Consider the following 144,179-nt stretch of genomic DNA (forward strand, 5'->3'; position numbering starts at 1 on the left):
AGGTTTAGTGCTAAGACCACAGCTTTTTTGATATGTGTAAATGAGTTGGATGTTGGAATACAGAATAAAATTTCAGAATTTGTCAACGATACCAAACTTGGAGGTATGGCAGACAATGAGGATGATGCCAATCAACTGCAACAGAACATAGATAGGCTAGCAGAATGGACAAACAAGTGGCTGATGGAAATTAATATCGAGAAGTGTGAGGTGATGCATTTAGCAGAAGGGATAGGGAGGGGCAATATAGACTTAATGGCGCAGTTCTAAAGAGTGTGCAGGGACAGAGGAACCGAGGGGTACATGTGCATAGATTTTTGAGGGTGGCAGAACATTGAGAGAGCAGTTAGCTTAAGCTTCATAAATAGAGGTTTTGAATACAAAAGCAGAGAAGGTTTGCTGAACCTTTATAAAGCTCTAGTTTGGCCACAACTGGAGTATTGCATCCAGTTCTGGTCACTACAATTTAGGAAGGATGTGAGGGTCCTTGAGGGGGTGTAGAGGAGATTTACCAGAATGGTTCCAGGGATGTGGGACTTTAGTTATATGTTCAGATGGGAGAAGCTGGGGTTAATCTCCTTGGAGCAAAGGAGATTGAGGGAAGATTTGATAGAGGTGTACAAGATTCTGACAAGTTTAGTTGGTAGACAAAAAAAGCTGTTCCCATTAGCTGATGGTACAAGGACTAGGGGACACACATTGAAAGTTTTGGGCAAGAGATACAGGGGAAGAACTTTTTTGTGAGGTGGGTGGTAATGACCTGGAACTTGCTGCCCAATAGGTTGGTGGAAGAGGAGACATGAATGATTTCAAAAGTAAATTGGACGGGCACGAGGGAAATAAACATGCAGGGCTACGGGGATAGAATGGGGGAATGGGACTGATTAGATTTCTCCAGCATGGACACAATGGACCAAATGGCTTCATTCTATGCTGTAATGACTCTATGACTCCATGACACACATATACTTAGAGGGAGATGAGACTATGTGAAAGTGTGTGCAGGGGCAGTAACAATGCTATGGAAGCCGATATTGAAGTTCAAATTGATTAGGGTCAGTTGCTGTTTCTAATTTTTTTGTGAGAATTTATTTCCTCTGGTTAAAGATTGGTGAATGGATTCCAGTCCATAACTCTAGAGAGCAACCAAGACAGCAGCAGTGAAACCAGTGGCAACCTGTGAGTGATTATAACTGAAAGCAGGGGTGTTGCCATATTTGGAAGTTTTCCGATATCGTCATTTCCAAAAACATTCAGGAACAGCCAACTCCCAAAATTCCATTCTCACATCATGTCACCCACACAGTAAGCATATGCAACATCAGATACTTCACATGCAACACATACTTGTTGAATCCATTCTTGTGTTTGATCTTAATTTTTATTTCAGGTAGTGGCCCTGAAAATCTATGTTCCTGTTCTGCCACCACAATCAAAGCAGAACAGATCTCCTGCCTGTTGGAACCAGAGTTCAGCATATTTAAACAAAGCAGGTGGGCACACATGCTGGCTGGGCTTCTCGGGGGAGTGATGGTGGGGGATGGTGTGTGGGGGGGAGAGAAAAAGCCAAGTTGGACAGCTAAAGGGACTGGGTGCCAGTGGATCTGATTGAGGAAGCTTTGGACTTAAAAATAATTGGTTCTTTCCCAAGGAAAGCTACTTTCCTTATGGCAACTCATCACTTCACAACTGAACGCCGTAAGGAAATCAAACTTTCCAAACTTGCTGGGCCCACTGTTGCCACTTAGGAAGCCTTTTTAAAAATTCTTTCATGGGAGGTGGGCATTGCTGGCAAGGCCAGCATTTGTTGCCCAACCCTAATTGCCCTTGACAGCTGGGTGACTTTCTAGGCCATTTCAGAGGGAAGTTAAGAGTCACATGTAGGCCAGACTAGGTAAGGATGGCAGATTTCCTTCCCTAAAGGACATTAGTGAACCAGATGGGTTTTTACGACAATCGATGATAGTTTCAAGGCACCATTACTGAGGCTAGCTTTCAATTCCAGATTTCCTTTTTAAAAATTAATTAATTGAATTTAAATTCCACCAACTGCTGTGATGGGATTTGAACCTGTGTCCCCAGGACATTAGCCTGGGCTTCTGGATTACTAGCTCAGTGACATTACCAGTACACCACCGACTGCCCCGACGAAGCCTCCTTCATAAACTGGGGACAGCTGAGATAGAGCTGATGGGAATTATTGCAGATGGCATCATCCACCACCCTGTCCCTTTCCCTAATGTCCTCAGCAAAGGAAACAGCAGCACAACGAAAGCTGGACAACATCCAAGCTTGGGCTGATAAGTGGCAAGTAATATTCATGCCACATATTTCACAACCATATTTAGTCAGATGTGTCGAGTGGGTCATCCTTCTCAACCCCTTCCCATCATCACAGCTGCCAGTCTTCAGCAATTCAATTCAATCCACATAACATCAAAAATCAGCTGAGAGCACTGAACAGAGCAAAGGCTACAGGTCCGGGCACCATCCAGGCTGTTGTGCTAAAGCACTATGTCCCAGAACTAGCCACATCACTAGCTAAGCTGTTCCAGCACATCTACCCATACTGTCATCTACTCTACTATGTGGAAAAATTGCCCAGGCATATCCTGGAAAACTTGTTTGTATTTATATAGCTCCTTTCATGACTTGACATCTCAAAGTGCTTTCCAGCCAATTAAGTACTTTTGAGCTATAGTCAGTGTTGTAACATAGAAAACCATCATTGAAATGGATGATCAACCATGATCGCATTGAATGGTGGAGCAGGCTAGATGGGCTGAATGGCCTACTCCTATGTTGCTGTGTTCCTAATCATGGCAGCCAATTTGTACACAGCAAGCTCCTGCGAACAGTGATGTGATAATGACCAGATAATCTGTTTTTGTGGTGTTGATTGAGGGATAAATATTGGCCAGGACATTGGGGAGAACTCCCCTGCTCTTCAATCATCCTCTCACAAAATCCAGGGCAAATCCAACCCAGCCAATTACTGCCCTATCAGTCTCCTCTCAATTACTAGTAAAGTGCTGGAAACTGTCATCAACAGTGCTATAAAGTGACACACTCACCAATATCCTGCTCACCGACATTCAGTTTCAGTTCACTTAGCTCCAGACCTCATTCCAGCTTTGGTCCAAACATGGACACTGGAGCTGAATTCCACATGTGAGGTGGGAGTGAATGGCCGGAATTTTACACCACCCCAGCAAGCTGGACAGTGGAGCTCTATCAGTGATTCTTGTAATGCAGACAGGGAGATAATAACAGCTTGCTTCCCTTCAGCTCTGGCCCTTATACTTGATGCTTCATGTAACTCTATTCCTGGTCTGCTTGGTTTTGGATGATAGCTTGGTTGAGTTGAGATTCAGTTCCCTCTCCTTTAATCGATCTCCAGTTTTTAAAAAAGGTATGGCATTGTTAAGTAGAGACAGGACCATTCCAAACTTTTACGCAGCAAATGGAATAGCCCTATATAAAATAGAAGTTGTGACTCTATGGGTTGGAAACTTGTAGCCACCCGCACCCCCCTACCCCACCCCCACTACAGACTATTAGGGCCAATAAGTTTTATTTTTCTTTAGCCCTCCTTTTTTTCCAAAAATATACTTTATTCATAACATTTGTAAAAGAAAATTACAGAACAATTTAAATTGGACATTTCATAAAGTTCAATGCAGATCACTTTCTTTCAATACAGTACATGAGGTGCCTCACTACACTTGCCCTTTCAGGTTATATTTACAATGTACATTTACATTACATACCAAAACATCCTCTGGTACATACAGCCTGAGGGGTTTTACACCGGTTACAATCCCTCGGTATACTATGGTGGGAGAGCCTTAGACAGTGGCCTTCCCCATTGAGCCTTTGTAGCGGCTGCCCCAAGCTTTAGTGCGTCCCTCAGCACATAGTCCTGGACCTTGGAATGTGCCAGTCTGCAACACTCAGCCATGAACAGCTCTTTACACTGGAAGACGAGCAGGCTTTGGGCAGACCAAAGGGCTTCTTTCACCGAATTGATGGTCCTCCAGCAGCAGTTGATGTTTATCTCGGTGTGCGTCACTGGGAAAAACCCATAGAGCACTGAATGGAGGTGCTCAGGATGAACCTGGTCAAAAACCCACTGCATCACTTTATAGACCTGCTTTGCAAAGGCACATTCCAAAAGGAGATGGGCGATGGTCTGTTCCCCACCACAGCCACCTTGAGGGCAGCGTGTGGAGGCAGTAGGAAGGATCTGATGGGGAGGGCTCTTCTCATCGCCAACCAAGCTATGTCTTGGTGCTTGTTTGAAAGTTCTGGCGATGAGGCATTCTGCCAATTGAGTTTGACAGTCTGCTCGGGGAACCATCCGACAGGATCCACCAACTCCTTTTCCTGCAGGGCCTCAAGGATGCTACATGTGGACCACTGTCTGATGGAGTTTTGGTCAAAGGTGTTTTTCTGTGCACACTTTTCCACAACGGACAGGTGGTATGGGACGGTCAACTGAATGGAGCGTTCCATGCAGAGTAGCCAGACCCATCCTTCACAATACCGGGGTCGGATAGAACCTCAGCACATAGTGACACTTGGTGTTTGTGTACCAGGGGTCCACACACAGCTTAATGCAGCCGCAGACAAAGAACATAAGAACATAAGAAATAGGAGCAGGAGTAGGCGATTCAGTCCTTCAAGCCTGCTCCTTTATTCAATGAGGTCATTTTTTTTTTAGAGATACAGCACTGAAACAGGCCCTTCGGCCCACCGAGTCTGTGCCGACCATCAACCACCCATTTATACTAATCCTACACTAATCCCATATTCCTACCACATCCCCACCTGTCCCTATATTTCCCTACCACCTACCTATACTAGGGGCAATTTATAATGGCCAATTTACCTACCAACTGGCTGATCTCCTACTTTAACACCATTTTCCTGCACTGTCCACATAACCCTTGATGTTTTTAATATGTAGAAATCTATCGATCTCAGTCTTGAACATACTCAACGACTGAGCCTCCACAGCCCTCTGGGGCAGAGAATTCCAAAGATTCACCACCCTCTGAGTGAAGAAATTCTTCCTAATCTCAGTTATAAATGGCCTGCTTCTTATTCTGAGACAATGTCCCCTGGTTCTAGAATCCCCAGCCAGGGGAAACATCCTTCCTGTATCAAACCTGTCAAGCCCTGTACGAATTTTGTATGTTTGAATGACATCACCTCTCATTCTTCTAAACTCCAGAGAATAAAGGCCCAGTCTATTTAATCTTTCCTCATAGGACAATCCCTCCATCTCGGGAATTAGTTTGGTGAACCTTCGTTGCGCTCTTTCTATGGCAAGAATGTCTTTCCACCTTCGTTGCGCTCTTTCTATGGCAAGAATGTCTTTCCTTAGGTAAGGAGACCAAAACTGCACACAATACTCACCAAGTAGGTAAAGACATCTTTACTCCTGTACTCAAATCCTCTTGTAATAAAGGCCAACATACCATTTGCCTTCTCAAAACATAGAAACATAGAAAATAGGAGCAGGAGTAGGCCATTCGGCCCTGCTCCGCCATTCAAAAAAGATCATGGCTGATCGTCTAATTCAGTACCCTGTTCCCGCTTTCCCCCCATATCCCTTGATCCCTTTGGCATTAAGAAATATATCTATCTCCTTCTTGAATATATTTAATAACTTGGCCTCCACTGCCTTCTGCGCTAGAGAATTCCACAGCTTCACCACCCTCTGAGTGAAGAAATTTCTCCTCATCTTGGTTCTAAATGGCATACCCCGTATCCTGAGACTGTAACCCCTGGTTCTGGACTCCCCAGCCATCGGGAACATCCTCCCTGCATCTAGCCTGCTTGCTCTACCTGCATGTCAGCTTTCAGTGACTCATGAAAAAGGACATCCAAGTCCCTTTGAAATTCAACACTTCCCAACCTCTCACCATTTAAGAAATACTCTGTAGTTCTGTTTTTTCCTACCAAAGTGGATAACCTCACATTTCTCCACATTGTATTCCATCTGATCAGAGCAATCAGGATGAGGGTGACATTGGGTATGTTTTTTCCATTTTCAATCTCCAGATAAAGTGAGAAGATGGTTCGCATTATCCCCATGGTGCAGGAGTGAGGTATAGGCCAGACCTGCGTCTGACACCTGATGACCAGGTTCTTAACCGCAATGGGGAGGGAGTGTTGCTCCCACATACCCAGTTTCTGTTTCACCATGGCTATATGCTCCTTCCAGTTTTTAGTGCATGCCCCAGCCCCTCCGAACCACATCACCAGCACCTTCAGGTAATCTGACCTGATGGTGAAGGGGACAGAGGATTGGTCAGCCCAGTAGCCAAAGAACATGACCTCACTCTTGCCGCGATTTACTTTGACTCCCAAGGCCAGTTTGAACTGCTCGCAGATGCTCATCAGTCTGCGAACTGACAGCAGATCCGAGCAGAAGATGGCGACATCGTTCATATACAGGGAGGCTTTGACCTGAGTGCCTCGGCTGCTATGGATCATCACCCCTCTTATGCCTGCATCCTTCCTGATGGATACGGCAAAAGGTACAATTCAGCACACAAACAAGACAGGGGAGAAAGGACAGCCATACCAGACTCCAGATTTGATTGGAAAACTTTCTGATTCCCGCACATTGAATGAAACTGCACTACTGATATTTGTATAGAGCAGTTGGATCCAACTGTGGATTCCCTCCCCAGACCCCATTTTGGACAGCACATCCATCATGCAGGTGTGCAATATTATGTCAAAGGCCTTAGCCTTCCTGGGTGTGGATTATCTACTTTCTACTCTATACCAGTGGTTTAATCTGTGGGGAACCAGAGACACAGACCCATATCCCATCACTTCATAGCACAGCCGGTTACTTAGAGCTCCAAGAGAGTGGCTGGAGAGTGTGTCCGTCTGATTTACCATCTCATTCTGTGAGGAAGCATGTGGACTCTGCTGGGTGGCTGCCTATTACAAACAGTGAAAATGGAAACTCACAGAGGAGGAGGGAAAGGGAGAGGAATTCATGGGCACAAACCCATATCATACTTTATATTGTTTATGTTTGGAGCCATGAGTTGATTTCCTGAGTTGTGTAATTTGCTTGTGCTACTGTGGAAAGTGCACTTCTTTCGTCTGAAGTTCTCCTGTTGTCTCCACTGCATTAGACACTGAGCATCTCAACATTTTAAATAAAACAGAAACAATATCTGGAAAATAAATTCATAATTTGAACTGCGGTTGGCACAATATTGCCAAGTGGAATATTGGAATCAGTTACACTCTTTACATTCCAGAGCAGCCTTTCTAGGAAGAATGTCACTGGAGATAATCATCTAAAGGAGGGACAGACTCCAGTGATTTAAAAAATAATTCTCATTCAAAGCAAACTGAAAATATGTGAGGACAAGTTAACCATGGTTACACATGCAAATAACATCAGTTTTACTGATGGATTTTGGCTGCATGTGAGCAACTGTCTACAAAGGCTCTACTTGTGGACAGGAACAGGCTCCCGAGAGCAATTACATGGGTGTCTGTCAAGGAGAACAGTATCTATATGTCTACATACTCCACAGTTGTGGTTGGAAAGTCTTTATTCTGGGGTAATTTTAACCCTAGCTAACCCAACAAGAAACTGGCAAATTTTGATTGGCCGCCCGTTTTAGATTCTATTGGGAAATCCGATCCAATCAGGTTAGGTTAAAATTAACCCCTCTGTATCTATCAGGGACGAGGTCAAATCAACCTGGCGCACTTATCTATGATACATTTTTAAAAATCATATAAGAACATAAGGCAATATGAATAAAAAAGGTCACTTTGGCCCATTCCTTTCATGTTACCTTGTGCAATTTATTATTGTTGACTTATCAATACTTCCCCTCAGTGGATTTCTTAACCGGACATCAGATATTGATCCAATTGCTCCTGCATCCTCTCCCCGCAACACTCCCACATTGCAATGACTTATGCTCTGGGGAAATGTCCTGTAAGAGGCAGTCTCCCTCCAAGAATTTAATTGTCCTGTGTAAGACTAGAGTCTGGCACCCTGGCTGATTTGGTCTCATTCCCCTCCCCCCTCCCCCCAGCATCATGCTGCAGAACTGTATGGTAAAAGGTGGTGGTAGAGGTGAGACAGCCATAGTAATGCCCTGGATTTTGCAAATGGAAGGGTCGGGCTTCGTAAACCAGGGCATAACATAGCTTTAGCATGTCCTCTGGGGATTGGAACTCAACTGACTCAGCAATAAAACCCAGCAGCAGACTATTTGATTGAACCTCACACTGTTTAGACATGGTAAGGTAGATTTTCTGATATATGTTCACTTTACACCCAAATGATTTGAAACAGGCGTGACACTCACCCAAACTGAACAGTAAATTTGTTTTTCCATAATCACCTTATAATGATAATTATGCATAGCTTTAGGTACAAACCTTGCAGGTGTTCAGGGAGTACACTGGTAGTGGCAGGGTGGATGTAAAAGATCTCATGGTACTATTTTGAAGAAGAGCAGGGGAGTTCTCCCCTATCTTTCTTTCTTTTGGGCCTCCTTATCTCGAGAGACAATGGATACGCGCCTGGAGGTGGTCAGTGGTTTGTGAAGCAGCGCCTGGAGTGGCTATAAAGGCCAATTCTGGTCCTGGCCAATATTTATCCCTTTATCAACATCACAAAAACCAGTTATCTGGTCATTATCACATTGCTGTTTGTGGGAGTTTGCTGTGTGCATACTGACTGCCACATTTCCTGCATTACAACAGTCACTATACTTCAAAAAGTACTTCATTGGCTGTAAAGCACTTTGAGATGTCAATGGTTGTGAAAGGTGTTAATCAATGTCAGTGCTTTTTTTTCCCTTCAGGGATGAATTACATTTCCAGTGAAATTTAAAGAAATCCTGGAAATTATAGGAAAGCATCAGAAGCGGAGTCAACCCATTGGCAGCCTTTACCATGGCTGAAGGCAAGAAGTTAAGAAAATGCGCTCAAAAATGAAGTAATGTGTTGACATGTCCACATACAAGTGATACAGCAACCTCAACTCTTGCTGTCTTGAAGGTGGTGCTGCATAAGACAGTGATGAAGAAGGTGGCCCTCATACCGCTCTATGTTAGCAGTCTTCTGTTGGCATTGGAGTATGGATGCAAGAAAGTGAAGGTAGATTTTAGGCCACAGTCGATGGGCAGTGTCATTGGCTATTTCAGCCGCATGGTCATTCTAGGTATCCTATCAGCAGATGGCACTGCTCAGCATTTGCCTGATCGATGACCCAAACCCCGTTGAAGACAGGTCTCCACAGTCATTGCCAGGTAAGTGTGATATTGCCTCCACATAGAGTTGGTGGCATCTGATGGTTCCGCTCAATCACAACAAGCTGGCTGTTGATCACCCTGGCACATCTTTCATGGAGTACCACTGAAAGCATTGCACGTTTCAATTCACTATCCAGTACATCACCCACTCCACTGCATCACTTAGCCCAATATTCAGCTGCATTACTTCAAGTGGCTGTGCCACCCAGTCCTCTAAATCACTGTGATATCGGATCGGCAAGATTACTGTACCACCTGCTCCCCACTGAACCAACCAATTTTTTAATGCAATCTGCCATTTTGCCTCTAACCTACAGCATTGTCCAGCACTCTTGACACATTTGTTTTCTGAAAAAGCAAATGACAGAGGGAACATTCGAACAAAACAATTACGTTTACCATTTGTTATAAAATGTGTCAAAAGCAGAATGCATTTCATTTTAATCCATCACACAATCGCTCGATATCCCCGGGCTGACCTGCAAATTTTATGCATACGTGGGCAATGCTTTGTTCTGTGTGATAATAATGCTCAAGGGTGCTTTGTGGATATTTAGCTGGATGGCTGGTTAACACGAATATTCTTTATGAATTAAGGAATGGGGGATTGTTTACATGTCCCCCAGCCAATGGCATTTCTCTACCACTTTTGTCCTGACTCAGCAATGTCTCAATCACATCCAACAACCATGTGACACTAGAACTGTACACTTGTCAGTTGCCACATTGAATTAGTCACATATTGAATGAAAAATCCTCACTGCATCTCAATGGTGCTGCAGGCTATTGCATATTGTTCACAAACCCAGCTATCTCCTCATCAAAGCAGTTTTAAACATTGACATTGGTTGGGTTCAGATAAAAATGCCCAGTAAGGAAAAATAAAAATAATCTGAGTTCTCATGATGAATATACTATCCGAATCAAAAGTAATATTTCACAACTTTTCTCTCTTGCTCTTCCGAAGCGCCTAATATTCTATTCGACAGAAGTTCTTCCGACAGCGTTGCTCTGTTGAAATTATGACTAATTACTCAGTTTTCTACTCTAACGCATTCTCTAAACAGTGGAACTCCTCACCTTCCTCAACCTTCCCTTCCTCCTACAATCCACAGGCTTTTAAAACACAAGCATGACCTCAGCTATCTATTGCTTCTTGATGAACCCCACCTTTACTCCATTGTTTTTAACCCTTCACTTACATTTGTCAAGTTAAAAAAAATGGATAAAAGCTATTTGCAGCTAGAGGCAGGGAGGACATCTTCTTCTTTGGCCTCCTTGTCTCGAGAGACACTGGATAAGCACCTTGAAGTGGTCAGTGGTTTGTGAAGCGGCGCCTGGAGTGGCTATAAAGGCCAATTCTAGAGTGACAGACTCTTCCACAGGCGCTGCAGATAAAATTGGTTGCCGGGTCTGTTACACAGTTGGCTCTCTCCTTGCGCTTCAGTCTTTTTTCCTGTCAACTGCTAAGTCTCTTCGACTCACCACACTTTAGCCCCCCTTTATGGCTGTCCGCCAGCTCTGGCGATCACTGGCAACTGACTCCCACGACTTGTGATCAATGTCACAGGACATCATGTCGCGTTTGCAGACGTCTTTAAAGCGGAGACATGGACAGCCAGTGGGTCTGGTACCAGTGACGAGCTCGCTGTACAATGTGTCTTTGGGGATCCTGCCATCTTTCATGCGGCTCACATGGCCAAGCCAACTCAGGCATCTCAATAGGGTGTATATGCTGGAGATGTTGGCCACCTCGAGGACTTCTGTGTTGGAGATACGGTCCTGCCACCTGATGCCAAGGATTCTCCGGAGGCAGCGAAGATGGAATGAATTGAGACGTCGCTCTTGGCTGACATACATTGTCCAGGCCTCGCTGCCGTAGAGCAAGGTACTGAGGACACAGGCTTGATACACTTGGACTTTTGCGTTCCGTGTCAGTGCGCCATTTACCCACACCCTCTTGGCCAGTCTGGACATAGCAGCGGATGCCTTTCCCATGCGCTTGTTGATTTCTGCATCGAGAGACAGATTACTGGTGATAGTTGAGCCTAGGTAGGTGAACTCTTGAACCACTTCCAGAGCGTGGTCGCCGATCTTGATGGATGGAGCATTTTTGACGTCCTGTCCCATGATGTTTGTTTTCTTGAGGCTGATGGTTAGGCCAAATTTGTTGCAGGCAGCTGCTATCCTGTCGATGAGTCTCTGCAGACATTCTTCAGTGTGAGATGTTAATGCAGCATTGTCAGCAAAGAGGAGTTCCCTGATGAGGACTTTCCGTACTTTGGTCTTCGCTCTTAGATGGGCAAGGTTGAACAACCTGCCATCTGATCTTGTGTGGAGGAAAATTCCTTCTTCTGAAGACTTGAACGCATGTGAGAGCAGCAGGGAAAAGAAAATCCCAAACAGTGTAGGTGCGAGAACACAGCCCTGTTTCATGCCACTCAGGATAGGAAAGGGGTCTGATGAGGTGCCGCTATGTTGAATTGTGCCTTTCATATTGTCATGGAATGAGGTGATGATACATAGTAGCTTTGGTGGACATCCGATCTTTGCTAGCAGTCTGATGAGACCACGTCTGCTGACAAGGTCAAAGGCTTTGGTGAGATCAATCAAAGCAACGTAGAGGGGCATCTGTTGTTCTCGGAATTTCTCCTGCAGCTGGCAAAGGGAGAACAGCATGTCAAAGGTGGATCTCTCTGCTTGAAAGCCACACTGTGCCTCAGGGTAGACATGCTCAGCCAGCTTCTGGAGCCTGTTTAAAGCGACTCGAGCGAAGACTTTTCCCACTATGCTGAGCAGGGAGATTCTACGGTAGTTGTTGCAGTCACCGCTGTCATCCTTGTTCTTATAGAGGGTGATGATATTGGCATCGTGCATGTCCTGCAGTACTGCTCCCTCATCTCAGCACAGGCAAAGCAGTTCGTAGAGTGCTGAAAGTATAGCAAGCTTGGCACTCTTGATTATTTTAGGGGTAATGCCGTCCTTCCCAGGGGCTTTTCCACTAGCTAGAGAATCAATGGCATCACTGAGTTCCAATTTTGTTGGCTGTTCATCCAGCTCATCCATGACAGGCAGAGACTGGGCTGTATTGAGTGACAACATTTTCCCTGGAGTACAGTTCTAGGTAGTTCTCCACCCAGCAGTCCATTTGCTCGTGTTGGTCAGTGATTGTGTCCCCTGATTTAGACTTGAGGCGGGTGATCTTCTTGATGGTTGACACAAAAGCTCTCTTCATGCCATCATACATTCCTCTGATGTTTCCGGTGTCGGAGGCCAGCTGAATACAACTGCATAGGTGTTGCCAGTAGTCATTTGCGCAGCACCTGGCTGTTCTTTGTGCAGCGCTTCTGGCTGCTTTAAGTGCTTCAGATGTTAACTCGCTGGGGGCTTTATTGTAGTTCAACAGTGCAATGCGCTTAGTGGCTATGACAGGTTCCAGCTCTTTAAAGTGAGATTGAAACCAATCTGCGTTCTGCTTCACACATTTGCCAAATGTGCTCATTGCTGAGTCATAGATGGTATCTCTGATGTGGGCCCACTTCGTCTCTGCATCCCCTGTAGGAGTGTTTTGAAGGGCTTTTTCAAGTGAATTTAGAAACTTATGTAACAGCTGTGGATAAGAAATTCTGCTCGTGTTGATGCGCGGGCGACCCTTCTGCTTGGAGTGATGCAGCTTCTTTGGTTTGAGTCTAACCTTGCTGCACACCAGTGAGTGGTCGGTGTCGCAGTCCGCACTGTGGAAGCTGCGTGTGATTTGAACGCTGTTTAAAGAGGCTCGCCTTGTGACCATGAGGTCCAGCTGGTGTCAACGACGTGATCTTGGGTGCCTCCAAGAAACCAGGTGACAGGGTTTAGTATGAAAGAACGAGTTGGTGATGCAGAGGTTATGATAGGTACAGAACTCAAGCAGTCTCTGTCCATTCTCATTCATCCTTCCAATGCCATAGCGCCCAAGGCAGGAGGGCCATGAGTCATGGTCGGCCCGAACCCTGGCATTAAACACCCCCAGCAGGAATAGGTGTTCGGTATTGGGGATGCTACTAATGATATTATGGAGTTCCTTGTAGAACTGGTCTTTAACTTCAGGTGGGGAGCAGAGTGTTGGAGCATAGATGCTGAGTAGGTGTACTGGGCCAGAGGTGGTGAGCAGTTGGTTGGATAGTATGCGTTCCAAGCCATTTGAAGGTGGCTCTATCATGCTGAGCAAAGAGTTTCTGATGGTGAAGCCCACTCCATGCTGTCACCTATACCTCACCTAATTGTATAAAATATTAAATGGCACAGATAAGATAAACTTACATCAATATTTTTAAGTAACCTATGAACGTAGGAGCAGACGTAAACATAAATAAATGAAAAGATAAAACAGATACAAGAAATGAATTGAACCCACCTTAGTTCACTCATCCAGAGAGATCCTGGTGTCCCTCTAACCTCCATATTGCAGCATCCAATTGTTTCTTCAATCATTCCAGGGTTTCAGCCCCACTACTGTATCTGGGACATTTACTCAAGTTGATCACTTTTTGTGTCAAAAATAATTTCTTCACATCAGTTCTAAATCTTTCTTTTACTAGTTTAAACCTGTGACTCCTGGATCTACTTCCATAGTTTCATTTAAAGTAAAATTCCCGGTTAGCTTTCCGACACCAATCTTATAAGATCATTTTGCACCTTCTGTAAAGCACAAAGGATGGGATTTGAACTCATGCGTGGGAAGCCTGGAGATGGGCCTGACAACTTTGTTGGCTGGGAGTTTCCATGAGAGGCCTAAAAACCGGACCACATTGACAGGAAGAAGCAACTAGCCAACTTTGGGCAGGACAAGCTCATAGGGTCAAGAGGCTGCTTGCCGGAATCATGGTAAATTATGAATGGGGAGGCGGGATCTGGGCTATCTATCAAGGTGGGGATTGGTGGGGGCGGTGGATGCAAGTTGATGCCATAAGAGCCTAGAATTTATTTTTGTGGTCTAGAGGAGCACTCTTGCTCGTCCTGGCTCCACTAACAAGGAAACAATACAGACTAGATGGGCCAGCTGGTCTTTTCATGTCCGATGTGCTCTTATGATCATATTTTCTTTCTCCTCTGGCTTCAGTTCTGTGCTTATATGTTTAGCATTAAACCTGCCCCTGTAAATAACATTGCACTTGTCTAAGTTAAATAGGCTAAAGGAAAGTTTCCTACTTACCTTACAGGGTTTCTCCTTCTTCCCCACCAGCTTTTACTGAGTGGGGCATCCACAACAGTCACCCACTCAGCAGGCTGTTAAAATGCTATCATAAATGCTATGGACATCAGAGGACCCCACTTAACATGTATTAATAAGATTGCTGCCTGAATCAGTTAACATGGCAGTGGGCCAGAACTGAGCTGGAACAGGATGGCAAGTCTGTGTGCAGCTATTTTAACTGCATGCGGCCCTGCTTCCCTGCGTGGGGTGGGCTAATAATTCCCTTCAAACTTATCCAGTCTTTCTTCATAATTAAGACCCCTGTCACTAAGTTCAGTCTTGTAGCTCTTCCCTGCCCTGTTTGCAGCACATGAATGCAGAACACCAAATGCAGAAATACATTATGGAATAAAAACAGAAAGTGCTGGAAATACTCAGCAGGTCAGGCAGCATCTGTGGAGAGAGAAACAGAGTTAACATTTCAGGTCTGTGACCTTTCATCGGAACTGGCAAGTGAAAGGGGGAGGAGGGAAAGAAGAACAAAAGGGAAGGTCTGTGATAGGGCAGAGGGCAGGCAGATTAAATGACAAAGATGCCATGGAACAAGGGGCAAAGGGAGTAGTAATAGCCATAGTAAGAGACAAAGCATTTGTCCAGAGAGAATGTTAATGGCAGAATAATGAACAGCTCCGTCCAAAAGCAAAAGCATGAAAAACAAGTTTAAGACCAGCACATGGTAAAAAAGAACAATCAACATGGCAGTCATGGTCTGAAGTTGTTGAACTCAATGTTGAGTCCAGAGGGCTGTAGAGTGCCTAACTGGAAGATGAGGTGCTGTTCCTTGAGCTTGCGTTAAGCTTCACTGGAACACTGGAGCAAGCCAAGGACAGAAATGTGGGCATGAGAGCAGGGTGGTGAATTAATTTACTTCAACACATTATGGAGTTGCTTCTGCTAAACAAATCCAATAAGAGACATTTCCCCGAAGCATTTGGTTTTACGGTCCATACAAAATGTGCAACTGGCAGTTTAATTATCCCTCCACCACCCCCCCTCCCACTCCCCGCCCCATTTTGCCTTTATAAAAATTAATTCTTTCAGTCTTCACATAAGTGTGTCACCACAGTGTTCACTAAACCCAGTAGAATGGTGAGAATAAATAAAAATAACAATCAGCAAATGTGGGAACCCTAAAAGAATAGAGGTTGCAGGGTTAACAGTCTGCAGGAAGAAAAGACAGATTAATGGTTCAGAACTAAAAACTAAGAAGATAATCAAGTATCTTTGTAGTATCAGAAAAAAAGGAGAAAATAAAAAAAATAATGATCACAGAGAGGAACTAAATGGGTTAAATGACCTGTAAATAATAACGGTAAGCAGGAAATTGTTAGGTGATGTAAAAGATCATCTAAGTGAGGGAACGGAAAGATATTTTTAAAATATGCAAATAGCCAAGAGGCTGGTGGACCCACCTATGGAAAAAGATGAGAACATGGGGGAATTGTAATGAAATAGAGAAAGCTTGCAGATGCAGAATTAAATTGAAACTAAAGTGATGGAAATGTACAGTCAGCATATCATTCTCGTAAACTATCCTACTGTTCCTATGAAGTGTTTCCCCAAATCCTACAGCTTGGGAGATGGAAGGATACTGAACTTTCATTGGGGATACTTCAGGTTGCTATGGTTAAAGCAGGTGTGGAAAGAGATGCAGTGGTTTTTGTCGAGGTTCATCCCCAGCAGCTCTGTAACACAGGAGTCTGTGCTCTACAGGCTGTCCCCAGGGACGCACACCGAGACAAACATCAACTGCTGCTGGAGGACTATCAATTCGGTGAAAGATGCCCTTTGGTCTGCCCGAAACTTGCTGGTCTTCCAGCACAAAGAGTTGTCCACGACCGAATGTTGCAGACTGGCACATTCCAAGGTCCAGGACTACGTGCTGAGGGACGCACTAAAGCTTGGGGCAGCCACAGCAAAGGCTCAATGGGGAAAGACCACAGTGTAAGGTCCCCCCGCCAAGCTGAACTGAGGGGCTGGATCCATGGGAAACCCCTCGAACTCTATCGGGAAAATTTTCATTTGCTGGAAAATGTAAAAATGTTAATGGCATGACAAATGAAATGGAAGGGTTGTGAGGCAACTCATGATTGTATTGAAGGAAACTGATCTCCCTTGCAATGTTTGTATTTTTTGGTGCTGTTTGAAACTGTTTGGCAATGTAATTTTTACAGATTTTTATGAATAAAGTATATTTTGGAAGTAAAAAAAAAACCATGACTGGCACATTCCAAGGTCCATGCTGACCTGTAGTGCATCGTACATGCTGAAGGACGCACTAAAACTAGGGGCAGCGGCTGCAAAAGCTCAATGGGGAAAGACCACTGTGTAAGGTCCTCCCACCATACTGAACTGAGGGGCTGGACCCATGGGAAACCCCTTGGGCTGTACACACCAAATATGGATTTGCTGTAAAATGTACATGGCATGTAAAATGGAATGGAAGGGTTGTGAGGCAACTCACTTCTGTATTGAAGAAAAATGATTTCCTTTGCACTTTCTGGAATGTCAACTTGGTGCTGTTTTGAACTGTTTTGTAATGTAGTTTTTACAAATTTTTATGAATAAAATATATTTTTGGGGAAAAAAACCATGACTGGTATACTTAACTAGCAGGGGAGAGACCATGATCAGTGGCCTTTGATCCTGCAGGCGCTGTTTTTGTGTTTTTTGGGGTGGTTTTTGGGGGGGTTTCAGTGCCTTATTTATGGCATTTCGCCCTTTGTGATTGGAGATCTACCATGGTTGTTGTTTTCCTGTTGCTTGGGGTTTTAGTGTCTGTCCCAGGAAAGCTTCAAGCAAAATATGGCTGCAAACAACACCAGAGCTCCAGGCCAGAGGGTGCATAACACTGTGAGGGTGGCTGTGAAAGATAGTGAAGGAGGTGCACCCATTGACCGCGCCTTCTTCATTAAGAAAGTCCTGATCGAACGCTGTGGATTCCAAGCTGCGGACATCTTCTGCCTGCAGGACTTCCCCAGCAGTGGATATTTTGTCGTGATGTTCAAGAATGTGGTGGAATGCATCAAGTTCCTGAAGGTGTTTGAGGAGAAGGGAAACCAGGTGCCGCTATCCATCCTCACGGCAGAGCCACTCTTCATACTGCCGTCGCAACGCAACCGGGTGGTGACAATCCACCTCTACAACCCCCATGTCCCTGTCATCGCTGTGCTCACCTTCCTCGCCAGGTACGTCGACGTGGCCAACAGCAGCACCGAGGTTAAGGACCCCTTTGGGATATGGACCAGCAAATGGCAGGTCAAGGTCACCTTGAAGGTCGACAACAATGGAGCCATCATCCATCCTCCCTCCAGCTTTGCTATCAGGCTTCTTGGTTTACATGGGGCAGCCCAGAGTTTGTCGGACCTGTGGCAAATCTGGTCATGTGGCGGCCAACATTCAGCACAGTCATTTGCAAGAACTGCAAGCAGGAAGGCCATCAGACCAAGGACTGTAAGCAGAGTAAGTGCTGCAACCTGGGTGGTCGGGCAGGCCACTTCTACAAGACCTGCCCAAAGCACTGCCTCAGTTATGCACAGACGGCAAGGTCCAAGGAAAGGCTGGAGGAAGGAACGGTGAACATGCCTTGTGCTGCAAAGGAGACCAGCAACCCTCCCCGCAGCGAGGAAGATCCATCTGAGAAGGAGAGGAAAGGGGAGGCAGCTACAACCAGCGACACAACACCCATCCCGTTCCCGGAACTCCTCCTCAACACACAGAATCCATGGAGGAGGAGGCAGCAGTGGGACAATCAAAAGAGTGGCAACTGGTCAAAAGGAAAAGCACAAAGAAGAAGCCCCCAAAAAAGGAACAGGTCACCAAGCCAGTGGCAAGAAGAAGCTAACATCTGAGACGGACTACGGCAGCTCCTCCTCATTGGATGAGGAAGGGCCGGAAAGACGGCACATGCAAAAGAAGCAGCAGAACGCAAAGGAGCTGGAAGAGAAAGCCCCCCAGCTTCATGGCACTGGAAGCAACGATGGGCCCAGCGCGCCCCAACCCCAAAATGCTAAACCCAGTGAGATGCCCAGTGCACCCCAGCTCCGGGAGACTGAGAGCAGCGAAGCGTCCAGTGCACTCCAGCTTTGGGAAGCCTGGAGAAGAAACATCCTCCAGAAGGAACAGAGGGGAAAGACACCACCAACAGAGGACAGTCCAAACTTTGCTGCCTACAAGACCCACCTGATGTCACCTCAGCGGCACAAACCCCCCGTAAGTGACCAGAAGGGTTTTCTGAGCCCAACGCATGTGCAACAGCTTGTGCACACTATGGATATGCAGGAAAATACCCAAGGACTGGGACTAGTAAGGACACCCGGTGTGATAAGCAACATCCAGTTTTAAATGGGTATAAAGATTGCTTCTATTAACGTGTGTAGTGTTAAATCCACTACGTGATGTGTTTCAACCTTGGGTTACCTTGGCATGGTCAAAGCCAACCTACTGTTTCTGCAGGAGTGTGGGATACTGCACCTCAGGACTTACAGGCTATGGTCGCAATGGTGGTCCCACGGGTCATCGATCTGGGCGGGGGAAATGATTCCCATCCCTCTGGCCTGGGTATTCTGCTGTGGGGAGGCAACTTCACCATCTCCAAAGTTAAGGAGGTGGTGGGCGGTCGCCTCCTCATAGCAGACGTAATGTACAACAATGCTCTGCTCCAGTTAATCAACGTGTACGCCCCGGTCCAATACAGCAAGTGACTGACTGTCCTTCAGCAGCTCCCACTGCTGCTGGCAACATCCAGGCCGGTCATTCTTGGTGGTGACTTCAACTGCATCATTGATGCAGCTGGACAATCTGGCAGTGACGACAGCAAACTGGACGCTATGCCCAGATTCCTAATGGAAACAGTAAAGGATGCCAAGCCGCACGACGTCTTCAGCAAACCTACACCTGGTCAAGACTGGACGGGTCTGCCTGCTCCAGGATTGACTTCCTGTTTGTGTCCTGTGCTTTCACGGTCAGATCCACAGACGTCAAGCCAGTGTTTTTCTTTGACCATTGCCTCTTACTGGCTGACTGTCACCGACAGGACAACCAGCGGGTTCACAGGGGCACATGAAAGCTGAATGCAACACTGCTGACCCCAGAGAACATTGAGGAACTGAAAAGGGATTACAAAGGTTGAAGAACCTTGAAACCCCTCTTTGAGTCTCTGGTGCACTAGTGGGAAGCGATCAAGGAGAACATCATGAGGTTCTTTATCCTCAAAGGTGTTCAGAAGGTGAGAGAGAGAGACAGAGGGAAATGTCCCGACTTCAGAAAAGAATGCAGAATCTGCTGCGGCTGCAGTCAATGGCAGTCGAGGTCAAGGAGGATCTCCAAGAGGTGAAGAGCCAGCAGGCCTTGCTCTTTGCCACGGATGCCTCCAAGATTATCTTCCAGTCCAAAGTCCGCTCCATTGAGCAGGATGAGACATGCTCGTTTTTCTTCTTCCAAAAGGTACAGAGAGAGAGCTCTGTGATCAGCAGCCTGAAGGAAGAGGATGGCTCTGTAACGTCTTCGCAATCTGACATACTAAGGATCAGCAAATCCTTTTATGTCGGGCTGTACGACATGAAGCCCACGGACAGCATGGCCTCTCAGTCCTTCCTGTCATCTATCACGGAGGTCTTAGATGACAGCATGTGGGAGAATCTGGACAAACCGCTAACCCTGAACGAGCTGACAAAGGCCATCAAGTCCTTCGAGACGAGTAAAACCCCTGGAAGTAACAGCTTACCAGTTGAGTTGTATTTGACTTTGTGGGACTGGATTGGCCCAGACCTGCTGGAAGTATACGAGAGTATGCTTCTGGCCGGCAGCATGTCAGAATCCATGAGGAAAGGCATCACCACCCTCATCTACAAGTGGAAGGGGGAGAGGGCGGAAATCAGAAATTGGCGGCCCATCTCACTGTTTAATGTAGACTACAGGATGCTGTCCAAACTCATCGCCAGTCGGGTCAAGTCTGCTCTGGAGTTGGTGATTCATCCTGACCAGACCTGTACTGTACCCGGCAGGACGATCTCTGCTGACACTGACTGTAGAGGTTCATGTATCACACGCAGCCACTAGGGTGAGATACCAGAGAGCGGCCAGACGCATGGATTTGTACCTTAGTTTGAATCACTGGGCTGGATTTTACTGACCCCCCACTAACGTCGGGTTTTGGGGGCCAGAAAATGCCTCCAGGAGAGGGCCGCCACGCACCCCGATGCCAAGAGGGCTCGGTTCGATATTACCGGCAGCAGTGAGGCCTTGTGGCAGCCCCCACTCCACTCAGTGACGGGACCCCAATTTGAATATTTAAATAAATTAAAATGATTGAATTAATGAAGCTCACGTCGCCTCCTGATATCCCACTGTGATCTTCGGCTGGCGACCGGCACTTCCATGCCTTTGGATCCCCATCCGGGGAAATGAGGCCCAACACTGGTGGTGGAGGGGGCGGGGGGAGGTAAGTTTATCAAAGCGGGAGGGGGGAATGGGGTCAAATTAGCGTCATGGATGTAGGGGACGGTGGGAAGGGTTGTAATTGAAGGTTTGTGCAGTTTGGGGGGGGGGGTGGGGGTGGGGGAAGGTCAGATGGTAAAGTTAAGTGTTTTGGAAGTGAAGGGCAAATAATTAATTTATTTGTAATTGGGGGTTGGGAGAGGGGCAAAAGAGATGTATTTATTTATTTTAATTCAATTTGCCTTTAAATATTTAAATTAGCCGGTAGGGCTGACAGCCCTTTAAAAATGGCACAGGTAGCTGTTGCCATTGCTGGGGATGGACAGCCCGCCGCCTCCATGTGATTGGGGGGCGGCCCATCCCGCCTATTTAAATGAGCCGCCGCATGGAAGATTGCGGCAGCTCTATGGCGTGCAGCCGTATGGGTGGGCCGCTGTTTTTTTTATCTCGGCAGCGATATTATAAAATCCAGGCCATTATCTTCAGGAAAGGAGAGGAGAAATATATTAAAGGGAAACTTTTATTATCCTTCTGATAGATTGAACATATCTTCTCTGGGAATTTTCTCAGAATAATCGTCATTAATTCAGCTGTACCAGTGTACAGTGATGGTTATGAATTTTATGACATTTTCCCATTCCTGTGCCTGAGCCTATTGGATTGGCTGAACGCGCACATAGAGGGAAATTATGCAGGGAGTATTGGACACCATCCAACATAGCTGGGAAATTGGGTGGGCTGCCTTATCAGTATGCAATCCTCCCAGCCTGGTTTTCCTCTAATGCTGTGCCAATATGATCTAATATGCCCCCAGACAGCCAACAGAGACACACTGTTGCTGCAATGATCCGCGCTAGTAGGTTCGGGTGGTGGGGTGGTGTGAGAATACATTTATCAAAGACCAACTGATTATCCAGTGCCCACATTTGACACCTCATTATTTCAGTTGGGACTCAAACTCAAATGAACACTGTAGCTCAGTATACAAGTGTACATGATGAAAAATACCCAAATCTCATGGGCTGATGGTAGATTGCCACTAAGCTAAGGAAAGGAAAATGAAAGCTGCCAGAGATCCGGCTTATAGAATCATAGAATGGTTACAGCACAGATGAAGGCCATTCAGCCCATCGTGTCCGTGCAGTCTCTCTGCAAGAGCAACTCAGCTAGTCCCACGTCCCAGCCTTTTCCCCTGTAGCCCGGCAAATATTTTCTCTTCAGATAATTATCCAATTCCCTTTTGAAAGTCATGATTGAATCTGCCGCCACCACACTCTTAGGCAGTGCATTCCAGATCCTAACCACTCGCTGCATAAAAAGGTTTTTCCTCATGTTGCCATTACTTCTTTTGGTTCTTGACCTTTCCACCAATGGGAACAATTTCTCCCCATCTACTCTGCACGGACCCGTCATGTTTTTGAACACCTCGACCTTCTCTTCTCTGAGGAAAACAACCCCAGCTTCTCCAATCTATCCATGTAGCTGAAGTCCCTTATGATCACTATCCAATGGGTCACCCTTGTCACTCTTCACCCATGCATACTATACCTTAGGTTTTAAAAAAAGTTGGCACTTTAAAAGCCTATGGCAATTTACACATACAGTATGGCTTTTAATCCTGGGTAAACTTGTTTTAAGCAATCTCCATAATAAATTTGGCTCATGTCTTGTAGCAACAGACTTCACATTCCATTTCATATCTACACCCAGTTCAGTCAATGGGCAGAATTTAGTGAGGCCATTGGGAGTGGCAATGGACACATGGCAGGGTGGGGGTGGTCGGGGGGCCAAAAATAGCAATAGGTGTGTCCACCCGGATATCCGATGCCATGATGTCAGTTCTGGATTGAGTCAACGGCGAGAAAGCACCAAGACGGTGTTGCCACCCCAACGTGATGGGATTGCCATTTGAATTGCTGAACAGTTAGTTTTAATATATTTGCATACAATTGATTGCGATTCAATTGGGGCTTGGAATTAAGTTGACGACAGCTGGCCCTCACACGCCTTCGGATCCCCGGCCGTTGAAAGCTGGCAGCACCGAGGCGAGGGCTCAGTGCCACAATGGGAAGGCAGCCGTGAACAGGATCGGAGAGGGGAATAGGGGGGAGCGGAGGCCATTGTTGACTTGCAATGCTGTGCGTTCAGCATGGGTGGGCTTGGTCTCTTGTGGCCGGCACAGTGTGGTCATACAGCTGGGTGAAAGATTCGGGTGGCCATCAGTAAGGGTAGACATGGAGCACCATCAGCGCATAAGCCAAGAGGTGTATCAAAGGCAAAGATGCCAGGACAACTTTGTCTCTGCAAGGGCAGCTCTCTGGAGTCCTGCTGATCACCTGTCATGGGTCTCATACACCCTGTCTTTGTGGTCCCCCATGGAGTGATGCAGTGACACTGAGGGAGGGAGGGACAGGAGACAAGAGACAGTCTCATACTTACCCACTTCCAGCCATGGTCACCTCTTAGAATGAAAATAAGAATGTAAAAGCATTCAGTTTGTCACCTCCTTTCTATTAGGGTTTTGTGCCTAGTGCGCAGTACCCACTGATGCTCTGGCACATCACAGGTGCTTATCAAAGGAGGGCTGAGCCTAGAGCCACTATGGGAGAAAGGTGAAGTCAGCATCTCACAATGAAGGCATGAAGGAATAGCATTTTTCACAAAGAATGTCAACTTCAAAAGCAACTTTGTAGCAGAAAACAAATGGCAAATTGCAAGCACCAGTGAAAATGCAAATGTGTCTAGGTGGTGTTTTTGCACGTTTGAGTGCTTCTACATGGTGTGACCCCTGCGCTAAGTTTTCTATGGTATGGAGGCTGGCTCAAGACCTTTACCGTCTGAAGTTAGACTGTTATCTGCAGAAATGCACTTACAGGTCTATGGAGCAAAGACAGGAAAATGGAGTTGAGGTGTAGATCAGTCATCATGTAATTTAATGTCCAGGCAGGCTCAAGGAGCTGAATAGCTTACTCCAGTTCCTAATATCTCCGGGTTCCAATGTCTATTGGGATGAATCAACACCCTTTTAATGATACCCAGTAAATATTAAAGATTGAATGAAAGGAACATGTTGCTCATCACAGGTGTTTTCTTCAAAGAGTTTTAATTATGTTCCAATTTTATTGGTTTCCAGAATGTGCCGTACTTTACACCCCACTGGAGAGGCATTACCAGTAAAGATAAACAGTTGTGAAGCAAAGTCCAGCACATAATAATAGTCAAACTGTACTTCCGTAAAGGCTCATATGGATTTTGGGTGCAGTCAGCAGAAAAGCAGACATTTATTTAAGACGTATTGAGTTAATTAGGATCTTGTGACTGCCAAATGTTACAAAGATATCCTCAAACAGACAAAAACCATGAAGTAGTTAATGTATTATTTAAGGTTTGTTCTGCTTCAATTTTTGCCAGGGGCCAATTTTGGAAAATAACACATTTCCCTCTGAACCCCAATCAACTTTCTCTGTCTCTGAAGATGACGACAACAATAGGAAGTATTTGTATAGTGCCATTAACATAGTAAAATGTCTCAAGGCACTTCACAGGAACGTTATAAAAACAATTTGATGCAAAGCCACATAAAGAGATATCTGCATCGATAATCAAAAGTTTAGAGAGGCAGAGAGGTTTAGGAAGGGAATTCCATAGCTTAGGGCCTAGGCAGCTGAAGGCATGGCCACCAATGATGGAGCATTTAGAATCAGGGATGCTCAAGAGGCCAGAATTAGAGAAGTGCAGATATCTCAGGCTTCTGGAGCTGGAGGGGATTACAGAGATAGGGAAGGACAAAGCCATATAGAGATTGGAAAACAAGGATGAGAATTTTAAAATCAATGTGTTGTTCGGCCAGGAGCCAACATAGGTCAGTGAGCACAGGGTGATAGATGAACGGGACTTGCTACTAGTAAGGACATGGGCAGCAGAATTTTGGATGACCTCAAGTTTACGCAGAGGCCAGCCAGGAGTGCGTTGAAGTAGTCAAGTCTGGAGGTAACAAAGGCATGAATGAGGGTTTCAGCAGCAGATGACTGAGACAGGGATGAAGTTGGGTGATGTTATGAAGGTGGAAATGGGCAGTCTTAGTGATGGCGTGGGTATGTGGTCGGTAGCTGATTTTGGCGCCAAATATGATACCAAGGTTGTGAACAGTCTGGTTTAGTCTGACTGCTGCCAGGGAGAGGGATGGAATTGATACCTAGGGAACGGAATTTGGACAGGGACTGAAGACGATGATTTCAGCCTTTCCAATATTTTATTGGGGGAAATTTCTACTCACCCAGTACTGGATGTCGGATAAGCAATCTGGTAAGTTAGCAACAGTGGGGGAGTCGGGAGAGGTGGTGGTGAGGTTGAGCTGGGTGTCATCAGCGTACATGTGAAAACTAACGCTGTGCTTTCGGATGATGTTGCCAAGGGGCAGCATGTAGATTAGAAATAGAAGCGGGTCATGGATAGATCTTTGGGGGACACCAGGGGTAACAATGCAGGGGTGGGAAGAGAGCCATTGCAAGTGATACACTGGCTATGATTAGATAGCTAAGAATGGAACCAGGTGAGTGCAGTCCAAGCCAGCTGGATGACAGTGGAGAGACGTTGGAGGAATACGGTGTGGTCAACTGTGTCAAAGGTTGCAGACAGATTGAGAAGGGGAAGTTGGATAGTTTACCTTTGTCACAGTCACATAGGATGTCATTTGTGACTTTGATAAGAGCCATTTCGGTGCTGTAGCGAGGTGGAACCCTGATTAGAGGGATTCAGATATGGAGCTCTGGGGAAAATGGGCATGAATGTGGGCAATGACAACATTTTCAAGGCCTTTGGACATGAAAGGGGGTGTTGGAGATGGGACGGTAGTTTGCAAGGACAGTGGGGCCAAGGGTTGGTTTTGTGAGGAGAGGGGTGATGACAGCAGATTTAAAGGAGAGGGGGACAACACCTGAAGAGAGAGAACTGTTAACAATATCATCTAACACGGGGACCAGGAGGGGAAGTTAGGTGGTTAGCAGTTTAGAGTGAATCGGGAGAAGGAGATGGATTTCATGGACAATATAAAGTCCATGAGCTCCTTGCACTTATTGTTGGAGGTGGGGGTGGCGGATACAGGAGGAGAGGATTTTAAGAAGGCAGTTTGCAGTTGAGAAAAGAAGCTGCACGTTATCTTTACATTCCAGGTTAATCCTGGAATAGTAAGCATCTTTCATAGTCCAGAGCAGGACCCAATAGTGCTTTATGTGATCCAGCCAGATAAGGCTGAACCAGTTGTCTGTCATATCCATTCAAGTTTGTAGCCCTTGAATTTAAGGGAGTGGAGGTGAGGGCCATACCGGGGGACAGCCAGGGTGAGAGTAATGGTTTTATTGGGGAGTAGGGCATCAAAGGTGAAGCTGAGGGTGCAGTTGAACAAATCAGTAGCTGCAGAAAGGTTGTGATGAATGGAGGGCCGAAGACTAGACTGAAAGAAAAGAGTAGGAGTTTGGATCAATGGCTGTGCACTTTGTTAGGTAGCCATAGATTGGAAAATATCGCATTTAACTTCCATGATAATGTATTCCAATATTCAACCTATTACTGTGGCCTTGATTTCTAAAAGGGGCATATTTGGAGGTGGGTGGGAGGGAAACCCTCATCGTAGCTCAGTGGGAGGCCAGGCCATTTTAATCCCTGAGCCTCAATTAAGTAATAAAAGACAGCTTTCCTCCTGAAACTAGCAGGACTGATGTTGGGGCAGGTGGGCGAGATTGGAAATCAGGTGGGGAGCCTGAGGATGCCGGGGATTAAGGGAATAGTCCTTTGCATAAAGTAAGCTCTGGGCTATGGTTTTGGCAGCTGATACTATCATACAGAGAGAGAAAGGCAAGGCCAGGCTGGGGACGTATAAGGACTCCTTGCAGGCCTGGGGGGAGTATTTCTGCTCCTTCTGGCACACCAAGATTTCACAGAATAATAATTTTGACTTACCACAGTCAGTTTAACTTCGGTGCTGGGAAAACATCAAGGAAAAAATAATTCGGGACAAAATCAATAGTCACATGGACAAATGTGAGTTAATTAAGGAAAGCCAGCATGGATTTCTTAAGGGAAAAATCATGTTTAACTTGTTGGAGTTTTTTGAGGAGGTAACAGAGAGGGTTGATGAGGGCAATGCTGGTGATGTGGTGTACATGGACTTTCAAAAGGTGTTTGATACAGTGCCACACAACAGACTTGTGAGCAAATGTGTAGCTCATGGAATAAAAGGGACAATAGCAATATGGATACGGAATTGCCTGAGTGATAGGAAACAAAGAGTAGTGGTTCATGAATGTTTTTTGGGCTGGACGAAGGTTTGTAGTGGAGTTCCCCAGGGGTCAGTGTTGGGACCCTTGCTTTTCCTGGTATATATTAATGACCTAGACCTTGGTGTACAGGGCACAGTTTCAAAGTTTGCAGATGACAAAGAAATCCATGAACTCCTTGTTATTAGCAATGAGGGTGGAAGGGCCTGAGGAGAGAGGTTTAAGGAGACAATTTGTAGTGGAAAAAGGAAGCTGGTTATATTTGCATTCCAGGTACTGTCTGCACCCTGTCATGAAGACGTGCTATGTTAAATCCACTGGCTGGAAACCTGAATTAAATTTAAAAGAAAAAAAAACAGATAAAAGGTGACTCTGCTAGCAGCTGAGGTGGCCACCCCAATTTATATAGACTATACTCCACATTCCAATGCATTGAGGTGGAGACAAGTTGTCTGCACAGTCCCAGAAAGAACAATGACCTGGAGAATCTGAGTGAACTACCTACCCTGTTCCCATGGCAAGACATTAAGGCCATCACGTGGGACATTAAACTAGTGGAGATGAACCACTCAAACCTAATCACTTGAACAGGGGACCCTGGTTGTAAGAAGAAAATTCTTAGCCATGAACTGATTAAGTTGCAAGAGGGCATACACACTGGTAACCACCATGTTGCATCACTAGGTAACAGTCATATGTTAGGCTCACCATCTGTGTGCTAAAGCTGGTGTTTTCTCTGCAGCAACCAGACAAACAGCTCGAGACTGACAAGAGAAGACCCAAGTGGGGTCCCTCCTCTCTCTCTCTCCAATCTACCTTGCAAGCATGGAACCCTGCCTGCTGGCCATAACCACCTAGGCCTATCACTACTGCAGACAGAGACCCCTTGAAGGAAATCATCCGCATCGCCGTCTCCAGGACAACCACCAAATCAGCCGTCCACATCTTCAAACCGGAAGCCTCTGAATTTAGCCTGAAGTCGTCCAAGTCACCAACCTCCACAGACTGTATACCCCTTTTTATTTCTCTGGACTCCTATTCAACCAATCTATCCTTCCCCACTTTGTAACCTATTTTTGCGTTTGTGAGAAAGTTGAAGCGTAGTTTATTATTTTACTTAGATCGGTTTAAGTATAATAAAGCTAACCTCTTTTTTTGTTAAACTCAAGAAAACCTGTCTGATTGGTTCTTTTTATGAACATAACATGTAAATAGTTAAACACTCACTGAATTGGCAAGTATAACCACTTCAAAAAATAAATTAACCTATTGTGGTCAAACAATGAGAGGGACAAGAGGGGTGCCCTTCAATCCCTCCTCACCTGATCGTAACAACCCCTTGGACCTGAGGGAATGCAGATGGGGGATGTACCATGGGGAATGACCAGGATAGGTGAGAGTAAGGGTGTTAGCGGGGCAAGGGTATCAAGGCAAAGGTGAGGGAGTGATTGAGCAGCTCATCGGTTGTGAGAAATGAAGGGTAAAGGCTAGACAGTTGGGAGTTTGAAGGTGCAGTTGCAAGTGACTTGGGAGAGCTTTTTTCCAGGGAATGCAGAAGGAAGTGGTATTGGAAAGGGGAAGGCAATGTGAGGGGTGAGGGATGCAAGGAAGTGATCAGATTGGCCTGGCCTGTGATTGAGACAATGGGCATAGAGAAGGTAAGGTTAATGGGATAGCCATGAATAGTGGCTGGAGAATTTATACAGAGCGAGAGATTAGGGGAGGACAAGAGGACAGTGAACTCAGAGAATAGAGAGCAAAGTGATTTGAGATAGAAATTGAAATCATTGAGGTTGAGGAGAGACGCAGTGCAGAGGCTGAGGGAGGAATGGAGTGAGAATATTTTGGTGAAAAACTCAGGGCGGGGCATGGGTGGGTGGTGATGAATGAGGATTTTAAAAGTGAGAGGTGAGAGGGGTGGAACAAGGTAATGTGCTTGATGGCACCAGAGGTGCAGGGAGAGAGAGACCAGAGTGAGATTTGGTGATGTGGACGGCACAGTGGCGCAGTGGTTAGCACCGCAGCCTCACAGCTCCAGGGACCCGGGTTCGATTCTGGGTACTGCCTGTGTGGAGTTTGCAAGTTCTCCCTGTGTCTGCGTGGGTTTTCCCCGGGTGCTCTGGTTTCTTCCCACAGCCAAAAGACTTGCAGGTGATAGGTAAATTGGCCGTCGTAAATTGCCCCTAGTGTAGGTAGGTGATAGGGAATATGGGATTACTGTAGGGTTAGTATAAATGGGTGGTTGTTGGTCGGCACAGACTCGGTGGGCCGAAGGGCCTGTTTCAGTGCTGTATCTCTAATAAACATCTCCACCATGGCAGTTTGCATGGGTCTAGAGATTGAAAGTATAGCTAGGCAGGGGAAGCTTCAATTAGAGAGCCTAAAGTTAAAATAAGAGATCCCATGCTGGAATGAAGTTGACTTATCAACAAAGTAGGGTCAGTTAGGAGCATCAATATCCAGGTTTGGAGCAAGTGTGCAGAACTATTTGAGAGGCAGAAAATCAGGAGGTGCTTTGTTAGAGGTTTTCCCATGGAAAATGAGAGTCAAGGAGTCAACACTAAGCCACCAGATGTGGATCCAGGGGTCCTTGTGGGAGTGAGTAGTGGCCTTGGGACACGCAGAGATCCACATATACCATTGGAGGAATGAGCACAGGAACAGTGAAAAATATATTAACGTCCACCTACTTTGTCTTTTACTATCCTGGAAGTCACATGATTCAACAGATAATAGATTTGATGACCGAATCATGGTACTCAATCTTCAGCAATTAGTCTACAGCAAATATAGTTACAAAACAGGGCTACAGTTCCCATTTAATTGGCATTTGCCCCACTGAGAAATTTCGAAGAACTTTCACAGGAAATTATATTATGTGAGTAGGGTTCAGGAGAGGAGGAATTGTCACGGATTTGGGTTTCAGGTTGGCGGAATTTAGAGCAATTGAAAAACGTACTTGCTGGCCTATGTTTGAGGCCCCCAGGGTATTTTAGCTTCCGGACCTAATCTGCACCCTGCTGATCAGTTGCCTGCACAAAATGGTGGAAAGCGTTAGTTGCTGGGTGGTTGGGAGAAGTAATTCAGACATCCAGGGCCCACTGACTGGCACCAAACGAGGGGTCAGATGCAAGAAGGTAAGTTGTGGGTGGGTTTCAGGAGGATGTTGCATCATTTCCACTCCTCCTGGCCCCACAAAGGCACATTTTTCACTTAACTTGGAAGGCCTCTTCGGCTTCTCGATAGCTGTCGGCCTGCCTTCACCTGGCGGGAAAGTCGCAGTGACTTTCCCGCTCATCCCCCGGTTAAAATGCGATTGGAATTCCATTAACATGATAGGACTCCAATTTGTATTAATTCATTAGGCCTTAATTCACTAGTCCTGCCTGCTTCCCATGAATGCCTCAGCCGTCGAACTATAATGAGCGTTTAAAATGCTGGCCAATGAGTTTCCAGTGAGAACGAGGTGGTAAAGTTGAACACTACATTTTAAAGGCCCTCCCGAGCCCAGTTCCCGCCAAGTCAGAGTGGGTTCAAATTGAACCCCTGGATTTTCTGTCCATTTCAATTAATGGCCCATGATTTCCTGACCAGCACTCAGTGCAAGTTCAGCTCCTTGCTAGGAGCACCTGCCTCATTGGAAATTCAGTCTGCAGGCCCCACAACACACCATCCATTAAAATTAAAATCCTGAAACTGCACCGGAAGGGCTAAAGGTGAAAATTGGCCCGACTGTTTTTCTAATTACTATAGCTCCATCCTCCTGATAGGGAAATGGCTTGATTATTCCTACTGTTAGACCATTTATCTGCCTGGTGGCCTGACATAATTTTGAGCTATCAACAAAAAAATCCCAGCCTAGACATTTCTGTAAATGAATCATGAACTTTTTCTTGGTGGTGTAACACGGCGATCTGTAACACCAAATCTCAGGGCCTTGACTCCCAAAAATACAGTCAATCAGTAGACATTGATGTTTAGCAACAAAACTGGAATTTTGTCAAGTAAAGTTTAACAAAAAACAGATGCATTCAATAATCAAACTGTGCCCTGCCCCTCCCCAAAAGGAGTTTCAACATTAAAGCCAAGCAGCCTGCAAATCAAACACCTCTTCCCAAACACACCTTCCTTCCCATATGTTTCATAGACTATCTCCCCAAGAGTAATAAGTTCAAAGAGTCCTGCAGGGAATTCAACTTCCTTTAGTTGCACTGCAGGATGCAATATAATCAGCTAGTTCTGGCCTATATATTAAAATACAGACCTGCACATATATTGTGTTTAACTTATGTGAAAAATGACCTCCCTCAGCTTCCTGGATAAACATACCATCTGTTGTAGGAAGATTTCACATCTGATTCTCAGTACACACTGAGTTAATCAGCAGATCTAGGGCAGGGCAGTATTGAGACCTGATAATTTACCTCAGCACCCAAGGCTAAGTTTGGGGTCGGGGAACTAGCTAGGATCAAAAGCCTCCTGCTGGAAAGTGCATTCTTGAGGACAGGATAGGACTCTAATGATGCCCTCCAACAGCTGGCCAACCCATGGGCAGCACAGTGGTGCAGTGGTTAGCACTGCAGCCTCACAGCTCCAGGGACCCGGGTTCGATTCTGGGTACTGCCTGTGCGGAGTTTGCAAATTCTCCCTGTGTCTGCGTGGGTTTTTGCCGGGTGCTCCGGTTTCCTCCCACCTCCAAAAGACTTGCAGGTGATAGGTAAATTGGCTGTTGTAAATTGCCCCTAGTGTAGGTAGGTGGTAGGGAATATGGGATTACTGTAGGGTTAGTATAAATGGGTGGTTGTTGGTCGGCACAGACTTGGTGGGCCGAAGGGCCTGTTTCAGTGCTGTATCTCTAAAAAAAACACTCACTGGGCTGGATTTTAACATGCCCTCGATGTCGTGATACATGGCAGGGGTTGGAGGGGGTGGGGGTGGTGGTTGCTGGAGATGACGTCGGCTTGGCCTGGCCCGGCCCGGCCCCATCCTCCTGGCGGCGGCAAGGTTTGTGGCGGCTCCCCCGCCGCTGGGCGATGGGATCACAATTTAAAACACAAATCAATAAAATTAATAAATTTAAATCTCTAGGGCCTGCCGCGATCTTCAGCGTGGTGGCCAGCAGTCCTGCGCCTTCAGATCCCCATCCAGGAAACAAGGCACCACATTGGTAGGGGTGGGGGGGGGGGGCGGTGGAGGGGAGGAGGTAAGTTTATCAGTGTGAGGGGTGGGGTGGGGAGGGGTCAAATAGACATAATGGGTGCAGGGGATGGTGGGAAGGGTTGAACTTTAAACTTTGTGCAGTTTGGGGCTGGAAGGGCAGATGTAAAAGGTAAGTGTTTTTGGGGGGAAGGGCAAATAGTTATTGTAATTGTTATGGGGGGTGGGAAAGGGGCATAAAACATTTATATATTTAGTTTTGGGTGGATCTTTCTTTAAAAATTTAAATATGCCGGCAGAGCTGGCTGCCCTTTAAAAATGGGCATAGGCAGCTGGCGCCATTGCTGGTGACGGACAGCCTGCCCCCTCCATGTGAGGGGGGGTGGTCCCTCCCAGCTATTTAAATGAGCCGCCACGCTTAAGATTGTAGGGGCGCTTTGGCGTGTGGCGTGCATGGGTGGGCCGCCATTTTTTCAGCTCGCTACCGAGATCAGCGGTGGGCTCTTAAAATCCAGCCCACTGTTTAGACTCACCCATGAAGAATGGTCACTTGAACAAGTTACCAAAAGTTATACTCCAATAAAAAAAAATCAGCACCTTAAGTGGAGAAAATGAACCAAAAAAATTACTACTCAGGCAAGGTACCAGACAGGCTAGTATCTCCGGAACTATAACCAATAATGAGGCAGTGCAGTCAGAAAAGATGGGGAGAAAATTAAGGAGAAAGGTGATATATTTGAACAATGTGACTGCTAGAATTCTAGCTTCCTACGAAAGCGGCCACTGGGGCATCATTTCCAAACATTTTAGCACCCAGCTTCAGGCTTCTAGTGCTCCTTCATCACCCCACCCCCTGCCATTCTCCAGGGCAGTGTAACACTAACATCAAGAGATAGACAAATACAGCGTTTAAAACTTGTTTTATTTATTTGAAAAAACTAGACACTTTCACATTGCACATACTATATGGTGCTTTGTGACGCAATTGGGAGGGGAGCCCATCAAGCATATTGCAATGAGGCTTGCGGGTAAAAATTATCCAAGTTTCAATCCAATTATGTCATGGGGTTTTGCCACCGTGCCGCGCCCCAACCAATTATCCTTTGTTACACACACTGAGTTAAAATTAAGGCTTGAGGTAGTACCAGATGCGATTAATAATATGATTGCCAATTGTGTTATCCATTCAAAAGCCCAGTAATGCACCTTCCAAATGACAATACCCGAACCCCTTAAAGAGCTGGTGCAGACATCAGAAAAGTAATAAATGCTGTACTTCACTGTGACAGTAGATAAAGATGATCTCCTGACCCGCATGCTCTCCAGCACAAACCCTGCATTACAAATAGGGTTTTTGATTGACAGCTGATTACCATGCAGAAGGAAGAGAATATGCAGATGCTAAGCCAAAAGCTGTCTCTGACAAATTTTTTTCTGTGTTAATTCAATTTAGCAAAACACATGAATAAACACTGAAACAGTGGAACATATTTATTAACATCCATATTTTAAGGGAGATAATTCATCAATACTGGTATTTTACAAAATAAACCACAAGGCCTTATTTGTCTAGTGGTTACATGCACTGATATTTTAGGGACATTTTCAGATTTGTATATTTCCACCATCTTTCATTAATTTACAATCTCTCTGGAAATAGAATCATAAAACACAGGAGGAGGCTATTTGGCCCCTCATGCCTGTATTGGCTTATTGAAAGAGAGATCCAATTAGTCCCACTTCCCTGCCTTCCTCATAGTAAGTTTACATCCAAATCCCTTTTGAAAGTTACCATTGAATCTGCTTCCACCACTCTTTCGGGCAGTGCATTCCAGATCACTGTGTAAAAGAAATTCTCCCTGGTTCTTTTACTAACTATCTTAAATCTATGTTGCCTGGTTATTGACCCTCCTGTCAGTAGAAACAGTTTCTCCTCATTTACTCTATCAAATCCTTCATAATTCTGAACACCTCTATTAAATCGCACCCCATCTGAAAGATGACCCTTCTGACAGCGCAGCACTCCCTCAGTACTGCACTAGTGGGTCAGCCTAGATTTTGTGTTCAGGGGCTGGATTTTAAGAGGCTGAGCTCAAAAAATGACGACCCAAAAAAGCTGCCGCAATCTCAAGCCCAGCGGCTCATGTAAAGAATCGGGGAGGCCCGCCCTCCCAATCTTGTAGAGGGGGCGGGCTGTTCGTCCTTGGCAATGGTGTCAGCTGCCTGTGCGCAGGCACTGGGCGCCACTTTAAAGGGCAGTCAGCCCTGTCGCCTAATTTAAATTTTTAAACACATATCCCCCAAAATTAAATAAATACATTTCTTATGCCCCTTTCCCACCCCCCCCCCAATAAGGATTACATTAACTATTTGCCCTTTCCGCCCCAAAACACATCTTTTACATCTGACCTATGCCCTGCACAAACTACAGAAAGTTTAAGCTTCAACCTTATCCACCATCCCCTACACCCATTACGTGTATTTAACCCCCTCCCCACACGCCCACACTGAAAATCTTACCTCCTCCCCATTTCCCACCAGTTTCATGCCGCCTTTCCCCGATGGGGAATTGAAGGTTCAGGAGTGCCAGCCGTGGCACCAAAGATCACGGCAGGCCCTCAAGATTGGAATAAGTATATGTAAATTCATTAAGTTTATTCATTTGAATATTTAAATTGTGGTCCCATCGCCCAGCGGAAGGGGGGCTGCCATGGAGCCTCGCCGCTGCCGGGAGGATCGGTCTGAGCCCTCCCAGTGTCAAAGTCTGTGGCAGGCCTCATCCGGACCCATCTTCAAGCCCCCCACCCCCACCATGGATCACGACATCGAGGACTTGGTAAAATCCAGCCCCCAGTCTCTGGATTGGGAACTTGAACCCACAATCTTGGGTGAGAATCTTACCACCAAGCCACACTGACACCTTTATAAAGATTTGGCATAAGTTCCTTGCTGTTGTGCTCTAATCTCCACTGTGGTACTTAAGGAAATTGTGCAAAGGAGATTGATTAATCCACCATTTTGTTCAGTTTGGAAGCCATTTTATTCACCTGGTATCCAGTATGTTTGCATCAAGCTTTCTTATTTGAATTTGCAGCCTTATCTCTGAGTTAGTAACACACTCAGGAAACTATTACAAGAAGAATTACATTATATGTATGCGAAGTTGAGAAAAATATGAAGGGAGTTGAGACATTATGCAGTTTACATGTTTAATTAATAATAGTACAGACCGGAAGCAGCTCTGGACCAGCTCGGTAGCTGTCTGATTGGATCATATGTCCCTGGTCCTGGTGTTTTCTGTTAATACATAAAGAATAGATTACCCACTGATAGAACAATCTTTTCTGTCTTTGTCCAATCTTACACTGCCCCATCTCTCCCCAATCTTGCACTGTCCCATCTCTCCCCAATCTTACACTGCCCCATCTCTCCCCAATCTTACACTGCCCCATCTCTCCCCAATCTTACACTGTCCCATCTCTCCCCAATCTTACACTGTCCCATCTCTCTCCAATCTTACACTGCCCATCTCTCCCCAATCTTACACTGCCCCATCTCTCCCCAATCTTACACTGCCCCATCTCTCCCCAATCTTACACTGCCCCATCTCTCCCCAATCTTACACTGTCCCATCTCTCCCCAATCTTACACTGCCCCATCTCTCCCCAATCTTACACTGTCCCATCTCTCCCCAATCTTACACTGTCCCATCTCTCTCCAATCTTACACTGCCCATCTCTCCCCAATCTTACACTGCCCCATCTCTCCCCAATCTTACACTGCCCCATCTCTCCCCAATCTTACACTGCCCCATCTCTCCCCAATCTTACACTGCCCCATCTCTCCCCAATCTTACACTGCCCCATCTCTCCCCAATCTTACACTGTCCCATCTCTCCCCAATCTCACACTGTCCCATATTTTCCCAATCTTACACTGTCCCATCTCTCCCCAATCTCACACTGTCCCATATTTTCCCAATCTTACACAGCCACAACTCTCTCCAATCTTACACAGCCCCATCTCTCCCCAATCTTACATGGGTTACGGGGAAAAGGCAAGGGAGCAGGACTAGGTGAGTTGCTCTTGCAGGCAGCCGGCACAGACATGATGGGCTGAATGCCCTCCTTCTGTACTGTAACCATTCTTTGATTCTAAACCATGCTTTCATATTCTATTTGAAAAATAAGAAAAATTCCTTTAATACAACTAATTGGCGAATTTTGTTCCTGAAATTTTCATCTCCCTCCTCTCCTGACGGTTATGGTACGATATTATGGGCACCAGAAGCCCTGTAAGTACTACCTATAAGTAAGTGCTGGGAAGCTACTCAATCATGAAAATGTCTAGCTCATCCTTTTCTTATCTAATCTCCACATGTGTACTTTCCATCAGACATCAGTGGATAGTGTTATGATCCTGTAGTTTTTTTGGGGGAAGAATGTGGTGTGACTTTAAGGCTGGAAAGGAAGCAGTACTGTTTTAAGGCAGTAAGCTCTAAAAACTGAGGCAAACAATGCATTCTCGTTGCCCAGGATACAGCAATTCGGAGACTGTGATTAAAAGAGTGCATTTTCGTTGCCCGCGATACAGCCATTCAGGACCAGAGATTGAGAGATACATTGTTACAATTTAATTTTGAACTGGCTTATAGTGGAGACAGACTCTTCTAACCAAAAAAAACCAGACAGACAGCCATGTGTTAACACCTGAATGGAGAGCTCTCATACCATTTAAACTGAAGGAAGAGAATTTAGTCTGTTTATTTATTATTCTCTCTCAAAATTCTAAAAGGTCAAGCCAAAACAGAGATCTCTGATAATTTAAACTGAAGTTAGGGAAGTTAGACTGCAGTGTGACTTTAAGGCTGGAAAGGAAGCAGTACTGCTTTAAGGCAGCAAGCTCTAAAAACTGAGGCAAAGAATGCATTCTCGTCATTCCTCAAAATTTCTAAAGCCAAATTGATTCATTAAAAAGTATTTGCAAGTTGTTAATTGTTGAAATTCATCGCTGGAGAAGGAGCAACAATTTTGACTTCTGAATTAGTCTACGGATTGTTCTACTGTTGAAGAACCTTTATCTCCTCATCGGATGGCAGTGAGGACTTCAAGCAACCTTGATCTGTTCCATATCCGGCAGGGGCATACATCTGCAAGGACTCTAATTTTTTCTATTTTAAATGTTATTTATATCTTCGTAGCATTTAAGAATTTAGTTTTTCTAATTAAACAGTTAATTTGTTGATTTAAAGATACCTGGTTTGGTTAGCCTCATTCAATGGGGGGGTTGGGGGGGGGTGGGGGTGCAGCGGTAATAGATGGTACAATTTGGCTGGGTCTTCCTTTAATTTGGAAAGTTTAAAATGATATGTTAGGCAATCTGTGGAGGGACAGGATTGAATTAACAGTGCATTTCTCCCACCATAATCAGAATCATATATTTTGATTGGGGGCTTTGACTGGAGCTGTCAACCCTAAAAATAGTGATCAGGAGTAGAAATCTTAGATGATATTCCTCTCCCTATCATAGGGAAACTGTGGCCACTGAGGGATCAAACTTAGGACCTTCTGGCTTATATAACTCATCAGCACATCCTATATTGGACCAATTTCATTCTGTTCAGTTTTCCAACATAATAGGCATAGATCATGTAACAATCGCAAAGCAATCATTCATAAAAGATGCCAATAGTATGTGTGGCAGGTATACTATCTGATTACAATAAGCAAGTAAATCATTATTTTACAGCAGGTTAAGTCAGATCAGATAAATTTATGGCACCGGGGAGTCAACTCATGAGTTCAATCCTTACTCCAGAGATCTGTGCACATGATGTAGTTTACATGGATTTCAGCAAAGCCTTTGACAAGGTCCCACATGGGAGACTTATCAAGAAAGCAAATGCACATGGGATATAAGGTAACTTGATAAGGTGGATTCAAAATTGGATTAGCTGTAGGAGACAGAGAGTGATGACAGACGGCTGTTTTAGTGACTGGAAGCCAGTGTCCAGTGGCGTACCACAGGGATCTGTGCTGGGTCCCCTATTGTTTGTCATTTATATAAACGACATAGATAACTATGTGGGGGGTAGGATCAGTAAGTTCGCGGATGACACAAAGATTGGCCAAGTGGTTAACAGTGAGGTTGAGTGTCTTGGGTTACAGGAAGATATAGACGGGATGGTCAAATGGGCAGAAAAGTGCCAGATGGAATTTAACGCCGAAAAGTGTGAGGTGATACACTTTGAAAGGAGTAATGTGACATGGAAGTATTCAATGAATGGCCTGACACTGGGAAGTTCCGAGGAACAAAGGGACCTTGGCGTGTTTGTCCATAGATCTCTGAAGGCAGAAGGACAGGTTAATAGGGTGGTGATAAAGGCATATGGGACACTTGCCTTTATCAATCGAGCATAGATTACAAAAGCAGAGAGGTCATGTCGGAGTTGTACAGAACTTTGGTAAGGCCACAGCTGGAGTACTGTGTGCAATTCTGGTCGCCACATTATAGGAAGGATGTGATTGCATTGGAGGGGGTGCAGAGGCGATTCACCAGGATGTTGCCTGGGATGGAACATTTAAGCTATGAAGAGAGGTTGGATAGGCTTGGGTTGTTTTCACTGGACCAGGGAAGACTGAGGGGTCACAAGTTTAAGGTGAGGGCAGGAGGTTTAAGGGGGATGTGAGGAAGAACTTTTTTACCCAGAGGGTGGTAACGGTCTGGAATGCCATGCCAGGGAGGGTGGTAGAGGCAGGTTGCCTCACATCCTTTAAAAAGTACCTGGATGAGCACTTGGCACGTCATAACATTTAAGGCTATTGGCCAAGTGCTGGCAAATGGGATTAGGTAGACAGGTCAGGTGTTTTAATGCATTGGTGCAGACTCAATGGGTCAAAGGGCCTCTTTTGCACTGTATTATTCTGTGATTCTGTGATCTAGGCTCACACTTTTTTCTGCCATTTCATGATCAGACAGAAAGTGGCTGCCTAGTACCTAAGCTTTGTGTATCTTATCTTTGGTGAGCCCTTAGAAAGTGAAAAGGACTGGATGGTGCAATTGGTCAGAGGACTGACCTTTTATTCCCGAGACCTTGGTCTAAGAGAATGAAAGTCTCCTCTTTTTATCGACTGAAAGGGTCCAACATGTGATGTGATGTGGATGAGCACTTGAGTTCAGTTCCCAGTGGGGGAGATGGGCCACTAGCAGATATGTTGCTGGAACAATGTATTGGGAACATTACTTTAACCCATGCTACACCCTGTCTGGGAGTGGCTAAAGCTGAGACTGTGCACCTAAAATGAGAAAGTGTTCCATTTCCTAGCAATAACAACCTTCACCTCAAAGAACCCAAAATTCACTGAAGATATAAGAGTGTTATGAGTGTTCAGATGCCTGATTCAGATTGGATCTGTTGAAATACACTTTTCAAAGGTTAGTCTTCGGATAAAACATCTCTGATTAGGAAACTCTGTTTTAAAGTACTACAAAAATATCATTTACATTAGAACCATAATATTTCTTTAATACTCCATAATGGGCAATGATGAATGCATTTACTGCTTCCAATTAAGCTATTCGTAACCATCCAGGGTTTTTATAATTGACAATACAAAGCTATTCTTTTTGTCAGCAGTCGTATGATTTGCCTTGTTAATTCACATGCTGTCTGAGACCTAACAACAGTAAATGATCACTATTCATAAACCAACACAGCCTATGCTGTACAAAATTCTCTGCTGACCTACATATTTGTATTTTCCAGCAATCGTCACTGGATAATGGTACGGAATAGGAACTGTAGCTGAATTTTCCCCCTCCCTGACTCTGGAATATTGAGACCAATTGTGCAGTCTTACCCCTCCCCAGCTGATATCAGCTATCTCAGTTCAAATGAAGGATTGGACCTTGGACATCTATGGTTTGTATAAGGCTGTTTCAAATTGCCAGCTTACCAACTGATGTTTTTGTGGTTTCATAATTAGAGGAGTTTTATCTCAAGAATGACTTGCTAAATATTTTAGTTCACCACCAATGATACTCATTGGTTGATGTCAATACAATTGGGGACTGTATCACTCCTTCCCTTGCCACAGAATCTGTTTTATGCTTCCACATTTATTTGGCCTTCCTGTTTTGCCAGTCACTTCTTTTGCCCCAGGCAGCATTTGGAAAGGCTGAAAAATACATCGAAAATATCAGCAATCTTAAGAAAGTCTGGAACAATTTTGACAACATATACCTTTAAGTGGCAGCAACCCTTTAAATGTTCCCAACCCTTTAAAAACTGCTAACATGTAATTTCTCAACCTTTAGCAAGCACCCAACCCACCTGAATATTTAACTGGGGCTGACCATGGAAAATCATTTCAATCAAATCAGTCCAGTTGCAGATCGGCAAACAGTAGACTCATGCATGACTCCATTACAGCACTGCCTTTTTTCTCCTCATGTTGGAAAATATGCCACAAAGTCATACAGAGATACAACACTGAAACAAGCCCTTCAGCCCACTGAGTCTGTGCCAACCAACAACCCATTCATACTAATCCTACATTAATCCCATATTCCCTATCACATCCCCACCATTCTCCTACCACCTACCTAGGGGCAATTTTACAATGGCCAATTTACCTATCAACCTGCAAGTCTTGGGCTGTGGGAGGAAACCAGGGCACCCAGTGGAAACCCACGCGGTCACAGGGAGAACTTGCAAACTCCGCACAGGCAGTACCCAGAACCGAACCCAGGTTACTGGAGCTGTGAGGCTGCGGTGCTAACCACTGTGCCACTCTAAGTGCTCATATTGTGTAAATGTCATTAATGCTCCTGGGAATGCAGATTGAAAAATAACATAACCTATATCGCCTCTCGACAAACAGCTGCATGCTCCAAGAACTAGGTTACAACAGCTTTTGAAGTTGCATTCGTGCTCACCTTTTCAGATGTCTACAAAGTGCAACGTTTTAAATATAAAAGTTTCGAGCCTTCTATCTCTTTATACTCACACTGGGACTAGGCAAGAACCGAGGCACTTTTGACTGGAAGGAGGAAGTCATGATCTGAGACACAGTATGATGCTTCACATCATATTGGCCTGGTGCTGGTCCTTCTTTCTGCAGGAGAGAAGAAAGACAATCAACATCTATGCCAGCCAAATTACCAACAAATACTGACAAAAGAACCATTTTCTCCTCTTCTCTCATGAAGGTGCTAATCCCTGTTGGGGTGCAGTTCCACAGTTGTTAACTGCTCCACACTGTCACACTCAAGTGGGCCTGGAATGTCATTTTTTGGCAGCCTGAGCCCAATGTTGTGTTAACCAAATGTCCAGGTCAGTACATTACCAGCTAGACTTAGCTCAGGAATGAGTACACCTTTGCTCCCCTATGCTTTAATAAATCCAGAAATGGGATTGAAGGTATCACATTCACAGATTCATTAAAACTACTGGATAGAGGAAAATGATCGTCCATTGTTAATTATTCTGTTTTGTTAATTTTCATTTTAATGTTGGAATTGTGCATCTAAAAGCATGGGCTGAGGAAACCATGAAAAAGATCAAAATAAAACATGAAAATAGAAACCCAGGCAGATCAAGATTTCATTGAGAGAAGAAACCATGAAGTCTCAATATTTAGTCAACATAATTGCAGATCTCCAGATTCCTGCACTTGATAAATAGCCATTATATTCATAAAAATATCGTAAAACTGTTTTCAAAACTTCACTTCAAAATGTAATTTTTGGCAGATCCACGTGTGTGGATAGTGATAGCTGAAGTCACTCATGAAAACAATAACACAGGATATGTGTTCCAATATGTCACTTTAATGTTGTTTTACCAAGTGGAACTAACAGAGAAAAGTAAACAGAGCCATTTAAAGAATGTGCAGCCTTTATTTCATCTAATACTGAATAGAACTAGGACAGGACTCAGTGTATGCTAAGAGTGGAGAGATATTAGTATGATGAAATCTTGCATAATTAATTTGGTGATCGATTATTTGAAACATAGTAAAAGTTACTCTTAATAATTTGTATATTTTGTCTTAACAGTATGCCATTTGGGTAAAAATTGAACACAAAAATAACACAAGGTTTGAATAAAAATGCATTTAGACTAGAGGCATGAGTACAGATATTTTTATCTGCTTTTTGTGCAATTTTTCAGGTACTTTCTTTCATTCCACTTTCTTGGATCCCCCCCTTGTTAAGTGCCATCACTTGTTAAGAGGCTCATGGGATAAGGGGGTTGTTGAAGAGGCAGCTCTTACCCCCTGCTAATGCTACTCTGCAGATGGGATATCAGTAGTTGGAGGGCTGTGGCACAAATGTCTGCCTGCCATTTTGTACAGTAATGGAAGGGCTCCAATACACTGTGTCCTTGTGCCTATGCTACTGTGCCAACCAAGTTTTTCAATGGTTTTTACCTTGTCCCAGTCTGGTACCTGGTTATCCAGAATGCTCAACCCACTGGGCAATGGTGGTTTAATACTCATTTGGGAACAATATACTAACTGGAATCAGGGTGCTGAAGTTGCTGTTTAAAAACTGGAGCAGTGACAGGGAACAAATATAAAACTTTGGATGGTGAAGATGAGATAGTTGGGGCCAGGAAATTGGAGACTGTTAAAGTGATGTGAAGATGAGATGCTGCTTCCTGTAAGGATTCCGTCTCTGTCACATCTACAATCTTCCACAACTGCACTTCTGATACGTTTTCCTTTCCCACTGTGGCTGACAGGGCCCTAGACCGGGTCCGTCTCAATTCCCGGGATGAAGGTTTTATCTTATAGAGAGGTTGGACAGGTTGGGCCTATACTCATTGGAGTTTAGCAGAATGAGAGGTGATCTTATTGAAACATATAAGATCCTGCGGGGACTTGATAGAGTGGATACCAGGAGGATGGTGGGGGAGACAAGAAATAGGGGTCACAATTTAAGAATACGAGGTCTCCCTTTTAAGATGGAGATGATAATTTTTTTTCTCTCAGACGGCTGTTAATCTGTGGAATTCTCTTCGCCAGAAAGCAGTGTAGCCTAGGTCATTGAATTTTTTTCAAGGCTGAGTTAGATAGGTTCTTGATAAACAAGGGAGTCAAGGGTTATGAGGGGCAGACAGGAAAGTGGAGTGAGACCGCAACCAGATCAGCCATGATCTTATCAAATGGCGGAGCAGGCTCGAATGGCCTACTCCTGCGCCGAGGTCCTATGTTCCTATGTTCTGCTCTCACCCTTCCCTTCCTTCCCAGAACCATGATAGGGTTCCTCTTGTCCTCACCTTCCACTCCACCAGCCTCCGTATTCAATAGATCATCCTCCGCCATTTCCGCCACCTCCAGTGATACACCACCACCAAACATATCTTCCCCTCCCCTCCTCTTTCAGCATTCCAAAGGGATCATTTCCTCTGTCACACCCTGGCCCACTCCTCAGCCACCCCCAACACCGCCTTCCCTTCCCACAGCACCTTTCCATGTAAGCGCAGGAGATGCAACATCTGCCCTTTTACTGCTCTCTCCTCACCATCCAAGGCTCCAAACACTCCTTCTAGGTGAGACAGTGATTTACTTGTACTTCTTTCAATTTAGTATACTGTATTCATTGCTTTCAATGTTGTCTGCTCTACAAGCAAAGACTGGGTGACCGCTTTGCGGAACACCTCTGTTCAGTCCACAAGCATGACCCTGAGCTTCCAGTCACTTGCTTGTCGCTTGTCAGGTCAGCTTGCTCTCACGCTGACCTCTCTGTCCTCGGCCTCCTGCAGTGTTCCAATAAAGCTCAACATAAACTCGAGGAACAGCACCTTATCTTTCGATTAGGCACTTTACAGCCTTCCAGACTCAACACAGAGTTTAACAATTACAGACCATAACCACTGCCCCTGCTTTGTTTCCTTTTTCTTTGCAGGTTTCGGTTTCAACTCGTTTTTCTCTTGATTGACTTTCAGACAGCAGCTGTTCATCATTCTGCCATTCACACCTCCTCCAGAAACATCTTGGGGGCTTTTATGCTCTCCCCCATGTGAGTTTGGAGACGGGAAGAGCATTTAATCAGGCGGGATGGTGGCAGGTGGGGACCCTGCCACTTTCCCGTCTCTACCCTAATTAGGTCTGTGGCAGGAAACTCTGTGCATGGCCTTCCCACTCTGCTGTCAATTGAGGCCCTTATGAGGGCAATTAATGGTCAACTGTGGGCCTCATCCCTCCTCCGCCAGTATTAGCCTAACAGTAAGCGGGCCTGCCATGCAGGGAGCATCTCAAGCAAACCCATATGGGTTTTTTGCCGGCTCCAGTGTTGGGTGGGGGGTGGGGGAAAGGGGGGTGGGTGGGGGTGATCCTTCATTCAAAGGTACTAGTGCCTGATTGAGGGATCCGGCATCAAGAAGGCCTGGGTCCCTTGATGATTCTAGGCCTCGAGTGGGTACATTACTGGCAGCAGCCACTGCCTATGTGGTGGTGCTGCTCAGTAAAAGTACCAGCAGCTCTTAGCAGGCAGGGTGTCCTTAATCCCAGGGAAGGACCACCGCCGTCCACTTAAGTGCCTAATTCGCATGTAATGCGGCGGGCCTGCCACAAAGATGGTGACGGAAGGCTCTCGCTGGCTCTCCAGCCAGTGGCCAAGACCCCGGTCGCCGACATAAAATCCAGCCCCTTTTGTTTCTTTACTTTTTCATTACCATTCCTTTGGCCTTGCACCACCAATACTTTTGTTATTTAATCTTCCCCATCTTCCATCCTATCACAGACCTTCCCTTTTGTTCCTTTCCCACCCTCCCCCTCTTTCAGTTGCTTAAAACCTATTAAAGAATCATAGATTTGTTACAGCACAGATGGAGACCATTTGGCCTATTGTGTCTGTGCTGGCTCTCCAAAGGAACAATTTACCGAGTGCCATTCCCCCACTTTCTCCCATACACCTGCACATTCTTCCTTTTCAAATAACAATCTAGTTCCCTCTTGAATTCCTCAATTGAACCTGCCTCCACCGCACTCTCAGGCAGTGCATTCCAGGTCCTAACCACTAGCTGCATGAAACGTTTTTCATGTGGCCATTGTTTCTTTTGCCATTTACCTTAAATCTGTGCTCTCTTGTTCTCGATACTTCCACAACTGGGAACAGTTTTTCCCTATCTACTCTGTCCTGACCCCTCATGATTTTGAATACCTCTATCAAATCTCTTCTCGACCTCTCTTCTCCAAGGAAAACAGTCTTAACTTCTCAATCTATCCACTTAACTGAAGTTCCTCATCCCTGGAACTATTCTTGTGCATATTTTCTGCACTCTCTCTTATGCCTTCACATCTTTCCTAAATTGTGGTGCCCAGAACTGGACACAATACTCCAGTTGAAGCTGAACCAGCGTTCTATACAAATTTAACATAACTTCCTTGCTTTTGTACCATATGACCCTATTAATAAAGCTTAGGATGTTAATCTGTTAATTGTGTATCAATTGTTTGATTCTATGCAGGTAGAGGGTGTTAATTGGGGTTTTACTTAAGCACTTATAAGCAGACACTTACTGAGACTGGTGGAGGGTTTTGTAATCCTTTCTCTTTAAAAGCAGCCCACTGTTCAGTTACCGTTTTCCCTGCCAACCTTTGAATCCAGTTTATATGGCTTAGATCCATTATTAACACATTGAAGTTGGCTTTCCCCAGTTAATTCTTCTTCCTCTGGATTGTTCCTTGTCCTTTTCCATACCCAACCTAAACCTTACATTATAATGATCACTGTCCCCTAAATGTTCCCCTACTGACACTTGATCCACTTGGCCCACCTCATTCTCAAGAATCAAGTTTAGCAATGCCTCCTTTCTTCTTGGACTGGAAACATACTGCTGTAGAAATTTTTCTAGGAACTCTTGCCCCTTTCTGCCCTTTACATGACTATTATCCCAGTCTATATTCGGATAGTTAAAGTCCCCCATTACAATGACTCTATAATCCCTGCACCTCTCTGTAATTTCCTTGCAAATTTGTTCGTCTGCATCTTTCCTATTTTTAGGTGGTTAATAGACTACACTGAGCAATGTAACTGCACCTTTTTTGGTCCTTAGCTCTAGCCAAATAGATTCTGTCCTTAACCCCTTTGGAACATCCTCTCTCTCCAGTACTGCAACGCTCTGCTTAATCAATACTGCCACCCGTCCCCCTTTCCTTCCTTTCCTATCTTTCCTGATCACCTTGTATCCAGGAATATTTAATACCCAGTCCTGCCCTCCTTTGAGCCAGGGCTCCATTATAGCTACAACATCATATTTCCACATGGCAATCTGTGCCTGTAACTCACCAATCTTATTTACCACACTCCATGCATCCACATACATGCACAGTAACCCTAATTAGACTTTAGTACTTTCTCGTTTACTCCGAACCCACCTAATAACTTACTATTTCCTACTCTGGCGCTAACTGTCTCTTCCAGTATTCTGTGCCCCTTGGTATTCCTCTCAAGTATTACCTCCTGGTTCCCACATCCCTGTCAAATTAGTTTAAATCCTCCCCAATAGCACTACCAAATCGCCCAGCAAGGAAATCGGTTCTAGCTCTCTTCAGGTGCAAACTGTCTGGCCTGTACAGGTCCCATCTCCCCCAGAGCTGGTCCCAATGTCCCAGGAATCAAAAGCCCTCCCTCCTGGACCATCTTTCCAATCCCAAATTCATCTGCTTTATCCTATTTCTGTACTCACTTGCACATGGTGCCAGGAGTAATCCAGAGATTACTACATCTATTTATTTATATTTAGAGATACAGCACTGAAACAGGCCCTTCGGCCCACCGAGTCTGTGCTGACCAACAACCACCCATTTATACTAACCCTACCACTTACCTACACTAGGGGCAATTTACAACGGCCAATTTACCTATCACCTGCAAGTCTTTGGCTGTGGGAGGAAACCGGAGCACCCGGCGAAAACCCACGTGGTCAGAGGGAGAACTTGCAAACTCCGCACAGGCAGTACCCAGGATCGAACCCAGGTCCCTGGAGCTGTGAGGCTGCGGTGCTAACCACTGCGCCGCTAATTTGCAACCTAGCTCCCTAAATTCTGACTGCACGACCACATCCCTCTTTCTGCCTATGTTGTTGGTACCAATGTGGAGCATGACTGCTGGCTGTGCACCCTCCCTTCTCAGGGTTCTCTGCAGCCGTTCAGTGACATCCTTGACCCTGGCACCAGGGAGGCAACACACCATCCTGGATTCACCTCTGCAGCCGCAGAAACGTCTGTCTATTCCCCTATCGAATCTCCTATCATTATTGCTACATTTCTAGCTTTTCCTAGTTAGATTAGAGATACAGCACTGAAACAGGCCCTTCGGCCCACCGAGTCTGTGCCGAACATCAACCACCCATTTATACTAATCCTACACTAATCCCATATTCCCAACAAACATCCCCACCTGTCCCTATATTTCCCTACCACCTACCTATACTGGTGACAATTTATAATGGCCAATTTATCTATCAACCTGCAAGTCTTTTGGCTTGTGGGAGGAAACCGGAGCACCCAGAGAAAACCCACGCAGACACAGGGAGAACTTGCAAACACCACACAGGCAGTACCCAGAATCGAACCCGGATCCCTGGAGCTGTGAGGCTGCGGTGCTAACCACTGCGCCACTGTTAGTTCTGAAATGTTAACTCTGTTTCTCTCTCCAAAGACACTGCCTGACCTGCAGAGTATTTCCAGCATTTTCTGCTTTTATTACAAAAATATAACAATTGCCCTTGTCACGTCACCTTCTTTAAATGGCTGGAGGAAAATCAGTCAAGAAAAATGGAAAATGTGCTTGCTAACCTGTGCATTCTCCGAAATCTTGCATTTTAAAACAACTTTGTACAAGATTTGTTTCTAAGACACTCTCTCAGCTGCACATAAACATTGAGCTGGTGACATTTGTCAGAGATTTTCTCTTCTCTCCAGTACCACTTTACTAACCTTTGAGTCAGAAGGTTGTGAGTTTAAATCCAACTCCAGAGATTTGGGCACATAATCTAGACTGACGCTCGAGTGTAGTACTGACAGAGTGCTGCTCTATCAGCAGTGTCCTCTTTTCCATTGGAACGTTAAATCAAAACTCCATCTGCCTTCTCAGTTTGACTTAAAATATCCAATGATGCTATTTTGAAGAGCAGAGAAATTCTCCCCAGTGTCCTGGACAAGATGTACATCTTAACCAATATCACTAAAACAGATGATTTGGTCATTATCATATTGTTGTTTGTGGGAGCTTAAATTACAAGATAGTACTGGAAAAGGTAGTTAAAATAGTACACAGACAGAAGAAACAAGTGAATAAATGCGAGTTTACTGAGTTCATTGCAACCCACGTTTTCTTCCTAAGTTTTATTCAGAACTAACATTTATAGCTCCTCCCCCCCAAACATCCCTACTGATTATCATCTGTGTTTAAAGACTGAAAAGTTGCTAGATTAAAAAAAAAAATAAGAACTTAAAATGAAGAACTCAAATCATGGGAAATGACTCAAGGAATAGTCACCATTTTATGACTGAATGCATGCCTGAAGGCCTTTCGGTCTTATTTTGCTAAACTGATACAATGCAAGACAACGTCATCTGGGTAATGAATCTTCTCAGCTCTCACATGACAAAAGACATACATATTACATTAATAAGTCTACTCAAATGTCAAGAGTAACTTTCATTGAAGCAATATTCCTGCAAAATTAACCCTAAACAACAATATTAACACTTACAAAATTCAAATAATGAAGTAAAAGATTACTGGTCCTGAATTTCCACAGTACCTGGAGGCAGACTGCTGGTGAAGACAGACGATAAATGCCTGGAATTTCCCAATTACAGTAGCTTTGTCGGAATACCCCAGACAGACCACGCAAAATGATTTCTGCTGATCTTCCACTGAAGTTATGGCAACCAATGGGGAGAACCCGCAGGAAACTTCCAGCAGTTTCTTTTTCATTTGTTCTTGCGATTTGGTAACGCTGGCTGCATTTGCTGCCCATCTGCGGTCACTCTGAGAGCATTAAGGGTAAACCATACTGGAGTCACCATAAAAGATGACGATAAGATGCAGAACCCTAATTTGAATAAATTATTCTGCATTTAAAATGTTCCCACTGTTGCTGCTGTCAGCGCATCTACCTTCTTAAATATGGTCACACTTCCTGCCCACTATATTGGGTGCACAGCAGGTGTTTTAATGCCAGATGAAGAGTTGAATTTCTAGGCCACAATCTCTGGTTGCTAGTTGAGCATTATAACCAGAAGGCTACCATACACACATCCCTATCCTGAAGATAAGGCTGTGGAATTTCCTCTGGGGTGGTCGTGAGTTGTAATTTCATCCACTTTCTAGCTGCCTGACCTCTTAAAAAGAGGTGGAACCATTGGGATGGAGTCATCTGCTGTAATTCTGCTTGCCTCATCACCTGAGCCCCCAGTGTACTGTAGGCTGGCAAGATGCAGTTATGCAGTATAATTAATTGTGTGGTTAAAGTGAGGCTCATTAGCCTGTTTGAAGCTGAGTTTGTGGTATGGAACACTCAAAGAAAGAGGCTTTGGCCATTGTAAAATCATCCCTCTTATAAAGGGGTAATTTCATCTTGGTGCAGCTGTTTTTTTACTGGGATCTACTGGATGTACAAACGGCTGGCGAGCACTGCATTTTGCTGCCCACTGCTGCAAACGGGTACTTAAATCTGTCGATTATAGGGTGGTTACTTGGGAATTCTGTTGGGGTGAGACACTTGGGACACCAATGGGTGTAATTCCCACTCTGCCATAGTTACTGCGGCATAGCAGGATTGTGGATCTTCAAGTCCAATGCCATTCCATTCCATTTCCTCCACTTCTCCATTTTCTCTGTGCCTTTTTTTTTTAACTTTAATGTTACTTTGTTATTGTTCTATTATTGAACCTAATTAACCTATAGAACCATAGAATGGTTACAGCACATGCCAGCTCTCTGCAAGAGCAACTCAGCTAGTCCCACTCCCCTGCCTTTCTCTCATAGACCTGCAAATCTTTTCTCTTCAGATAATAATCCAATTCTCTTTTGAAAGCCACGATTGAACCTGCCTCCACCACACTCCCAGGCAGTGCATTCTAGATCCTAATCACTCGCTGCATAAAAAAGCTTTTCCTCATGTCACCTCTCATTCTTTTACCAATCACTTTAAAATGGTGTCCTCTGGTTCTCGATCCTTACACAAATGGAAACAGTTTCTCCCTATCTACTTGGTCCAAATCGCTCATGATTTTCAGCATCTCTATCAAATTCCTCTCAACCTTCTCCAAGGAGAACAACTCCAACTTCTCCAATCTATTCTCGTAACTGAAGCTCCTCATCCCTGAAACCATTCCCATAAATCTTTTCTGCACCCTCTCCAATGCCTTCACATCCTTCTTAAAGTGCGGTGCCCAGAATTGGACACAATACTCCAGTTGAGGCTGAACCAGTGTTTTATAAAGGTTCACCATAACCTCTTTGTTTTTGTACTCAAAGCCTCTATTTACAAACTCTCTTTTCTAACACTTGTGTAACTTTGGAAGTAACTTCAAAAAATTTTATTTACACTCTTCACTTTCACCTCCTGGCTCAAGCCATCCACTTTGATGAAGGGAGAAGCTACGACCAACTGGATTTTTGCTGGCTGAGGAGTTTTTTTTATTTAAGCTGATCTGAGTGGGTATAGTCAACATGGATTTATGAATGGGAAATCATGTTTGACGAACCTGTCGGAGTTTTCTGAGGATGTTACGAACAGAATTGATAAAGGGGAGTATACTTGGATTTTCAGAAAGCTTCTGATAAAGTCCCCCACAGGAGGTTGGTTAGCAAAATTAACGCACATGGGATAGAAGGTAATATACTGGCATGGATTGAGGATTGATTAACGGGCGGAAAACAGAGTAGGAATAAACAAGTCATTCTCACGTTGACAGGCTGTGACTAGTAGGGTACTGCAAGGATCAATACTTGGGCCTCAGCTGTTCACAATATATATCAATGATTTGGATGTGGGGACCAAATGTAATATTTCCAAGTTCGAGGATGACACAACACTAGGTGGGAATGTGTGTTGTGAGGAAGATGTAAAGTGGCTTCAAGGGGATTTGGACAGATTTAGTGAGTGGACAAGAACATGGCAGATGGAATATAAAGTGGAAAAAATGTGAGGTTATCCACTTTGGTAGGAGGAATAGATGTGCAGAGTATTTCTTAAATGGTAAAAGATTAGAAAGTGTAGATGTACAAAGGGACCTGGGTGTCCTCGTTGATATGTCACTGAAAGCTAACATGCAGGTGAGGCAAGCAATTAGGAAGGCTAATGGTTTTTAGCCTTTATTGCAAAAGGATATGAATATAGGAGTAGTGAAGTCTTGCTTCAATTATATAGAACCTTGGTTAGACCGCACCTGAGGTACTGTGTGTAGTTTTCGTCCCCTTACCTTAGGAAGGATATCATTACCATAGAGGGAGTGCAACAAAGGTTCACCAGACTTGTTCCTGGGATGGCAGGACTGTCCTATGAAGAGAGATTGGGGAAACTGGGCCTGTATTCTCTAGAGTTTCGAAGAATGAGAGGTGATCGCATTGAAACCTACAAAATAATTAAAGGGATAGACAGGGTAGATGCAGGTAAGATGTTTCCCCTGGTTGGGGAGTCTAGAACCGAGAGACACAATTTCAAAATAAGGGGGAAGCCACTTAAGACCGAAATTTCTTTATTCAGAGGGTAGTGAATCTTTGGAATTCTCTACCCCAGAGGGCTGTGGAAGCTCAATCATTGAATATGTTTAAAGCAGAGATTGACAGATTTCTAAATACTAATGACATAAGGGGATATGGGAATAGTGTGGGAAAAAGGCATTGAAGTGGATGATCAGCCATGATCGTATTGAATGGTAGAGAAGACTCGATGGGCTGAATGGCCTACTCCTGCTCCTATGTTCCTATGTAATTGACAACCCATGGGATTGAGTTGTTCATGTCATAGACACAACAACCTCGAAAATCTGCAGTGATTCCAGCGGATTCCCACTGTAAGACAGCAGTCCGCTATAATGACTAGAAAATAGGCTGGGACACTCTTAAGGCAGGGTGCTGGGCTAGTACTAAAGTGCTCAGAGTGGCCTTGTTGGGTTGTAGCCTCCAGCCACCCATTTACCCTTAAAAGGTGATTGAAATAAGTGGGAATTGAATATAAAGTAGGGAGGGTATGCTTCAGTTATACAGGGCATTGGTCAGACCACATCTAGAGTACTTTATACAGTATTGGCCTCCTTATTTAAGGAAGGATGTAAATGCATTGGAAGCAGTCAGAGAAGGTTTACTAGACTAATACCTGGAATGGGTGGGTTGTCTTATGAGGAAAGGCCAGGCTTATATCCGCTGGAGTTTAGAAGAGTAAGAGACGACTTGATTGAAACATATAAGATCCTGAGGGGTCTTGACACGTGCTGGAAAATGGGACTAGAATAGTTAGGTGCTTGATGGCTGGCACAGACACGATGGGCCGAAGGACCTGTTTCTGTGCTGTCTAACTCTGACTCTGACCAAATATTAGACTTCCCATGCCCCAAGCCTTCTTTAGGACAAAAGTATTAAGAATAGATGTACTGGCCAACCACTGACAGGTGCCAGGGCCACTTGGGTGTACAGGCCAGGATTGAGGCCTAAAATTATCTCATCACTTTTTTCAACATTAAAAAAAAAATGATCCCCTTTTATAAAGAGGCTGTGAGGGCACCTCCCAAAGGGTCCCATCACCCCTCAGGCCCAAAACTCTTTGGCAGACTTTCCGATCTTTTTGGGGCATTGAGGGCACCCAGGCTGTGCCACTATCCTGCCAAAGGTATACAGATGACTCAAAAGACTTGCCAGGGTCAGCGGCAGAGATCATGGTGGATGTAACATGCTAGATTGCACTGTCCCATGAATCTTTGAGGCTCATCACTTTAATCTATAATCAGTAAGAAGTCAATCTGCCATCCAAGTAAACTCATCAGCAGTCCCTAAATCCCATTCAAGTAAACTCACAAGCAGTTCCCTGCTCCCTCTGCTCTACCATCATTGACTGCTCATTCACTCACCTTGGTCTCGGCCTTTGGAAATTCCTCCCTCAGCATCTCTACCTTGATATCTCACTCACTGCCTTCAAAACCCTCCTTAAAATGCTTTTTTATCCCCCAGCTCCTGGCCTTCGCCCTCTTCATTGGTTTTCCTCCCCTTTGCTCCCCTTTGAAGTGGACTGGGCCCAAAAGAGGCCCAAAAGGAGGCAGGAGTGCTCCTTCAGCTCCCACAAAAAAACCTTAGCCCTCCACTGCCACAAATTAATCTCTGCCCCTGACTGTGGGACCCCAGTTGATACTGCCACTTGCCCACTGTTGCTGGGCGGTTCTGGGCTGCGTCTTCCCACCAACATCCTACCTGGAACAAGTGAGAAGTTGATTTAAACGAGGCCCTGCTGTTAAAATTAGCCAGCTCACATTCTGCCACGTGCTGCCGCGAAATTAACTCGCCAATCCAGTTTTCTGTTGGAAACTCGCTGGCAGTTAAAATCGGAGCCATTGACTGTTTATCCACAGACAATTTCTGACATTCAGATCCTCAAAATCACAAAGACGTTCTCCTAAGCTGCTGTAGATCTTTAAGTTCTGTAGCAGCGTGAGATTTCACACCCATGAGCGAGCGAGTTCCCAGTCACAGGTGTTTCCTAGGCCTGGAGCTAGCATATTAAAATTAAAATCAAATTGACTGTGAAGATTTATGTGGGGTTGGATGGGTGTGTTTCATCACTCCACATCCAAGCTTATATCTGATCAGAAAATCTAGTTTCAAATCATGAAATAATACTGACATTTTTTGCCTATTAAAGTTTTATTCCCCTGCTTTTAGTTTCTCGGTGCCCCATATCAATCAATGACTGCCAAGGGAAGGAAGGGTAAAGGAAGAGAATGGGACTGTTATGACCAGGTGAGAAAGAGGTCTAGGGTTCCCTTTCAGCCTTCACCTGGTCTTAACCGTAACAGGGTTTAATTTTAAACATAACTATGTTTTTAGCTCCCCCTTGTGCATCCTTGTTCACCAATTTCCAATTATAAGGCGAAGAAACCAGCACAAACAGGCTTTCTTAGGTTTAAAAAAGAAAAGTTGACATTTCTTAAACTTAAATTCTAATTCAGTAAACGCCTACGGATACACACCGCACCCCATGCTAGCATGCATACGCAATACACTCATGCAAATAGAGACTGAAAAGAGCAGAAGAAAAATAAAGTGGAACGGTTTGAGGCAATATCTGAAGAGTTGCTGTTACGGTTCTTCGAGCTCACTGTAGAGTCCTTGATTGTAAGTAGATCTTGTTTCTCGTTGGGGCCCAGTATTCTTCTTAAACCTTGTTCGCTATAGGAGACTTTTCTCTCTTGGGGTACATGTGTTTTCAGTGGATTCAGAGGCTTGTAAGAAAGAGATGGGAGCAGACAGATGAGATCTTCTCAGTCCAGCAGCAAACAGACACTCTGCCCAAACTGTTTGTACAAATTCAAAAAACTCAGGTTGCCCAGCCGGTTAGTCATGTGACTAGCTGGTTTGACCATGTCTCTTTGTGTATTCGGCCATCTTAGCAGTCAACCTGGAATATGAGCTCACCAACCTTCAACGTCTGGTGATCAAAAGTCCATTGTCGGTTGAATGTGTCAGGGAATGGCTGCTTTGTCTTTCCAAACACTGTCTGTTAATATGCAAATGTCTTTTCCAGCCACGGCTGATCCGTTTAACAAGTCCTTTCTTAATTCCAGTAACAGTTTAAAATCAATGTTCATTAATGTGCCTCATTTTTGGCAGGTGGGGGCCTAGCATGACAGGGACCAATCTCAATGCCTGGGGAGATATTTGTCATGCATCTTTATATGATGTTAAACAACACAGTGAGGTTCGTGGATTCCAATGCCTTGAAGGTCTCGAACAGATTTATTAACAGCAAAACTAGTATATACAATACAGAGCAAACTACGTACAGAACCGTTGTCCAGGATGTTACAGTTGCAGAGTGACAATGGCTTCAAGTCACATGACTACATCCTGGTACTTAGCTCACTAGCATACTGAGTTCTTAAAAGTTCATCACTATTGAAGCGATCATACAACATCCCCTTTCTTTCCAGAGAAAAGTCTCAAACGTTTTAAGTATAAACACATAAAATTGGATATCAAAATTAGTTCTACAGGGATAGAGATGATAAAATTTCTGAGTATGAGGATAGGGATTGTGAAATTTACGAGTGTAGAAGCTTAAGAGTCCATATATCGTTTTAGTGGTTTGACAGCTATTGCTCGGAGAATTTGTGTCTCAGCTGTTGCTGTTTTCTCTGATGTTTCTCCCTTTCTGCATTCAGTTTCTGTTGCTCTGCCTTCAACCTGTTAATATACTCTGTTGCTTAAGTCATGCATCTTTATGTGATGTTAAGCAACATAATGAGGTTCATGGATTCCAATGCCTTGAAGATCTCGAACAGATTTATTAACAACTAAACTAATATATACAATACAGAACCTTTGTCTAGGGTGTTACAGCTGCAGAGTGACAATGGCTTCTAGTCACATGACTATGTCCTGGTACTTAGCTCACTAACATACCAAGTTCTTAAAGGGACATCACTTTTGAAGCGAACATACAACAATATTGGGACCTGTGCTCTGCGCTTTAACAATTCTCAGGTGTTTCTGAAAAAGTGCAAATGTCATTTGGCTTCCTACCAAACTGAGGGATGCCAATTTGCCGCACCATTTTAGATTTACTGAGTAACAGAACTGAGTTCTTGAAATATTTATTTCTACGAGCCAGGGGCTTGAACTGTGTGATCTTTGAATGATTGGTGGTTATTTTTAGCTTCTACCGGTGGTGTTATCACTGCCTTAATGTAAATGGCTTCTAACAAACCATGTGCAGATGAGGTTGTGTTTATGCTATCCTTCTCCTTTAATAAAGCAGCACTCTGTGTACAAAACAAATTAATTACAAGGAGCTGCAGACACTGTGGACTCCTGGGTCCAGCTTCAGCAGAAGACATAATTAGTTCACCTCATGATTATCTCACATGTTTAGGGCAGTGGATCATAGGATTCATCTGCAGTAGTTGTTAAGTTATTTTTATTTTATTTTACTTTGAATGTTCCCTTCTGGGGATCTCCCTTGGTGGCTCAGATGGTAAATACAATACAATTCCACAGAGTGGAACTGAGCTTTACAGACAAGGTCCCAGATCCAAACTACCTGAAAGGGTGGTGGAAGGAGATTCAATAGGAACTTTCGAAAGGGAATTGGGTATATACGTGAAAGGAAAAATTTGCAAGGCTATGGGGAAAGAGCAGGGAGTGGGACTAAATAGATAGCTCTTTCAAAGAGCCGGAACAGGCAAGATGGGCCAAACGGCCTCCTTCTGCACTGTAAACTTCTATGATAGTCTCTCTTGAGACAGCTAATCTGAACTGGTGCAACAATTGACTTCAGTGCATGTGAGGTAGGGAGGGAGAAAACCATTTCATGCTCATTACCCAGTCACGCCTGCAAGAAAAGGCATGGGTGAGGACGAGATCAGATTCAACTGTATAACTCCAATGATTGAATAACCTGCCAACATTTATTATCTATGATCACTCATGAAAAATAGCCACCTTGTTAAGATACTGGAAAGCTGTTGCCACCTGCACAACTGCACCCAGCAAGAATGATGAGTAACTGTTCTCAGGAGAGAAAAGCAGAGGAAACTAGGGAAAACATTTTTTAATAGACTGTACAGCTGCATATGCACAGCTGAAAATGTTTTGTTTAGTATGAAAGAATGAAGGCATTTGGACATGAGCATTCATTTCCATTCCCTTCACATTTCTTTTTCGACTGATATAGAGGGAAAGCATGATCAAGAGCTAAGTGATTCTTCGTGTGTGGCTAGACAGTGAGTGTCAGCAGGTTATGCAATCATGATTCACAATTGAGCCTCATCTTCTCTTCACATGACCCCACTTTTCCCCAGGGATCACTGGATGGCGATCACGAGTAAGAAACCTAGCCCCAGGGACACTGAAGCCAATTATAGCACCTCAACTGCAGGCTTGGCTGAAAGCAACAAACTCAGCGCTTACAAGGAATTGAACCTGCGATCATCTGATTTATAAGGCTAGTACTACATTAGTGGGCCATCAGGGAGGTGAGGGATAAAAATTGCAATTATCGGCATGTACAATGATTAAAGATATTGGGGGGGAGGGGGGGAGCGGGGCTTTATGCTCTCCCCTGTGGCGGTTTAGAGGCAGCGAGAGCATAAAATCAGGTGGGATGGTGGTGGGGGGAGGGGGCCGGTGTGGGGGGGAGGTGATTCCCACCACAATTCCACCTCTGCCAAAGTTTAGTGCAGGGCAGGAAGGCCTGAGAACGACTTTCCCACCACGCTGCCAATTGAGGCCCTTAACTGGGTCATTAACCCCCAATAAAGGCCTCTTCCCACTGCAGCCACAATTAGCCATGCGGTGGGTGGCCCTATTGCCGCACGGGAAGCATGCCATGGAAAACTGTGCAGGCTGCTTGCCGGCTCCGGATCGGGGTGCAGGTGATGGGGTGGGGGTCCCTCTTTCAAAGGCACAGTGCCTGAACGAGAGAGTTGGCATCAGGAAGGGGGACCCTGCTGCTGACTCCCCCCCTTCCCCTCCCTCCCCCGCAACTCCCATCCCGCAAAACCCCTCCCGCCATGACCTACCTGAGGCCTAGCTCCAGCGACGCTCCTCAGCCTCCAGGATGATCACCTCCAGCAGTAGCCACTGCTTCCATGGAACTTCCGGCAACAGGGTCCGAGATCCTATCTTGGCTCGCCATTGGCCACTTAAGTGCCTGATTGGCACTAAATTCGGCGGGCTTCCGGAAAAGAGGCGACACAGGATCTCGATATCGGTTTCTCCCGACGTCGAGACAGCCGCCACCATACAGTTTATCCCTGTAGAGACTGCAGACATCACTTTGAAATGTTTCTTTCTCACTGTATCATTGGTTCTCAGTCATGACATCATCTTCATAAAATATAAAAGGTCATGGAGATGTCATCACGTGTGTCATAAATTATAAGAACATAAGTAACATAGGAAAAGAAAACGCCATTTAGCCAATCAAGTGTGCACCTTGCACATATAGGGCGTGAAATTCAATCGCGGAAAGCCATACGGCATCGCTGGCCACTTCCCATTCGGCCCACATGGTGTAACTCAACTGGAGTGGTGCACACTGGTCTGTTCCCTGCATGCGGCCAAAGTCGTTGATCATATGCGATCATGACATCATTGATGCCAATGGGCTGACGCCTTCCTTATTCACTCCTGAAACAACAAGCGTTATGAAGCAAGATCAGCGCTGTTCTGGGCTATTTAAAGGGCCACTCAACAAGTTGCAGCAAATTTGATGGTAGCACTGGTAGGTTGCTGGAGGAATTTGGAGGTTCTTGCTCACCACAGAAAGACAGAAAATAACACTGCTTTGCATTGGTTTGGAGCCAGTAGTTGCAACTGCAATGCCACTTGCTCTGCAACATGAGCAGGACAGGCAGAGGAAGAGGCTGAGTGCAGAACCTCTATGAGGAGGGAGGAAAGGGACAGCACTCCTCAGACGACTCTAATCAGAAAGGGTCTTTCAGAAGCACCATTTCTAGGTTGCAAGTAGCAGGAGCAGTGCCTCAGGAGGTTACGCTTCACAAAGGAGGTAGTGACACGTGTTTGTGTATAAGGTAGTGCCACCTTCTACACAATGCACCTGCAGCCTCAAATCAGGCCAAGGACGGCCCTCCCAGTGACTGTGAAGATCACCGTCACTCATTCTTACTATGCAACGGGATCCCTACAGTTGGGAGCAGGCGACATTAGCAATGTGTTGCAGTTTGCTCTGGACAGAAGTAGCAGAGAGATGACAGAGGTAGTCTACAGAAGGAGGAGGGACTTCATCCTCCTCTCCCTGAGAGGGGAAGACCAGGATGAAAGGGTATGTTCGCTAGGATAACGGGCTTCCCATTGGTGCGGGTGCCACTGACTGCACGCATGAGGCTCTGTGGGCCCTCACACTGACGGGCAGCAATACTGCAACTGCAAGGGCTACCACTGTGTCAATATACAGTTGGTATGCGACCACACCAAGAAATTCATCTCGGCGAATGCCCACTTAGCTGACAGCACCCAAGATGCTTTCATCCTACAACAGTCAGCAATTCCTAGCGTCTTTGGGCCTCCAAGACAGATAATAGGATGGCAGCTTGGTAACAAGGGATACTCCCTCCACACATGGCTCATGACTGCCTTGCACCATTCCACCATGCGAGGTCAGAGGGCCTTCAATGAAAGCCTTGGAAACACCTGCAACACCGGGGAGCCAGCCGTCGGGCTCCTACAACAGAGATTTCACTACTTAGATCGCTCAGGGGGATCTCTGCTGTACACATCTGAGAGGGCCTCCATGTTTGTGGTGGTATGCTGCATCCTCCACAACCTCGCAATTAAGACGGCACAGGCATTATCTCCTGGAATCCAGAGGTTACTTCGGGAGGAGGAGGTGGAAGAAGAGAGGAGACCAGATCCACCAGATGCAACTGGGCAGAGTGAGATGGACTGCACTTGCCGGCAGTGCGTCCAATGGTGCAATGTTCCCACAGGTGATCTCCTCATTGGCCGCCTTCGTGTTCACAGTTCTATTAAGGATGGTGGGTGGGCTCCCAATGCTGCCGGCCCAATCAGAGGGCCAGCAGCTCTGGAACCTCGGCAGCCCCACAGGGAGAGCTGGGCGCTGCTGAGGCAGGTCAGAGACTGCGTGGGTGCCTCAACATGGGGGCTCCTTCGGAGGGGTTGATATAAGTAAAAAAAAATTAGGGCCAAAACCATTAGGCCCCTCAGAGCGGAAGGGAAACTTACTCTGGCAGAATAGTTTGGGAATAATGCCTTTCCTGTCCACGGCCCCCTCAATGGGACATTCAGCCTCCAGCTCCGATAGCCACCCAGCCTGCTGCTGGGAGGTCTCCTCTACTGGACCTATCTGCCTATCCTAGCTGCAGCCCACTCGTGCCCGGTGACTCACCACATGCAATTCCCAACTCTAAACTAGCTTCTAATGTTCATGCATCTGAGCTGGTAGCTGTGAATGAAAGGTGAAGTGACAGTGCTTCTTCCTCAGAGGTGTGCTCTTCCTCTCAGCCTTCCACCTGAGGCTGCACCAGCTGAGCAGCTGGCAATTCTTGACTATCTGAAAGCACAAAAGCATAAGAGGAGGGTGAGGGCGAAGGAAGGCAGTGTGGAGAGGAAAGCAGAAGGTCCACGTTCACTCCATTGGCAGGTTCCATTTTATGGAACTTTCAGGATGAGAGTGAGGTGTGAGTAGAGAAGGTGCAGAGGCATCAACTTACCATCATCCAGAGTGGCCTTGGCAGTGCCAGGCTCCACCAGCTCTGTGGCATCGGTGCCTAGTATCCTTGAACCATCTCCTCAAGGGCACTAATCTCCCTCCTGTTGTGGGTGCCCTATTCCTGCAAGGAAGAGGGCAGAATCGCTGTGACTGTGTGTCAGTGTGTGTTGTGCCTGCCATAGCTGAACAGCTGTAGGTTCACAGAGCTGTGCAGAGATGTGTGCGCGGCTGCAGCGATTGGAAGGTGCGTGTGGGTAAGGTGTAGTCTAAGGATGTTAGGAGTTAGTCCTGAGTGTAAGGATGTGCTGGGGTGAGTGATGGGGTATGATGCATTGAGCAGTGTGAGGGGTGTGTGCTGTGGTGAGTGAGAGACGTGACGTGCAGATGGATTCACTCCCCTTGACCATCTGAATGAGGGCATTAAACTTTTTTAGCACTGCTGTCAGGTTCTGGGAGCCACGCTCTGGGCACTGACAACCCTTGCCACGTGCTCCCATCAACTTCGGAGACTCAGTCTTGAGGGCCTCCTGACCCCCCCAGCTAAAACATGGCCACCTTCCTGGCCGCCACCTCTCTGCATGGTGCACCCAGGGTGGTATCACTAAAGCGGTGAATCCTCTCCTTCCCCTGGTGTGCCATCCTCCTTCTCCCTCAGTGGCAAAATGTGATTGTCCAGCAGTCTGCAGTGTATTGCTGCAACTTCCCTTTTACAGGGACTGCGCCTTTATAAAGGGAAGGCTACCTGGAGCACATTGTTTGTTCACAATGCTACTCAGATCCCTGCAGTGCTAAGGATGCCTTCAGCGCAATGGAGTCCGGGGGTGCCTGGAGTTCCTGTTTTGAAGCCTTTGGTTGGGACCTGGTATAGCATCAGTGTAGGCATGCTCAGTCTCACCGGGCGTCCTTGGTTGATAAGGGGAAGAAGTGGGGCCCCGATGCTTATGTTGAGATGAGTTAAGCTCTAAGTGTATTCAGGAAGGACAGGAGTCTGGGGAAGTTCAAGTCCAAATAATAAGAAAACCATATACAAAAAGAGCAACAATTTGCATTTATGTAGCGCCTATAACAGGAAAGCCTCCCAAATTGCTTCACAGAAACGTAATCATACAAAAAGTGAAGCATAGCCAAAGAAGGAGATAATAGGAAGGGGTGACTAAAAGCTTGGCCAAAGCAGGTGGGTTTTAAGGAGGGTCTTAAAGGAGGGGAAAGAGGTGAAGAGGCAGAAAGTTTCAGGGAGGGAATTCTAGAACTTAGGGCCTAGATGGCTGAAGTCACAGCCAGCAATTGTGGGGTGAAGGGCGTGGGGAATATACAAGAGGCCAGAGTTGGAGGAACACAGAGTTCTCTGTAGAATGTAGGGCTTGTGGAGATTACAGAGATCGGGAGGAATGAGACATTGAAGGGAATTAAAAGCAAGCATGAGAATTTTAAATTTGAGATATTGAAGCCAATGTAGGTCAGCAAGCACATGGGAGATGGGTAAATGGAACTTTGTGATCAGATTGGATAGAGAGTTTACATGTACTATAAAAAGATTGCCAGGGAGTGTCTTTATGGCTACACCTATTGTGTAAATGACTAGAGCTTCAATTACATGGTTTTGTAACACTAAAACCCTCAAATTGGTTACACCCTTAATTTGGACCCAGTCATTAATTCTTCATCAAGTAATGTAAGATTTATAATTCATGCCTGTCAATTTTGAAATGCCGGCAAAATAAATTCCTGAGTATATCACTTTATTCCAATCACACCCTGCTTTTGGAATAATTATCAGAGATAAATTTTATTCTAAGCATGGTACAAAGGACAGATTATTGGACATGTTTATTACACTACAGTCCTTGGAATAAGGACCATCAGCAGTCTTCAAAAACTTTCAATTTTCGAGAAAAGGCTGAATAAAAACTGTGGCCTAAAGAAGCACCAAATCTCACACTCTATGACTTACTTATTTTGTTTTAATTTCAGCATTTTTCTTGCACTTCTGGTCGCGATATTAGAAAAAAGCTTGTTTTATCCTCGAAGCAATCTTCTAACTTATAGACTCCAACCCCTGTTACAACTTTTCTTATCTCTATTTTATAGGCAGTATTATGGCGATTGCTGCTCGGAACTTTCCTTTCTCGTTCTTCCTAAGCTGCACATATACTATTATCTACACACTCCTTCTTCATCCTCAAAGTGAAATCAAAACTTATTGTACTGTCTCCTCTATAAATGGATTCTGTCCTAGGATTCGAAAACTGTGTATTCCTTACCTTTCTCAGTTTTCCTTCCTCTTTCAATGTCCAGATATTTAAAATTAAAGTTTTGCACTCCTCATCACAGCTTCTTGATTTAGATTGCGTCACAAACTCGAGGTAAATGCAAATTTTAAAAAAGGACTTTGAACTGGGCTGTCATGTTCCATACTGAAATTCAGAGCGTGCCATTGTACCATTGTTGATTGCCTAGAATCCAATTAACACCATTGTCCTTGAAAAGAATGTGCAACAATGTGACATTTTTTATTGTATGCTACCATTGTTAAGGTGGCATTGGTGAATTTGAAAATGCTCCCAGTATTTAGTTTTTCTGGTCATTGTATTCTAAAAATGTTTATTTTTTTTAAGATTTCCTAATATTAGGGCAGTGTAATACGCCACCTATGTTAGTTATTGTATGAAAATATTCAAAATGCATTTCTCTCTGATCATTCAGATTTACTGTTAACTTTATGCTTTAAAAATCTTCTTATGCTTTAAAAATCTTCAACTATTAGAAAGACTTGTTTTTATATAGCACCTTTCATGACCTGAGGGCATCACAAAGCACGTTACGTCAATTAAGTACTTTTGAAGTGTAGTCACTGTTGTAGGGCAGCCAATTTGCGGACAGCAAGCTCCCAGGAACAGCAATGTGATAATGACCAGATCATCAGTTTTAGTGATGTTAGCTGAGGGATAAATACTGCCAGGACATTGGGCAGAACTCCCCGACTCTTCTTCAAAAAAGGCGATTGTATTTTTTACGTTTACATGAGAGTGCAGATGGGGTCTCAGTTTAATTTCTTATCTGAAAGACAGCATCTCTAACAGTGCAGCACTCCCTCAGTATTTATTGAAATGTCAGCCTAGATTAAGTATTCAAATCTCTGGATGGGATTTGAACCCACAACCTCCTGACTCAGAGAAAAGAGTGTTACCACTGAGCCTCAGCTGACACCTTCAATTAATCTAACTTCACTGTAGATGTGAAGATCAAAGAAAATATACGGGGTGCAAAATACAGCAGCTTGTTTTACACTTCGTTCCATTTTTTTTCCATGAGCAAATGGGCTACCGATTCACTGACCCCCATTTGGCAGTACTGCCCAAAACTAATTTCAATTCCATGGCTTCTCAACTCAAAGGATTTGTTGTTTGGGAAAAATCACCTGGAAGATCTTGCTGAATCCTAAAGAGAACAGCTTCCAAATATCCAAAAAGCTAGTGTTTGATGCATTGACAAATTCAGAGAATCATCGCAGTTACAGCACAGAAAGAAGCCGATCAGCCTCGGTTCAGTGGCTGAGTCTCTGGGCTGAACATTTGTCATGGGGGCGAGAAACAGGAGCTGGGTCAGAGAGCTACCTCTGGTGGGGAACTGATTAAAGTTAAAGTATTCGCGTGGTTAAACCCTTAATCGGTACGGAGACGGGTTTTCTGTCCAATTCGAGCCAGTGAGGGCAGGAACGGAAGTGGGTCAGAGGAAGTTTGGGACTGATTTAGACTCTCCATGTCACTGAGGCTGCTAGTTAACTTAAGGAAGAAATCTGTGGTTTGTGCCAAAGCCTTCCACGGCACCAGAGAGAAGTGAGATGTCACAGGAGAGCCGGAGGCCTGGCACCCGGGGCAGGACTGCCCCTCGCGTCATCGATGCTGACACGGATCTAATGTTCGAGGCCCTGAGGGAGAGCAGGGAGCTTCTCTTCCCAGAGGGTGGCAGGAGGAGGCCAACGTGTCATGCAGCAGGGGCACCTCATCGTTCAGCGTCATCTCCCTCTGCCTCCTCTCACCTCCTGCTCCTCCCCGGATGAGTTTCATCCTTCCAATCTTCACTATCCTCAAGGTCCACACCTCTCTGAAGGGCCGTGTTATGGAGAACGCAACAGACCACTACAATGACCGACCCTTGCAGGAGGATATTGGATGGTTTCAGCCGACTGGTCCAGGCACCAGAATCTCATCTTCAGAAGTCCGATGGCCTGCTCAATGGTTGTCCTGGTGGCATTGGTTGCATTACCTCTGTGCCTCTGTCAGGGGCACCCGCAGAGGGGTGAGTAGCCATCTCTTCAAGGTATATCCCTGTCCCCCTAGGATCCATCCATGCACTTTGACGGTTGGAGTGAAGATCTGAGGCAGCATGGACTGGAGGATGATGAAGGAGTCATGGCAGCTGCTGGGAAAGCAAGCGCACACATGGAGGAAGCTCTTGCTGTGGTTGCAGATCAGATGAATGATGAGGGAGTGGAAACCCTTCCTGTTGATGGATCAGAGTGGGCAGTCACTGGGTGCCTTGATGGTCACATGGGTGCAATCAATGCCCTGCACCTGGGGGAATCCAGTGATGGTGGTGAAACCCACTGCCCTTTGTCCTTGCGAGGCCACGTCTGTCATGAAATGAATGTACTGACCAGCCCTGGCGATGAGGGCATCAGTGACCTGTGAGATGCCAAGGTCCACACTGATCCTTGGAAGGAGCCAGAAGTGAAGAAGTTCAAGGCCATAGTGACTTTGACAGCTGACAGGGCATGGTGACCAGTGCTGTGAGGTGTGAGGTCTTCAGTGACAAGGGCACAGATGTCAATGACTATTTGTCTGGAGAGTCTCAATCTCCTGCGGCACTGGTTCTTGATCATCTCCAGGTAGCTCTGTTGTGGGTGGTCGGTCCTGTGTTGAAGGTATGGCCTGTGTTGCCTTCTTGCCCCTCTTTCCTCTCATGTGCCCTCCTGTTGCTCAGGGTTTCGCCTTTCCTGTGGAGGGTGTTGCCCCTCATTGCAATTGGGCCAGAAATCTGACAGTCATGCCCCCATTGCCAACCACAGCATTTCTTTTGGACAGGCGGCTGCTCAACTGTCCTTGGTATCCTTGCCCCCTGCTCTTCTGCCTTAGCAATGCCAGGAGGTGTGATAACCCTGTTTAATGCCTAAGTGCTGCCCACTCTCCTGCCATCTGTGCAACATCAAGGGCACCCGCTTACCAAATGCAGAGTCCCCCTTTGCCCTGCTGACCCACGTATAGGGCCGGAGTGATGCCCTGGGCAGCCGTGACTGGCTCCCCACTCTGTATCTGGCTCCCTTCAGCAGATCTGCACCAGACACCTCCTGAAACCCATGTGCCCCCTTTAAAATTCCAATCTCCCCCTCCAACAAACACTTAATGAGCTTTTTAAATACTTTAATTGGCCTCAATATGGAAAACAGGAGACCTGTCCCACCCTGTCCACCCTGGTTAACATTACTTACGCAGGTAACTGACATGCTGGCTGGTGCCCTATTTTTGAGCCCCCAGCACCTCCAGGCTGACAACTTCAGTTTACTTTGAGGGAGTGCTACACTGTTGGGGTGCCATCTTTCAGACGAGACATTGAACTGAAGTCCAGTCTGTTCCCTCCGGCGAATGTAAAAGATCCCAAGGGACTAGTGGAAGAATTGCAAGGCAGTTTTCGCAGAGTCCTGGCCAATATTTATCTGTCAACCAACAATAACTTAAACAAATTATCTGGTCATTTACCTCAATTGCTGTTTGTGGTACCTTGCTGTGCCTAGATTAGCTTCTGTGTTTCACTAAATTACAACGGTGACTACACTTCAACACTTAATTGGTTGTATAGCACTTTGAGGCATCCTGTGGTTGTACCACATACCCTCTAAAAATGCAATTTCTTTCTTCATCATGCCTGTGTGGATGCTAATTGTTTATCTGGATTTATCTACTCCGAATGTCAAATGATTAACAAAATTAATCGCAATTAATCTCGATCAATAGTTTTAACTTCAGTTAATCTTGGTTTTAATCACATATTAATTGGTAGAATCATTGGATCCATTTCATTCAAGTTTGTTTCATTGCTAATGTTACAATATCATTACTATTACACAGAATTATTCAGAAAGCCTCAAAAACTGAACTGTTTATGGTGAAGAGTACTTCTGTGATATGGAACATTTTGAAAGTAGATACAAATAACCATCATTCTATCCAATGAACCATCAGAAAATGTTTTAAAAGTAAACTTCCCGTTCACAAGTCCAACAGTTTTAGTACTTCGCTCCATGCTGCTTTGTCGAATCATAAAGTCATTACAGTTCAGAAGGAGGTCGATCAGCCCATTGAGTCCATACTGGCTCTCTGTAGAGCAATCCAGTAAGTCCCATTCCCCCGCTGTATCCCCCATAGCAACCCTGCAAGTTTTTTTATTCTTTCATGGGATGTGGGTGTGGCTGGCAAGGCCAGGATTTATTGCCCATCCCTAATTGCCCTTGACAACTGAGTGACTTGTTAGGCCAATTCAGAGGGCAGTTAAGAGTCAACCACATTGCTGTGGGTCTGGAGTCACATGTAGGTCAGACCAGGTAAGGACAGCAGATTTCCTTCCCTAAACGACATTAGTGAACCAGATGGGTTTTTACGACAATCAATGATAGTGTCATGCAGGCCCCAACTGCCAAGAATGAGGCACATTAATTTTGCCATATGGACATTAAATTTCAAATTGTTGCTGGGAAGAAGAGAAGGCCTGTGACAAGGGGTTGCCAGGCCCTTGGCTGGAAAGACATATTTGCATATTAACAGACAGTGCCTGGAACAAAAGGAGCTATCCCCTGCTCTAATACAACCCACAAACAGACGTGGTCAAACCAGTTAGTCAGATGACTAACCTGCTTGGCAGTTTCTGGGGGGTTCTGAATTGTACAGTTTTGAACTGAGAGTCAGCAGAAAGCTGTTTGCTCCTGGATTGAAAAGACCTCTCCTGGCTGCCTCACCACAGCTTCTCCTGTCTGCTACCATCTCTTTCTCACGGAACTCTAAAACCCACTGAAGACACATGAACCCCAAGAGAGAAAAGTCTCCTACAGTGAACAAGATTTAAGAAAAATAATGGGCCCCAACGAAAAGCAAGATCTACCTACAATCAAGGACTCTACAGTAAAGGCCTGCTCCCCGACCCGATCCCGACAGGACCCGATATGTGTCGGGTTCAGGTCAGGTCGGGTCGGGCCGCTCTTCCGGGTCCAGCCTTCGGGCTTGGGTCGGGTCCGGGTTGGACACACACAGCAAGAATTGCAGGTAAGTGTTAAAAGTTAAAAACGTACCTGAGCTGGGAGTCTGGGACATCAGGCAGGGAAACTCTGAGTCTGCGCAGTGAGCGAGCGAGTGTCTCTATAATGTCATCATGCTCATGCTGCAGTTTCCTGAAGATTGGGAGTCGCAAGGTAAATAAAGGGAACATTCCGGTGGTCGGGTCGGGCTCAGGTCAGGCTCAAGTCGGGTCGGTTCGGGCGCGGGGTGGGGGGGAATGGAGGGACTCAGGACAGGTCGGGCTCGCGTCTGATGTGGTTCCGTCGGGTTCGGGTCAGGTTTTTTTTGTGTGACTTGAGCAGGCCTTTACTGAGCTCGAAGAACCGTAACAATAACTCTTCAGATATTGCCTCAAACCTTTCCACTTTATTTTTCTTCTGCTCTTTTTGCCTTTCTGTCTCTATTTGCATGTGTGTATCACGTATGCATGCTAGCGTGGGTGCGTCATGAATCCATAGGCATTAACTGAATTAGAGTTTAAGTTTAATAAAATTTCACTTTTCTTCTTTAAACCTGAGAAAACCTGTTGTGCTGGTTTCTTTGCCTTATAATTGGAAAGCATTGAACAAGGATTCACCAAGGGGGAGCTAAAAACACGGTGTGTTTAAAATTAAACCCTGTTATAGTAAGACCAGGTGAAGGCTGAAAGGGAACCCTAGACCTCTTTCTCACCTGGTCATAACAATAGTTTCATGGCACCATTACTGAGACTAGCTTTCAATTCTAGATTTTTATTAATTAATTGAATTTAAATTCCAGCAGCTGCCTTGGTTTGATTTGAACCCATGTCCATGCCCATGGAATTAGCCTGGGTCTCTAGTTCAGTGACATTACCACCAAAATAAAAAGCCACCATCTCCCCTTATTTTCCTCAAGTGTCTTTTTGAAATCATTGATCATTTCGGCTTTCACCACCCTCAAAGGTAGTGAATTCCAGGTCATTACCACTCGTTGAGTAAAAAAGTTCTTCTTAACATTACATCCCTCCCGTACCTCTTGCCCAAAACCCTAAAGCTGTGTTCCCTACTCCTTGTATGATCAGCTAATGGGAACATCTTTTCCTTGTCTACCCTATCCAAACTTATCAGAATCTTGTACATCTCTATCAAATCTCTCCTTAATCTCCTTTGCTCCAAAGAGAACAGCCCCAGCTTCTCCACCTTAACCTTATCGCTAAAATCCCTCACCCCTGGAACAATTCTGGTGAATCTCCTCTGTACCCTTTCAAGGACCCTCACATCCTTCCTTAAGTGAGCTTTAGTTTTTTTTTGCTTTTCAATCGTTTTCTGTTGAATATTGGGTTCCTGTTAACCACTATTGTATTTTATTTACTTGACAGCCTTATTTTCTATTTTTGTTTTAGCTCTCTTCCCTTTTTTTAAGGATGGCTCTCTGCCACATCCATTGTGCTTGCATTGCTTACAAATCCATTCCCTAATTAGCCTACGGCTTTCAAACTGTTTCCTCATTTCATCTTCTGTTATGTACTCTGGAGAAGTTTTCCACAGCACAGGTAAGACTAACTGGGGCAACTTTGGCTGAATACTTTAGGCACTAAATAGGTAACGGGGTGGCCAAGATGAGGTCTTAAACTGCAAAGCCAGTTTAGCCCATGCTTAGCGCAAGATGCCATCTTGATAAAGGAGTTGAGGTCAGCGCTGGTAATGGCCACCCAAAGAATTGCTAAGGGGCTGATTGAGAATTAAATTGGCTGTTAGTGCTCATTAAAGAGACTATGTGTTATTTTCACAGATAATGTTTCAGTTAATGACCTCTCCTAACAGTGACCAACTGAACAGGACTAAACCAGTCATTGTTGAGAATTTCAAGCACTACTTAAAGGTTTTAGTTTTCACTTTCTGCTGGAGGTTTGAAGATGACTTTTGAAACACATTGGGAGACTTTCTGGGATATATTGTCAAGATTTGATCAACACGGTCAACATTTATTTGAGAAATTCTCTGAGGTCTTCAGCTAAAAAGACTGAGTGCTTGCTGTGCTACTCTACCTTACTGGACATCCCATAGGTTACCAGGAGAAAGTGAGTGCTTGGGCACTGCATCATTTTAGGGAATTCCCTTAGTCTGCAGGAGGAATTGGAGGAGGCCAGGCAGAGCAGCTGCTGGAGGAGAGAGGGACAGGAGGGCAAGGTCGACTGCATTCCCCTGGAGGTACGGAACATCCCTCCTCCTCTGGATCTCCTCAATTAGGGCCTCCACTGCAGCATACGAGAACCTGTGCGCCCTCTCACTCAGTCCCTGAGCCATCCTGAAACCTGCTGTGTTTTGTCAGCAAGCCCATTTCACAGCTCCAGTGGAAGTGAGTTCATGGAGCCCATACATACTGCTCCACAAAGATTGTGTCTAATCTGCACCTGAGTGCTAAACCTAGGTTTAATGCCTCCAGGCAACTTTAAATAATGGTCATTAGGTACAAAATTATGGTAATTACGATCAGCATTTAGAACCAAAATTGTATTCTAGAACTAAACTTGCAAATGGGTTTAGCTCCTGTTTTCACCCTAGCACCAAAATAACCTCACTGTTTTATAGTTTGCTGGTATATCCTCTCCCTTTCTTGCATAGGGGTGTAACACTTGCTACCCTCCAGACCTTTACCATATTTCCCTCTTACAAGGATCTTTGGAAAATGATGATTCGTGCCTCAGCTACCTCCTCCCCAACCGTCTTCCATATTCTGCCCTTCATACGATATGACTCTGGTGGCTTTTCTGCTCCATTTACATTTCTAGTACCATTTCCTTCTGAATATTTATGTCCAGATTGATCATTGCACTTTGTAGTATCTGACTAATCTCAATTCTTTCTGCATACTTAAAGTTACATTTAATTACTGTAGTTAAATTTTAGGCTGTAAAGATTCAGGTTCTTGTGATGATATTCACTTTACCAGGGAGGCAAAAAATTTATGAAGAGCTTTATGAATCCCTATACAAAATTTATTGCAATTGGATTAATTATTAGATCTGGGAATCTGAGGGCACACATAAAGTATAGCATCAATCCTCATGTTATGAAACTGTTCAAAGTGAAAAAGGTGCTGCAAAAAAACTTTTTTTAAATTTGTTCATGGGATGTGGGAGTCGCCAGCTAAGCCAGCATTTGTTGCCCATCCCTAATTGCCCTTGAGAAGGTGGTGGTGAGCTGCCGTCTTGAACTGCTGCAGTCCACATGAGGTAGGTACACCCACAATGCTGTTAGGAAGGGAGTTACAGGATTTTGCCCCAGCGACAGTGAAGGAACGGCGATATAGTTCCAAATCAGGATGGCGCGTGGCTTGGAGGGGAACTTGCAAGTGGTGGTGTTCCCATGCATCTGCTGCCCTTGTCCTTCTAGGTGGTAGAGTTTGTGGGTTTGGAAGCTACTGTCTAAGGAGCCTTGGTGAGTTGCTGCAGTGCATCTTGTAGATGGTACACACTGCTGCCACTGTGCGTCGGCGGTGGAGTGCCAATCAAGTGGGCTGCTTTGTCCTGGATGGTGGAGAGCTTCTTGAGTGTTCTTGGAGCTGCACTCATCCAGGGGTGATTCCATCACACTCCTGACGTGCCTTTTAGATGGTGGACAGGCTTTGGGGAATCAGGAGGTGAGTTATTCACTACAGGATTCCTAGCCTCTGACCTGCTCTTGTAGCCATGGTATTTATATGGCTACTCCAGTTTAGTTTCTGGTCAATGGTAAGCCCCAGTGGAGGATTCAGCGATCATAATGCCATTGAATCTCAAGGGGAGATTGTTGGATTCTCTCTTGTTTGAGATAGTCATTGCCTGGCACTTGTGTGGCGCGAAATGTTACATGCCACCTATCAGCCCAAGCCTGGATATTATCCTGTTTTGCTGCATTTCCACACAGATTGCTTCAGTATCTGAGGAGTCGCGAATGGTGCTGAACATTATGCAATCATCAATGAACATCCCCACTTCTGACCTCATGACTGAAGGAAGGTCATTGATGAAGCAGCTAAAGGTGGCTGGGCCTAGGACACTACCCTGAGGAACTCCTGCAGTGATGTCGTGGAGCTGAGATGATTGACCTCCCACAACCACAACCAGCTTCCTTTGCGCGAGGTATGACTCCAACCAGCAGAAGGTTTTCCCCCTGATTCCCATTGACGCCAGTTTTGCTAGGTCTCCCTGATGCCATACTTGGTCAAACGCTGCCTTGATATCAAGGGAAGTAACTCTCACCTCACCTCTTGAGTTCAGTTCTTTTATCCATGTTTAAACCAAGGCTGTAATGAGGTCGGGAGCTGAGTGGCCCTGGCGGAACACAAACTGAGCGTCAGTGAGCAGGTTATTGCTAAGCAAGTGCTGCTTGATAGCACTGTCGACAGCACCTTCCATCAATTTACTTATGATCAAGAGTAGACTGATGGGGCGGTAATTGGCGGGTTGGATTTGTCCTGCTTTTTGTGTATAGGACATAACTGGGCAATTTTCACATTGCCGGATAGATGCCAGTGTTGTAGCTGTACTGGAACAGCTTGGCTAGGGGCGCAGCAAGTTCTGGAGCACGGGTCTTCAGTACTATTGCCAGAATGTTATCAGGGTCCATAGCCTTTTCGGTATCCAGTGCCTTCTGCCATTTCTTGATATCATGTGGAGTGAACCGAATTGGCTGAAGACTGGCATCTGTGATGCTGGAGATTTCAGGGGGAGGCCGAGATAGATCACCCACTCAGCACTTCTGGCTGAAGTTTGTTGCAAATGCTTCAGCCTTATCTTTTGCACTGATGTGCTGGGCTCCCCCATCATTGAGGATCGGGATATTTGTGGTGCCACCTCCTCCAGTTGTTTAATTGTCCACCACCATTCACAGCTTGATGTGGCAGGACTGCAGAGCTTAGATCTGATCCACTGGTTGTGGGATCACTTAGCTTTGTTGATCGCATTCTTATGCTATTTGGCACTCAAGTGGTCCTGGGTTGTAGCTTCACCAGGTTTATACCTCATTTTGAGATATGCCTGGTGCTGCACCTGGCATGCTCTCCTGCACTCTTCATTGAACCAGGGTTGGTCCCCTGGCTTGATGGTAATGGTAGAGTGGGGTATATGCCAGGTAATGAGGTTACAGATTGTGGTCGAGTACAATTCTGCTGCTACTGATGGCCCACAGTGCATCAAATATGCCCAGTTTTCCGTTGCTAGATCTGTTCGAAATCTATCCCATTTAGCTCAGTGGTAGTGCCACACAACACGATGCAGGGTATCCTCAATGTGAAGACGGGAAATCGTCTTCACAAGGACTGTGCAGTGATCACTCCTACCAATACTGTCATGGACAGCTGCATCTGTGACAGGCAGACTGGTGAGGACAAGGTCAAGTCGGTTTTTCCTTCTTGTTGGTTCCCTCACCACCTGCCACAGACCCAGTCAAGCAACTATGTCCTTTAGGACTTGGCCAGCTCGGTCAGTAGTGGTGCTACCAAGCCGCTCTTGGTGATGGACATTGAAGTCCCCCAACGAGAGAGTACACTCTGCACCCTTGCCACCCTCAGTGCTTCCTCCAAGTGGTGTTCAACATGGAGAAGCACTGATTCATCAGCTGAGGGTGGTGGGGGGGGGGGGGGGGGGGTGGTTGGGGGCGGTGGTAATCAGGAGGATGTTTCCTTGCCATGTTTGACCTGATGCCATGAGACTTCATGGGGGCCGAAGTCAATGTTGAGGACTCCCAGGGCAACTCCCTCCTGACTGTATATCACCATGCCGCCACCTCTGCTAGGTCTGACCTGCCGGTGGGACAGGACATACCCAGGGATGGTGATGGCGGTATCTGGGACGTTGTAAGGTATGATTCCATATGACTATGTCAGGCTGCTGCTTGACTAATCTGTGGGACGGCTCTCCCAACTTTGGCACAAGCCCTCAGATGTTAGTAAGGAGGACTTTTAGGGTCGACAGGGCTGGATTTGCTTTTCTCGTTTCCAGTGCCTAGGTTGATGCTGGGTGGTCCATCCAGTTTAATTCCTTATTGACTTTGTAGCGGTTTGATACAACTGAGTGGCTTTCTAGGCCATTTCAGAGGGCATTTGAGAGTCAACCACATTGCTGTGGTTGCAGGCCAGACCAGGTAAGGACAGCAGATTTCCTTTCCTAAAGGTCATTAGTGTACCAGATGGGTTTTTACGACAATCGACAATGGTTTCTTGGTCATCATTAGACTTGCATTTAATTCCAGATTTATTAATTGAATTCAAATTCCACCATCTGCCGGGGTGGGATTTGAACCCATGTCCCCAGCATGGATTATAATAATAAAAGCAAAATACTGCAGATGCTGGAAATCTGATATAAAAACAAGAAATGCTGGAAATACTCAGCAGGTCTGGCAGCATCTGTGGAGAGAGAAGCAGAGTTAATGTTTCAGGTCAGTGACCCTTCTTCAGAATTGCAGGTTATAATAACCTGGCTTTTCTCCTCATCTATTCAGTCTTGTTGGTCTTCTGCATCACAGACCTTGGCTCTTTTCCTAAATTTACACACTGGATAAATGTGGAATCCTGTCTTTATTTTATGTGTGAAAAGGACAGAAGTCACTCACAAGTCATATCCTTTGTTGTGACTTGGATAAAAATGGGATTCTCAGGCAGGTTAAATTGGTTTCTGCCAGCAGTGTGAAATGGGCTTGGAGCAAATTGGCAGCCAATCTTTCACTGTGCCACTTTTTATTTTCCAGTTACTTGGAAAATATTGCCAAGAAGTGAGACTAGGAAACGATTCTCCAAAAAGGCTGTGAACTTTCAGTGGAAAGAAGATTGGGCATTGTGAAAAATAGGCGGCCGATTCACCAAGAGCCTGTTGCGTGATGCTAGCGTAGGCTAAGTTCACCCCTTAGATGTTTTTATTTATTCATCGTATACTACTAAAAATGGGTTTGATTCCAAAACTAACTAACTAAATGTATCTGGTTTAAAATGGTGTAGTTTTCACTAATCATGCCAAGGAGTCTTCCTATGGTTGGATAAGGCATACCTTGGAGTGAAGACAAGATGGTAACCTAATTAAGAAGGCCAGATGGCATCATAACATTTATTTAAAATCATATAAAGATTTATGACTGTCACCTACACTATAAAGTTAGAGGCTTGACATCATTCCCTGGTATTTGCTATTGTTCATGATACAGGCTGTAATTTGATGCATGCTGGAGGCGGTTGGGGGTGGGTGGGTGCGTAATATTTTGTGCGAGGTGGAGAGGAGTGCCATTCCCATTGCCTAGTTGCCCCTGCTGCAATTTTACCAGCAGCAGGGGAGATGGCAAACAGCCCGCCTGCCCCAGGCCAATTAAAGCCCTTAAGTGGCCAATTAATTGCTACTTAAGGGCCTCCTCCTGCTGCCGCTGGTATATTACCAGTGGTGGCTGGACATCTCTCCACCTGGGACCCCCCCCCCCCCCTCTGTGGCACAAGCCGCCCCCGCTGGAACAACTCCCCCTGCCCTCTCGACTGACCCCCTAGTCCCCACACTGGGGCCCGGCCAATTGTCCCTGGCGAGCCCCCACACACTTACCTCTATTCCGGGGCCTTCTCCATCTTGCCGGTCTTGGCTGGATGCAGTCCCAGCAGTGGTCACACTCCCAGTGGTGCTGCTGGGACTGAGGAGTTGCCAGCCCACATGACTGGCTGGCAGCTCTTGGAGGCGGGACTTCCTGCCTCAGTAGGGCAGAAGGCCAGACCTCTTCCAATTAAGGGCCTGGGCCATGCAAAATTGCTGCATGGCTTCCAGGCCCAGCAGAGCTGGGCTCGCCCCCAACCCTTTTGCCAGTGGGCGGGGCCTCCTCCACATGGTAAAATTCCAGCCACTGTTTCAACGTTATTTATGTGGGTACAAACAATGTCATACAACATGATTATCAATTGTAATATTATTGTTACAAATTTATCAAAAAAATTCTACGTATGTATTGTATCTCACTGTTTCATTTTGGTCTCTTGTTATCCGGTTTCTATTCTAAATAAGCTGCAGAACCTGTTTCTGTGTAGGAATTATATTCCATTTTCACAGTGGTGCTTGATACTAGTAACTTGTTTGCATTTGCAGAGCTCTTCCAAATATACCTAGTTGTTAGGAGCGAGGACACTACTGTAAATAGCTTTTGATGAATATGAAAGCAAATTGGAATATAATGTATATACACTGGGACCCCGCTATAACATGGTCCGCTATAGCATGGAATTGGGTATAACACGGGTCTGCTAAGGACCCCAAAATTTTCATGTAATTTTATCATTTCAGAACGTATTTCAGAACATTGTTGAAATATAAATGCTGCACAAATGATTAAGAACCAGCCAATGAGATGGAAAACTCATGTCTAATTAAGTTGCCATTTTTCTCTGTATATTGCTGAAAAAACAGACAAGTTGCCAAAGCTTTTTGTCTTGCACTGATCAGGACAAACACAAGAATGCCAAATTTTAAACGATCACAACAATTTATACTACACGAGAACAGGGTGCTGATTGGTTGGCAAGTTGACTTTAATTGGCCAAGGCGTTGCTATGGAGAATGTAACGGGGAACGATAGGCTCCCCAAGCTTCCAGGTAATTCAAAAAAGGTGCAAGGCTTGAACATATTGCAGAAAACGATTCCCTGCATCTGAACGTATGCTGCTTCTAGCAAGTGTAAATGAGCCACATTACGAGCTCAACTGATTATCTTAAATTGGTTGTTAAATTAGTGCACTCAAGGATTATTCAACAAGTGCTGCCCAATCGCAGAATCACATCTAACAGCAAACCTTTTGTTTTGGGTTTTGCTAGCGCAAGCTGGTTGAGTATGGTCAATACTCTGCCTAATACAAACAGCTGAAGGAACATGTTGTTTGATTCAATCAGTCAATTGTTGGGAGGTATGCCCTACATACCTGGCATTGCAATGACACTGAAATTCATACACGACGTTGCTGAATTGTGTGGAAGGCAGAACGTCTTTTTGGACTGACAGCAGCATGTTATTAGTGAAAAATACCACTGGCATTGCCACTGCATCGTAGCAGTGTGAAACCTGTTGTTCAAATTTTTGAGTTATTTTGCTTTTCCAGGGTAATTTGAGATAGATGGGGTATTTTTCAGGACTGAAAGTGGCAACCTTTGGGCCATTTGTGAGTTTACGTGATACACAGTGAACAATGGTCTGATCAGGATAGCCATTGTCCCACAGGATAGCTTTGATGGCGAACGCGGAGGTGGCCTCTTAATTGGCCGCTTTCTGTAAGATCACAACACTGTGTGGCCAGCCGACACCAACGGGGTCAGGACCCACTTTTGGTCCCAATTCCAGAAAAATTTCAAAGCCCTATGAGAGTGATAAGTGCCCCTATGATCAGTGTCATTACAACCGTTCATGTCTAAGATATTAGACCAGTATTACAACTCTACTTATAGAGTGATCAAGTAGAGAGATCTACACACTGTGATCTGTACCAATAACAAAATAAAAATCAGTCCTCTTTAAAACCAATCATTAATATGAGTAACAGATTGTGACTACTTGGTACTTACAGGAACAAAGTAAATGGTTGGAAACCTCCGCACAGAAGACCGAAATGTACCCTGGCTAGACGGTGATAGAAAATTGACTTTACTAAGCCTGTAAGAAATGTACAGAATAATGAATGAACACTGGAGGATGTTGGACAGATATCATTCAGATAGCGACTCCTGATGTCCCAAACCACAATAGTGGAGGACAAATTGCTTAGGAATATCAGCATAATTCCACGACTAAACAAAACAACTTACATCCCAAATACTTTTTAAAGTTTTTTTTTAAATGGTAAGGTATACTGTTCTAACTGTTGCAGTGACAAAGAGAATGTTAGTGACAAATGCAATGACCTCCATCATTGCGACATCCCATTATCTGTAAAATAACATCAAATGATTCATTGGTGAACTGAACTTATATTTTTTGATCTGGTATATCTTTCAATTAATTATATAGAACAGTTGCTACGACTACAAATTATGGCTGATGATGTTAATTCAATCTATGTTACTTACAGACACATAAAACAAAATTTCAGAAACATTTACCAAGTACAAAACTCAACAGGTCCAGCTGGAATGGTCACATACAGTTTCTGTAAGAATGTCTTTGCTTACTTATGTGACAAGAAGGTATTCTGATACTGTTGAGACATTGGAGGCGATTTTCAAATAGCGCCCAAAATGAGTACAACGTCAGTGGAGCGACCGTTTTGCCCAATTGTTCATGCCAGTGTAAGACTTAAGCCAGTTTTAGGCTAAGGCCTCAATAATATGTCAATGTCGAAATGCAGGCGCCTGGCTGCAGTTCGGTGGTTCAGGGAGAGTGAAAAATCTATTGGCATATCAGGCCAGGATGGGGGTTGGGAGGGTAAAGATTATCCAGGGTGGGTCCCAAATAGGCTGGCAGCACTTGCTCCTCTAGGCCCCCCTCAAAACATTGAGGCCATTTCTCAAGTGGTCTCCAGCAGACCCTTTAAGGACTGCTGATTAGGCCCCTCAATGCCTGTCACAAATTGGGGTATCTATCTGATAATTGCAATTGAGGTTCTACAACCAGTGCAGAACACTGATTTGGATATTTAAGAAGCCTCCCACCTGTTTCACTCATTTAAAAACCTGACTGAAAATCGCATCAAACTGGTCTTGACTATTAATGGGGTGGCCGTGGTACTGCTCCCATTTTTCATTGCGGACTGCCCAGTTTACAGGCGAGAGACAAGCAGCCAGCAGTTGAAAATAACTTGCTTTATGTGAAACACACTCACTGTTGAAATGTTAATCTTTTTTTAAAGTAAAATAATTGTACAGGTTTTTAAATTGATCTTAATATTGATATGTCATAATTTTAGTTGCAGTCAGATAAGATAAAGTAAATCGGATAGTGTTGAGGGGGTGAATGCCTGTGGGTCTTTTTGTCCTTGGCCACCACACTAAAAAAGATTATACATGCATTGGAAAAAATGGAGAGACGAGGAACAGCAATGATTCCAAGTAATAGGACAAAGCTATGAGGTACGATTAGAGACGCTCAAGTTTAACAGAGAAAGAGGCTAAGGATTTCAATTCAACCGGCAGATTTCTGACAGGGAAAGTATTAGAGCATGTAGACTGTGAGAATTATTTGGAAACTGTTCATAAAATAGCACCTGGTAAAAATAAAAGTCTCCTTGGCTCCAGTTGTATCTAAATAAAATCTTTTTCTGTTAAATGTTTCATGGATTTTATTTATTTAGAAATACAGCACTGAAACAGGCCCTACGGCCCACTGAGTCTGTGCCGACCAACAACCACCCATTTATACTAACCCTACAGTAAACCCATATTCCCTACCACCTACCTACACTAGGGGCAATTTACTTTGGCTGTGGGAGGAAACCAGAGCACCCAGTGAAAACCCACACGGTCACAGGGAGAACTTGCAAACTCCACACAGGCAGTACCCAGAATCGAACCAGGGTCGCTGGAGCTGTGAGGCTGCGGTGCTAACCACTGCGCCACTGTGCCGCCCCTGGTACTAATGACAGTGAAACTGCCATCACTTCTCCTCTGAAACTGACAGCAACTTCTCGCGTTCACACATGCACAGATAAATACGGAAATCTAGAGGTTGCTGTCTGTGATTCTATGCTTCCCCACAGGATGTGCTATTGAGGTCTCCCAGACTGCAATCAGTTAGAAATCACGGAACTGATGAAAACCTGCCCTTTTATAGAATCATAGAAAAGGTACAGCACAGAAGCAGGCCATTCAGCCTATCGTGTCTGCCCCGGCCGAACAAACCATCCGCCCAAACTAAGCCCACCTTCCAGCACATGGTCCATAGCCCTGCAGGTTACAGCACCTCAGGTACATGTCCAGGTACCTTTAAAAAGAATTCAGGGTCTCTGCCTCCACCACCATTCCTAGCAGTGAATTCCAGACACCCACCACCCTCTGGGTGAAAAAGTTTCCCTTCATGTCCCTTCTAATCCTTCTACCAATCACCTTAAATCTATGCCCCCGTTAACTGACCTCCCTGCCAGGGCAAACAGGTCCTTCCTGTCCACTCTATCAAGGCCCCTCATAATTTTGAATACCTCAATCAAGTCACCCTTCAGCCTCCTCAGTTCCAGAGAAAACAACCCTAGCCTATCCAATCTTTCCTCATAGCTGCAACCTTCAAGCACTGGCAACATTCTTGTAAATCTCCTCTGTACTCTCTCCACAGCAATTACGTCCTTTCTGTAACTTGGTGACCAGAACTCCACGCAATACTCCAGCTGTGGCCTAACCAACACTCTATACAGTTCCAGCATCACATCCCTGCTTTTGTATTCTATACCTCGGCCAATAAAGGAAAGCAGTCCATATGCCTTCTTCACCACTCTATCTACCTGTCCTGCCACCTTCAGGGACATGTGGACATGCACTCCAAGCCCTCTCACATCTTCTACCCCTCTCAATATCTTTCTGTTTATTGTATATTCCCTCGCTCTATTTGCCATTCCCAAATGCAATACCTCACACTTCTCTGGATTGAATTCCATTTGCCACTTTTCCGCCCACCCAACCAAACTATTGATATCATTCTGGAGTCCATGGCTTTCCTCCTCAATATTAACTACACGTCCAATGTTTGTGTCAGCAGCAAATTTCCCAATCATGCCTCCCACATTTAAGTCCAAATAATTAATATATACCACAAACAGCAAGGAACAAACACTGAGCCCTGTGGAACACCATTGGAAACCGCTTTCCATTCGCAAAAACATCCGTCGATACTACCCTTTGTTTCCAGTCACTGAGCCAATTCTGGATCCAACCTGCCACCTTCCCCTGCATCCCATGGGTTTTCATTTTACTGACCAGTCTGTCAAATGCCTTACTAAAATCCATGTAAACCACATCCACTGCAGTAATCTCGTCAATCCTGCTTGTCACTTCCTCAAAAAACTCAATCAAGTTAGTAGGACATGACCTTCCCCTAACAAATCCATGCTGACTATCCCTGATTAATCCATGCCTTTCTAAGTGACAGTTTATCCTGTCCCTCAGAATAGATTCTAACAATTTACCCACTACCGAGGTCAGACTGACTGGCCTATAATTACCTGGTTTATCCCTCGCACCCTTTTTAAACAATGGTACAATGTTTGCAGACCTCCAAACATCTAGTACCTCGCCTGTATCTAGTGAGGATTTGAAGATGATCCTCAGTGCATCCGCTATTTCCTCCCTGGCTTCCTTTGACAACCAAGGTTGCAATCCATCCGGCCCTGGCGATTTATCCACTTTCAGGGATGTCAGACCCTCAAGAACTTTCTCTCTCATTATGTTTATCATATCTAATATTTCACACTCCTCCTTATTAACTACAATGTCTGCATCATCCCGTTCCTTTGTGAAGACAGAGACAAAAACTCATTAAGAACCCTGCCCACATCTTCTGCATCCACACATAAGTTCTCCAGTACATCTCTGATAGGCCCTACTCTTTCCTTAGTTATCCTCTTGCTCTTAATGTACTGATAAAACATCTTCGGGTTTTCCTTGATTTTACTTGCCAATAATTTTTCGTGGCCTCTCTTTGCTTTTCTAATTTCCTTTTTTACTTCACCCCTGCACTTTCTATCCTCCTCTAGGCTTTCTAAAGTATTAAGATATTTGTGATCGTCATAAGCTTTCTTTTTCTGCTTTAACTTACCCTGTATCCTTCTAGATAACCAAGGAGCTCTAGATTTGGCAGCACCACCCTTTGTCTTTGTGGGGACATGCCTACACTGTGCCCGTAGTATCTCGCTCTTGAATGCTTCCCACTGGTTTGCCAATGATTTTCCTTCAAGTAGCTGTGTCCAGTCCACTTTCGCCAGGTCACCTCTCAGTTTCGTAAAATTTGCCTTCCCCCAATTTAGAAACTTTGCTCCAGTTTTGTCTTTGTCCTTTTCCATGATTATGCTAAAACTATCTGTATTATGGTCACGATCTCCAAAATGGTCACCCATTGTCACATCATCTATTTGCCCAGCTTCATTACCGAAGACTAAATCTAGAATTGTGCTCCCTCTCGTTGGGCTTGTTATGTGCTGGCTAAAAAGGTGCTCTTGAAAGCAGTTCAAGAATTTTGTCCCCTCTGTGCCCTTCACATTGTTTGTATCTCAGTTGATATTGGGGTAGTTGAAATCCCCAACTATTATTGCCCTAAAGTTCTTGCACTCAGAAATCTGCCTACATATTTGTTCTTCTACCTCCCACTCACTATTTGGGGGTCTATAGTACACTCCCAGTAATGTAGATGCCCCTTTTTATTTCTGTGCTCCACCCATATGGTCTCGTTTGATAATTCATTTAGCATATCATCCCTCCTCAAAGCTGTTATTGATTCCTAAACTAATAATGCTACACCCCCTCCTTTTTTTATCTCCCTCTCTATCCCGCCTGAAAACTCTATATCCAGGGATGTTGAGCTGCCATTCTTGCCCCTCTTTAAGCTAAGTTTCCATTATAGCAACGATATCGTGTTGCCATGTGTCTATCTGTGTCCTCAACTCATCTGCTTTATTTACAATACTCCTTGCATTTAAATAAATACCCTTTAACACTGCCAAATTCCTGTGTGTCACAATTTTTAACCTTTGCTTCTTCTGCCTTTCAGAGTCACTCGCTAATTTTCTGCATCTTGTTCCCTGCCTTGAAGTTGTCCTATCCAAGACTGCGCTCAGGTTCCCATCCCCCTGCCAATCTAGTTTAAACCCTCCCCAACAGCACTAGCAAACCTTACTGCAAGGATACGTGTCCCAGTCCTGTTCAGGATGCTATTTATGCTATTAGTCTTGCTGTAAAAACCCTTGAAAAAGTTACACCTTGTTGAATGAGGTGTAACTGGGTTTTTAATGGCATACTAAGTTCATAATTATTGCAGAACCATGTCACTGTACCTGAAAAAATAGTTTTATATTTGTGGAATTACAAATTTCTCCATTACAAAATACATTCAAATATTTTTAATTTTATTGTAGTATCTTTGTCAGATTTCAGTATCTACCTTAATGCCATGTGTATGTCCCAATGATTTATTTAGCATTCTGTAAAATTGTACTTCTGTGTGAAAAATTTAGTTGTTTTTGTTTCGTCATTTGCAGTCTGTCAGAATGCTTCAATGTGATTTGCTTCTTCATAGAATCATAGAAATTTACAGCATGGAAGGAGGCCATTCAGCCCATTGTATTCGCACTAGCCAACAAGTAGCCATCCAGTCTAATCCCACTTTCCAGCTCTTGGTCCGTAGCCTTGTAGGCTACGTCACTTCAAGTGCATATCCAAGTACTTTTTAAGTGTTAGGAGGGTTTCTGCCTCTACCACCCTTTCAGGCAGTGAGTTCCAAATCCTCACCACCCTCTGGGTCAAAAAAGTTCCCCTTGAATCTCCTCTAAACCTCCTACCTCTTACCCTATGTCTCCTGGTTTTGGACCCCTCAACCATGGGGGACAGGGCCTTTCTATCCACTCAATTTAGACCCCACTTAATTTTATACACTTCAATTAGGTCTCCTCTGAGCCTCCTCTGTTCCAAAGAAAACAACCCTAGCCTATCCAACCTTTCCTCATAACTAAAATTCTCCAGTCCAGACAACATCCTTGTACCCTCTCTAGTGCAATCACATCTTTCCTATAGTGCGGTGACCAGAACTGCATGCAATATTCCAGCTATGGCCTAACTAATATTTTATACAGTTCTAGAATAACCTCCCAGCTCTTATAGTCTATGCCTCGGCTAATAAAGACAAGTATCCCGTATGCCTTCTTGACCACCTTATCTACCTGTCCAACTACCTTCCAGAATCTGTGGACATGTATGCCAAGGTCCCTCTGTTCCTCTACACCAGGGTTGTCCAACTTTTTTGGGTGAAGGGCCGCATTACAATTTTTATTCAGCCAAAGGGGCTGGTGAGCAAATTTCTAAAGATAAAGGCATTAAAAATTTATCTTACCGATAAAAACAACAAGAAATGTGCATTTTTGTGAAGCAGTTTTAAATGAGAAGACTAAATTTATTGACTTACTTTCTCGTCACTATATTGAAAACTGATTCAGTGACATACATGGCATTATTTTTGCTTGCATAAATAGTCAATTTCTGCCCGCACACTTGATGTAGCGAAGCAGAGTATTCTGGATAGATATCCATCTTTCAGGAGAGACCTTGATCTCTCTCACCCCTCTCCCCATGCTCTATGTGTGTCTCGTTCTCTCTCCACCATCTCCCCCACCCCACCTCCCCCAGCCCACCCCCTCTCCTCTAGGACTAGGGAACACAGATTGAAAGTTTTGTGCAAAAGATGCAGGGGGAATATGAGGAAGCACTTTTTTATGCAGCGGGTGGTAATGACCTGCAACCCGCTGTCCACAAGGGTGGTGGAAGCGGAGATGATCAATGGCATCGAGGAAATTGGATGGTCATCTAGAGAAATAGACTTGCAGGGTTACGGGGATCGAGTCAGCGAGTGGGACTGACTGCATAGCTCTGTGCAGAGCCGGCAGTGGTTCGATGGACAGAATGGCCTCCTTCTTTGCTGAAAGTAAATGACTCTTTGACTCTCTCTCCCCCCCTTTCCCCTCTCTGTCTGTCCATCTCTCTGTCTCCCTTTCAACCCCCTCTCTATCTCCTTTTCCCCTCTCCCCCTCTCTGTCCCTCTCCAGCCACCCTCTCTCTGTGTATCTCTCCACCCTCGTGTCTCCAGTTTCCCCCTCCCCACTCAGTGTTCCCCACTTTCTCTGTTGCTCCCCCCCCACCACTCCGTCTCTCTGTCCCCCCTCTCTCTCTCTATCTGGCCTTCTCTCTCTCTCTGGCCCTCCTCTCTCTCTCTGGCCCTCCTCTCTCTCTCTCTCTGGCCCTCCTCTCTCTCTCTGGCCCTCCTCTCTCTCTCTCTCTGGCCCTCCTCCTCTCTCTCTCCCTCTCTGGCCCTCCTCCTCTCTCTCTCTCTCTGGCCCTCCTCTCTCTCTCTCTGGCCCTCCTCCCTCTCTCTCTCTCTCTCTGGCCCTCCTCTCTCTCTCTCTGGCCCTCCTCTCTCTCTCTCTCTCTGGCCCTCCTCGCTCTCTCTCTCTGGCCCTCCTCTCTCTCTCTGGCCCTCCTCCCTCTCGCTCTCTCTGGCCCTCCTCCCTCTCTCTCTCTCTCTGGCCCTCCTCTCTCTCTCTCTCTCTCTGGCCCTCCTCTCTCTGGCCCTCCACTCACTCTCTCTCTCTCTCTGGCCCTCCTCTCTCTCTCTGGCCCTCCTCTCTGGCCCTCCACTCTCTCTCTCTCGGGCCCTCCTCTCTCTCCCTCTGGCCCTCCTCTCTCTCCCTCTCTCTCTCTATTCCCCCCTCTCTTTCTCTATTCCCCCCTGTCTCTTTCTCTATTCCCTCTCTCTCTCTCTCTCTATTTCCCCCCTCTCGCTCTCTCTATTCCCCCCCCCGCTCTCTATTCGCCCCCTCTCTCTCTCTCTATTCCCCCCCTCGCTCTATTCCCCCCCTCTCTCTGTACTGTCCCTCCTCTCTCTCTCTCTATTCCCCCCTCCCTCTCTCTCTCTATTCCCCCCTCTCTCTCTATTCCCCCCCTCTCTCTCTCTCTCTATTCCCCCCTCTCTCCCTCTCTATTCCCCCTTTTCTCTCTCTCTATTCCCCCCTCTCTCTTTCTCTCTATTCCCCCTCTCTCTTTCTCTCTATTCCCCCTCTCTTTCTCTCTATTCCCCCCTCTCTATTCCCTCTTTTCTCTCTCTCTATTCCCCCCCCCCTCTCTATTCCCCGCTCTCTCTCTCTATTCCACCATTCTCTCTCTTATACAGTTGCATAGAGCAGACGCTCAGCAGATGGTTAGTCAGTTCATTTTAAAAACACCGCACTGTTAGGTTCAAGCTGACAGCCACTGACATCGGGCACAGCTGTTTTCCAACAGACTCGGGGGTTTTCCGACGGGCCCCGCCAGAAAACCCCGAGTCTGTTGGAAAACGGCTGTTCCCAACATCAGCACTGTCAGCTCTGAAACTGACAGCATGATATTTTTAAAAAGGCTCCTCTGTATGAAGGAGACAAAGGGAAATTTCTAATCTCATGTATGAATAAAAATAGAAATCTCCAGTCACCGTGAGGATGAGGAATGGCCCCGGGAACTGTTTACATCCGTGGGCCAGATAGAAACGTTTGGCGGGCCGGATCCTGGCCTACGGGCCGTATGTTGGACAACCTGCTCTACACATCTGGTTATCCAACCATTTATTGTGTGAAATCCAAGCCACAGAGATCACTAGATCTTTGTGGGAAACTGTCATCGAGGTCAGCAGTGAGTGCCGTCACTTTGCGGCTGATCACAAAATCTGAGCCATTAAGTTCAAGGCCAAAAAAATAGAAAACTCCACCTTGTTTAATTCTGTACACACTACTTGATAACATTTGATAAAAAGATACCAAGAATCATTTTTTTAAAATAACAGACATTAATAATACAACATACAAATTAAATTAAAATTTTACTTCACAAAGCACTTGGTCTCTGCAATGAGTAGCAGTTATATTTTTGATGAAGCCTAAAAGATAGCACTTAATAGTTACTGCCCACAGTCTGTCAGACTTAAAAACACTGATATAAGAAAAATTGCCATATACTTTGTCATGCTAGGCACCCACCTGAGATGAGGAGAATTTTTTTTCTCTTAGGGGTGGGGGGGTGGGGGGTCGTGAGTCTTTGGAATTCTCTTCTTCAGAGGGTGGTGGAAGCAGAGTCTTTGAACAGTTTTAAGGCAGAGGTAGATAGATTCTTGATCAGCAAGGGGGTGAAAGGTTATCGGAAATAGGTGGATATGTGGAGTAATCAGTTCAGCCATGAACTTACTGAATGGCGGAGCAGGCTCAAATGGCCGAGTGGCCTACTCCTGCTCCTAATTCATATGTTCGTATGCATGTTCGTATGAATGAGACACATGAATTTTGTCATGACCATTGATTTTAAACTGTTACTGGAGTTAAGAAAGGACTTGTTAAACAGATCAGGTTTAGCTGGAAAAGGCATTTGCATATTAACAGACAGTGTTTGGAAGAACAAAGCAACCATTCCCTGACATTCAACCCACAATGGACTTTTGATCACCAGACATTGAAGGTGGGGTGGTTTGCATTCCAGGCTGACTGCTAAGATGGCCGAATACACAAACGGACGTGGTAAAACCAGCTAGTCACATGCCTAACCTACTGGGAAACCTGAGTTTTGTGAATTTGTACAAACAGTTTGGGCAGAAAGCTGTTTGCTCCTGGTCTGAGATCTCTCTCCTGTCTGCTCCCATCTCTATCTCAGAAGTCTCTGAATCCACTGAAGACACATGAACCCCAAGAGAGAAAAGACTCCTACAGCGAACAAGGTTTAAGAAGAACAAAGTTCCGATGAAGGGTCACTGACCCGAAATGTTAACCCTGCTTCTCTTTCCACAGATGCTGCCAGACCTGCTGAGTGGTTCCAGCATTTCTTGTTTTTATTTCAGATTTCCAGCATCCGCAGTATTTTGCTTTTATTTTAAGGTTTAAGAAGAATACTGGGCCCCAACAAAAAGCAAGATCTACTTACAATCAAGGACTCTACAGTGAGCTCGAAGAACCAGAACAACAACTCTTCAGATATTGCTTCAAACTTTTCCACTTTTTTTTTCTTCTGCTCTTTTCTGTCTCTATTTGCATGTGTGTATCGCATATGTATGCTAGGGTGGGGTACAGCGTGTATCCGTAGGCATTAACCAAATTAGAGTTTAAGTTTGATAAATTTCAACTTTTCCTCTTTAAACCTAAGAAAGCCTGTTTGTGCTGGTTTCTTCGTCTTATAATTGGAAAGTGGTGAACAAGGATTCACCAAGGGGGGGCTAAAAACACGGTGTGTTTAAAATTAAACCCTGTTACAGTAAGACCAGGTGAAGGCTGAAGATCTCTTTCAACTGGTCGTAACAACTTGCAAGCAGCCAATAATATTTATAGAAACAATACAAGCAAAGCAGTCAAAAAATTACTATCAATCATTAAGATTGTGCAAAACAAGATTATATCACCAACATTTAAAAGGTCACATGGTCACTACTGGCCAATGACACATCTTAAAAAAATAACACTGTGGAAAGCTCATATTGGCTAAAAAATGATCAAATTGGACACTTTTTAAAATTATCGTTTTGATGGTTAATGGTAGGCTTAAAATTGATCTTATTGTTCCCTTACTAAATTATGTCATGATCTTACAGTGTTAAAATGGGAAATATCTTGTACACTTATTTGTCCCTTTAAGTTGTTCCTTGTTATTGTGTTGAACTGCTGGCACTACAGCATTTTGTATTGAATTCTCTCAGTGTGTCATTATAAAGGTTTGCTCCTGTGGCATTGTGAAACTCTGCTCCAATGACATCATGAGATTCTGTCCCAGTGACATTCTGAAGTTCCAGCCCAGTGATATTGCAAAGTCCTGATCCAGTGACACTGGTAACTTATATTCAAATGATGTCACGGTATTGAAGGGGACTTCATTACAGAATTAGCACATATGGTAGCCTAGTAATTAGGCTAAGGGACTTTATTTACTTGTGAAACTAAGTAAACAAGGGAAACAAATGTATTTATGTATCTGTGATGGGTAAGGAAAATGCATTTTATTTACTTATTTTTCGAAGAACAAGTTGAAAACACTTTACTGTTGCTGCACTGATCGTACAGAAGATATCTTACAAACGTTTTTGCAAATCCTTTAAGTGACGATGTGAACCCTCCTCCAATTGCTAACCGCAGCACTCTACCCTTGCAACAACATAACCTCTTATACTTATTAGGTAATGCCATGAGGGATCCGCCACTTTAAATATATACAAAGAGCTGGGCCATGACCTAAACATGTATTATAGTTGTTCGATGTACAGGTTTTTTGTTACCAATTGCATTTAGGTACCAAAACTGAAAGTAAGCAGCGGTGATCATGGAAAAACAGCAATGGTATTATGGAGAGAGTCATGGGAATAGACCCAGCAGCATTCGTGAAAAATAGGTGGCATTAATAAGGAAGGCGTCTTGATGATGGCAACAGTGCGCTGAAGATAATATCAGCATTTTCTAAGAGAAAAGAACTGAGAATGTGCTGGATGTGCTAAAGTTTGATCAAACTAAAATCAGCTCATTGCTGCATTTTGTTTAAGTGTGTTACCTCTGTATCTCTCTTGGAGAGTGCAGGCACACTTACCTGACTGACGGCTTTTCAAACATAGGAGATCTTAAGTTGTAAGACGCTGCAGAAAGGCTGCCCTGCAAAAGGTCATTGATAAAATAAGTTTTCACAAAATTGTGACACATTTAGTAACATAGAATTTCTTACTTATTTCTCTTGTCTATATATTAGCTATAATCTACATATTTTATGTATAGCATTTGCTACCATACAATGCCTGTGAAACTTTGTGCAACACATCCTGTAATGTTTCTATTTCATTCTTTATCGTAAGCAAATTTACTATAACCTAGGCAAATGTACTAGTTAAAATTTGATCTTTCCATGTGACAAGAGTCCCAATACAACCCTATCTTCTGTCTTCTCAAGAGCTGCAGCAGATTAAAATAAACTAAAAAATAATTATATTGCTTCAAGCGAGGTGCAACTGTCGGAAAGTTTAAACTTTTTGAACAGAGGTATTTAGAGGTGGAACAATTTACCTCCTGCACTCTTACAGACGCAAAGCAATCTTGGCATGCTGTGCTTTACAGCTCTCTCTTAACAAGGACATACAAGACCCACTTGTCAATTGACATGTTAATCAAACAAACGTTGGGTTTGCATCTTCAACCTGACTTGTAAGTGAACCTAACATTTATTTCTAGAATGCAGAGCAATTACACTTTCTAAACTTAAAGGGGAAAAAAACCTACATTCTATTCTATTCTACATGGTGCAATGTTCAGGTTGAATTTTATCAGCCCGTCGTGGGTCCCGGCAGAGGCACCAGATCAGGGTGGCGTCACTGCATGTTATGCGTGCAGTCAGCCAACCATGATCATGTGGTGGCCGGCCCATTTGAATGCAGGAGGTGTGGGGCCCGTCTCATTGACGGATGGGGATGGGGGGATGGTGGGGGGAGGTGGGTGACGAGCACCGGTGGCATTGTCAGCTGAAAAGAGCAAAGGTGCTGGCGCCATATTTGAAACATTGCCAGCCCTGCTCAAACAGCTGCTTGGTTTGATGCCTTTGTGCTGCTGACACCCCCCCCCCCCCCCCCCCCTCCAACCCGGTTGGAGACCCTGAGCTGCTGACCCACCTGGCTGGAGATCCTGTGTTGTTGACACCCCCTGGAGACCCTGTGCTGCTGACCCCCCACCCCCCGTCCCTGGCCGTAGACCTTGTGCTGCTGAACCCCCCCACCCCGCCAACCCGGCTGGAGACCCTGTGCTGCTGACCCTCCCCCCCAACCCGGCTGGATACCCTGTGCTGCTGACCCCCCCGCCCTGGCCGTAGACCCTGTGCTGCTGAACCCCCGCCCCCCGCAACCCGGCTGGAGATCCTGTGCTGCTGACCAAGGCCTCATAAGACCAGAGGTTGACCGGGGGCCAAGATGGACCATGTCACGCGGGAGACACGGGGTGGCCCCACGGTTTAGCGAAGCCTCCCTGTGGATTCTCCTCCAGGCTGCAAGGGAAAGGCAGGAGGTCCCCTTCCCAAGGGACAGCAGGAAGACACAATCCTGCCTGGACAGCGATTGCAGAGGAGGTCAGCAGCCGTGTGATCACCCTCTGAAACTGAGTCCAGTGCCTCAAGAAGGTCAATGACCTCCTTCGCTCTGCCAGAGTCATCCCAGGCCACGAGGCAGTGCATTCAGCAGCCTGCCTTAACCTCAGCTGCCAGCTCAGGGGCAGCACTTATTAGAAGCTCACGGAACTGCGTGGAGGAGCACCTAGACACACTTGGGGTTTCACGGGTGTGTGCAACTTAGTTTTTTTTATTGTGTATAGTGAATATTTAAATAAAGGGGGCGGTCACTTCCATTGTAGAGAATTGCATACTTTCCCTGCTGCCCTGTCAGGTGCCACTTTCACCCTTGCGCCCTCAATGAGCTGCTACGTATGGTCACCTTCGCAGCTCTGTGAGTGCACCTGGTGAGTCTTGGCACAAGGTACAGCAATGCAATAGGAAAGAGGTGACACGTGGAATACACTGAACGGAATACTTACGGAGTTCATTTGGAATGGGCATCATATTGGCATAAACTGGGTGTGTATGAGATTGTCCTGAGCCTCCCTTGTATGTCTCTCAATGGCCTTCGCCTCCGTTCAAGGGCTTCATCATCCCATACTGCATGCTCAGCATCCTCCTCCACCTCCTCATTGGACGAGGAGTGGTGATCAATCATGTCCTCTTGATGCAAGGCCTCCCCCCTCTGCAGTACTAGATTGTGCAGAGCACAGCAGACCACCACGATACTTGAGACACTCGTTGGGGCGTACTGCAGGGCTCCACCGGATCAGTACCGGCATCAGAATCTCAACTTCAGCAGTCCAATGGCATGTTCGATGGTCGCTCGAGTGGACCCATGGCAGGTGTTGTACCTCTCCTCTGCTGCATTGCAAGGGCTCCTCACAGGCATCAGTAACCATTTCTTCAATGCGTAGCTCTTATCCCCAAGAATTCACCCTGAAGGTGAGCATGGGTCTGAAAAGGTTTCAGCACCTGGAATTGCTAAAACATGTAGGCATTGTGGCTGCTTCTCCAGAAGCGGGCACACACCTGCAGGAAATGCTTTCAGTGGTCGCAGACCAGTTGAACATTGATGAAATGGAAACCCTTGTTGATAAAGGCCACTGGCTGCTCTGTGGGAGCCTTCATGGCCACATGTGTGCAATAGATGAGACCTTGCACCTGCTGAAATCTAGCAATCGCCCCAAAGCCGATGGCCCTCTCCGCCTGACTGTCAGAGCCAGTCCGGGTCCGCACATAGTCACCAGAACCTCTTGAACAAGGCATTGGTCACCTCCTTGAGGCAGCAGTGGGCTTCTGCCTGGGACACCCCACATGTCCCCAGTGGATCCCTGGAAAGATCTGGAGGTGTAAAAGTTGAGTGCCACGGTGATCTTCAGGCCCACAAGCATTGGATGTCCATCAAAACCCATGGGTTGCAGCTTGGTCTGCAGCAGGGCATACAAGTTGGTGACAGCCTCCTTGGAGAGACGCAGTCTTAGCTGACAATGCCGCTGAGACATATAGAGACAGCTGAGGTGACTCCGGTACACACTCAACCGCGAATAAGCCCTTCTTGGTGCACCCGGCTTCTGTCACCCCTTTAGTCCATTCTCACCAGATTGCCCAACTGCCGCCTGGTCCTCCCTCCCTCCGAGATCAGCTGCGCAGCACAAGAATCCACAAAGACCTGGCATATGAAACCCATGCCAGCAGGTTACTCCCCCTCCCTTGTGCTGTCCCTGGAAAGAGGACCTTATCTCTGGAATCTTCCCCTTGCCGCTCCCACCTGAACATGGGCTAATGCCCCTCAACGTCCTCCCTTGCAGACAGCCCACCAAATGAGATGAAACCGAATCTTGCCTCGAGAGCTGGAACCCCTCTGTGCCCACTCGCCTCGAGAGCTGGAACCCCTCTGCGCCCACTCGCCTCGAGAGCTGGAACCCCTCTGCATTCACTCGCCTCGAGAGCTGGAACCCCTCTGCATTCACTCGCCTCGAGAGCTGGAACCCCTCTGCGCCCACTCGCCTCGAGAGCTGCAACCCCTCTGCATTCACTCGCCTCGAGAGCTGGAACCTCTCAACGCCCACTCGCCTCGAGAGCTGGAACCCCTCTGCGCCCACTCACCTCGAGAGCTGGAACCTCTCTGCGCCCACTCGCTTCGAGAGCTGGAACCCCTCAACGCCCACTCGCCTCGAGAGCTGGAACCCCTCTGCGCCCACTCACCTCGAGAGCTGGAACCTCTCTGCGCCCACTCGCCTCGAGAGCTGGAACCCCTCTGCATTCACTCGCCTCGAGAGCTGGAACCCCTCTGCATTCACTCGCCTCGAGAGCTGGAACCCCTCTGCGCCCACTCGCCTCGAGAGCTGCAACCCCTCTGCATTCACTCGCCTCGAGAGCTGGAACCTCTCAACGCCCACTCGCCTCGAGAGCTGGAACCCCTCTGCGCCCACTCACCTCGAGAGCTGGAACCTCTCTGCGCCCACTCGCCTCGAGAGCTGGAACCTCTCTGCGCCCACTCGCTTCGAGAACTGGAACCCCTCTGCGCCCACTCGCCTCAAGAGCTGGAACCCCTCTGCGCCCACTCGCCTCGAGAGCTGGAACCTCTCTGCGCCCACTCGCTTCGAGAGCTGGAACCCCTCAACGCCCACTCGCCTCGAGAACTGGAACCTCTCTGCGCCCACTCGCCTCGAGAGCTGGAACCTCTCTGCGCCCACTCGCCTCGAGAACTGGAACCTCTCTGCGCCCACTCGCCTCGAGAGCTGGAACCTCTCTGCGCCCACTCGCCTCGAGAACTGGAACCTCTCTGCGCCCACTCGCCTCGAGAGCTGGAACCCCTCTGCGCCCACTCGCCTCGAGAGCTGGAACCTCTCTGCGCCCACTCACCTCGAGAGCTGGAACCTCTCTGCGCCCACTCGCCTCGAAAACTGGAACCCCTCTGCACCCACTCACCTCGTGAGCTGGAGCCCCTCTGCACCCACTCGCCTCGTGAGCTGGAGCCCCTCTGCACCCACTCGCCTCGAGAACTGGAACCCCTCTGTGCCATGCTTGCCATGAGGACTGCACTGCTATCGAGCAATGGCTGTTGCACCCCCTCATTCCCCTTCCTGCAATCATCCAATGCTCCCAATAGCTGCTTTCCTAGGGTGACACTGAGGCCTCGTCTCGATACTGCCACCTGGGAATCAGAAGGCACGTGATCCCCATCAGCTGTTGATTAAATTCAAAACATTTCATAAAATTGGAGTGAGGTCGTGTAAATGCCTACTAAGTACCTGCTCTGCAATTCAAATTGCAGTCTCGCCAGGTCGTAGCGGCATTGCCACCTTGGAACTTTACCGCCGCTGACAAATTCCAGAACCAATGTCACAATGTTGAGTTTCCGGGCGAGTGCACCTCTCCCAATTTTTCGGCCCCCCCCCCACTTCGCCTCCAAACCCGCTCCTGCTGGCTGGATAAAATGCAGCACTTCCTGTCTTTATGAAACTGCATATCCTCTGACTTACCATGGAAGGGATACAGAAGATTCACTTACCTATAAAATGGTCTTTTATGTCTTTGAGTGCCTTCATTAAGGTTTTTACTTGAAGGCTTCAGCATCTCTCAAAAGCTTTGGCTTACAGTTGATATTTTTTTCCCAGAGCTATCACTCTGTGCCTGCAATTCCCTGGATGCCTCAGTCTAAGAAGTACTGTATTTCCCAATAGGTGTTAATATTATTCTTTAACTCCAACTCACTATGTTTATGCCCTTGTGAGATAAAGGGCTGAATTTTAACCTTAAAAAATGGGAGAGTTTGGGTCAGGTGGGGTGGGGGGGGGGGGGCGGGGGGAGGTGCTAAAGTCTGAAAAATCTACTTCCCAACCCAAACCCACCCATTTCCAGCTTTTATTGAGACTAAAAGTTGGGAGGGCAGCCAACCCACTCCAAGGAGGCTGCAAGACTCATTGTCATTCAAATTTTCGATCTTAATGACTATCAGCCCAATTTTCCAAATGTCATTGAGGCGAGGGCTTGGTGGATTCAGGAGGTAAGTGCCTTCACACCTAACTCCTGGATCCAGGTGCCTCCCTAAGAAGCCTCCACAATCAGGCACCCCTCGCCGACCTTCACCCCCCCCCAACCCCCCCCCCCCACCCCACCCCCCGAGGCTTCCAATCCCATCACAAGGTCTCTAACCAACCCCACCCCCATCACCAGGCCTCTGATCCACCCCCACCCACCCACCCCCCCACCACCATCCCTGGCCTTCGAACTCTAATCCACCACCACCCCCACCCCCATTGTACTCCAGAAAGCCAAGTGTTGAAGAATAGACCAAGAACCAATCTTTATACACTTTTATAAGCATTTATTTACAGAGATACACATTACAAACATGCATCTCCTACCCCACCAACCACAGTTTTAGTCTGTTCCTATTTATAGGAGCACAAGTGAATCCCAGGTAATGCCCATCATCTGCATACAATTAAACACAATTAATATACAGTTCACAGATTCCCTTCTTTCTCTTTAAATAAAAATTAGAGTTAATATGTACAACCAAAATTTCAAAACAAATTCATATCCTGTACAAAGTATTACATTGTGAGATGCCCCTCCTTTAAGACCCTTAACAATTTCTTTGTACACTTGTACATATTTATCCAGATTTAACTTTCTTAAAGCATTCTTTACTTTAGGGTGTTTCATCGTAGTACTTAACTGCAACACATCAAAACTAGCATCTGGTCTAGTCTGATTGCACAACCAGTTCATCTGGCCAATCAAGCTTCTTTTGGCTAAGATCAAGTGTAGTATCTGTTCTTATCAGTGCTTACTTGGTTGAGAAGAGACCATGATCATTGCCTTTTGATCCTGGGGAAGCTTTGAGTAAAATGGCTATAACCAATCTTCGAGCTTCGGGCCAGGGAGTGCGCAACACCGTTCGGGTGGTTGTGAAGGACAAGGAAGGAGATGCACCGCTCGAACGCACCTTCTTCATCAAGAAAATTCTCTTCGATTGCTGCAGAATTCAAGCGACGGACGTCTTCTGCCTGCAGGATTTCCCCAGCAGTGGATACTTCGAGGTGATGTTCCGGAACGTGGCGGGATGCATCAAGTTCCTGAAGGCGTTCAAGGAGAAAGGGGACCGGGCGCCACTGTCGATCCTCACAGCGGAGCCGCTCTTCACGCTTCCGTCACAATGGGACCGGGTGGTGACGATTCACCTCTACAACCCCCATGTTCCAGTGGTGGATGTACATACCTTTCTCGCCAGGTACGTCGAGGTGGCCGGCAGCAGCACTGATGTCAAGGACCCCTTTGGGATTTGGACCAGCAAGCGGCAGGTCAAGGTGACCTTGAAGGTCGATGCCTGTGGAGCCATCATCCACCCTCCCTCCAGCTTCGCTATCGGGGGAAGTCGAGGCTTCTTGGTCTACGCTGGGCATCCCAGAGTTTGCCGCACCTGTGGCAAATCTGGTCACGTGGCGGCCAACTGCAGCACGGTTGTTTGCAAGAACTGCAAGTAGCAAGGCCATCAGACCAAGGACTGTAAGCAGACTAAGTGTTGCAACTTGTGCGGTGCGGCAGGCCATCTCTACAAAACCTGCCCCAAACGCTGCCTCAGTTATGCTCAGGCGGCAAGGTCCAAGGAAAGGACGAAGGCGTCCGGTGTTTGAAAGGAGACCAGCAACCTTCTCCGCAGTGAGGAACTTCAACCTGAGAAGGAGAAGGAAGGGGAGGCAGCTGAAACCAGCAACCCAGCACCTACCCTGCGCCCGGAAACCCCTCCTCCACAGACAGAATCAATGGAGGAGGAGGCAGCAGATGGACAAACAGGTCAGTGGCAAGTGGTCCAGAGGAAAACCACAAAGAAAAAACATCCCAAAGCGGAACAGGCCACCACCCAAAACAGTGGCAAGAGGAGGCTATCTTCTGAATCAGACTGCAACAACTCCTCTTCACTGGACGGGGGAATGCTGGAACGACAGCCCCTTCAAAAGAGGCGGCAGAACTCCAAGGAGATGGAAGATAAAGCATCCCAGCCCCCGGGAACTGGAAGCTGTGATGGGCCCGGCGTGCCCCAACCCCAAAGCGCCACACGTAACGACGTGGCCAACGCATCTCAGCTCCGGGACACCGAGAGCAAAGACGTGTCTGGCGCACCTCAGCTCCGGGAAGCCGGGAGCAGTGATGTTTTCGAGGAGGAACAGATGGAAGCAGCAGAGGATAGCCCAATCTTTGCCGCCTACAAGACCCCCCCCGATGTCACCCCAGCGGAAGAACCCCTGCATGAAAAACCAGGAGGGGTTTCTGAGGCCAACTATTGTGAAACAGCTTGCTCACACGATGGGTAGGCAGGAACATCCCGAAGGACTGGGACGAGCAAGGACAAATGGTATGGGAAGCAACAACTAACTTTAAAAAAATGGGTGTAAAGATTGCTTCCATTAATGTACGTAGCATTAAATCTACTACGCGATGTGTTTCAACCTTAGATTACCTCGCCAAGGTCAAAGCCGACCTACTGTTTCTGCAGGAGTGTGGAATACCACACCTCAGCACCTACAGGCAGTGGTCATGATGGTGGTCCCACGGGCCATTGATCTGGTTGGGGGGTAATGATTGCCGTTCCTCCGGCCTGGGTATTCTGCTGCGGGGAGGTAACTTCACCATCTCCGAAGTTAAGGTGGTGGTGGGCGGTCGCCTCCTCATAGCCGATGTAATGTACAACAATGCTCCGCTCCACTTGATTAACGTGTACGCCCCGGTACAACGCAGCGAGCGGCTGACCGTCTTCCAGCAGCTCCCACTGCTGCTGGCGACGTCCCGGCCGGTCATCCTAGGCGGTGACTTCAACTGCATCATCGATGCGGCTGGACGATCCGGCAGTGACGACAGCAAACTGGACGCTACGTCCAGATTCCTAATAGAAACAGTTAAAGATGCCAAACTGCACGACGTCTTCAGCAAACCTGCAGACGGAGCGCAGCGCAGATACACATGGTCAAGATCGGATGGGTCTGCCCGTTCCAGCATTGACTTCCTGTTTGTGTCCCGTCCCAGCACGGTCGGATCCACCGACGTCAAGCAACTGTTCTTCTCCGACCACTGCCTCTTACAGGCCGACTGTCACTTACAGGACGACCAGCGGGTTGGCAGAGGGACGTGGAAGCTCAATGCTACACTGCTGACCCCAGAGAACGTTGAGGAACTCAAAAGGGATTACAAAGGTTGGAGGACCGTGAAACCCCTCTTTGAGTCTCCAGTTCACTGGTGGGAAGCGATTAAGGAGATCAAGAGGTTCTTCAGAGGGCGAGAGAGAAACAGAGGGAAATGTCCTGACTCCAGAAAAGTATGCAAAATCTGCTCCGGTTGCAGTCAATGGGGGTCGAAGTCAAGGACGACCTCCAAGAGGTGAAGAGCCAGCAGGCCTCGCTCTTTGCCAAGGAGGCCTCCAAGATCATCTTCCGGTCCAGAGTCCGCTCCATCGAGCAGGATGAGACGTGCTCGCGTTACTTCTTCCAAAAGGTACACACAGAGAGCTCTGTTATCAGCAGCCTGAAGGAAGATGATGGCTCGGTAACGTCTTCGCAGTCCGACATACTAAGGATCAGCAAATCCTTTTATGCTGGGCTGTATGACGCGAAGCCCACAGACAGCAGAGCCTCCCAGTCCTTCCTGTCACCTATCACAGAGGTCTTAGATGACAGCAGGAGGGAGAGACTGGACAAGCCGCTAACTCTGGACGAGCTGACAAAGGTCGTCGAGTCCTTCGAGACGAGTAAAACTCCCGGAAGCGACGGCTTACCGGTCGAGTTGTACTCGGCCCTATGGGACTGGGTCGGCCCGGACCTGCTGGAAGTATACGAGAGTATGGTCCTGGCCGGCAGCATGTCAGAATCCATGAGGAAAGGCATCATCACCCTCATTTACAAGCAGAAGGGGGAGAGGGCAGAAATCAGAAATTGGCGGCCCATCTCACTGCTTAATGTTGACTGCAAGATTCTGTCCAAAGTCATAGCCAGTCGAGTCAAATCTGCTCTGGAGTTGGTGATCCACCCCGATCAGACCTGTACTGTACCCGGCAGAAAGATCTGATAGTCTCGCACTACTCAGGGATACGATCGCCTACGTACGGGACAGGAGGGTGGACACCTGCCTCATCAGCCTGGACCAGGAGAAGGCTTTTGACAGGATATCGCACACTTACATAATGGACGTGCTTTCCAAAATGGGGTTTGGGGAGGGAATCTGCAATTGGACCCAACTGCTCTACACAAACATCAGTAGCGCAGTCTCAATCAATGGGTGGGAATCGGAAAGTTTCCCGATCAAATCTGGAATCAGGCAGGGCTGTCCTCTCTCCCCGGTCTTGTTTGTTTGCTGTATTGAACCCTTTGCTGAGTCTATTAGGAAGGATGCAAGCATAAGAGGGGTGACAATCCCAGGCAGCGGAGGCACTCAGGTTAAAATCTCCCTGTACATGGATGACGTCGCCGTCTTCTGCTCGGATCTGCTGTCCGTGCGCAGACTGATGAGCATGTGCGACCAGTTCGAACTGGCCTCGGGAGCCAAAGTTAACCACGGCAAGAGCGAGGCCATGTTCTTTGGGAACTGGGCTGACTGATCCTTTGTCCCCTTCACCGTCAGGTCAGATTACCTGAAGGTGATGGGGATATGGTTCGGAAGGGCTGGGGCGTGCACCAAAACCTGGAAGGAGCGAGTAGCCAAGGTACAACAAAAGTTGAGCATGTGAGGGCAGCGATCTCTCTCCATTGTGGGTAAGAACCTGGCCATCAGGTGCGAGGTGCTCACGTTGTTGCTGTACGTGGCGCAGGTCTGGCCCATACCCCACTCCTGCGCTGTGGCAGTCACCCGAGCCATTTTCCGCTTCATCTGGGGATCTAAAATGGACCGGATCCGGAGGGACACGATGTTCAAATCTCTGGACAAGGGCGGGAAAAATGTACCCAACGTGGCCCTCATCCTGATGACCACCTTCGTGTGCGGCTGCATCAAGCTGTGTGTAGACCTCCAGTACGCAAACTCCAAGTGTCACTACGTGCTGAGGTGCTATCTGTCCCCAGTGTTGCGAAGGATGGGCTTGGTCACATTGCCACGGAACGCTCCATGCAGTTGGACCATGCCGTACCACCTATCCTTCGTGGAGCAGTTTCTGCGGGAAAACACCTTTGACCACCGGTCCATCAGCCAGTGGTCTGCACGGAATGTCCTCAAGGCCCTACAGGAAAAGGAGACGGGGGATCCTGTCGGATGGTTCCCCGAGCACACCGCCAAAGTCATTTGGCGGAATGCCTCATCACCAGAACTTTCAAACAAGCACCAAGATGTAGCTTGGCTGGTGGTGAGAAGGGCCCTCCCCGTCAGATCCTTCATGCACGCCCGAAGTCTCACCCCCTCTGCACAACGCCCCCGCGGCGGCTGTGGTGGGGAAGAGACGGTTGCCCACCTCCTTCTGGAATGTGTCTTTGCAAAGCAGATGTGGAAAGAGATGCAGTGGTTTTTGTCAAGGTTCATCCCAAGCAGCTCTGTAACACAGGAGTCTGTGCTCTACGGGCTGTTCCCAGGGACGCACACCGAGACAAACATCAACTGCTGCTGGAGGACTATCAATTCAGTGAAAGACGCCCTTTAGTCTGCCCAAAACCTGCTGGTCTTCCAGCGCAAAGAGTTGTCCACGACCGAATGTTGCAGACTGGCACATTCCAAGGTCCAGGACTACGTGCTGAGGGATGCACTAAAGCTTGGGGCAGCCGCAGCAAAGGCTCAATGGGGAAAGACCACAGTGTAAGGTCCCCCCACCAAGCTGAACTGAGGGGCTGGATCCATGGGAAACCCCTCGAACTGTATCGGGAAAATTTTGTCTGCTGTAAATATGAAAATGTAATTGGCATGACAATGAAATGGAAGGGTTGTGAGGCAACTCATGATTGTATTGAAGGAAACTGATCATCTTTGCACTGTTTGTATTTTTTGACTTGATGCTGTTTTAAACTGTTTGGGAATGTAATTTTTACAGATTTTTATGAATAAAGTATATTTTGGAAATAAAAAAAAAATCAAGCTTCTTAATTGCTCTGTCCATTCTTTTGCTATAACATCATCTTTCTGTGAGGACCTTGTATAACTAACCAGGATGGCAGTAAAACTCTCTACATAGGATTGTTGATTTAAATTTATTCCACACCTACTTTGCTTAATATCTAAACCAATATGTAAAAGCCCCACAAGCCTGATTCACAATTTTAAATTCTACTCTAATCTTATTAATAACACGTATCTCAAATGCCATGGTACCACCCGATTAGAAATCGTGCATCATGAAGATGCCTGAAAGTTTTCCTCCATGATACCAATAAAACATTGCGGGATCTTCTTTTAGTTGAATACAACCTATTTTCAGCAAAACAAATCTCACCAAAAATAGCACATCAAGGTGGCATTATTCAGGCAATTGTTTAGTTTCCATAGTTTTCCTTCTGCATCTGCTGCCTCTTTGGGAGGTTTCAAAAACACTTCACTCTGAAAAGTATTGCCCTGCAGAAATGTGGCTTTTATGTCAATTGACCCACACTCGCATGAATATGTGGCCAAAAGAGCTAAAAGGATTTCAAGATTACTTTCCCAGTTGTGTGAGAATCCATTCAAACTTCTGTATCATCCCGTTTCTCTTCAAAACCCCTAGCAACTAGCCTCGCTTCAGCCTTATAAGTCCCATCTGCAAGGACTTTTTCAGTATAAATCCACCTGTGCGACAAAACTCGGTGACCCTTATCTGATCCCTCAGAATAAACACCAAACTCCAACTATCTAACTCCCTTTCTTTTGCCCCTCTTATTAGTTCATCATCAAGTTTATTGGCAGCCAGCAAAACTTCATGATTATGATGACTTCTGCTACACTCAAGAAGCTCGACACCATCGAGGACAAAGCAGCCCGCTTGACTGGCACCCCATCCACCACCTTAAACATTCACTCCTTGCACCACTGGCACAAAGTGGCAGCAGTGTGTACCATATACAAGATGCACTGCAGCAACTCACCAAGCCTCCTTCGACAGCACCTTCCAAACCCATAACCTCTACCACCTAGAAGGACAAGGGTAGCAGAGGTATAGGAACACCACCACCTGCAATGTCCGCTCCAAGTCACACACCATCCTGACTTGGAATGATACCCCTGTTCCTTCACTGTGGCTGGGTCAAAATCCTGGAACTCCCTTCCTAATGGCACCTTGGGTGTACCTATACGACATGGACTACAGTGGTTCAAGAAGGCGGCTCAACACCACCTGCTCAAGGGCAATTAGGGATGAGCAACAAATGCTGGCTTAGCCAGCGATGCCCACAACCCATGAAAGAATAAAAAAAGAGTTCCGTTGTGAGACTGTTCTGTGGCCTTTATTTCATTGTCTAACTATTCAAGCTTCCACTTTTATGGCTTTTGGGACTACAACTGCAACTTCTCCGTCTTGCACTATCAGAAGTTCCTTCTCCAGTTTGTGTTCATTTTTTGATACAACAGACACTTCCAGACTCATTGTCACTACTTACATTGCACTTCCTTACTTTCCACTCTTGCACCCCATTTTGCCAGTCCATTGGCATCGCTTCTTGGCCATCATCCTGAATGTTCAACCAATATTTGAACCTGTCAGTAGCTATTCCTGCACATCCCACAATTGTCACATCCCTCCATTAATTAGACCTCTCTGGAATATATGTCATCTGAGTACCCACTCTGGGCAATTAGCCTGTGGATGTGATAGCTCTGTCATGTGTGTAATGATCACTCACATTACCAATACCCAGCCCTTGATCTATCACATTCTGTTCGTCAGAACCCTCATCACAAAACACATGAACATTTGAAGTACAAGGTGCCTCATTTACTTCTATCAGTTGCTCAGAGTCTGAGATTTTGTAATTAATTCCAATTAATCATGAGGAATGAATTTTAACCATTTGATTGTCATGTTTGATGAGTACTGTCTTATCATCATGACCTATTACCTTACGAGGGCCTTTCCATTCCCTATGACTCTCTCTTTTATAATCCACCAAATCTCCTGAATTAATCTCTATCTCAGATGGTCGTTTACAATGCCTCAGCGTTCTCCAAATTTTCTCCAAGACGTCGGCCTTGAGAAAGCCCATCTCCCTGCATGTGAGGCATTCAACTGTGCAGAAAAAAATGGAACTAATTGTACCTACCAGAACAAGAGGACTATCACACAGAACAGAAGGCAATTTGAGATTTTTACCATAGACTAATTCTTTTCTTTCTTTCTTTTGGGCCTCCTTATCTCGAGAGACAATGGATACGCGCCTGGAGGTGGTCAGTGGTTTGTGAAGCAGCGCCTGGAGTGGCTATAAAGGCCAATTCTGGAGTGCTACGCCAATTTATCTGGACTTATAACCCGTAACTGCTGCCTTCCGTGTTGTTTCAGTCGCTGTGAGGCAACTATGGAGTGACCTCTCCATGGCGCATGCCTGGGCAAATTTATGGAGGTTGAGAGTTGCCCAGTCGTCAAAACCCCCCTCTCGGCCTTTCTGGTGGGGTCCAAAGGAGTGCAGGACACGACGTTTGGCACCAGTATGGCTGCAGGAACTGCCGGAAACATGCCAAAGGTGACACATGACCGCCTACGGGGTTCCGCTCCGGATTTTCTGTTAGGGTTTACTCCCTTAGCCTTGGTCTCTCCCGAGACGCCCACAAGGCAGTGGGGTTGTTGGGGCCCCTACTAATTGATAGGTTCCATACCCTCCAACCATCTGGAATGAATTCTTTACAGGAACCACCCATGCCAGGGAGGTTGTCAGCTTGCAACCTGGTTGATCAGCTAAGATTTTATGCAGCATTTCATCGATCACCACATAATTCCTTTCACAAAGTCCACTGCTGGAAATACTTTCAGCTGCAGTATTCATGACCATGATATTCATATTTTCACACTTGTCTCTGAACTCATCATTGGCAAATTATGTCAGAAACTTCACTGGTGTCCGAAGTCCAGTTCCTATCCATTTCTCTATGGTTTTGTCAATAATAACCCTTTTGTCCTTACTATGTGTCACTGTAGAACGACTAGATCTAGTTGCCAGGTCTATAAAATGTAGGATGAAAATATTTCTGTCTTTGTCCGTACCTTTAAATCCATGGCAACTACCTTGTTAAAGTCACGTACCAATGGAAGGCTTATAATAGAACGTGGCAGTGTCCTACAATACTTTTTACAGATTTCACACTTCTCACTAATCTCTTCTATTAACCTTGTATACTCATCAACAACTACACCTGCATCCTTTAGCAGGATTTTTAACTTTTGACAAGTAGAATCAGCAAATTGTCTAAGTAACTTTAAGATAATTTTTTTCCTCTCTGATTCCTCTGATTAAATATTGAGAAGACTGAAGCCATTGTCTTCGGTCCCCATCACAAACCTTGCTCCTGCACCTCCGATTCCAACTCTCTCACTGGCAACTGTCTGAGGCTGAACCAGACTGTTCACAACCCCAAGATGAGCTTTCAACCACATATCCACATTGTTACTAAGACTGCGCATTTCCACCTCCACAACACCACCTATCTCAACCCCTGCCACAGCTCATCTGCTGCTTAAACTATCATCCATGCCTTGTTGCCTCCAGGCTTGACTAACACATTCCTGGCTTGTCCCCCAAATTCTACCCTCTGTAAACTTGAGGTTATTCAAATCTCTGCTGCCTGTGTTTTAACTCAAACCAAATGCCATTCACCCATCACCCTATACTTGCTGACCTATGCTGGCTCCTTGTTAAACAATGTCTCAATTTTAAAATTCTCATCTTTGTTTTCAAATCCCTCTATGGCCCTCTGTCTCTGTCATCTCCTCCAGCCCTACAATTCTCCATTTCTCATGATATCTGTGCTCCTCTAATTCCAGCCTCTTGAGTATCCCTGATTTTAATCGCTCCACCATTGGTGGTCATGCCTTCAGCTGCCTAGGCTCTAAGATCTGGAGTTCCTTCCCTAAACCTCTCTGCCTCTCCACCTCGCTTTCCTCCTTTAAGATACTCCTTAAAATCTACTTCATTGATCAAGCTTATGATCATCTGCCCTAATATCTCCTTATCTGGCTCGGAGTCATGTTTTATTTATTTATTTTATTTAGAGATACAGCACTGAAACAGGCCCTTCGGCCCACCGAGTCTGTGCCGACCAACAACCACCCATTTATACTAACCCTACAGTAATCCCATATTCCCTACCACCTACCTACACTAGGGGCAATTTACAATGGCCAATTTACCTATCACCTGCAAGTCTTTGGCTGTGGGTGGAAACCGGAGCACCCGGCGAAAATCCACATGGTCACAGGGAGAACTTGCAAACTCCGCACAGGCAGTACCCAAAATTGAACCTGGGTCCCTGGAGCTGTGAGGCTGCGGTGCTAACCACTGCGCCACTGTTTCATAATGCCTCTGTGAAGCACCTTGGGATGTTTTATTACCGTAAAGGTGCTATATGAATACAAGTTGTTGTTGTCATATTAAAGGGGCAGCGACTGCACAGTAACAAAATTAGCTAAAGGTCAGAAAGCAGAGAGTAGCAGCGAATGTTTGTTCTTCAGACGGGAGGGTAGTTTGCAATGGTGTCCCTCAGGGTTGTTGATACATATTAATGACCTGTGCTGGTTATACAGGGCATGATTTCAAAGTGTGCAGAGGATATGAAACTCAGAATTGTATTAAATAGTGAGGAGGATGTAAACAGATTTCAGGAGGACATAGACAGACTGGGGAAATGGCAGATACAATTTTAAAGTGGGTGCAGGAGCAGAGAGACCCAATGGTGTAGGCACACAAGTCTTTGAAGGTGACAGGACACGTTGGGAAGGCTGTCAACAAGGCAGATGGAATCCCTGGCTTTATAATAGAGACATAGAGTACAAAAGAAAGGAAGTTATGCTAAACCTCTGTAAAATACTGGTTAGGAGCCAGCTGGAGTACTGTGGCCAATTTTGGGCATCACACTTTAGGAAGGATTACAACGCCTTAGAGAGAGTGCACAGGAGATTTACTAGAATGGTACAAGGGATGAAAGACTTTAGTTGCATGGAGAGACTAGAAAAATAGGTTTGTTCTTCTTAGAGCAGAGAAGGTTAAAGGGGGATTTGATAGAGTTGTTCAACATATTGAAGGGCATTGATAGAGTAAATAAGGAGAAACTGTTTCCAGTGGCAGAAAGGTCAATTACCAGAGGGCATAGCTTTAAGGTAATTGGCAAAAGAACCAGAGGCGACATGAGGAAAAAACATTTATGCAGTGAGTTATGATGATCTGGAATGCACTGCCTGAGGAGTGTTTGAAGATACAATAATAACTTTGAAAAGAGAATTGAATAAATACTTGAAAAGGTTTTTTTTAGGGTGATAGGGAACGAGCAGGGGAGTGAGACTAACGGATAGCTCTTTCAAAGGCGCAATGGACCAAATGTGCTGTATCATTCTGATGACTCTACGAAATGATTTCTGCCTTAATATGTTTTTCCAAATAATTTGAAAATCCGCTAGAGAATGCATTTTAGAAAGTTTCACATGCAAACTATGAAGCGTTTTATTTTTACTTCAGAGTGATGGAACTGAGCTGACAGACACACAGATGGGCTGACAGAGAAAGAGAGATAGTTCATCACCTGAGCTTCAGTTGTTCACATTTTGTTTACATATCCCAGGGCCCCAGCCAAATGCAGTCAAGCTCCAGGATATCAAAACCACCACCACCCCAAGCAGCTAAACCAGAGAATCCCCACAACAGTGCTGCCACAGTCCGAGATCACTCCCCACCCCTCCAGTACTAGCAGAAATCTCATTCAGAATACCGTGTAACAAGAACACAATTTGACTTATTCAGTCACCTAAATCAAAAGCCCTGATGATACACTGTACTTTACACGGTGTAGCAGGCCCAACAATTACTGGGGAGGCCTTTTAGGAGCAAATTATGTGACCGCCTCCAATCATGCAGAATTTTTTACGGGCGGAGAAAGAGACGATGAGGTGGTTATGCTTAAAATTCTATCCGGTCTTATCTTGTGCCACTACACTCCCTGGGGCTAGTTTTTGTCTGACACTTTTTGACCATCGTATTTGTACCTGATTGGCTCAAATTTCATGCCATAAAATAGCAACAAATCACAGTTAAATAGGCAGGCAGTGCACCAATCATCAAGAGGAAGCAGCAATGATAACCACGAACCTTGAAGTTTAAAAAGCTATGAATCAAAAATGTGCCGTGGCAACAGCTATCAACATAAAAGGGTGAACCAAACAAATCATTCATTTTTGGTCACCATCTTGGGTCTCCATTGAGCTAAACACTTAAGACCAAAAGAAAGTTTTGTAGCAAAAACAATAGCAAAATATTTACAACGGGATATTAAACTTACTGATACTGTCTCAGTTTCTGTGTTGGAAAAACCTTTGTAATCATATTATTTGTTGGAGGCCAGTGTCTGTATGAAAAGCCTGAGCTTTAAGTTCAAGCAGTTTATAACTCCCAGCATACACCTGTGCTTACAACTTCTCAAAATATTTATGAATGATGGCTAGACTTGTTATTCATAGAGTATGCCAGGACATGCTACTGTAAGGCCTGCCTCTCTGATGGAAAATTACTAAGAATAAAAACCCCAGTGGAAAACATTTTTAAGGATTAACTGGAGTTTGTTTCCTTCATATGAAAAATGCAAAAGATATACAATTCTAAACCAGCTATAGCGTCAGTAGCTCCCACTGAAAAAGATCCACAATACCTAATCCCCAAATGCTAAACTTAACCGTTTTCCTAAAATCTAACACCAGCCATTTTGGAACTTGGGGCCACAAGATTAAAACTGATCTCTGATTGGCTAGAAACCACTTCTCACAGGCTGTTTTTTTTCTCTTCGAGCCAGAACTTTGTTGTTTGATTTGGTCACAATTAGAGGGTCCAAACTAAATTTCTGATATCTTTTCCTGGCTAGCTTAAGAAGCTTCTTAATGAGATAATTTAACAGACAGAAGAAATGTAGGAAACTCCTATTGATGATAGTCAGAGGGTCAATAATTTAAAAACTAAATTGATCATAATTCAGCTATTGCCTGAGATTTGGGACAGCTTTCCCAGTTGCCTTCTCAAACATTTGGTCAAGTTGCCAGTGCCACTGATGATTGATCAGGAAAGATAGAATGATTTCTAAGTTAATGTATAGCCCACTTAAATTCATATCAAAACACAACTGATCTGAATTTAACATGGAAACACACACCAACATCTTTTCATACCTAGCCCTGGAAGCATAAATTCCCTCCTTATCATCAGCCTCCTGAATTTATTTGCATGTGATTAATCCTTCCACACCCAATTTGCCAGCTAGAGTTATTGCACTAGAGTTCAATCCATTCTTTAACATTTTGTGTTTCTCAGCAGCATTTTCCCACAAACGTAATTTGAGTACTGGGCCAGATCTTGTGCTCGTCCAGAAGGCGGCTTTAGTGGTGGGGTGCCGGAGAATTGGAGTGAAACCGCCCGCCATGGAACCCGATGCCAGGATTCCGGATTCCAATCTCCCTGGGGGGAAGATAAGCCGACGATGACCTTCCTGCCCAGAGGCCAACTGAGGACCTTAGGTGGCCTATTAATGGCCAATTGAGGGCCTCTTATCAGTGGCGGGAGGGGTTGAGGGGCTTCCGCCGCACGGGCAGGACGCCTTGTTAAATGAGGTGCCCTCCCTGTGGGCTTATGGCCCACAAAGGACCCTTCCCCCCCCCCCCCCCGGGAAACCCCTCCCCTGGACCGAACAACCACTCCCCAAACCATCTTTGCCTGGGCCTTCCGGACTGGTCCTGGCGACCCCGCCTCACCTATCTGTGTTCCGGGGTTCCACTGCTGGGTCTGGGTCCAAGGCCTCTACAGTACTGGCAGTGGCCTGTGCCTCCGGTGGTGCTGCCTATACTGCTGAGCTGCCGGCCCTCGGATTGGCCGGCAGCTCTTGGAGGTAGAATCCCCATCCCTATAAAGTCTTTAAAGAGACGGGGATCCCGCCTCCTAATACTTTTACCCCAAAAGACTAGAGGATTGCTTCGGGGTCTGAAAAAAATGCAGAGGCGGGGTTCCCCCCAACTTTTTGGCCCACGCTGGAAGCCCCGCCTCCTGCACAAAATCCAGTGTGGACTGTGCCAAAATCTGGTTTGAAAAACATCTGCAGGAAATACATCAGATCTCTAGTTCAGCAGATTCTGAATACTAAACATAACAAGTATCTGCAATTTATAATACTAAAAGTTTTTGTTTTAGTCAACTGAACAAAATAATTGTTTTAATTAAAATGTAAACCATTCCTACTTGAGGTCAGCAATGAGGAGCTGGAACTGAACCAGGTTCAGTTTTGACCATGAATATTTATGTTGTTCGATGGACATTTCAAGGTATCAGCCAAAACCAACATGGTATTTTGCTTTGGTCAAGATGCCAGTGAAGGGTTTCACCACACTATAGTGCACCATTGCTCTCTGCCCATGGGTAACTACATTTGACAGATGGTTACTGCAACTTAACACATAGCAGATAGGTCCACTGCGGGACATCTGGCAGTACACCCAGTGTTTAATGAGGCATTGAGGCAACTTGTGAAGTAGCTCAGCATCTCTCTAAGCAGTATGCTAACCATAATTTTGCCAGACTACAGTATAACTAGGAATGAGCTTAACCAAACTATCCACTTTCCTGCAATGCTTTGTGTCTCAAGCTTGTATGGACAAAATGTAGTTGGCTCAGTTTTGTGAGCAGTATCTGGAACTGTAATTATTCAATTGGCTATACAACTACACCAACTGAATGATAAGGGCTAACTTCCCTGCCCTAGTATGGGGCAGCAACTGTGCACCCAATGAGTGCTGTGCCTGCCCAAGTTGAGTTGCAATTAACATTGATATTTCAGGATATTTAATATGGCCAGGGTGCAACATCAACCCTCTGGAAAGACCTTGCACCAGTAAACTAGGGAAGTGTACTGCATAAGCAAAAATTTCCTCCAACCACGTATTGAGAAGATCAATGCTATTGTCTTCAGTCCCCGTCACAAATTCTGTTCCCAAATCATATGACCCCAGGATGAGCTCCCAACCACGTATCTGTAACATCACAAAGACCATCTCCTTAACATCACCCAACTCCACCCCTGTTTCAGCTCACCTGCCTTTGTTACCACTACATTTGTCTATTCCAATGCATCCTTGGCCAGCTTCTCACATTCTACATCTATAAACCAACTCATTCAAAACTCTGCTGTCCATTTCCTAAATCACACCAAGTCATGTTCACTCATTATCCCTGTGCTAACTGACCTATATTGTCTCCCAGTCAAGCAATGCCTCAAATTTTAAAAAAAATCATCCTTGTTTTCAAATTCCTCTGTGGCTTTGCTCCTCCCTACCTCTGTAATCTCCTTCAGCCCTACAACCCCACCTCCCCCAAATCTCTGTGCTCCACCAATTCTGGCCTCTTGAGCAATTTCCCAATTTTAATCCCTCCACCATCGGCAGCCATGCCTTCAGCTGCCTAGACCCAAAGCTCTAGATTTCCCTCCCTATATCTCTTCAACTCCCTTCCTCATCTCTCATCAAAAGTAGGGAAAATGCTAGAATTTATAATTAGGGACATGGTAAGAGAGGACTTAGAGAATTATAACATGATTAGGCATCATCAATATGGATTTATGAAAGTGAAATCTTGTTTAACAAATCCGTGAAGAGTTTTTTGACATTGTAACCAGCAGGGTAGATAAGGGGGAACCAGTGGACATAGGACATTTGGATTTTCTAAAAACATTCAATAAGGTGCCACAGAAGAGCCTATTACACAAAATTAGGGCTCATGGGATTGAGAGTAATACATTAACCTGGACTGAGGATTGGTTAACGGACAGAAAACAGAGAGTAGGAATAAATGGATCATTTTCACGTTGGTAGGTTTTAACTAGCAGGGTACCGCAAATATCAGTGCTTGGGCCTCAGCTATTTACAATCTACATCAATGACTTAGATGAAAGGACCAAGAGTAATGTATCCAAGTTTGCTGGCGATACAAAGTTAGGTGGAAAAGTAAGCTGTTAGGAGGACACAAAGAAGGTGCAAAAAACGATAATGACAAGTTAAGGCAAGAACATGGCAAATGGAATATAATGTGTTAAGTGTAAAGTTATCCACTTTGGAAGGCAAAATAGAAAAATTGAATATTTTTTAACGGTAAGAAGGACCTGGATGCATGAATCAAAGAAAGTTAACAGACAGGTAGAGCAAGCAATTAGGAAAGTAAATGGTTTATTACAAAGGGATTGGAGTATAAGAGTGAAGAAGTCTTATTGCAATTATATAGGACCTTGGCGAGACCACACCTGGAGTACTGAGTACAGTTACTTTTACTTTTGGAGGGAGTCCAACAAAGGTTCACTAGACTGATTCCTGTGAAGAGGGGATTGTCCTATGAGGAGAGCTTGAGTAGACTGGGCCTATATTCCCTGGAATTTAGAAGAATGAGAGGTAATCTTATCGAAACATAAAAAATTCTTAAGGGGCTTAATTGGGTAGATGCTGGGAGGATATTTAGCCTGGCTGGGGAGTCTAGAACTAGGGGTCACAGTCTCAGAATAAGGGGTTGGGCAGATAGGACTGAGATGAGGAGAAATTTCTTCATGCAGAGTTGTGGATCTTTGAAATTCTTTTGACAGAGAGCTGTGGATGCTTGAATATATTCAAGGAAAAGATAATTAGATTTTTGGATATTAAGGGAATTAAAAGGATATGGGGATAGGGTGAGAAGGTGGAATTGAGGTAGAAGATCAGCCATGATCATATTGAATGGCGGAACAGACTCCAAGGGCCAAATAGCCGACTCCTGCTCCTATTTCTTAGGTTCCTCTCTTTTCTCCTTTAAGATGCTCCTTAAAATCTACCACTTTGACCAAGCTTTTTGTCATTTGACCTTTTATAGCTTGATGTCAAATTTGTTCCATAATGCTCCTGTAAACCACCTTGGAACATTTTATTATATTAAAGCCATTATATGAAAGTTGTTGTCACCTTCTGGAATTTCCTTAATAAACTTCTCGTCTTTGTTTCTCTGTTAAGACGCTCCTTAAAACCTACCTCTTCTGCCCTAATATCACTTTATATGGCTCAGAGTTTAATTTTATTTGATAATGCTCCTGTGAAATGCCTTGGGACATTTCACTACATCAGATGTGCTTTTTAAATAGAAGTTGTTGTTGTGAAAAAAGCATAAGACTGGCTATATGGCCCAGAATTTCTAGCTGTTGCTGAAGAGTATTAGTTCCACTAGTGAGTGCTGTAAAATAAAAATTGCATTTACCAAGGGAGTTGGGTGTCCGCTCCAGTTTACTACCTGTCCCCATCAGACCCTCCAATCTGAGGAATCTAGGACAAGGCCCAGTGCCAGTTTGTTCAGATGTCCCTGGGCACCTCTGGTCTGCAAAGAGAGGATATTGAGGTGGGAAGGCAGGAATAGCCCCTTCCATCTTGTAGACATTTGAATGCTTGGCCTGTGACCATGGCCTACAGAGGCCCAGCTTCATCTCTCAGTGACAGTCCTGGAAATCACAAGGCAATACAGGGAGTTAGGATCCACTGTAATAGGTCTCTACCTCTTTTTTTAACCTCTGGAATAGGAGCTTCCCAGAGACAAAGGTCAGGAAAATTGATCCCAGAATATCTGATTCCCCTGTCCAACATGAATATGAGTCATAGAAACAGAAGGGTCCCAGGTTTGATCCTTGGGTTGTACCAAGTTAATGCTTTCACATGGACAGCAGTAATGGTGCTACCATTTTGTCCAACACGCAGGGCTACAAAGTTTTTTAAAAATCAGCCAAGATTTTGACTTTGAATCGCAATTTGGAAATTCTCGCTGGCAAATGTGTGCCAGTGGGTGGTGGTGAAGATACAATCAGGATGGACAGTGATGGTGCCCACAATCAAAAATCCTGTCGACATCTAGGCTTATCAATTCATCTTGGGCAGTAACCCAAAGCAGGCAATACTGAAAATTGGACAAAGTGTTAAACAGGCTGCTGATTCACTATCGCATGTTCTAAGTAACCATCCAAGACAAACTTATATGACACAACATCTAGGCAAACATAGCAAATATAGTCATTGTGGTCAGAGGATTGCTGGTAATGATGGACCCGTACCATAGCATAAGCCAATGCCTTCAGGGCATCGGGGCGATAGCTGGAGGGAAAATATGTTAATAAAGGACTTTCTAATGGTAAACGTTCTGGGCAGGTGGCTTGAGAACTATATTAATAGAACCTGCTATTTGGAGGGATAAAAATCATTTCAACCATTGTTGATGCTGACGTTTATTGAGATTAACATAGATATACAATTACTGCTTTGAAAACAATATAACATGGATGCTTGGAGGATACCAATTTCCCACTTTTTTATGACCTGAGTATCTTGGCTTTATCCGTTTTGTTATTAAAACAACAGATACTGCTTCTTTGAACTTTCCCTGCTTCCTCCTCCGAAGCTCCAAATACATCATCCTGCATAATATCCACTAGCGGCTCAGTGGAAGTATTAAACAACTAACTGGAGGAGGTGGCTCCACAAATATCCCCATCCTCAATGATGGGGGAGCCCAGCACATCAGTGCGAAAGATAAGGCTGAAGCATTTGCAACAATCTTCAGCCAGAAGTGTCGAATTGATGATCCATCTCGGCCTCCTCCTGAAGTCCCCAGCATCACAGATGCCAGACTTCAGCCAATTCAATTCATTCTGCGTGATATCAAGAAATGACTGAAGGCACTGGATACAGCAAAGGCAATGGGCCCTGACAATATTCCGGCAATAGTACTGAAGACCTAGCCAAGCTGTTCCAGTATAGCTACAACACTGGCATCTACCCTGCAATGTCGAAAATTGCCCAGGTATGTCCTGTACACAAAAAGTAGGACATGTCCAACCCGGCCAATTACCGCCCCATCAGCCTACTCTCAATCATCAATGAAGTGATGGAAGGTGTCATCAAGTGGCACTTGCTTAGCAATAATCTGCTCAGTGACGCTTAGTTTGGGTTCCGCCAGGGCCACTCAGCTCCTGACCTTATTACAGCCTTGGTTCAAACATGGACAAAAGAGCTAAACTCAAGAGGTGAGGTGAGAGTGACTGCCCTTGACATGAAGGCAGCATTTGACCGAGTATGGCATCAAGGAGCCCTAGCAAAATTGAAGTCAATGGGAATCAGTGGGAAAACCCTCCGCTGGCTGGCGTCATACCTAGCACAAAGAAAGATGGTTGTGGTTGTTGGAGGTCAATCATCTGAGCTCCAGGACATCACTGCAGTGTCCTAGGCCCAACCATCTTCAGCTGCTTCATCAATGACCTTCCTTCAATCATAAGGTCAGAAGTGGGGATGTTCGCCGATGATTGTATAATGTTCAGCACCATTCGTGACTCCTCAGATACAGAAGCAGTCCATGTAGAAATGCAGCAAGACTTGGACAGTATCCAGGCTTAGGCTGATAAGTGGCAAGTAACATTCGCGCCACACAAGTGCCAGGCAATGACCATCTCCAACAAGAGAGAATCTATACATCTCCCCTTGACATTCAATGGCATTACCATTGCTGAATCCCCCACTATCAACATCCTAGGGGCTACCATTGACCAGAAACTGAACTGGAGTAGCCATATAAATATGGTGGCTACAAGAGCAGGTCAGAGGCTAGGAATCCTGCGGTGAGTAACTTAGCTCCTGACTCCCTAAAGCCTGTCCACCATCTACAAGGCACAAGTCAGGAGTGTGATGGAATACACTCCACTTGCCTGGATGGGTGCAGCTCCAACAACACTCAAGAAGCTCGACACCATCCAGGACAAAGCAGCCAGCTTGATTGGTACCCCATCTACAAACATTCACTCCCTCCACCACCGATGCACAGTGACAGCGGTGTGTACCATCTACAAGATGCACTGCAGCAACGCACCAAGGCTCCTTAGACAGCACCTTCCAAACCCGCGACCTCTACCAACTAGAAGGACAAGGGTAGCAAATGTATGGGAACACCCACCTGCAAGTTCCCATCCAAGTCACACACCATCCTGACTTGGAACTATATCGCCGTTCCTTCATCGACGCTGGGTCAAAATCCTGGAACTCCCTTCCTAACAGCACTGTGGGTGTACAGCGGTTCAAGAAGGCAGCTCACCACCACCTTCTCAAGGGTAATTAGGGATGGGCAATAAGTGCTGGCCTAGCCAGCGACGCCCACATCCCATGCATGAATTAAAAAGAAATTCCTGCCCCTGAGTCAAAAGGCTAGGGTTTGAGCCCCACTCCAGACAGGCTGGGTAAGCGTAGACTGGAGCCTTGAATTCTAGATTAGCAAGCTGTCAGGGTACTTGCACTGGATCGGTGCTGGTGCTATCCCTTGCCCCATGGTATACAGTAAGTGGAGCTCTTTAATCTTGGATGCATACCATCTAGAAGAAGATATGTCAAAGATAAAAAGTGCAAGGAAAGCAAGGAAACTGCTGGGCAGCCTAGAGAGTTATATGCTGGACATCTTGGCGAGGTAAGGGTTAATAATCAAACTTCTTTGTATGCAAACTTCATGCTGCCTTCTAATTTAAATGATTATAGCTCGCAGCCAGCACTAAGCACACTGCTGAGTAGCTGAATGACTGCATGACTGAGAAGGAGGCACAAAATTGTGAGAGGCTAGCGCAAGTTCAAGCTGGCCTGCACTACTTATAGCAAGCCTGCATCTCTTAAAGGGGAGATGCATTTTGGCTGGAGTAGGTGCTGGAAGTCATTTTAAAAGTGATTTTGACTTTAAGGGTAAGACATAAGAATCACACAGAATGACAGAGAGTCAGCACCTAGATTTTCCAATGCTACATTGGAGGCCTTGGTGCAGGAGATGGAGAGGAGTTGAGATGCCATCCATCCATGGTGGGGCCAGGAGGCCCTCCAGGCAGACACTGCGAAGGCAGTGGGGAACAAATAACGGTGGCGGTCAATGTAAGGAGTCTAGCCCTGAAGATCTGGATGCAATGCCGCAAGATGTTCATTGACCTCACAAAAGTGGCCAAGGTCTTCAGGCATCACACCCCACCAATTGCAGCACTAGCCTCACACACTGCTCAAAGCACCCCCATCACTCACCTACCAACAATCGCGAAGGGCCGAATGGCCTACTCCTGCTCCTATTTTCTATGTTTCCACTTCCACCACCCTTGTGGGCAGTGAATTCCAGGTTATTACCACCCACTTCATAAAGAAGTTCTTCCTCATATTCCCCCTGCATCTCTTGCCCAAAACTTTCAATCTGTGTTGAGGTAGGGGAATGGCTCCCTGAATACCCTGGGTAGATATGGCCTTCTTCTAAGAGCCCTTCTGCCACTCCTCCTCCAGCAGCTTGTCCTGCTCTGTGTCGCCTCTGCTCATTCTTCTTGTCAGGCTGTCGGCAAAGGGGGATGTATACAACTGCAGCCATATTTGGGAGCAAGTGGTTTGTGCAGAGTCCTTGAAGTCAAGACAAAGTCTTACATCATGTGACATGCCACTCCCTGCAGACTTCAGCAACTTTAAATAACGCCGGAAACCACCAAACAGTTCTACAATCGCACGAAGAGTGACCAGAAATGAAACAGCAACTAACCTGAAAGTAGCTGATGGTCCCTTTAAATAGCACTGGTGGGGTGACCCTTCCTGCTGCTGAACGCATGTTCAGCTGCACCTGTTTAAGAGAGGCTGTTAGCTGCAGCGTTGAGCTCCAAAATAGCAGCACTGACATCAAATCTGTGTAACGTCAAGATCTGCATACTTCCAACGATGCTCCCAGCATCCGGGCTAATGCCCTCACCAAAATGGCATCCAGCGTCGCTCACACCACAAGTGTGTGTGTGTACTGTGGACGCCATTTTGCAGGAAAACGGCACTTGTAGTGCCCTCAAATTTCAAGGCCTGTGTGTTATATACAAAATGTACTTATGCAATGAAATACATGACAGTAACAACGTCAGCCAAGGGTGATTAATGTATAACTTCAGTGGCGAGGGTAATATACATAGGTAGAGAGATCCATTAGCTACAGTGTAGAAAGATACCAGTTAATACAGCCTGTTCTTCAAAGAGTTTAATAACATTAAGGGCAGGATGCCTTGATTGAGGGAAGTAGTTTTGGACTGAACAACTACAACTGTTTACATGAATGGACTATCTTCAAAATGATTTGGGAACAGCTATGTCATGAGGTGGTATCTGTGACATGTACCTTTGATGTAAGCAAAATATGATGTGTAAAGGAGCATGGTTTTCAATCGTTCTTCAGAGAGCTCAAAAGATACTGAAACTGAAAAGCTGCTCTCTCTGTATATAGTTATGCTGATCACTGTGCTGTACATAATTAAAAATTGTTCCATTTGCTGCACCAAGTGTCTTGTGTTTACTCGAAACATGTTGTTGTGAACCAGAAAGGGAAGGAGATTGGCTACCAACAGAAACCCCCTCAGTCACTCTGCCATAGTAAGTGACTCAAGAATGTGATATGTGAGACGTGACTTATGATCTACCCTAGGACAAAATACAATGGACAACAGACACAACATCCCTCCGCTCCGCACCTTATTATGCTGAACTCATGTTTTCCTAGGACCTTAAAACTATAAAACTACTTGCCTTCCCTTCCAGTTTGTTTTAAGGTAAGTAATGGCCTTTCTCTTCTTGACATTTTAACAGAAGAACATTTAGTTAGCTGACTGATGAGTAAATTCATAAGTGCACATTTCAATAAAGTAAATGACATCACCTTTTGCAATACAGAGTCTACAATTTTCTTTTCGGTAGCTTTTTTGAGAACTTGCAGGGATGATGAGTTCTTTCCCACCTCAGTTAAGGCTACTGGACTCTGACCAGGTTTTGCTAGCTGTTCACCTGACTGGGATTTTGATGTGATAGAGCCGCCCCTGCCTTTTCCTTTAAAATTATATGTCTGTTTCACTGGATTTGGAAGCCCCTCTTGGATAAAATCTTTTACACGATATTTTCCAGGGAATGGTGTATCCTGCAAGGAAATAACATTAGCTAAATTGAAGTTCCCAATACAAGAATTTTTGCAGTAGATCTAAACTAGATCTTAAGAGATTAAAAAAAAAATGTATGCATAAAATTTGAAATAGAAACAGAAAGTGCTGCAAACACACTGTGGGTTATTTGGAGAAAGGCAATTAATATTTCAGGTGGCATGCTATATCAGAACAGAATCTTTCAAGCTGGACCTCTGAAATCTACATTGGTACATACATCTGAATTTGTACTTCTGAATAAAATTGTTTTGATCCAAAACTTCCCTGGAGTTCAACAACAAAAACTTGTATTTATATAGCTCTTTTAGTGTATTAAAATGCACCAATGCACTCCACAAGAGCATTATAAAACAAAATTTGACACCAAGCCACATAAGCAGGTTGGACCTATATTCATTGGAGTTTAGAAGGAGAGGTGATCTTATTGAAACATAAAAGATTCTGAGGTGGCTTGACAGGATAAATGCTTGATAGAGCTAGGAATATATATAGGAATGTAGAACTAGGCAGCACAGTTTCAGAATAAGGGGTCTTCCATTCATGACGGAGATGAGGAGAAATTTCTTCTCTCAGAGGGTTGTTTAATCTTTGGAATTCTCTACCCCAGAGAGCAGTAGATCATTGAATATACTTAAGGTTGAGTTCATCAGATTTTTGATCTACAAGGGAGTCAAATATGGGGGGCAGACAGGAAAGTGAATTTGAGGCCATGATCAGATCAGCCATGACCTTATTGAATGCCAGAGCAGGCTCGAGAGGATGAATGGCCAACGCCTGATCCTATTTCTTATGTTCTTAAGGAGATACTAGAACAGATGAGAAGTAGATTTTAGGGAGTGCCTTAAAGGAGAAAAGAGAAGTAATAGAGAGGTGGAGAGGTTTAGGGAGGGAATTCCAGAGCTTAGAGCCTTGGCAGCTAAAGGCACTGCCTCCAATGGTGCAGTAATTAAAATCAAGGATGTTCAAGAGGCCAGAATTAGAGGAATGCAGTTACTACAGAGAGTTGTGATGCTGGAAGAGATTAGAGATATGGAGGGGCAAGGCTACAGAGGGATCTGAAAACAAGAATGAGAATTTTAAAATCAAGGCGCTGCTTAACCGGGAGCAAAAGTAGGTCAGCAAGCTCAGGGGTGAAGGATTTACTGGACTTTGTGAAAATTAGGACACAGACAGCAGAGTTTTCGATGAAGTCAAGCTTACGGAGGGTAAAATATGGAAGGCCGGCCAAGAGTGAATTGGAATAGTTAATTCTAGAGGTAACAACCTTCTCAAGGGCAATTAGGGATGGGTAATAAATGCAGTCCTAGCCAGCGATGCCCACATCCCATGAACAAATAAAGAAAAACAAAGCATGGATGAGGGTTTCATCAGCAGATGAGCTGAGGCAGGGCAGAATGGGGTGATGCCACAGAGGTGGAAATAGGCAGCCTTAGTGATGGCACAGCTCAGGGTTAAACATCACACCAAGGTTGTAAACAGTCTGGTTCAGCCTCAGACTGCTGCCATGGTTAGGGATGGAGTTTGTGACTAGGGAACAGAGTTTGTGGCAGCAATAAAGATAACGGCGTCAGTCTTCCTAATATTTAGTTGGAGGAAATTTCTGCTGATCCAGTACTGGATGTTAAACAAGCAGTCTGACATTTTAGAGATGGTGAGTCGAGAGAGGTGGTTCAGAGGTAGAGCTGGGTATCACCAACATACAAGTGGAAACTGACGCTGTGTTTTCGGATATTGTCACTGGGGAGCAGCAGGCAGCTAAGAAGTAGCAGGACCCAAGATTAGATCCCTGGGGGACACAAGAGGTAATGGTGTGGAAGCAGAAAGAGAAGCCATTCCAGGTGATTCTCTGGCTACTATCAGATAGATAAGAATGGAACCAGGTGAGTGGAGTGCAGTTCCACCCAGCTCGACATCAATGGAGAGGTGGTGCAGGAGGAAGGTGTGGTCAACTGTGTAAAAGGGCTACAGACAAGTTGAGAAGGATGAAGAGGGATAGTTTACCTTTGTCATAGTAACATAGGATGTAGTTTGTGATTTTCATAAGAGCTGTTTCGATACTGTGGCGGGGGCTTTTGTGACCAGCCTCCTGGGTCCAACCTCTGGAAATACTCGTAGCCTTCAGTCACTCAATCACTGCTTTTTTTTATTTGTTCATGGGATGTGGGCATCACTGGCTATGCCAGCATTTATTGCCCACCCTGAATTGCCCTTGAGAAGGTGGCGGTGAGCTACCTTCTTGAACCACTGCAGTCCATGTGGAGTAGGTACACACAAACTGCTGTTAGGAAGGGAGTTCCAGGATTTTGACCCAGTGACAGTGAAGGAACGGTGATATAGTACCAAGTCAGGATGGTGTGTGGCTTGGAGGGGAACTTGCAGGTGGTGGTGTGCCTGTGCATCTGCTCCCCTTGTCCTTCTCAGTGGTAGAGGTCACAGGTTTGGAAGGTTCTGTGGAAGGAGCCTTGATGAGTTGCTGCAGTGCCGCTTGTAGATGGTACACACTTATCACTTTATTTTCTTTTCAAGTTTATTACATAACTACTTTAACCACTTTCCTCTATCAGTTAAGGCACACTGCTAGTAATGCAGTCAGAACCTCAACTCTTAAACCTTCTGCCAATACTGTTCGTTTGCGCACGAGGAATGCGGCAGTAAGTTGAAAGGTGCTAGAGGGGCTGGGGGGAAATAAGTGTCCAACATTACTCTGACATCTTTTTAAAAACAGTCAAAGACCTTGTTAAAATGGTATTGTCATTGTGAAAATGTGTTTGGCAAACTTTTTGCAAGAGTTTGTTGCAGAAAAAAGCATCAGTTGGAGAGTCTGTAGATCACAAGAGTAACAGGGAAAGTCTCTAGAAGTAGTTGGAGAAATAGAGGGAGAAAAGGGGACAGTAACAGAGATACAGGAAGCATAACAGAAAAATAGAGGGAGAAACAGACACATGAAGAGAGTAACAGAGAGAGACATTCCTTGATATTTGACATCATAAAGAAACGATATGAGGTAGTTTTCATCCAAACCTGGGCAAAGTTGATGAGTAAGATAAGCATACCTTGACTAAATATAATTGGAACCCCCTGTGCCCTACAAAAATAACAAAATCACTAACAATAAACAGTGAATGCAAGAGGCTAAAGCACCTAAATGCATACTACTTTCACATTACAGGTTGACAAATGCCCTCGACAGCACTCTCCTGTTTGGCTACCACAGTCCAGGGGCAAAAGGACCACAATTAACAGGCCAAAAAAGCAGCTGTTATAGGAGGCCACCTAACTACAGGAGGCAGCTCCAGCCATCTGTCATTCATAAGTAATGAGTTCCACTATGACTTGCAATATCAAGTTCATTCGTTTGCAAACAAAGGCTTGTCAAATCTTTTTTGTGAGGCCTGTGCCACTTCCAGCATGCCCTTCATGAGTTTCAATAGGCTTTAATGGTTGACTTTTATATGGGTATTGTTAGTTCTTAACAGGGATCCTACTGTTACTAGCAATCTCACAAAATCATTTTGTTTCAATCTCATGGCCAGGAAGAGACTCAATCTGTTTGTGCTCCTAGGCAGCAATAACAGTCTTTTCGAAACATTTAGATAAATTCGTCTTAAGTTTGAATGCCATTTGTCACATTTTTTATATTTATTTATAATTTATTTATTTCACCATTTTCCACAGGAAGGATTTGGAAACTGATTACATTTCAATGTTGTTTTTTGAAGCAAAGTTTATACATATACGTATTGAGAAAAAACACCAAGATTACATTTTACTGGGCCAAGCATTGAAGTTGTTTCCCTGACAACTGAAAACAATAAGCCTTGTTAGTTAGCCTGTCTTGGTAATCGAAAAACACTTCACTTTATTATGTTGGGGTATCCCTGAACCCCAAGTGGAGTTATATGACATAGGCTTTTGTTGTGATTAAAGGAAAATAAAAATAGGGACAGATGCTCACTATCAGATTTTTAAAATAAGCAGCAAGTGCCAGCCTAATAAAACTCAGAAGATTAGAATGCAGGAGGTATTTTGTTTTCGTCAAACAAGATGGTGCACTGGTATGGCGAAGAATAGCATAGTGTGTTCATTATTTTGTATTATTATACAGTCAAGTTGTACTGATTGAACTCACTTAGTTCAATCATTACTATTGTTCTGTCTATTCATTTCTTGTTAAACAAACTAGCTTAATTTGTTAATAAAAGCAAAATACTGCGGATGCAGGAAATCTGAATTAAAAACAAAGTGTTGTAATTATTCAGCAGGTCTGGCAGCATCTGTGGAGAGAGAAACAGAGTTAACGTTTCAGGTCCGTGACCTTCCATCAGAACTTAGCTTAATTTGTTTCTGGTTTCATCTTACCAAATGTTTTTCAGTCTACCTTCAAAAAGACTGGAAAAAGTCACATGGAGGCCCATGCAAAAGACATGGAGTTCAGATCACAAGAGGTTACCCTTTGTTAATTGGTTAAATTTCAGGCATTATAGGCACACCCCTAACCTAAGAAGCTTAGACATCTTACAGGAGGAGCTAAAACTACTGTAACTGAAACATCAAAGACAAGACCCAAATGTGTAACAGTGCCCATTAAGTGCATCAAAACTCCAAACAGTTAATAAGCTTGGCTGACTCCACACTGGAGGTTATACTTCATGCAGTGTCAAACCCAAGTGATGGAGTAAATTCTGGAGGGAAGCCTAATATTGTTGGATTGATAGAAAATTACAGAGACTGTGTGCCCTAATTTCCAGTAGGGGCTTCTGGTGAGCAAAACCCCTTTGGAGTACAATTTTGTAAATGTAATCCAACACTACTTCTTTTACCTCATTGCAAAATATGAACCACTTCGCAGTGACACAAAAGTGGCAGTACAGCTGCACTTTCTGTCCAATTCCAGTCCTGTAAAAATGCAGTGAAATATGAATGTCTTCATCTAGGTTAAAATCAACAAAAGATCATTGATTTTAGACAAATATTTATCGTATAAACGACAATCTTATTAGCTGCTACATTTTCTAGATTTATGTGTCTGTTCTACACTTACTTTGACATTTTCTCGCCACCACCCTCCTCTAGTTGATGCCTGATCTTCTGATAGCAAATTACTTTTTTGCTGAAAGTCAGCGCAAAAATAAGTTGACAATTAGTTAACTTATCACATGAAATGTGGCATTACATCAACGAGAAACTCTAATTTTTTAAAAAAGAGGCAGAATTTCACGCCCCACTACCTTGCTATTACGGTTATTTTTTGCGTTACTAATTTCCTTCACTTTTGGTTTTATTTTTGATTTGCTGGCTAAACCCGGTTTTTTCCTCGCTATTTTCTCAGTAGGACGGTTGGAAGAGGATGCGGCCATAGTCACACCATTACCGAGATCCTATTTGCAAGCACAGTCCAATTATTTAGGTTTTCCCTCACTGAATTTTCACTTCCAGTTTCGGAACATTTTTTTTTTTGCTGACCACCTTCCCCTTTCAAACAAAAACTTTCATAGGGATACTCCGATCAAAATTCTTAATAGTCAATCGCTCTTGGTGAGACTGAGTGCACAGCCCTTCTCTATAATCGTCGGTGAAAAATAGTGTTTGAAGTGAACTTTCGCCTTTAATATGGCCCAAGAAAACCCATTGCGGTCAGTGATAAACCACTGTGACGTGGGCTTGCACAGTTTTTTCGACACAATTACTTCTGCTCGCAGTCCTTTTCCCCCTGAACCAGAATAAATCTCTGTCCTTGTGGTGATTGATAAGTCAGCCAGCATTGCTGCGCCGGTAATTCCTCTTCTCGCTAAATTCAGTCGCAAGTGTCTTTCTCAACCTCTCTTCGATATAATAATACATTTGGTCAACAAATAAGTAAGATTGTGGAAATATGGAAAGGCTTAAGATTCAACGCCTTGCTCTGAGTTTAAACTCGTTTCCTTAAATGGTTTCGCATGAAACAGCCACAGCCAAGCTGCTGAATTTGCCACTTCGCACCTGGGGTAAAACGCCGGTTTCGAGAAATCGGGGGCAGATGTCAGAGGTCTCTCAAGAGTTCCACTCCATCTATTCTGAACCTGCATTCACAAATGCTTTGTCTAATCTCACAGTCAGCAGTATGGCACTGAGCCAACTCGGGAAGACCCAGGTTGGATCTTCAGATTTTTAGCTAACCCACGTGGCAAGAGCTGGCCTCAGTAGTTTCTGTGGAGTGGATTGGGGGAGGGGGAGAAGACATGTAGTGACATTAGCTGGGATGAAAACATTTATGGAGCTAGGCTGTTGTCATCACTTGAGTATAAAGCAAACTATACTTCCAATTTTAGCACACCACACAGTAATTCACACTCGGAAAAATAAGGTTACCAAAACATTTCAACTAAACAGGATGTGTGCACTGCTGTTTCCTTTCCCCTAACAATGTAGGACCCCCGTGGTTAACAAAATCCCGTAGCTCAGTTTAAAGGGGTGCTGTGTCGAGTCAAATAGTTGTGGGTTCAAGTCGCACGCTGACACTGAAGTGCAGTACTGAGGGATTGCTGCACTGTCAGACGTGCCATCGCTCGGACGAGATGATTAAAGAGATCTCGGTTACATCGTCAAGTGCAGATAAAGATTTCACAGTGCAATCTAAAAAGGGTTTCCCAGATGTCCTGGCCAATATTTATCCAACCAACATCTAAACATAATTTATTTCATTGCTGTTTTCCCTACAACCGTGGCTGCACTAAAGAAAGGGTACTTCATTGACTTTGAAACGCTTTGGAGCATCCTGAAAGTCATTACATGGATGCAGGTTTCAGGCAAATCAATAAAAGCTCCTGAACTAGCCAGGAAAGAGTTGTCAGAAAAAATTGGTTAGAAGTGGTTTAAAGATTTTCTGCCTAAATATCAAACGATCGTTCATAATCGTTCCACAAATAGTGGGGTAATTGGCAATATAAAGATGGTGTGATGTTGGCTTATAAAGAATGCTGGATCACGATTGGCGAGTGCAAGTTCAAACATCGGTTCCTACAAAGCAAGTTTCAGCAGAGGGAAAGGCCTAATCAAATCAGGCCACGTTCATAAACGTCCAACATTTTAGGTACTAAAATACTTGACAAAAGGGAAAACAGGATAGATACAAAAAGCAAACGTTGCAAGAGGTCAGACAGCATCTATGGAGAGGAAGGTAGGGTTAATGTGTCAGGTCTATGATGTGCTGCTTGACCTGATGTTTCCAGCATGTTCCATTCACTGCCAAAAAAAGTACTGCAATCTAGTACAAATGTGCAACCTGAAGGAATTGGACATCAGGTCAGCTTGTCATTAATACTTCAACCCATACTGTATAATCTACATTATGTTGGAGAAATTTGTCAAGTATATCCTGTCAACTTCAGCACAAATTCACCCATTTCTTGTCCGTAGCACAAATCTCAAAACAAAATTCCAATCCATGAAGCAGTGTATTCAGTTGCCAAAATTAAAAATGAGCTGAATTGTAAGGCCAGTACTGGAGAAATATTGTACTTATTGGTCCACCAGTAAATTGTGACATCCTAAAAATGTTATTCTAGTTAGAGGTGGCAGAGACACTGCAAACTTCCATTAATGCAAAATTAATAGATGCTTCCCAAAGCCTGCATTCTCATTAATCAGGGAATTATTTTTACTGTGTCTCGAGTGGCTGCAGTTAATTTTTGAAACTAACACATGAATGCAATTTCCAGTGAGTTGCTTTTAAGCCATCAGGTACTTTTATAAAACAGCAAGGTAAAAATTAGAAGGGCATGATGGAATACAATCCAAATAAGGCAAACAGCCAGTGAATTATGTAGGACCCACAATAAATTTTGCATTTAACTGCTTATGAAAACAATTTGTTTAAATTAAAATCATTGGAAGTCTTTTATTCCAAGAAATTTAAGCTACCATCTTCAATTTTCTGCAGAGAATGAAGTCAGATTAGAGTTACCTCAAATGTTTCAATTTCTTACAGGGTTGTGTCGTGCGATACTGCAAATTTGATAAAGACTCCAGGGCACTGCCTTTTTGCTTGATTTGAAAGTTACAGAAAACAGTGAGAGACTTCAGGACTGCTGAAATGGGCAAACGCGGAGATGAAACTTACTGCAGGGAAGTATGAATTAATGCACTTTGGAAGGAAAAGATTAAATATAAATTAGTGGTACAATTTTAAAGGGATGGCAGGACAAGTTTATAAAGCATGGGGAATTCATGGCTTTATAAAGAGGCCCAGAGTACCAAAAGCAAGTTAGCTATGGTAAGCTTTTATTAAAAAAAACTAGTTAGCCCCGAGTAGTGGCCAATTCTGGACACACGTTAGAATGTCAAGGCCTTGAAGCAGGTACAGAAATTTACCAGAATTATATCAGTGAAAAGGGACTTCAGTTATGTGGAGACTACAGAAGCTGGGATTGCTTTTAGAATAGCATAGAGGGAAATTCAAAAAAGCATTCAAAATTGAAGGATTTAATACAGCAGGTAAGGAAAAACTGTTTCCATTGGCAGAAGGATCAGTAGCCAGAAGAGACAGAACTGGCAAAAAAATTGTTACAATCTGGAATGCACTACCTAAAAAAAGTGGCAGAAGCAGATTTAATAGTAACTTCAAAAACAGAATTGTATAAAACACTTTAAAGAGAAATTTGCAGGACTATGAGAATGAGCAAGGAGTGGCCAATTGGATAGCATGCTGCTTTTTCTCTGCTGTATGATTCCAGGACATTACCAGCTTTCAGGATCAAGTACTGCTTAGTGTATCAATAGTTGTCAGCTAATGAACTATAAAATGCTCAAGTACCCACACTCTACCTTTGGATTGGAGGTAAAGCAAATATAGCTGAAAGTCATATTTGCAAGAATCAAGTTTATGCAGGAATGGATTTAAAAGTATAGCTGTTGCAGAACAATTGAGGCAGAGTCTAGTACCAGCTGGATTCAAATGTTTTTAACCCCAAGGGAGCTTTCCAAGCCAGGAGGCAGAAAAGCAAGCACATTTTCTGCACCTCAATTTATTGCCTACAAGCATTAGACATGAAAAGTCTCTACATGCACCAGCAGTACCAACTAAAGCCTGCAGTTAAAAATTTTAATCTTCAACTCCCATGTAAATAGTCAGTTTTGTTTCCTTACAAATATCATTCTTTAGATATTACATACAAGGTCACAATCCAAAGATTAAACAGCCCTAAAAGCCCAAATGCAAAGTATAGACCACAAATCCAGGTGAAAACAGGAATATCACTATTTACCAATGTCCATTGGGTAGCTATTCTATATTCTTGTCAAAGAAATTTTTAGTCAAAATGCAATTAACTGAGCATTTTAGCATAATCCAAAATTGGTTAATCTTGAAAAGGCACATTAGCTTGAAAGTGATAAGGAATCAGGATATGAATTAACATTGCAATCACTAAATTTGAGCTCAAAGTTCCCATTTCAAAAATGGGGAAAACTTTAGCTATAAAATGGATTTCAGTTGTTCATAAAATCAAACTGAAAGTTAGATGTTTGTTACAACCACAGTTTATCTCCACTTTATGGAATGAAGACTACACTGCATTGTATGGTGCATAAAATAATGAGCAAAGAAGCAAATCAGGATCAGAGTCTGCCTTATTCAGTTTCCCATTCAACCAAGATCAACATTGAAACGTTGCTATCTAATGATTAGTATTAGCATAGAACTGGACCGTTTAGGCCAAGGCTAAAAAAAAGTTAAGAACCAAATTATCCTCTTAAATATTAAGCAACTGATCTGACATTTAGGAACATAATCCATTTGATATATTTAATTTGTAGAACCAGGATTGCCTTTAAACCTAGTCTTTAGTTCCCCACCAGATTTTAGGTTAAAATGGGGAACAAAACTCTAACGTCCGTTTCAACAATTTAATTCAAGTGTAGATCAAGTGCCCAGTATCAGAAAAGTATATATGGACTTTAAGATGGGCACAATATTTAAACCAACAGTAACTGAAATTAATTTGCAAGACGATACTAGTCTTTAAATTCACTGCCTGTCACATCTTAGGAACAAACACTACAGAACAGCTATTTTGGGTAAATTGTAGTTTTATTGGAAAAAAATATACAACTTGGAATGGATTTCAGGCATGTCAGTGCCAAAAGCAGATTTCAGAAAGAACTAAGTGGCTAAACAAAATTTTGAAAGAGCACAGTAAGAAAACAAGAATGCTTCCTTGTATGGAACAGCAAATACAAAAGATTTAGTGTACGAGTACCTGGATGATACACCCGTTTTGCTATAGTGCAATGCTGAGAAATTAAGCTTTGTCCTTACTTCATGCAGAGTGATAACTCTGCCTTTAAACAGCAATGCAATACATGCTGATACTGTCAGCCATTTCCTCACAGCAGCATACCCAGATGATCCCTCGTTAAACCACAAGTCCTTATGTAGCTTTGAATGTGTAGAAGAGCTTGGATGCACTTCAAGATAAAGCCACATGCAACTTTTGTTACACCAAAGTCTTCTCAAATGCGAAAGAAAACACAATGACAAAGGTACTGAAGGAAAACATGGACTGTAACTCTACCCACTATACATGCATATGTTTCAGACAGTTGGGGCAGGAGAGAAACATTACAGAAATTACAAACAAAGGAAAGGCAAATAAACAATTTTTTTTTTACAAGAAAATTAAAAGGTTTTCTGTACAAGATCTTCACTTCGCAGTCATCATTTGTACGAACTCTGTAAAGGAAGGAGAAAAATGTTAGTTTCTGAAGCTTCAAAACATAACTGCTCTTAGTTAACTGGCACTTAAGTATCAATCTGCTTTTCCACTCATCTCAAAAAAAAGCAACTTGTAACTAGTTTTGACATTGCAGTGTAGAGCAAATTGCTTTAGACAGATCAAGATTTTTCAAGTTTCAGAATTCATATGCTTACCAGATTGAACACTTGTGTTTGAAACAACAGGACTGTACAGCTTTTGAATATCACAGTTAAGTGATTTGAATTTTCACATTTCCTGTTCATAGATGGGCTCAGACAAAATGAACTTTACAAATTTTATCCAAGCCAATGGCTGAAAGACTAACTGGGAGGTGGAAAGAAACAGGTACTGCAACTGAGCATTGAGAGCTTTGAATTATACAGCCAGCCTCATCCCTGGTTTCTAGAAATCAAGTAATCGAATTATGCTTGTAACCAAACTTTGCTCAGGCAGTTGAACAAATCCAGGAGTCCCTGGTGTAAATTCTTAGTTTAAAATACCAAATCTTCCATGAAAAGCAAAACTGATTAGAATCATTGCTGTTTTTCCCAGACAACTAAATCATTTATCAGCTTCATCAAATTAACTGGAGGAACTTCTAGACATTAGAAAGCCATCCAGCTCCTTTTAGGTTTTAGAACTGAGCCAAATAAATAATTACCCAGGATAATCTTTCTTGGCCTAGTTGGAAATAAACCCAGGAAAAGTTAGAACTAACCAATTAACTTGCTCGTAATGTGTAATCATAAATGAAATACAAAAAGAAATCAGTGTTGAGTTATTTATTTTCTTCTGTGAAGAGACAGTGACCTGGTGACATACTTCTGATTCATACAACCCTATTCAACACTTAAGCTAATGTGTATTAACAATGCTGATCACACTTACCCACCCATAGATACTTGTGAATTTCCAATTCCAGACTTGCCATACCAATGATTAAACTGTTTAGATATCTTAATTACTTGATTGACTGCCTAATTTAAAATCACTTACATTTTGGAACAAGCTGGAGTACCCAGTGTAATAGTTTGTAAAACTAAAGTGCATTGACCCTGCCACTCCAAAAGGAGGCCTGGGCTTATGGTAGATCAGTAAATTTTATTTAACCTTTCCCATATTTCTGGCCAGAACTAGTAAATACTTAAGAGGGGAGCTTGCAAGTCATCATTGCTGGCTGGAAAGAGACGCTATGTTAAAAAAAAATCTGGCTTAAGGTTCTAACGTAAATCCACTTTGAGGCACATTTTTATATCCACATGGCATGGGGGTGAAAGGCAATACAAGTACTGGGTCATCAATAGCACATCACAAAAATGGGTAACAAAGTTCAAGCTTAACGTCCCTAATCACTTGTATAGTTAAACTCACAAAGCTGCTTGATACCAATTAATGCATGTTCAAGCCACAGAAAGGAGCATTAGCACTGAGGAATGACTATTTAGATTTAGAGATACAGCACTGAAACAGGCCCTTTGGCCCACCGAGTCTGTGCCGACCATTAACCACCCATTTATACTAATCCTATATTCCTACCACATCCTCACCTGTCCCTATATTCCCCTACCACTTACCTATACTAGGGGCAATTTATAATGGCCAATTTACCCATCAACCTGCAAGTCTTTGGCATGTGGGAGGAAACTGGAGCACCCGGAAGAAACCCACAGACACAGGGAGAACTTGCAAACTCCACACAGGCAGTACCCAGAATTGAACCTGGGTCGCTGGAACTGAGGCTGCGGTGCTAACCACTGCGCCGCCCCATTTAAGTTTATAAAGTTTCCTCTATTTGACATCCTAGATTGATTATGATTAGATAACCTGCTACAACATGCTGCAGATGAAGTGATATATGAGGATTACTTGAAAGTTAACACTAACTTTATGGTTACCTTTCTTGGGCAGACATTAAAAGGTATTGTTTGAAGAGAATTCTACTTTTCACATCAGGTACTGCACTGTCTGCCTCAATTACTACAGACACTGCACATTAATGTTGCAGCCCTTCTGATTACTCAAAACATACCTACTTTTGAAAGTGAAGCCACTGTACATACAAAAGCCAGTAGCACTCAAATGCAACTGCATTTTGTAGCAATCTCATCCGCAAGTTTATTGTGCTTATTTCTGCTGGGTCATATTGACTTAGCCAAGTATCTGTTATAAGCAGTTTGTCTCAACAAATGCTCTCCCTGAAGTGGGAGAATGCAAACTTGAGAAAATTAGATTTGGCAGCCTTTCCAAAGACTAATGAACAAATTTATTGTTATATAGTTGAATATGAAATGCAAGATGCTGAAACAAAAACAAATACAGGCATAGGTAAATGATGGTAACCACTGCCTGCAACAAACATTTACCTTCATAGTTCACTTGACCATCACCATCAATATCTGCTTCTCTGATCATTTCATCAACTTCTTCATCTGTCAATTTTTCACCAAGGTTTGTCATTACATGACGAAGTTCTGCAGCACTGATGTAACCATTACCATCCTGGAAGCCAAAAGAAAATGTTAAGATTTTGTTCCAAGCTCAATGTTGACAAGTGTCATAAGATGGAACTGAATGACCCAGCAAGTTAGACAATCCTAGTCTTGCCCAATCAAGGCCCACTCCAGACTAATGCATAATTTATGCTGTTTACAAAACACTGGAGGGAGCACACTGAGGTGCCATCTTTCAGAAGATAGATTAAAGAGGTCCCACTTGCCCTCAGATGGATGTAAAAACAAATCCTGTGTCACAATTTGAAGAGGAGAGAGTTTCCCCCATTAGTACCCTGGCCAATATTATCCTTCAACCATCACCAGACTTTCTAGTCATTACCTCATTGTCCATCTTGATGTGCACAAATTGATTGTGTTGTAATGTAGGGGTGTCTGTAGGTTGTCTGTAGGTTGTGAAAGGCACCACATAAATGCAAGGTCTTCTCCCGAGAGCCTGGATTTAAATCCCACCTCTTAATGGAAGCCTGTGTTCACTAGTTTCAAGGGTCTGATAAGAAACAATGAGTAGCCTCAATCCAGTTTATAGTGGCCAAAGGCTCAGTGCAAACATGTTCCCAATTTGCCACTGTAAGGATGAGATGGAGTCACACTGTGGCAGTGGAACATTGGCCTTGCCAACAAAGTCCATATCTTGGGAGAAAAAATTGCTTTGAGCTTAACCTCGCAGTGCATAATGTATTCGTCACCCAATGTAGCAAATATTCACTTCCTAGAGCCTGAGTATTTAAATTAGAAGTGGCACATTTTCTCTATACCTTATCAAACACTCTGAATGCTTCTCTGATTTCTTCCTCACTATCTGTATCTTTCATTTTTCTTGCCATCATTGTCAGAAATTCTGGAAAGTCAATAGTTCCATTTCCTGTCAAAAAAAAAAGTTAGTGAAAACAAATGCACAATAATTTATTAAATATTATATGAAATTCTTGCTCCTCCTGCTTACCATCAGCATCAACCTCATTGATCATATCCTGTAGTTCTGCCTCAGTTGGGTTCTGACCTAGTGATCTCATAACTGTCCCAAGCTCCTTTGTTGTTATGGTGCCATCCCCATCTTTGTCAAAGAGTGAAAAAGCCTCTTTGAATTCTGCAAAAAGGGGAAAAATTCAGTAAAGAAATGTGCTAGCACAGTAAGCACTATGAATGCATTTGTGATTTCACTATGTTAGTAATAGCAATATTTTAAGTTTAAATTTTACATGGTTTAGTTAAATATATAGATCAAGTTTAACTGTAAAGTTAACTGTTACATCTGTTAAAATGGAATTAATGCTGCAGATTTCCTAGATCTTTAAAAGAAATCACCTGAATGTTGAAACTGAATTTACTAACTGCCTCAGCTAAAATATAGCTAAAAATTTGACCAAGAATTAGCACTTCAAGATTAAATTTAAATTGTGGCAGTAGTACAGAACTAAGACTGTCAACTCAGCTGCAGGGTACTAACCTGGTCATTTAAGATACTCAACACATAGGTCACTCCATAATGTGACCTGAGAAAAAGCTTGTAACAAAAATGGCAACACAAATCCAGAAGCAGCAGACTTTACCACTTCATTTTGTTCCTCCTCTCCCAAGCATTAGAGAATTTTTCTCATAACCCAATGCACTAAAACTAGACAAAAATCAGTTCAGGCAATGCCCAATGCTAAGTGATGCCATTGTACTCTACAAGACTTGATAAAATTGAATATACAAAGATGCTATAACTAATTCAAACCAGGAAATGGAAAACAGGCATTGAAGAATTTCACTTCCACTGCTCTGTTGCACTTCACTAGACAATTCATAAGCCATTGAAGTGCTGGCAAGAAGCAATTAAATTGGATTAAAGTTATTGTATGCAACTTTACCTGGAGGGGATCCACAATCAAATCCTCCCAGCAATTATTGCACTAACAATCTAGCTGTACCAATTTAACTCCATTTAACAACACTAACTTCAAAAATATTTCAGCTTTCATTAAGTTAGACTCCTTGCCCAAGACCACAATGAACTTACAAATTCACATTGTATTAACTGCCCCAAGCATTCACCAAGTACCTTACTACACTTCACCCCCAAGAGGGAAGCAGATCTTTAAGATAGCTGCACACAATTATTACAAAGTAGGACAACTTATTCACTATACGTACCAGCAATTTGCTCTTCTGTTAGTTGATCAGCCTGAAAAAAAGAGAATGACAGATCATGCTTTATGCTTAAATCAGTGATTTAATGGGGGTTGAGGGGCAGGGAGATCATAATTGGGCCACCTGATAAAAAAATTCAAGCTCATGATAGGAAAGATTGAAATTTTAGTCCTAAAAAAAGCCACATGTTTGCAAAAAAAACTTGGCACAATGTTCAAAATAATATTGCTGGAGTGTCCGCACAGGACTCAGACTGACGATTTACACTCCCACTAAACCAATTTCAGAAATTTCACATGGTATTATATAGTACACCGAGCATAAGATTTTAAATCGCAGTACCCTACCAGCAACATTAACAGACTACTGACAAGTTTCCAGAAGACCAAGCCCTGTGGAATTCAGACTCATTCAACAGCCACAATGTTGCAGCAAGATACAAGTTTTAAGAAAAACTTCTGAATTCAAACATCCATTACTGGCCTCACCAAATTAAAAAATAGTTCCAAAGAGGGATGTTTCACAATGGGATTAAAGGCTTATTAGTGGCTACAATATAAGCAAAGAAATAAGCATTCACAATAGTGAATTGACTCATTCAGCCTATACAGTGAAGGGCAGAACACTGGGCCCAGTTTAAAAACAATGATAAATACCACCTAATTCAGAGCTTTGAATGAAAGCAGCTCATTTATTGAGCATCTATCGAGGTAAAAATGAAGCCCAAAATGGAAGTGCAAATAGGCAATAATTGATGCAGGGAAAAAGCTACGCAAGTAGCAGTAAGGAAGGGAGGGGTTCAAATTCCACAAAAGCCAAGTCATTCCTCAAAACGAGTGACAGCACACTACCCATCTCAAGTCTCCCCTTTCAACCCACTTAAAAAATACTAAACTCTTGAAGAAAATTAAGTTGGGAGTGAAGAGGTCACAGGGCATTCAAACCCAGAGAGGGGTTGAAGGGAAGAGGGACAATGACAATTCCAAGTTATTAAGAAAAATTGAGAATTCAAAAATACTCGATAAAAACATTAAAAGATGCATTTATATCGTAGAATTTTTTTTTAAAAAAAAAGAGATACTGGCTAAACCAAGATTTTTAAATCCCATTTGCCAACATAAAACCTCAATTTGGTCCAATGCCTTCTTTGCAGGGACCCTCCCATTCTAGACCCCACAGCCCTGCAGTTTGCTATCCGCCTGCTTTTTTCTGCATTGCGCGTCTGCAGCCGGAAGTGCTGATAATTTTAAAGTCAACGCTCCTCTCTCCCACCCCCACACCTCAAATCTATCAGGTTGAAAATAAAACCTTCGACCACACTACACTAAAAAAAAAACATTTATATTTGAGATGCTGCACGGAGTTAACCGTGCAGGCGCAGTGGAAGCGGCCGCGCGGGCCGGCTCGTGCCCCGGGCTCCGCGGCGGCTCTTACCGCTTGGTCTCCCGCCACTCTAACGGTCCGAACCGCCGCCGCCGTTTGAATCGCCAAGCTCAGTAAGAACGCCGAGACACAGCGGACACAATCAACCGCCTCCTCCCCTTCCCCGACCCGGGGAGCAGCTTCTACCACCCCTCCCCTCCACCCCGCAACAAGTGCATGGGAGAGTCCGGCTAGGAAAGACAACGCGGCATCAGGTAAGGTCACAGCCACCGCACCAGACAAAGAAAAAGTGGGGGTTAAAAAAAAGGGGAGTCAACCCACCACCGACCACTCTCCCTCCCAAACTCAGCGGAGGGGAGAAACGCCGCCAATCCCGGTGATGGATGAATAGCTTTCCCTACCCACTCATTCCGTCGCCAACCACCACCACCCCACCCCCAATCTTCAACTCCACTGGGGCATGGTAAAAAGGGGCAAGATCAAAAGAACTGGGTCGGTGACAGCCGATAGCGAGGAAGAGGAGAAGGAGCGGGTAACGGGCCGCAGTAACTCCGACAACATGACGATCGCGCCCTCCGTCTCTCCCGTTCCACACAGCCATTCCACGCTCCCAACCAGACAAGTGAAAATTCCGCGCAAAAAGGACAGCCAAACAAAAATGTGCACCAAATCTCATCAGGAATAAATCCAATTTCTTCCACGACGGTTGGGGATGGGGGAATTAAAGACTCAGAGGTGGAGCAAAACTCACCATTTTTGCAAACCGTTTTTAACGTATCACCGATTGTCCCTCTCACGCCCTAACTCGTTGCCACTCCGCCACCACTGACTATAAACACCCCGCTCACAGCGACTGCTTAACTCCCCTCTTCTCCATATCCTTCCGCAGAGCCCCGCCCACCGCCGACTCCGCGGATCGGCCTCCCCTCCCCCCCACAAGCGCATCGTCACTAACTGAAGCGACTAAAAGGCTGTTTACCGGCACTAAAACTAGCATCGAGCCTCCAATTATTTTTCTATCTCCAATTTGCTATCCGACCCCAGATGATTGCCCCTCCACGACCTCCCCACCTTGGGATTACCTTTTTCCGCGGAGGCAAATGGAGCCCGCGTGGCGGTGGCAACTTCGGTCCCTCTGCGGCTGCTGATTGGTCGGACCGTACCTGCAATGCGTCAGTGCAGGACAGCGTCGCTGGTGCTGTTTGGCGTGCGTTCGCCTTGGTCCGTTATTCAGTGCGGTTTCAATCGGCGTACACAGGAAAAAAAGAGGGGTGGTTGCTTAGTGCAGCACGGCGTGGTTTGGTGTGGTTCGGTGCGGTGCAGTGCAGCGCTTGGTGTAATAAGGCGAAAAGGGAGAAAACACGGACGGGATAGATGGCTGATCTTAAATGCACACTGCAGTATTAGCACATTAGACGCTCAACTTATTTGCTGCAGCTTCCTACTGAAAGCTTCTCATCGTTCATTATATTAATATAAAACTTTAAAAATTGTTCTCTTTGTACTTTTATGCAACGGACATGATTTTTGTTTGTTGCACATACGCAACTTTGGTTGTTGAACGCAGAATGTTGCTGTTGAAATTTTTTTTTCTTGTAACAAAATTTCCAGTTGTTCGTTAGCTGTTCGTGCAAAGGTGCTGTTTGTGTACCCCAATCGAACAGGTCATTTTAATAATAAACTATTGTAATTTTTTAAATCTTTGTGATGGCAGTTTTTTTAAATTGCATTGTGACTTTAGGCTGTTTTGGCGCACATATGCTTGATGCAGCCTCCTACTGAATATATGAATTGACTTCTGACAATTTGTCAAGCTATGCTATTAGTTTTATACTGCCTCGTAAAAGTATTTTTAAATATCAAGGTCTTCCACTGATTGTTTTAAATGCTGTTTGCTGTTTGGCGTTACTACAACGAAAGTGAGATTTAAAAATCGCAAACTTCAATTCTGAACAATTTGAGTTTATCTTTAAATTGCAGAACTAGTTAAACATTACTTAATAAATATTCCTAAACTTCAAAAGTTGTGATTTAATGGTTTGCAGCATCTACGGCGCCATTCAATCTTGTAATTTCGCACTATTTAACATGTTTTAGAATACTTGGATACTTGGGGATCTGTTCGTGAGAAACTTTTTTTTAATGATTTGAGGCCCTAGCATACGCTGTATAGAATTGGATTGCAAACATGGTAACTAAATATCTTTGGGTTATTTAAATACACATTTGACATTTGTGCAATCATTTCCTTTCTCTATATTATTTTATTAGATTAGTGTACAGAATCATGATGTTAAAAAGGGAGAGGAAGGCAGAAATGTTTTTGGGTATCATCTTGCTTCTTATAACTGCAATGTTGTCATTAGGCTTAATTAGCTATTGATACTAGTACAAGAAGAAAAATCAGACGAGACAATGCTGTTGTGTTATACTCTTAATTCATCACTGAAAACATCCCCATTAGCACCAGCAACAGACTTGTAAGCACCAGTAGGTAGTCCTATTATATAGTTCGAAATCCTCTCGGATACAATCTAAACATATTTGTACAGCTTGTTTGTCACAGTTGCAGTAGATGGGGTATCAGAATTCACTGAAATCCAAGTGCACAAAAAACAGCCATGTGGTTGAAGCTTTGACATTCTAGTAAACTTTCTTAAAATCTAGTGCCAGCATTAGACAGTGTTTCACTTTTTAAAGCAGATGTATAGTTATGTCATAATTGTTTAAATTAGACTGCAGTTACAGTGCAAATGTCAGTATCAGACTGGTATCTATAAATAGCAGGCCTGAGTTACACTGCTGATAGTGATCATCTTAACCTCAGTAGGGATGAAGCTCTGTGCTAAACACTTGTTCAAAGCGCTACTTTCTGGGAAGCCAATTTTTAATGTTATGAGAGACTGGATGAGAGGTCCAGTGGAGTATCAAAATTTTAAAAGTATGGTTTTACACCACGATAGAGTCATAGAGTTATACAGCACAGAAACAGGCCCTTCAGCCCATTGTGTTCATGCTGGTCATCAAGCACCTATCCTAATCCCATTTTCCAGCACTTGGCCCATAGCCTTGTATGCTAAACATCTAAACACTCGCTAAATGTGGTGAAGGTTCCTGCCTCTAACACCCCTTCAGGCAGTGTGTTCCAGATTCCAACCACACTCTGGGTGAAAAAGATTTTCCTCAAATCCCCTCTAAACTTCCTGCCCCTTACCTTAAATCTATGCCCCCTGGTTATTGATACCTCCGCTAAGGGAAAAAGTTTCTTCCTATCTACCCTATCTATGCCCCTCAATTTTGTGTACCTCAATCAGGTCCCCCCCCCTCAGCCTTCTCTGCTCTAAGGAAAACAACCCTAGCCTATCCAGTCTCTCTTCATAGCTGAAATGCTCCAGCCCAGGCAACATCCTGGTGAATCTCCTCTGCACCCTCGCCAGTGCAATCACATCCTTCCTATAGTGTGGCGACCAGAACTGTATACGGTGCTCCAGCTGTGGCCTAACTAGTGTTTTATACAGCTCCATCATAGCCTCCCTGCTCTTGTATTCTATGCCTTATCTAATAAAGTCAAGTATGCTATATGCCATCCTAACTACCTTATCTACCTGTGCTGCTGCCTTCAGTGATCTGTGGACAAGTACACCAGGGTCCCTCTGACTCTCTGTACTTCCTAGGGTTCTACTATACATTGTATATTCCCTTGCCTTGTTTGTCCTCCAGAAATGCATCACCTCACACTTCTCAGGATTAAATTCCATTTGCCACTGCTCTGCCCATCTTACCAGCCCATCTATTTCATCCTGTAATTTAAGGCTTTCCTCCTCACTATTTACGACACTAACAATTTTTGTGTCATCTGTGAACTTACTAATCATACCTCCTATATTCATGTCGAAATCATTAATGAATGGAGTCATAATGTGTAGAGTTTGAAGTCAGAGCAGCATGAGACATTGTACATCATCTCTAATTTCTTGATTTAGTGTGCTTGGAAGTCCGGCCACTAAGAACAACAACTTATATTGTTATAGTGCCTTTAACATAATAAACTAGCCCAAGGCACTTCACATGAGCATTATAAAACAAAGTATGACACCAAGCTACCAAAGGAGATATTAGGTCAGATGACCAAAAGCTTAGTCAAAGAGGTAGGTTTAAAAGAGTGTCTTAAAGGAGAAAAGTGAGGTAGAGAGGTGTAGGGAGGATATTCCAGAGCTTGGGGCCTAGGCAACTGAAGGCACGGCCACCAATGGTGCAGCGATTAAAATAGGCCAGAATTAGAGGAGCACAGAATCTTGGAGGGCTGTGGGGTGGAGGAGTTTACAGAGACAGGGAAGGATTTGAAAACAAGGATGAGAATTTTAAAATCAAGACATTGCTTGACCGGGAGCCAATGTAGGTCAGCGAGCAAAGGGGTGATAGGGGAATGGGACAACTTGAGTTAAACTGAGTTATACTGCCACTTACACATAAATCTCCAACCAATTCAAAAAGAGGCAAGCATAAGCTTATTAAATGGTATTAGACTTTAAAATCAAAGGTAGTTAGCATGCCACAAGTGGTACTGCATGAATACTACCACATTAATAGGGGGATGTGGAAATCCAAAAGCTTGGGATGACAGCTGCTGGAATGGATTACCTGGGGACTGATTATCTGAATATGTGCTCAGAGTTTAGTGCCTACCTCAATTGGTTTGTAGAATAGTAGGCAGTTGCTGGTGAAGCTCTTCACCACAAACTACTCAACCCTTGTTCAATTGTACTGTAGTTATGAGAACAATGAAAATGTACTCAGAAATTTCATGATAATTTGTGCTGCTCAATATACAACTTGAGATGTTCCATGAACTTATTGCCTGCCTAGCAAGGGGGTAAACCTGCATTTGTCAGTTGTCCAATGACAGGTTTGTTATTATCCACTTGGAGGAAGTAACCAGGGTCTCTTTCGAGTTGAGCAGGCTGTAAGACTATGGGGTCTATTGTAGAAGACTGGCAACGTCAATCCTCTGCAGCATGCTTGATAATCAATTCCTACGCTAGGCAAGATCAGCAGCACTCCAGAGTTCTATTGATGATTGACCAGACAGTCTGGCTTATTGACAGGACCTGAAGGGGTGCACCTCTCATGAGTGGGAACAGTTTAGTTTAGTTTAGAGATACAGCACTGAAACAGGCCCTTCAGCCCACTGGGTCTGTGCTGACCATCAACCACCCATTTATACTAATCCTACACTAATCCCATATTCCTACCACATTCCCACCTGTCCCTATATTTCCCTACCACCTACCTATACTAGGGGCAATTTATAATGGCCAATTTACCTACCAACCTGCAAGTCTTTTGGCTGTGGGAGGAAACCAGAGCACCTGGAGAAAACCCACGCAGACACAGGGGGAACTTGCAAACTCCACACAGGCAATACCCAGAATTGAACCCAGGTCGCTGGAGCTGTGAGGCTGCGGTGCTAACCACTGCGCCGCCACTGTACCTGTCACCTGGATCGGGGATTGTTTGTGCTGATCTTCAAGTAACTCAATCACTAGTGGTTATTTTACTGGCAGAGCAAACCTGATGTCCCAGGTTTACGGTAAGTTCTGAAATTGCGTTCAATCTGGTAATTTGTGGACTAGTAAATAATCATGAAAGTTACTATTTTGTTGTAAAAATCCACTAGTTTGCTAATATTCTTCAAGGCAGAGAAGCTGGGGTGGCCTACATGTCACTGAAATCCACACAATGTGGACAATGTTGCAAAAAATGCTTTCTTGCCAGTGTTGTCCACATCCCAAGATCAAATATTTTAGAAAGGCAATAATATATGTATGCTGGATGATTCTAGCTGGACAAGGAGCAGGAACTGTACAAAGCTAACAATTGGTGAATCTTAGCTGGTTAAACCACAGCAGAACCCCCGAATTCTTGGAATTCATTAACCTTGACCGCTGCCAATTTACACTAACATTTTCTGGATTTAGTTTTATGGGTGAGCATATATTTCATATGCAAGCAAAACTCAATTTGTGTATTTTTGGTAATTTGGAGATTCTTAAGCATAGTTATGGTTAGCTAGCCAGGTGCCTGACACCCAAACAAAAAGCTGTTTGAAAGAAGTTGCTCCTTGAGAAGCTCAGGTTTATATGATCAGCTATTTTATTCTTTCTTTCAATAATCTTTAGTGCAGTATTGTGGATACATTTATGCATATTTTGAACAAATGAGAATGTACATTTGTCATAGGTTATTTGAGATGATTTAGGTCATTCAGGTACATTTTTTGACTGATTCATCTTGCAGAATAATTTTGATTGATCCCCACCTTTCTGCAAAGGCAGACAATGAGTGGCTCAAAATCCTGTACCACAACACTTCAATCGAACAGATGTGCTGAAATGACAATATTGGCATACAATCAATATCAAACCAGATTAAGTCTAAAAGCAAGCATTTTATCTATACCCTTCTGATTCACAAAGTTGGATGATTAATACTATTTACAAATATTATTAACTTGCAACATAGCTAAAGTTGCTGAGAAGTAGATATTTATTTAAGTGGCTGAATGCTATCTTTAATTGTCTACTTGAGGGGATTTATAATTGTTTTTTCTCCTAAATGGCTATGTTGCTTTTCAAAGCGGCTGCATGCAGGGAAGGGATGGTTTTGTGTGTGTGTGTGAGAATATATATATAATATGCATTTGACATCATTTAAGACGGATTGTTGATTAATTTTATGTTTTATTTTGAACATGTTTAAATAAAAATTACAATGATACAAAATAATTAAGCGAAAATCCAGCTTAATGACATACTTACTACTTTGTTGAAAGTAAAGTGCTGGTAAATTAATCAACTTTTCAAATTCTAATAAAATGCAACATTGAATACAAACCCTCTAAGTGAAACTCTTCCGGCAAGTGACGACGAAAGGTTAACAATGACACTGGAGTATGTCACTGAGCTATTTGTTATTCATCTGCTTGCTTTACAATATGTTATTGAACTAGAGACGAACTTGCTCACATCTGTGTTCAGTTGCTGGGGGATGTTTGTTACCGTGAGTCAGTGGTGCAATGCAGTAACTAGGGTGGAAACGTCACGCATGCGCAAGGGTAGTGGAACGTGTCTGCCGTGTAAACAGTGGGTAGTCAGGATCAGGATTTCCAACATGGAAAGTAGGGAAGTAGAGAGAGAGTACCATTAGCAGATAGGGAGGGAGGGAAGTTGATGACTCGTATTCCTGCACCACACATATACAGGCAACTCAGGACATCACGCAGCGTTTTTGTCTGTACCGGGAGAAAGGGCTCAGGATGTGTATCTGCACCGGGAGAAATTATCGCAGCAGACTCAAGGACTAAGGTTCTAACCGGTACGACAATCAAGACAGCATTTGTACAAAAAGACACTGCCACGGACAGAAAGGATCTATTGAGGCAAGCCAATATTTAAAAGGGTATCCAAAAAAAAAGAAAAAGGGATGCCAGTAAATAGCAAAATCAAAAAGGAAGAGCCAAACATGATGAGGCAAAACTGAAAGGCAGCAAATGGAAGAAACAAGATTAAAACGGCATCAGCTGTTAGAAGTAACATTTAAAATGGAGGTTATGAGGTGTGTTTGTTGTGAAATGTTTAGAAAACAGAAAGTGAAAAGTTGACCAGATGTGAAAATTGTCTGTCGGTCAATAAGCTTGAAGGAAAAGTTAAGTCCTTAGAAAGCAAGATTCAAGAATTTGAGAGTGTGAGTGAATAGTGCAGTATTAGACTCTTAAGTGAGTATGGCTAAATACTGAGGATTGAAATGATCAGAATAGTGCCTGTACTGGCTCAGTGGAGACATTCTCGGCTCTGAGTCAGAGGTTGTGGATTTAAGTCTCACTCAAGACATGTCAAGTCAATTGTCTCACATCCTATAATGTAGGCTAGCACATTGAAGTCTCATCCGTTTCATCTACCATTAGTACCAGCCGTTCTACTAAATCTGGCAGATTATGACTGTAGGGTCTGGAGACTGCAGCAGCCAATTAGCACATTCCTCCTGCAGATGAAGGCAGCACACAATGCCAGGGAACACCAGACCAGTGGGGGAGTTAGTGCACAAATCTAACAGTCAAACACATGAAGAGCATCCACACCAATTATTGGCTTCAATTCAGGCCAATACATATTAAATAAGAAAGACAGACATTCTCAAAAACCCATTGAAGGTACAGTGCCTCTCACATCTCCATCCACAACTGCTGGGGCCTCAGTTTTTCATTGAGTAAACAGTTACATTTTATGAGACATATCACAGATTACATGAAATAACAAAATTGAGTTACAACTAATCTGCATGTTCTGTAAGTAAAATAAAAAGTTTTTAACCTGGATAAAAATTGTCACACCTGAAGTACATTGACTATCATAATATACACCATTGATCTGGCAGATGTCACTCAAAGGTGCCTGCAGTAGTAAGATTGACTGCTTGTCTAGGGGCCTTCAAATTTCCACTAGAAAACGGCAGCCACAAAGTCCTCCAGGCATGAAGGTCAAAAGGGGAAAGTAGTACTTACCTTTCTAACCTTCCCTTTCTTTGCTGCCTAACCTCTCCAAGCCCTTGAAACTGATGTGGTTCCAATTGTGAAACCCACTGCCATCGTCTTCAATGCCCCTGATTCCGGGTGCCTTTCAGTCAAACAGGAAAATAATGCAGGACAGCTGGGAATGCAGTTTCTGCTTAACCTCCATATTTTCTCACTCTTCTGAGTCCTATTTGACCCTGAGTTGAGCTTCTGACATATCCTCTCCATCACAAAGACAATTTATTTCCACCTCTGTAATGTCACTTGTCTCCTTTTCTGCCTCAGCCCATTTGCTGCTGAAATGCATAACCATGCCTTTGTCACCTCCAGCCTTAACAATTCCCATTCTCTCCTGGCCAGCCTCCATAAATTCAAGCTTATTCAAAACTCTGCTGCCCATATCCTAATGCACCAATTATGTTCACTCATCATTCCTGTGCTCATTGACTTACTTCAGCTTGATTTTAAAATTCTCATCCTGATGTTCAAATTCCTCCATGGCCCTTTCTTTTCTACCTCTGCAACCTCAAGTCTTACAATCCTCCAACAACTCTGCATTCCTCCAACCCCTACCTCTTGTGCACCACTATTGCGTTTATGGTTCAGTTGTTGATGCCCTCTGCATCTGTACTCCCTTAAGATGCTGTTCTGAAAAAAACTGTAGATGCAAAATTAGATCGTTTGTGTCTTTTATGAGTGCTAAGAGTGCCCTTAGACCTCCAAAATGGCATCTGCAGTGTTTGCACACACTTTGAGTGAATTGTGCTGGATGCCATATTGATGATGGTGTTAGCAGTTATGCAGTGAATGGCCTTCCAGGTTGGAGCTGGAGATA

The 144,179-nt window shown here is 44.6% G+C and overlaps 2 protein-coding genes across 3 annotated transcripts; both read right to left on the reverse strand.

Annotated features, from left to right (window-relative positions):
* Positions 1–35,489: 35,489 nt before the first annotated feature.
* On the reverse strand, positions 35,490–116,702 carry stpg4 (sperm-tail PG-rich repeat containing 4). 2 transcript variants are annotated; one of them, XM_068044146.1, is made up of 5 exons: positions 116,588–116,702; positions 89,385–89,446; positions 77,688–77,775; positions 41,425–41,532; positions 35,490–35,714 (listed from the first exon to the last, which is right to left on the reverse strand). In XM_068044146.1, the coding sequence occupies exons 1-5, from the start codon at positions 116,651–116,653 to the stop codon at positions 35,631–35,633; spliced, it is 408 nt and encodes a 135-aa protein (XP_067900247.1). In that variant the 5' UTR covers positions 116,654–116,702; the 3' UTR covers positions 35,490–35,630. The 2 variants fall into 2 exon arrangements, with proteins under 2 accessions (XP_067900247.1, XP_067900246.1); XM_068044145.1 differs by lacking the exons at positions 77,688–77,775; positions 89,385–89,446; positions 116,588–116,702 and adding an exon at positions 49,197–49,416.
* Positions 116,703–128,060: 11,358 nt separating this feature from the next.
* On the reverse strand, positions 128,061–135,634 carry calm2b (calmodulin 2b, (phosphorylase kinase, delta)). The gene is made up of 6 exons (XM_068045226.1): positions 135,527–135,634; positions 133,396–133,426; positions 132,203–132,346; positions 132,015–132,121; positions 131,110–131,245; positions 128,061–128,721 (listed from the first exon to the last, which is right to left on the reverse strand). The coding sequence occupies exons 1-6, from the start codon at positions 135,527–135,529 to the stop codon at positions 128,693–128,695; spliced, it is 450 nt and encodes a 149-aa protein (XP_067901327.1). The 5' UTR covers positions 135,530–135,634; the 3' UTR covers positions 128,061–128,692.
* Between the last annotated feature and the right edge of the window lie 8,545 nt (positions 135,635–144,179).

The sequence above is a fragment of the Heterodontus francisci genome, chromosome 13 (genome assembly GCF_036365525.1).
Source record: "Heterodontus francisci isolate sHetFra1 chromosome 13, sHetFra1.hap1, whole genome shotgun sequence".
NCBI classification, from domain to species: Eukaryota; Metazoa; Chordata; class Chondrichthyes; order Heterodontiformes; family Heterodontidae; genus Heterodontus; species Heterodontus francisci.

Excerpts from the sequence above, each read along its gene's own strand:
- stpg4 (XM_068044145.1), bottom strand. The coding sequence starts at position 49,415 with ATGGGCAGCAAATGCAGCCAGCGTTACCAAATCGCAAGAACAAATGAA. Across the intron at positions 41,533-49,196 it reads CACCAGCAGTCTGCCTCCAG|AAAGAAGGACCAGCACCAGG; the intron begins GTACTGTGGAAA and ends TCTCTCCTGCAG. Across the intron at positions 35,715-41,424 it reads GGTTCTTGCCTAGTCCCAGT|AAAACACCAGGACCAGGGAC; the intron begins GTGAGTATAAAG and ends ATGTATTAACAG.
- calm2b (XM_068045226.1), bottom strand. Across the intron at positions 132,347-133,395 it reads AACAGAAGAGCAAATTGCTG|AATTCAAAGAGGCTTTTTCA; the intron begins GTACGTATAGTG and ends CCCTTTTTGCAG. Across the intron at positions 131,246-132,014 it reads CATTCAGAGTGTTTGATAAG|GATGGTAATGGTTACATCAG; the intron begins GTATAGAGAAAA and ends TTTGGCTTCCAG.